Source organism: Magnolia sinica, chromosome 9 (assembly GCF_029962835.1).
Source record: "Magnolia sinica isolate HGM2019 chromosome 9, MsV1, whole genome shotgun sequence".
In the NCBI taxonomy this organism is placed as follows: domain Eukaryota; kingdom Viridiplantae; phylum Streptophyta; class Magnoliopsida; order Magnoliales; family Magnoliaceae; genus Magnolia; species Magnolia sinica.
Genome location: NC_080581.1, coordinates 10,722,304 through 10,837,858, shown reverse-complemented (window position 1 = coordinate 10,837,858; position 115,555 = coordinate 10,722,304). Strand labels below are relative to the sequence as shown.

At 40.7% G+C, this 115,555-nt stretch overlaps 3 protein-coding genes across 3 annotated transcripts; 1 reads left to right on the top strand and 2 right to left on the bottom strand.

The window, feature by feature from the left end:
- Positions 1 to 28,666: 28,666 nt before the first annotated feature.
- On the top strand, positions 28,667 to 32,328 carry LOC131256874 (tetraspanin-8-like). The gene is made up of 2 exons (XM_058257939.1): positions 28,667 to 29,297; positions 31,834 to 32,328. Exons 1-2 carry the CDS (start codon positions 28,797 to 28,799, stop codon positions 32,149 to 32,151), a joined length of 819 nt encoding a protein of 272 aa, XP_058113922.1. The 5' UTR covers positions 28,667 to 28,796; the 3' UTR covers positions 32,152 to 32,328.
- A 3,992-nt stretch (positions 32,329 to 36,320) lies between these two features.
- LOC131254863 (WAT1-related protein At4g30420-like) lies at positions 36,321 to 61,365 on the bottom strand. Its single transcript, XM_058255567.1, has 8 exons — positions 60,882 to 61,365; positions 59,713 to 59,715; positions 47,794 to 47,862; positions 46,885 to 47,000; positions 38,984 to 39,213; positions 38,550 to 38,708; positions 37,236 to 37,387; positions 36,321 to 36,537 (listed from the first exon to the last, which is right to left on the bottom strand). Exons 1-8 carry the CDS (start codon positions 61,130 to 61,132, stop codon positions 36,321 to 36,323), a joined length of 1,197 nt encoding a protein of 398 aa, XP_058111550.1. The 5' UTR covers positions 61,133 to 61,365.
- Positions 61,366 to 64,848: 3,483 nt separating this feature from the next.
- On the bottom strand, positions 64,849 to 76,807 carry LOC131254862 (WAT1-related protein At4g30420-like). Its single transcript, XM_058255566.1, has 7 exons — positions 76,635 to 76,807; positions 71,558 to 71,626; positions 70,874 to 70,990; positions 66,888 to 67,116; positions 66,456 to 66,614; positions 65,475 to 65,626; positions 64,849 to 65,065 (listed from the first exon to the last, which is right to left on the bottom strand). Exons 1-7 carry the CDS (start codon positions 76,805 to 76,807, stop codon positions 64,849 to 64,851), a joined length of 1,116 nt encoding a protein of 371 aa, XP_058111549.1.
- Between the last annotated feature and the right edge of the window lie 38,748 nt (positions 76,808 to 115,555).

Below are 115,555 nucleotides of genomic sequence, written 5' to 3'. Positions count from 1 at the left end.
CACGAAGTCCCATGCTGTGGCGGGTGGTACGTGTGAAGGCTTTGCTTCTATTGGTGTTGCATAGCCAGGGCTCCAGATTTTGATTGTGCTTTGGGCCTATGGGTTTGGATAAGGGTTTGTTTAGTGCTTGTTTTGACTAGGTGAGTTGACTGGGTAGGTTGATTGGGTGAGCCGACATGGTGGGTTAACTCAATGGGTCAACTTGGTGAGTTAACCGAGTTTTCAAGTTTTTGGATTTAAGGTTTTAGGGCTTAAGGTCCTAGGGTCAGGTTTAGGATTTAGGATTAGGTGCATTGATCGCGGTTAGTTGTGAGTTCAGATTAGGTTTTGTATTGCGTTTGGTTTGGTTGCGGGTATGACCAGGTGAGTTGATTGGATGGGTTGACTCGGTCCAACATAATCAACTTGTCCGCCAGGGTGGAGTGTCTACACTAGATGAACCCACCTCCATGTGCCTAGGGCTCACTATGATGTTTCTTAGACATCCACTCGGTCCTTCTATTTTACCAAACTATGTTAGGAGGTGAAACAAAAAGGAGGCGGGTCAAAAGCTTAAGTAGGCCACATTCAAGGAAACAATGGAGATTGAATGACCACCATTAAAATCTTAATGAGGCTTATTGTGATGATTATATGCCATCCAAACTGATCACAAGGTCATTCCTAGCCCCATAAGATCACATGCAGAAATATGTGGACAGGTGGATATTTCAAAAAAAAATAAAAATAAAAATTTGTGGGCTTCATGACTATTTAGACAGTGAAGGTTTAATACCACTGTTTCAAGTAGTGTGGCCCACTTGAACATTGGATCTGTCTTATATTTGGGCCCACAACTTAAGATAAGCCAATGAAAATGGTGGATTGGGTGGATTTCTCAAAAACATTATGGTGGGACACTTCAATTTTTTGAGCTCCTCCATTCTAAGGTAAGGTTTAATAATACATTTTCAAGATATGTGGCCCATCTGAGTTTTGAATCTTCATTATATTTGAGAACTTATTAAAATGAATCTAACCGGTGGACACAATGGATTTATGAGAACCATCATGATGGGCCACATGACAATGGGCATGGTTTCAACAATGGGTGTTTGATACCATTAGAGCTCCTCTATTCTAAGGTGAGGTTTAATAATACTTTTGCAAGATATGTGGCCCACCTGAGTTTTGGATCTACATTATATTTGAGAATTTATTAAAATGAATCTAACTGGTGGACACAGTTGATTTATGAGAAACATCATGATGGGCCACATGACAGTGGGCATGGTTTCAACAATGGATGTTCGATATCATTATTGCAAGTTGTGCGGCCCACTTGACTATTGGATCTACTTCATATTTAGACTCCACCCCCAAAAATGATATGAATAAAATGACTAAAGGAATAGATTTCTCAAAAACATTGCAGGATGTATTTCCCAACATGGCACATCCATCATCATGCTCCAGCCTAAGTGCATAGGTATACTCACAAGAGTTTCAACACTGAGACTAGGGATCGAGTGCCCATGTGGTGTGAGTGGGAGTGTGATGTGGGAGGTGGTGTGTGTTAAAAAAAATTTAAAATTTAAAATTTAAAAAGTACATTGCTCACAATAAGCCTAAATAAGTTACTTTTTGCTAGTTGAAAAGCAAAAATTAAAAAAGAAGAAATAAAAAACTTATGAAAATAAGTTCGAAAACATTATGTATTTAAGTTTTATAAGCAACTTAACTCAAGCTGAAAAAGTAACTTATTAGCTTAAGACATGTTTGGATTGGCGTGTTAGGGTGTCTTGTATGGTATTAAAGGGCTTAATGTGACATATACGGTGTTTGGTTTGGAGTTAAAGACTGTGGAATACCATGCGCGTGAATACTGCGCGGAACCAAAAAAATGAAGCCATCGTACACAACGTCAGACGTACATGCCTGCCATCTGTATAGCCTATTCAATGCACTGTATTTTCGCCGGTTTTCATGCCTATCTCTTCCACAAAGGAGTTCCTCTCTCTGAGAAAAAAGAAAACAGCTGAAACTTAAATGGTTTTTCTCCTTCAAATCTCTTCTTCCCATCTCTTCTTGGTGAATAGGATCGGATTGCGCTATTTTTCTTCTTCAAATTTAGCAAGAAGAAGAAGAAAGCCCATCTCTTTTGTTTTTCTTCTCCTTCTGCTATATAAGGTTTTGAAATCAGTTGCTATTTTTTTTTTCCGTCTTTTCTGATATGTGAGTTTTAGAAGGAAAAAAAAAATACAAGAAATAGGGAACGACTGACACTGAATGTTTTCTTTTAGGTTTTTTTATTTGTTGTACTGCTTGTTCTGATATTTGATCTTGAAAAGAACATCTGAAAATCAAATTCAAATAAGTTTTTCTCCTCCTTCATGTTCTTTCAGACCCTCTTTGATCTCTTTTGCACTCTTTCTTTTAATGGTTTTTGGTTTTTAGAGCTCGATTCTATCATCAACATTCCTTACATTCATAGCTTTGATTTTTTTAACAGATGACGGGCTAAAAACTTAGCCAGAAAAGGAGGTTGATCTGAAAGTTCAGCTGGAAAATGATGCCAGATTGATTGTACAATACGCACGCCTAATACGTCGTATCCAAACATCGATCTGTATAAGAAGTTGTATACTTGCCCGAACAATACCTCCCATCCAAACATTGATTAATGGCATGTTGATTTGGATGTATTCCGAAAACCATTCAACGTATACATGAACAGTACCCGAATAAATACAATACATTACAATACAATACGTGAATCCAAGCAGGCCCTTAAGTTAAAAAAGTTACTTGTTGGGTGGTATCCAAACAGGCCCTAAAAGATTTCAAAATAAAAGGACATTTGATGTGTCTGGCCCTTCAATGGGGATATTATCATCATTTGCTTTTTTACTTGACTTGTTTGTAAGGTAAATACTTCATAAGCCAGTCTAACAAAAATTATATGAGGCCCTCAATCATGTTTTTTGTAACATTCATACCATCCATAACTTGTATTAGTTCATGCTAGGATAGTGTAGACACCCCAAGTAAAGGCCAATAAATTGGTCAAAGAACCCAATCAATTTAGTCCGACTCAGTCAAACCTAGTCAACTCAGTTGACCCAATTAACCAAAAACAAAGCTCAACTTCAAGCCCAAGTCAAAGCCTAGTTCAAGCCCATATCCAGGGCCACTAGTACTTAGGACCACTATAATACAAAACTAAGAAGAACAGAGGTAATACACCACTTGTGAAAAATGGAGAGGATCCATGTGGTGGTTGGCACAGTGTGTGATGCCTGCCACGTTGTAATTCTCCAACTTCCACAAGGAGGTTAGGTGGGTGGCAACATCAGCTGGACTCCTTGGTAAACACTTTGAAAGTAGAAAGATAATGTTGCCTTCACTCTTAGCCAAAATTATGGCATTTGTCATCAATCCATCTACTTAGATTGAGCCATATAGCAGTAAGCAATCCAAGCCTTTAAAGTCTCATTTACCCCAGAACTTCTCAAAATTTATCGAAAAATCAGCCCATGAACTTCTAAATACCCCTTCATATTTCATTTTCAAACATTCTCTTAACCTTCCAACGCTTACAAGTAAGCTTAAGAAAGTAGAGAGTAAGAAAGGGAAGGTGGGAGCTAGCCCACTCATCCACTAAGAAAGAGTAAGTGTTAGCGAGGGAGCCTTTCTAGCCTTAGGTCAATCTCACCCATCTAAACCTTCAGCCACTTAAGTCCACTAAAAGACTAACCCAAATCACCTTAGTCAATCCTTCTGACAAGCCCGTCCACCCACTTACGCTACTCTGATCAGCTTCACTCACACTTGCATGAGCATCATGCGTTATTCTCTCCACTCTAATCCCCCTACTAGTTTAGTCGATATAAGTGTATGCTCTGCAACTCGTTGGTATATCGACTCTTACCCCTACAAAACTTGGATTAACTAGGCCTCGACCGCTTCTTCAAGTGGGTGTGTCAGTGCCAATTTATTTGATCCGGGCCATTGCTTGTTTCACACATCGCATCGCCACACTATACTGCACACACATTTGCATCACTTGTGCATAAGAACCAATCTAATCCTTGATAATTTGTTTAGTCCTATGAAGTAGAGATCGTACACTTGAATGGACAAAAAAAGTGCCTAACACCTTCTCTGTAACGCCCTGAAAATTGGGGGTCATGCATACACTCGACACCCAAGTTTTCGAGTATCACTTATGACCACTTTTACTGTTTTGCGTTTAATTAGGTTTAATTCATAGTTTGGAATTACTTGAAACATAAATCACAATCACCACTAGTCTACTGAAATGGAAGTAACTAAATGTATATAAGTCTAAAATAATATCAATGGGTTACATAAGGCGTTGCTCAGCAAAAATACAAAAGAATGATAAGTCCAAAAGAGCGCGCTGAGTCCGCCACTCAACGATCCAAAGTCCGTCTGTTAAACTTATGGTGAACCGCCCATTAGCTGGAAATAGGATAGCTCATCCTCCTCTTCAACGCTCGCTTCATACGACTCGTCAAACTCAGCACCACCTGTAGCTATGGAAGGTCTGGTTGGTGTTTTAAAACACCATCCCAGAGTGGGAGTAAGTGATCAACTCAGTGGGTACTATTAGTCTTAAGTTACAACAAGCATCAATTCTATTATGAATTAAATGAAATGCAGATATTCATAAAGTCCTAATTAATCTTGTTAATGTATATGCATGAAATATAATATGATGTATGACCTCTTAACAACACTCCCTCGAGCGACTTTGTCTAACGATCGCGTATGTCCAACACTTCCTCATTGCGACCTCAACTGCTGAGTTGCTAACCTAATTAATGCGATGCATTCGTGATAGTGTTAGTCGAGTTTTTAATTAATCCCGTCCATCCAGCAGATTAAGAAAATTAGTACACCCCCATGTATCATTACACTCAACTGGTTGCGAGGCCAGGACCTTGTGATCCTTAATCCCATCGGGTTCCCCATCCCCGATTCAAGCACATGAGGAGTGCTAAGAAGAGGGATCACTCGCAGACACTACGGGCAGGCTCGTCACTCCAGCGTAGGCCGACAGCTCGGACACAGTATCCTATTCTACCATGCCCGGCTCTCGAGACAGTGGATCAGTTTCAATTAGTTATCAATAGGCTTCAGTGGTTGAAGGGTATTTTAGGTTTCATACAGGCGTGAACAGACATATCTAATGAACATGGTTGGTCAGTAAGTGAATTAGACCGTGTGAGTTCAGGCGAGTACGTGACGGACGACATCGAGTACAAGCGACTCATGTAATCCAACTACCGTTGCTCATCCACACCCACCTAAATCCACTAGTTTAGCCTCGAGATAGTCCTACCAATGGGACCACCTTCTCGCATCTTAGTTTTCTGACCAGCCTAGGGTTTGATGACATTCAATAACACTTTAACAATTTAGGATTTATCATCTAACATAAGTGATGTCATGCACTCATACATCAAACATGCAAATTCAGATTTTTCTACAATTGTAACTACTATCAATAATATGAAATAAATGTGTATGTGTGTTGTGTGGGGTTAACTAAGGGAACAAGTGCTATACATCATTCATAAGACAAACATACAACACGAATTTATGAAATCGAGTATGCCATAAGAAAGGTTATACTAGGATTGCATATGAGGTGAACATACCATACCAAATCAAACCTAATCATGTTGAAGAACAATGAACAACACTCGATCAAATCATATCATGAAATATTATGAGGACCTATCAAGGATCGCATATGAGATGAACATATCATACCAAACCAAGCCTAATCATGTTAAAGAACAATTAAACAACACTCAATCATATCATGGAATTTGAAAGGATCTATTTTGTAGGGTCTTAGCTAGGTTATTTCTAGATTTCTCAAGCATATCATACAAACATTCATAATCATTAAATTCATACTAAAATTGGTGTTAAGCCACTTAAGAATAATAGTCCGCACCTATGGATCGTTGAGATCCTGAGAAATGACCTAGAAATGTCGAACTCGAGGGTGATTGGTCGAAATCCTTAGGCAATGCACTTATATGTTAGGATTTCAAGCAAACCCTAGCTCAACACAAGGGATTCTCAAAAAAAATTGAGTACCTTCCCGACCGGTTGGAAGTTTTGTTTGGAGTTATGAATGTGAGGAAAGAGGAGATATTTACTAAGGTTCCAAGTTTCCTTAGACTCCTCCACCAACAACACCCTCCTTCACTCTCTTCTTCTCTCTTCTTTCTCTTTTCTCTCTCCTCTCTCCCTTTGTTGCTGAATTTTTGGTGTGGGAGTGGGTGAGAGAGTGGGTTTGGAATTTTATTTCCTAAGTTTTGGCCAAATGGCCCTACGTTCTAAATATCTCCCTATAATGGCCCTTTAGGACCCCCTTTTGGCTTTGGGGTAGCTCTGTCACCCCTTTGGGCACCAAATTTGGTGTGTAAGTATCTCATGACCCGATGAGAGACTGTGTGAAATTTGAAGGCAAACGGATGCGGGGTTTTATCGTACAGTTCCAATCTTTAAATGGCCTTGTGAGGTCCATTTTGGCTGTTGGGGCGGTTCTGATGCCCCCCTTGCCACCAAATTTATAGGATAGGAGCCCCATAGTTCGATGAAGGGTCGTGCAAAGTTTGAAGGTAAATGGATGTGGGGTTTTGCCGCAAAGGTCCGATTTACGATCAACGATTACCGTTCCACGATCGGGTTCTAGATTTTGTGGATAGGCGTAAAAACATATTTTAGGCCTCCACCGTAAATGTAGAAGAGATCCGACGACTGCAAAGACTAATATCTCAGTTTCATTTAAAAGTACCAGATTTAAGTTCTAGCCTTTGGGTCAAGGCTGGGGCGAGTTGCGCGCGACAAGTGTCGTTAGGACGGCGCAGATAATTTAATTTCTAGGCATCTAATGAGTCCGTGGTCCGCGATGAACCCCAAGCCCAGTGAGATTTACGGCTTTCCCAATTTTTAGATTTTTCTGACCTTCCTTGGCCGTTGCATGGCCCGCACAGGCTGTTGCCAAGTACAAACAGGTTATCCGACTTGACGGCCCGCACCCTGTCCGATCATAACCAGACTGGCCCACCTTAATGGGCTAACCTGAGTTAATTTGTTGGTGGTACCCCTCATACGAGTGATTTAAGTGAACGGTCCTGCAGCAAATTATACGTGGACGCCCTAGGACACTGTTCTGATTGGACAGGACGTTACATTCTCTCTTTATCCCTTACCCAGAATTTTCAATCAAAAATCCATTAGTCATTTTAAGATAGAAAATTCTTCAATTGCTTCTCTTAAAGTTTCTACAGAGTCTAGCCAACTGTGTAAATCTGAATAACTGGCTGGTGGCAACTCCAATTAAATATAAATTAAAACCCTCGTGTTTCGTATACACAGTGAAAGCCCTTCAAAAGGCATCCATGAGCATAATTTGCTTGTGATCTATGTCCACATATGAAAGTTCAAAAAAACAAAAAAAACAAAAAACAAAACAAAACAAATCTAAAACTCAAGTGGTCCATAACATTAAAAAAAAAAGAGGAATAAAACATCAACCATTAAAGGGTCATTTTCTCCTTCTCTAGTTGGGTGTATAGCTTCCTTCAACTCTCACTCCTCTTTCTTCATGTGTGTTGCATTTGCCACACTCAGTATTTATTCACATAGAGAGATTTGTGTGTTGCACATTGATTCCTGGACACAGAAATTATAGACAAGGGAGACAAATAACTTCAACCGTCCAAACTGTGGCCCCCATGTGGAAAACAAAAATTCAGTAATTTTCCTTTCAAACTGGTCAGCTGGGGAGCATTTGATGGACGGTTGGAAGGGAAAAACAACCAATACCACAATTTCAACCTACTAATCTTTTTTATTCAGAATTTATTTGCTTGCCGTGGAATTCATTCCTCGGTTTTTTATATTTCCTGAGGAACGACAGGAAATCGGATTGTGTACTGAGTTACTCAGTACGCTCTTATCGTACTGAGTAAACTCAGTTGGGCCCACCGCGAATGCATGTGGTTTATCCACGCCGTCCATTCGTTTTTCCAGATCATTTTATGGGTTCAACCCAAAATTAATGCATATATAATGCTCAAGTGGGTCATACCACTGGAAAAAGTGGAACTATTGATTTCAACCGTTGAAAATTTTCTAAGGTCCCCAGTGATGTTTATTTGTCATCCAACCTGTTCATAAGATCAGAAGGACATGGATGAAGGGAAAACACAAATATCAGCTTGATCTAAAACCTCTGTTGTCCCCAAGAATTTTTCAACGGTAGATGTTCAATTCACACAGTTTCTGGTGGTGTGGTCCATTTGAGGTCTGTATATATTCCAATTTTAGCATAAAGCCTAAAATTATGTTTTAAAAGAGATGGACGGAGTGGATATAATTCATGAATGACACAGGGGCCCACGGAGTTTACTCAGTACGCTTACCGTACTGAGTTACTCAGTACGCAATCCGCTTCCGAACGACAGGGTAAGTGACAGGGTTTTTTTTTTTCTTTTTTAAAAAAAAAAATTCAAGAAAGATTTAAATTTCTGTTTTAATTTCTTAGGTTTTCTGTTATATAAAAACTAACTAAAATATATGAATTAAACGTAATTATATATATATAAATTAAAAATTATTAAACTAAAAAATTTCCTTGATTGTTGTTTTGTGGGCCATTGATTCCAACTTGTAAGATTTTTTCAATATTTAAGGTTTTTGAATTGGTCAGATCAGCAGTTTGGATGATTGAATACAACCCCAGATCCAACGGCTGTAGTCACTTCGTTGGACGTATTCATCGTGTATATCCCGATGAAATGGAGAAGTACCAATCATACACTTGTGCATATGAAAACGTGACCACCGAAACATTGAATGCTGCACGTATGCTGCAGAAGTCAAGATGATATTGTCAATATGCCACCTGTCTTGCTTGGTCTTGAACGGTTACCTGGCCAATCAGTGTAGGTGGACCACTTTCTCCTACACGCGTGTGTAAGATGGACTCTATAGGTGGAAATACTCTTTGAGGCCCACCATGATGTATGCGTTTTATCCACGCCGCTCATCCATTTTTCAACATCATTTTAGATAAGGAGCTCCAAAATGTGGCTAATCAAAAGCTAAAGTGGACCACACCATAGGAAATAGTGGGGATTGAACGCTTACCGTTGGAAACTTCTTGGGGGCGACGGAAGTTTTGGATCAAGCTGATATTGTGTTTTACATTCCTCAATGTCTGTGGTGTGGCCCACTCGAGCTTTGGATTTGCCTATTTTTTGACACATGCCCTCGAATGAATGGACGGCGTTGATAAAACACATGCATCATGGTGGGTCCACGGAGTTTTGCCACGTCTACACGATACCGACGTCGGTGCCGTGTCCTACGCTACGAAATCCATCGCGCCGTACCGTGTGGGGGGTTATCAATTTTGTAAGGATCTTTTGCTAGAAATACATCGCGCCGTTCGACAATAGCATCCATCGGGACTTCAACCGTTGCTTGGGGTCCTTTTTCAATGATTCAAGCAGTTACTCTGCTGGATCTCACAATGGATAGGAGATACTTCGAAACATGTACACATTTCATTATTTTCATCCTTTGATAAATCAAGGGTTATAGAGACCGTCCATATGAGAAGGAAAAGAGATAAATGATCAAATGATTGAGATATTCAAATAAAAGTGCTTTTTTCATTTTTTTTATGAACATACATGATGAGGTCCATCGTATAAACGGTTTGGATCATTAAAAGATGACCAAATATAAAGTCCAAACGTATCCTTCCTAATACCTCGCGATGCATTCTAGCAAACCTGTTTGAACGGGCAGTTTTACGTACACGCGCGTAAGATTTTGGCATGTGATGGGCATGACACGTCATGGAAGTAAGTTGCGATTAAGGTTGGCCACCGTTCATCTCCTTATGAGGCCCATAGTGGGGGGTGGTCGGATGATCAGGTTTGTCCATTTCTTTGGAGTATGGTGGACGGCTCACAGTTCAACTACAGCGAAAAGGTCATTTGGACCTTGATTTTTAGAGTTCAATGACAACCACCGAAAATTTTTCTTTTGAACGGTTCAAATTGAAGTGCGTGTGTGTGTATATATATCTCGATGTTCTAATCATCCGTTTTGATTGAGTATTAAAAGAATATAGCCTATAAACCGTAGGGCTTGAAAGATGGACGGTTCTGATCATCTGACCCTTTCTACATGTGCCGCCTCTCGGGGGCAGTGCATGTTAGGTACGGCAAAAGAGGAGGATTGCCCAGTCTATACGGTTTGACATGCTCGGTCCAGACTCGGTTAGCCATGCACCATTTAATAAATGTTGGTGACTCATCTCTTCAGAAATGGTACTGATTTACAGAAATCCAGACCATCCAATACGTGGGTTCCATTGTGGATGGAGCTTCACTACTAATGCACGTTGATCAAGCAATTCTAAGTATCCAAATAATGGCTATCAAATGAATGGTTAGTGAGTGGTCCAAATTTGAAGGGATGAGTCAGATGTTAATATCGTCTTCTCAGTAATAAATAAATAAATAATTAATTAGTTTTGCTCCATCCACAGTCGGATCATGGATTTGGATGGTCTGGATTACCTTACAATGAGGCCGATCCACGCATTAAACAGGAAAGAACGTCAACATCAAGGAAATAGCCGATGGCTATCATTACTTCGCACTTGCGCTCGGTCAACGAAACATGGTAGGGGATTTTTTTACTATAATAACCCTATATAATTAGGTAAGTGAGAAAATAAATAAATCCTCGTGTGGCTTAATTTTTTGAACACTAAGATGAGATTTTGCTTGTTTTCAGACGAAACTTTTGTCTGCCCACCTTCTCCTCCATCGCTTGCAATGGATGCTTGAGAGTTGCCGTCCAAATGGATTGTGAGACCCACTAAAAGTACGATTAGCCATCGTTTCGTTCTGTTCATATTATTCAGACAGTTGTGAACCCACCGAAGGGTTTTTTTAAGGCTTTGAGTGACCCACAAGTACATAAATATTGTTCACTAATTGTGGATTGTTTCCTCTAGTATGGTGCATTCATCATGATTTTTGCTATTAAAGTTGGGCTGATGATATTAAATTAAAATCATTTTGATGTGGATGGATTAGATTTGCTTCACGACAATCTAGTGAGGCCCACATAAAATATGGATGGGTTCAAAAAGTGAAATCCTTACCGCATAAGGCCTTCTTAAGCATTTTCTCTTTTCATCCTCATGCCTTTGAAGTTGAAGAAGCTGCACTCAATGTGGGGATTGTGGGTCCCACAAAATCATATATGGACCCATACCCTATGATATCTGATTCGTTCATTTATTTCTTGTCATTATGGCATATTAGAGGGCATTGATTTCATCTTCATTTGAGGCCTCTACAACCCCCAAATAGACCTAACGATGGACTTTCACTCCGAGTTGTTTTCTCTGGTATGGTTCTACCCCTGATGTCTTCTTCTCTCAATCTTGTACCATGCCTCGAAATTATTTTTCTGAGATAATGATCGGAGTGGATTTCAATGAAGATACATGGTGGGCCCCACAATAACAGTATGAAAGTGTTATGTAGGCCAACAATGCCCCATTTCAGTTATTATGTAAGTTGTTTTTTTTTAGTGAGGAGAACACTATCCTATTGGGTAGTTAGGACCATTGCTGCTACCTCCGTGGGACTCGCTTCGGAAGTGAATATGGATGTGAAGGTGGATATGGAAGTGAACATGAACCTAGTGGGAAGGGGTGGATAAATACACATTCACATCCACATTCATACAAATACACTCAACTTCCCCATCCACATCCACATTTTCATTCATACAACTCCACATCTACATCTACATTCACAGTTTTATACTATATAATTCAAAATTCACAACCAATGCACTTCTAATTCTACATTTTCATTCATACAACTCCACATCTACATCCACATTCACAGTTTTATACTATATAATTCAAAATCCACAACCAATGCACTTCTACATCCACATTTTTTCAAATCTACCTCCACAACCAGGATTACATCCACTTCCATATTTTTATTCATATAACTCAACATTCATATCCACATCCACATGCACTTGTACATTCTCATTCATTCAATTTAAAATACACATCCACTTCCACATCAACAACCACATTCACATTTGCATTCATACAATTCAACATTCACAACTTACAACCAAATCCACATGCACATTCATTCATTTAACATTCACAAAAGGGTGCTTAGGTAGGACCCACAATCACCAAGTGGTATGCATAGTGGGTCAAGTGGGATCAACACTGGCCAAGGGATCCACAGTTCCCATGTGCGATCCATAGTAGTAACCCTTTAAAAAAAACATTCGCACTACATATTCTGTTATGGGTAAAAATGAACCGACTAATAAAATGAGGTCAGGTCGGATACCCACGCACTCTACGAGGCCAGATAATAACCAACACGAGAAAGGGCTCAACCTCAACCTCAATCCGAGTAAGAAAGGAGATTGGTCTCAATCTCCTCGCAGTCTCCAAAGGCAAGTCGACTGACCATTAATCTACCCAACGCCAAAGGGAGCTCGGCAATGACTCGACAGAAGAACCCAGGTCGGTTAGGCCCCTCCTAAGGATAACTTCACCTTGGCCTCTTACTGAGTATTTCTACTAGTTTCTACCTTGAATCAATTGTCTAGGTTTACCAGACTTACCCATCCGAAGATCTAGGAAGGATCGGTCCAAGATATTTGCCGCAGATCTTGAGAAATCAACATGATACATCCAAGATTCGAATCCCATTACAATACGTCCCTACTAAACAGGGAGACCACCTTCTACTCCACCACCCTCTTCCACTTATAAATATGAGAATTCTTAATGATGAAAGGTAAACATAATTCTCCACTAAAAAACCCTGCATTCGACTAGACCTAGCTTACCTACTTGACTTTGGCATCGGAGGGTCCCCTAGAGCAGCCAGGGTCTCCATTTTTGTCCATTTTTGTAGGTCTCAGGTGGTCTAGGAAGGACGTCCGAATTTCCGCATCAACATATTCTTACGTATAGCGCTATATCAGTTGTACTCTCTTCAAGGAAAACTTAAAATAAAACTTGAAATCGATCAACGAAATGAAGATTGTCGCTGGATTGAAGGCATCGTCACCTCAAAATGTCGTTGGAATGTCATCTGAATGAAGGTACTATCACTGTAAACACACCGGAGGATTGTCGGAGTGGGTCCCATTTTGGAGAAAGCAATAGTCTTAACTACCTTCTTCAATGGTGGTCTCCTCTCTCTCAAATTGTTGGTGATCCCCCCTTCCTCTCTTGATTTGGTGGTAGTGGATCTGGCCCCACATATATGTTTATAGAATGATATTGTGAGGCCATCGTACATCTCCATTGAAATCTCCTCCGACCATTAGCTCGAGAAAATAATTTCAGTGCATGGGCTCAAGAATTGGGGAAGAAGACATCAGGAATGAACCACACCAGAGGAAACATCTACAAGAGAAGGCTATCATTCTTTCTATTGGGGGCTACAAAGGCCTTGGACAAAGATAAAACCAACGTCCATTGATATCCTAGCATGCCCTGAAGTGAATGAATAGATTGGATCTCCCAATTAGTGGACTCATTTGTGGCTTTATGGGACCCATAACCTCTTCTTCAAAAAGACATTTGCAAGCCCTGACTATAAGATGGATTAGGTGGGCAGAATGACAGTTTCATCCGGACAAAAACACATGCTAAAAAAGTTGAGCCCATGAGAAATTGGTCATTTTCTTGCTTACATCATTTCATCGGACTATTATAGCAAAAAGATCATCATAGGGCTATTATGATAAAAATATAATCAGGGAGCTGATTAGGAGCAGCCTCGGCACCACCCAACACGGTGCGGCCCCGCCGATCACGGCCTCGCTTGATATATGTATTGTATATCTAAACCGTCCATCCGTTTTTCCATATGGGCATGAATCCAAAAGTGGAGAAGATCCAAATCTCAGGAGGATCACGCTACAGGAAACAAGGGGTGATGGATCGCCCACCATTAAAAGCTTCCCAGGGCCCACTGTAATGTCCGCTTTCATTTTACTTACCATCCAACCGGTTGATAAGATCACGCAGTGGATGAAGTAAGAAAGCAAATAACAGCTTTGGGTTTTTATCATAAAAGGATATGGGAAAATGGACGAATGGAGTAGATATACAATAAATAATCAAAGCGGGCCCCAGTTTTTTGGGTTTTTTTATCATAAAACGAGCCGGGAAAATAAATGAATGGAGTAGATATAATCAAAGTGGGCCCCAGGGTTTTGGGTTTTTTTTTTAATCATAAAACGAGCTCGGAAAATGGACGAATGGATTAGATATACAATAAATAATTAAGGTGGGCCCCAGGGTTTTGTGTTTTTAAAAAAAAAAAAAAAATCATAAAACGAGCTGGGAAAATGGACGAATGGAGTAGATATACGATAAATAATTAAGGTGGGCCCCAGGGTTTTGGAATTTTTTATCATAAAGCTAGATGGGAAAATGGATGAACGGAGTAGATATACAATAAATAATTAAGGTGGGCCCCAGTGTCAGCGCCGAACTGTGTTGGAGGAGGCGAGGGGCGCACCGAATCTGGTCCACCAGAAACATAGTCCCATGTGTATAAATCGAAAACAGGGAATACGGTACAGCTGGCTCTCTACATTACACATGGCCAGTTTATCCATCAATCTCAACTGTCCAAATAGTGGGACTTATTATATATGGAGGATATTTTGAAATTCAAAATTAGCAGAATACCATAGCCATCAATCAATGTTGATCATCAGATTTCTTCTTTTACACCGTCGATTTTAAGTTCAATGTTCAGATATCTAGAATAATATGATCTATGCTTAATTTGACAAAAATTATATCCATAGTGGGTCTCACTAGATGGACAGTCTTGATTGAAATAAAATCCTTCTCGGTGTAATCTGACAACATGAGTTTATCATATTACGGTTCTCCTGGCTCTACTGTATTATCTCCCTCGAAAACACGGTCGCGTTGCAAACTCTCGGAAGAAGCTGTGTAAAATAATAAATTATAAGGTTTGCTAATTCCACGCGCGTGTAGAGCCGCTCATATACACACGCGGCCGTACGTGAAAAATCAAAACACGTGTATAAGATCTGATCTTTCTATAAGGTTGGAAAATCATACTTGGATTCTTCTGTATAAAAAATAAATATTTCAGTCTTCAGGTGGGCCACAACATACGAAGTAAATACACTGCGGCCCACCTGAATTGTGAAATGGCCTGATTTTTGTACTAAAAGATCTAAACACTGATAGAAAGTCCAAATCTCATACATTTGTCCACGCGTGGATTCTTACTTCTCTTTAACAAGACATCACTTCTACTCAAATATCAAACTATAGGATTTCGTTGCACGTTTTTTCTCTGGGCCACCCAACGTTGAATATGTTGCTCTGGCGTCGCCTTCATGCTCTAATTTTCTATACCAGCTTGTTGATTGGCATCATGAGAGAGATTTACAGGAAAAAATGAAACGGTGATTGGGCCACATGTTTTCAGATATTTCGTGCAAATCAGCAGTAGTATATGATGAGTATGATGAGTGGACCGTCTATTTGTAAGATGGATGTGGTATCGAAATTAATTAAGATTAGATGCTAATTTCATTTTAGGAAGGTATTTACGTGAAAAGTCGTTGAAATAACCAAAACGCCTTTCTTTTTTTTATAAGTATAGTAGTGGTGTGTACATGAAATCCAACCAGTACTGGTCAGAAACATGATGATCAGATGGCCCAAAAATCAGACCAATTCATCTGGCCACCATCGTCGGATGGACCGGCAAGGCAAGTTGATTTTCATACACACCATGTGGGCTCCACAATAATGAACTGCACTTATTACAAATGATTTAATAATAATAAGTAAAAGGACATTTGGATAATTTCACCGATTTTGAAAGCATTTTTGGCAAAAAGGAGTGTGCCCTGGGATTATTTGATTTGTGAAAATTATAGGTAAATTAGTAATCATTTAGTAAAAAATTTTCTACGAAAAAAAAAAAAAACCCTAGGGCCCTCATTCTAATGCATGCATTGTATTCACACTGTTATTCATTTTGACTATTATTTTAGAGTATGACTCCAAAAATAAGGAAAATCCAAAGCTCAGGTAGATTACACCATTGAACGTTTGGAATAATGACACTAGGGCCCATTTGGCCGGGCATATTAAGAGAGATTAGGAGACATGGGATGGTAAAATCCTAGGATATGTCAAACGAGGCAGACAGACCCGATGAACTTGTCCCAGGATATAACAAACCCATGGATCTCAAACCAATCCACTAACATCACTATCATTACCTTAAAATTGATCCCATCCCTCCTAATCCCGTTCAATAGTGCATGGGGCGTGTTTGGTTGGACGGATTGGAAAGGATTGGAAGGTAAAATCACACGATATGCCGGGTGTGCCAAACAGACTCGGTGAACTTGTCTCAGGATAAAGCAATCCCATGGATTTTAAACCAATCCACTAACACCACCATCATTACCTTAAAATCCATCCCATCCTCCTAATTCCATGAGATCCATAGGCCAAATAGGCCCTAGGTGGAACCCACTATTTTTTGTATTGTGGTCTACTTGTGCTTTAGATCTACCACATTTTTTGAGAGCATGCCCCGAGATGATATAGGAAAAAAAAGGATTGAACCCAACTCCCTAATGAAGTATGTGTTGTATTCACAGTGTTTATCCACTTGGAAAGATCATTTTAGGACATGAGTTAAAGAATGAGGTAGCTCCAAAGCTCAAGTAGACCCCACCACAAACAACAAGGAGTACAGTGATGCACACCATTGAAATTTTCATAGGGCCCATCATGATGTTTATTTGAGGTCTAACCTGTTTATAAGTTAACACAGACATGAAATAAGGGAAAACACAAATATCAACCTGATCGAAAACTTATGTGGCCTCAGGATGTTTTTAAGGGTAGGCATTCAATCCCAACTATTTTCTGTAGTGGGTTCACTTGATCTTTGGATCTATCTCATTATTTGTTTCGTACCTTAAAATGATATCACATGCATCATGCTAGGGACCACAGACCAAGCATGATGCACGTCATGTTCCGTAGCTAATGCAGGTCCCATCATGGTAGGGCTTTGGATTTTTCGCTTAGAGTTTCGCCTACTTTTCGAGATACAATTTAAGATACATAAATAATGATTTATCGGTATTTACACTAATCCAAACAGGCATTAAATATATTGGATGAAATCCCCTTTAATGATCCCCTCTCCTAATTTAATAAGGACCCTACTTCCAGGGAGACTAGATTACTTGATAGATGTATCACATCTGCATTTGGAATCTTTATCACATGCAGCGAAGGTGAAGTGCCATATTATGCATATATGGGTTGCTTGAAAACATAGTGGCATATCAGACACGTGTGGTACTTAACTTTTGGAAAATATGTTGGAAATACTAAAAAATCAAAAATTATATTATATTAAATAAATTTTATTTCACCATGTTCAATCATGTAAAAATTATATTATGCTTAAAGCATAATTTACCCCTTATCAATTGATAACCATTTATTTAGGATGTTTTTGATCGCCGGATTGAAAGATCTGTCTGTTAGATCATCAAAATCCGAAAACTGTATATGCACGGGTCGGATTATTAGTCTGACCGTTTACGATCCGCACATGCAAAGTATAGAGTACACCAACTAGTACCATTATACCCACACTGCCTTCACCCGTGCCCCGAGCTATCCAGTGCACACACAACTTGAACATTTCAATTTTCAAAATTTCAAATAAAAATATTACATATACCTTAATATATTAATCACAAATTTTCTTTTTTCATCTCTGATGTGGTACAAAAACAAACAGTACATTTTCATTTAAAAATTTCAATGTCATTTTTGGCGGTAAAACAAAATTTTTAAAATTTTAAAATTTTCGAAACCAAAATTCTAACATTAACATTATAAAGTCACATACCGTATATGCATCGCTTGTACCGTCGACACATATAACAAATGAGACATGAAAATGCTGCACGTGAAAGGAATTTCACATATTTATAATAAGAAAAATAAGTCATTGTGTACCGTAACAAGGATAAACAAGTTAGATAATAAAAAAACCTAGCATTTAAATAATAAAAATCACCAAACCCGAAGATCATGCTCAACCACACATCAAGTGGCCAATTTGTATGATGGATCTGATGGCCTCCATTGACTTCAATTGCAGGTCCACAACCAATGAGTAGATTTGCCTGAGTTTTGCACCGATGGGGCCACCTTTTGCATGGTTTGGATGTCCCACACGTACCACACGTGGGTGAGAAAAATGTTGCAGCATGATAGACTTAGGAGGGCTGGAGATTTAAGCGACTGCTACTCCTTATAGTTTCATCTTACCCGTCCATCTGAAGGCCATCAATCAGATGGATACAATCTAACAAAAAAAAAAAAATGCAATATTTTCACTTTGACCTCTTCAAAGTGGGGCCCACACAGGGTTAGCAACACTAAAATTCAGGCTCTTGTCTCATATTTCAAATTGACCACGAAAAAGACTTTTTAACTCCGGTAGAGTGCGATGGACGGAAGAAAAATACTTAAAAATTGCATGAGTGGCATTCAAGTAAATCAAGCTGTCCAAATTGTGGGTCCCAGTTTAGATACATCACGAACCTGTTGACTAAGTATTTTTGCTCATCTGGAGATTGGATCGGTGAACATTTATTGAACAGTTAAAAATGAAACACGTGGAACGTTTCTAGTTCCAATGAACAAGTGTCTACTAATCAAGGGTTAGGATTCTTCAACCAACGGGGACTTGGCAACAGTTGACTCTTCATATTTTTCTGATTAATTTGAGTTCATCTGTGCCACGTGTTAAATGTCTGAGTGCCTGTACGTCAAGCGTTACATTCTGTGAGAGTATCAAATAACCGGAAACGGATTGGCCACTGACCCTTCAATAGCCAATGGCTAGTGGTCGGTGCTCTGTGGGCCCCACCATGATATATGTGTTTCATCCATGCCGTCTACCCATTCTTACAGAAGATTTTATAGTATTAACCTAAAAATGAGGTGGACCCAAATCTCAAGTAGACCGCATCGTGTTGATTGAACGTTCACCGTTAAAAACTTCCTGAGCGCCACAAAAGTTTTGGATCATGCTGACATATATTTTTTCCCTTCATCCAAGTCTGTATGACCTAATTAACAGGTTAGATGTCAAATGACCGTTACAATGAGCCCTAGGAGGTTTTTAATGGTGGACATTCAATAACTAATGTTTTCTGATGGTGTGGTCCACCTGAGATTTAGATCTATCTCTTTTTAATTATGTAACCCTAGAATTATCTTTCAAAATGGATGGACGGTGTGGATAAAACACATACATCATAGTGGGATCCACATAGCACCAACCACTACCTACCTGGCTGATGGCAGCGTCACTAGCCAAGCCGCGTCCCAAATAAGTAATAACTCTCCATTGTGCATGCCTCTGTCAGGCGTGGCCCACTTAATAAACCGGCTGCCAGTTTTTGGTACGAGAAACATTTAATGTAGGGCCCACCCCACAACGTCTCTGATTCAATGGACGGTGTTTGCGTCCTAACCTGCCAGGAAAGACTCGGTCCCCTCGAGGGGACAACAAGCCTCGAGTGGACCACCAAGTGGAGATTAAAATACCCCTGGGAGCTGCAGAAGTTTGGTCAAGCTGATATTTGTATTTGCCTCTATTTAAATCCATCTCACCGCGTTAATTGATTGGATGGTAAATAAACATCAAGGCCTAAGGTACGTGGATTTCAAGTTGCTGGGCAAGCATGTTGGGTGGGGCCCACTGAAATGCATACGAGAAATTCATTTCGTCCATCCATTTTTGGAGTTTATTTTAGGATGTGCGACGGCAGACGGAAAAAGACGTGGATACGAAAGTCTAAGTAACAGTGTAACACCATAGGGAAATTTGGGAAAGAAATTCCTACCGTTGAAATTTTCCTCAGCTATACTTTGGTGTTTATATGTTATCCAAACCGTTTATAAGATTATTCCAGATGGGATGCAATGAAAGCACAAGAAATATTGGCTGATACAAAACTTTTATGGCTATAAGAATGCTTCAACGGTTTTAATTATATGCCTACTTTTTTCTCTCGTGTGGCCCACTTGAGTATTGAATATAGCTAAGTTTTTATCGAAGGTACTAAAATGATCTCTCAAAATGAATGAACGGAGTGGATTTCTCACAAACATCTTGGTGTACCCCACCCAGCGTACTTGCCGAGGAACTTCCTGCGAACTGCCTCCAAGTCCCGGGTTAAGAGGGTTTCATCAGTGCGTTATTATTGCCACGTCATTATTGCCGCCGTTTCCTGTGGTGTGACGCACTTGAGCCTTAGATATTTTATTTTTAATTTTTTGCTCGTGTCTTACAATAAATAAGCTGTGTGGATAAAATACATCACAGTGGCTGGCCCTGCTGATCACCTGCAGGGAGGCGGGTTGGGTACCACCCCATCAGGACCTAGCCAGAGACCGAGGATCATGAGAGAGGTCGTGTGGGGCCTACCTTGATATATGTGTTTTATTTGTCTTGTTCATCCATTTTGAAATTTTATTTTAATGAATAGGCTTAAAAAAAAAAAAAAGCAAGTCTGAGGATCAAATGGACCACACTATAACAAATAATTGGAATGGAACACTCAATTGAAAACCTCTTCGGGTTTAAAAGTTTTGAACTAAGTTGAAATTTATATTTACCTTTCTTCCAAGCTCATTGAGCTTATAAATAGGTTGGACAGCAAATAAGCATCTCAGTAAGGATTGGGTACCAAACCTCAAGTGTTGAAACGAAGTATCTCCACTCAGTCTACCGGTTGAGCTAGGAGTCAGGGTGTTGGGTACCACATCATGATGTTTTAGTTGAATTAGAATTATCAAATTTATGTTAAACGTTAAAAAGGGGAATTTTAATAAATTCCAAACTCCATGGTCCAATAATCTATATGAATGGGTACTAGTCTTATTTATATAGATTATATGATTAAGGAGTTTGGAATTTATTGAAATTCTTTTTAAGGCTTAATTGGCAATTCCAATTCAACTAAAACATCGTTTTTGCATGTATAATAGCTGAGTGAGGTCTACCAATCGTATCATCCAACTCTTAGAGTAACTTAGACCGTTGATAAAAAAGGTCCACCTTATAAAATTCTTGCCATAAATATTATAGTGGCCTTTCAAGGGTGAGTGTTGTTGCCACCACTGATTCATGTGGTGTAGTCCACTTAAGCCTTCGACCTGCCTTCTGCCTTCTTTTTTGTCTTGCGTATTAAAATAATATGTAAAAATAAATAAACAGTGGGTAAAACAAATACATCACGGTGGACTCGTACATAGACTCTGCCAGGACCGTCCGTCTCTAGGTCAGTCCTGATGATTTGTACTCAATCCGCACCCATGCCTGGACCGAGTTCGTCCTTCAGGGCCGCGTGCTGATCAAGCACGCATGTGCCACATTGACACGTGTTGCTGTTGACCCTTTTTGCACCTTAAGTTAGGTAAGTCGCACCAGTAGGCGCAACCGCGTCAGATCCCCCGTCAAACGGACGCGGATTGCATACTGACCCTCCACGCTACTGGTAGGTGTTATGTGGCCAACTAAAGATGCATGTGTTTTATCCACCCTGTCCATCCATACATCCACACCGTCCATCCATTTTTCCAGATAATTTTAGCATATGGTGTTTTTTAAAAAAAAGGTATATCCAAATCTCAGGTGGAGCGTACCATAGAAAATAGTGGTGATTAAATGGCCACCAATAAAAGCTTATTAGGGCCACAAAAGTTTTACATCAAGATCATATATTTATGATTTCCTTTCATCTAGGTCTTTGTGACCTAATCAACGGGTTGGATTGCAAATAAACATTACAGTAGGCCACAGGAAACTTTTAATGGTGGGAGTTCAATCACTACTGTTTCCTATGATGTGGTCCATCTGAGGATATTTCCCAACTTTGGGCTCGTAACATAAAATGAATTGAAAAAATGGATGGACGGCGTGGATAAAACACATAAGTCAGTATGGCCCACATAGAACCGACCATTGACTGCTCTGCTATCCGCGTCCCAAACCCACCGCTTGCTGTTTTCCATGCGTTTATAGCGGTAGAAAAACGCGTACCAAAGCAGCTCGCCACGTCTTCCAGGCGTACCACGCTATCGTGAGAAACGATCCTTCTTAGTAATTTCCATACACTGACAGAGCACGGTCATTCATTCGACGCATCCACACTAACATTTCACACTGTGATCCATGGAACAGAAATCGTCGACACTTTTAGGTCATGTAAAAATCTAGTCCGTCCATCAGGTGATAACCATTATTTTGACCGTACACACAGAATATAACCCAGTTAAAAACTAATGTGGGCTACACCAATGGAAAATATGTAAAATTCCTTTCAAAACTTCTAGTTAACGGGTTTGATGAAAGATACACGCTGTGGTGGTCCAGCAAACAAATGGCCCATTTGGGTTTTGGATCTAGCTCATTCCATATAACACAATCCAAACCATCCAAATGATGAGATCCAATTTAAGATACACGAAATCCCTAAATTAGATTTAGTGGATGATTCTAATCCTTTAATAATTTGTACTTCTTTTCTTTTGAATTTAGGCCGTTGAATTTTGCTCTATTGGAATTATTGTAGTAGTAATTGCGACAATCCCACGTTTGTTTTTGGAACACATCCATGGTGCATTTGGAAGATACACTAGCCAATCCAGACCATTCAAATCTTGGTTCCCAATGTTCATATAAGGAAGCACGGCCAGACAATCACAGATCCGTTCGATGTCTGATTTCATCCATTGAAATTTCGTCCGTTGACCGTTTCCCTTTAATTAATGGCCATCAATTGGATTGTCCAAACAATGTCATTTTCGTCCCATCCTCCATCTACTTTGGGACCCACGATTTTGACTGTCTGGATCATCCATGACACGTGTACAGTGGATAATTTTCCATGGTGACAAAAGCAATTGTGACTTTACACAGTAAAGTAAAAATAATAAAAAAATAAATTTGAAGTCACACAAGTCTTGAAATGTTTGTTCATCGACTCTTCAAGCTTAGAAACTTCAATAAAATGCAGTTTAGGATTCGGTGCACGGCCGGTACCATTATTTCAGTAGTGCACCTTTGTGAGCCTTTGATCAATGCAAATACCGGTGGATCCTAACCATCTAATCAGGTGGCCATGCCTTGGATGAGCCCTACGAGTAGAAATAGTGACCATGAGATCCTTTAAATTTTCAGATCAACAGCCTAGAAAAGATCGGTAGATTAGATGGTTATTATACTTGGTAAGTGTAATGCTAAAAAATGGTCCATTTCTAACCGTGCTTTTTAAACGATAAAATGACAAGATTGGGACGTGGATTAGGTACTGCCCATGTTAACCCAGTGCATCTCTCTTTGACATTGTTGGATTTGATTGGGTGATAGACTCATGTTAAAAATGAGTTAGGGGTCAAAGAACTTTTGTATTTGATTGGACAGTAAACTACCATTAAAGATGTTCACCACAATACAAAACATGTTTGAAAGCTCTTCACTAAAAGATGATTTATTTATTTGATAATGGCCTACTATCTAATAAAATTCTGCCAATTTTGAGTGCAATGACTTTAATTCGATCCACTATCTTCATGATGTTCTTACCTTTATCCACACCATATGGCTAAAAAAGCATTAAGTTTATCCAAATCTCACATGGGCGAACATTGTGGTGTAATATGTAACACCAGTACATTTTTTGTATGGTTAAACTAAAAGAAGGTGGACCGTAAATATATTATAACTTTTGATTTGGATATTATTATGTACGCGCAACCTATTAATATTTACTATAACGGGCCATATGAGATGAAGCGATCCACTATGGGTCCTATTTATCCGTTTCGCCAGGAAATGCATGCCTTTAACTCAAAAAACAAAGTTTTAAGAAAAAATTATTATTTTTAGTAATTTCAAAAATATTTTCTTACTTTTAACGTTTTAAATTATTATTTTTTGTTTAGAAAGTTGGGGCTTGTTTATTGACGTTGAATTTTGCACTTTATACGGAAATTGGAACATGTTCATGATATTTGTTAACGCACGCCCCACCAGTAGAAATGTTTCCGTGACAGGAATGTAGACAAGTTCTGTTGATTGAGAATAATTATCCATGTACGACCTCTACACGTCCTCCCCTGTGTCACGTCGGGAAACAGTGTAAGAACATGAATGAGACTTTATAAAGTCACCTGGTGTGGCACACATGGGTTTTAGAATTGCCTGATTATCTTCGTCGCCCTTCATCCTAGTGGGACACATATGATGAATGGATTAGATTGTATATAAAAACATTCTGGCCCCACTAACGGCCAGAAAGTCCTTGTTCCTTGGGCGTTTACAATGGAAAGACGCGTATCAGAGCGACTTGCAGATTCGTTTTCTTGCCTGTAATGAGAAAGGGCCTTCCCAGTTATTTCCATGCACTGACAGAGCACGTCCATTCATATGCATGCACATTTCCATTTTACAGTCATCCACGGAAAAGAACTTGTTTACATTGTTCGGTCATATGTAAAAATCCACACCGTCCATCAGGTGAGAACCGTCATTTTGACCCACATTTCACATATACAACATAGTGGGCCCACATCTTTAGGTGTTTTAAGCACTTGGTAAGATGGGTGTTGCAGAGGATTTCAGTTCGGATCCATATGAAACAATCCAAACCATCCAAATCGTGGGATCCAATTTAAGATTCACAAAATCCCTAAAATTAGATTTACCGCATGACTCTAACCCTTTAATAAATTATATTTATTTTCTTTTGAATTTAGGCCGTTGAATTTTGTTCCATTTGAATTTTTGTGTTTGCCGTCGTAACGCTGTCATGATTGTTTTGAAACTCATCCATGGGAGGCGATTAGGTGAGACCCGAATCCAATGAGATGGGTGGGACTCCTGATTGTGGGGGCCACTGATGTATGTGACTACCACATTGGCATTGAAAGCTCAATTTAAGGCATGATTTAAAAAATGAAGTGGTTCTAAGTCCCCAATGGGCTATAATAGACGAAATAATGGTGATTGACCGTTAAAAAATTCTTATGGGCCACAAAAACTTTGGATCAAGATGATATTTTTGTGGTCTTTTCGTTTAGGTGTTTGTGACTTTATCAACGGGTTGGATGGCAAATAAACATTTTGGTGGAATCTATGAAGTTTTTAATGGTGGGGATTCAATCACAACTATTTCCCATGGTGTGGTCCACCTAAAATTTGAGTCAGCTTCGTTTTTGGGTTCGTGCCTTAAAATGAACTTTCAAAATGGTTGGATGGTGTGGATTTAAGGCACATACATCACCTAAGCTCCACAGTCAGGGTCCCAGCCACCTTGGTGGATCGGGTCTCACCTAATCCGCTCCCGGCAGCCATGGGACATTTGGAAGATACTGGCTAATCCAGACTATTAAAATCGTTTGGAGTGGAGCACGGCCAGTAAATCATATATCCGTCCGACGTGTGATTTCACCCATTGAAATTTCGACCGTCGACCATCTCCCTCTGTTAATGGCCATCAATTGGATTGTCCAACCAATATCATTTTCGTCCCATACTCCATCTACACTGGGCCCCACGATTTTGACTGTCTTGATCATCCATGACACGTGGACAGTAGATAACTTGCTATTGTGACAAAAGCAGTTTGATCTTATATACCATTGGAAAAAAAAAAAAAAAAACCATGTGCTTGATAAAACAAATCCTAACTTACTCATTGACTCTTAAGCATTGAAACTGCAATAAATGCATTTCAGGGAATGGTGCACGTCGGGTGCCATTTATTTCAGTAGTACACCTTTGTGAGCCATTGATTAATGCACGTGACGGTGGATTCTAACCATTTGATCAAGGGACCACGTCTTGGGTGATCCTATGAGCGGAAGTTATTACTATGAGATCCTTCAAATTTTCAGACCAACGGCCCAAAAAATATCGGCCGGTTGGATGGTTATTATACTTAATCAGTTTAATGCTAAAAATTGGCCCATTTACGGTGGGCCGCTATCAAAGATGGGGGAGCGGATTAGGTGAGACCTCAGATCTACTGATCCGTTGACTATGCAGAACACCATGGTGTATCTGACTACATCCAGCCGTCCATCCATATTGAAAGCTTATTTTAGGGCATGATTCAAAAAAGTAATTCCAAAGGCCTAGATGGGCTAACGTACAGGAAATGATTGAGCATTAAAATATTTCACGTGAGCCACAAAAGCTTTGTATTAAGATGATATTTGTGTGGTCCCTCCATTTAGGTGTTTGTAACCTTGCCGACATGTTGGATGTCAAATAAACATTACCGTCAAATCCATGAAGTTTTTAATGGGGGAGATTCAATCAAAACTGTTTATCATGGTGTGGTCGACCTAAAATTTGAGTCTACTTTGTTTTTGATATAATAACCTAAATTAAGCTTTCAAAATAGTTAGATGGTTTGGATTTAAGACATATCGATGATTGTGAGCCCCACAGTCAAGGATCCCACCCACGTTTGCGGATCCCAGGTCTCACCTAAACCGCTTCCCATAAGTGGGTTCCATGCAAAATTTGAAAGGTTATTGGTAGTCAACAAACTTCATTTTTAACCTAAGCGTGTCATCCAATTAAATCTCACCACCGCAAGAGTTGGTGAAGAGATTTTAATGCAAGTACAGACAATCTGTCTGCTTTGTATGGCTTCCACCTCCAACAGTAATCTGTTATCCAATTAAATTCTGCCACGTTGGAAGGTAGCTTAGTCAAGGTATAATATCACAATTAGCAAATTTATTATAAAACATACGGAAATAAGCACTAAGTTCCCACACGGTAGATGTGTGAAATCTAATTCATCCAAAATGTTTATACCACCGCGATGATTAGATAACCCTAGAATTAGGAGGGTTGAGTCATAAGGTGGGACCCACTTTAGAAAACAAATATACTAAGCATTTGAATTCATATGTGGCCCACATGATTATTGGACGACCGTGATTTGGTTTGTTTGATAGTCACGGACAAGTTCACCTGTTGAGCTTACAATACTCAATTCCAAAAACCTGAAAAATCATTGTTATCTAAAACTTAGGTAGGCTACATGCATGGGGCTTTCTAAATCCACCTGGTGTGAGACGCATGGGTTTTGGAATTGCCTGGATTTCATTTAAACCCTTCATCCTTAGTGGGACATATCTGATGAATGGATTAGATGGTATATAAAATTATTTTGGCCCCATAAACAGTGAGAAAGATTTTGTGAGTTAGGCCTCCCCTCCCAACTCTTCCTTGTGGTGGGGCCTACTTGAGTTTATTTTCGTGATAAAAATTGGCCATACCTAACATCGAAGGGTGCATCCAGTGGACGGTGCGGATCGGATGCACGGTTGACGTGGGCCCCACAGGACCTCATACCGTCACGTGCTGGCACGGTAACATATGAGCGCACGGATCCCCACTGACTATCCAGTCACCTCGCCCCGTAAACGGAAACGGATTGGCTACTCCCCTGCCACCAGCCCCGTGGCTGATGGTCGGTGCTCTGTGGGCCCCACCATGATGTATTTATTTCATCCATGCCGTTCATTCATTTTTACGGATCATTTTATGACTCTCTTAAAAAATTAAAGGGATATAAATCTCAGGTGGACCACACCACAGGAAAACAATAGTGATTGGATATTCATCATTAAAATCTTACTAAGGCCCACTGTACTGTTTATTTGATATCCAATCTATTGGTTAGGTCATTGAAACCTAAATAAAGGGAAAAAGCAGATTTCATCTTGATCCAAAACTTTTATGGCCCCAAAAAGTTTTTAATGTTCTACATTCATTCGACACTGTTTCCTGTAATGTAGACCACTTGAGATTAGGACATACCTCATTTTTGGTCTCACATCCTAAAATGATTTAAAAAAATAGATGTACAGCATGGATGAAACACGTACATCATTGTGGGGCCCACAGAGCACCGACCACTAGCCATTGGCTGGCGGCAGGGGGAGTAGCCAATCCGTTTCCAATTAAAACCGTTCAAATAGTGGGTTAAACTATACTTAAAATCGACAATCAGAAGGAAAGAGAAGGTCGGGAAATGCCTTCCGTTGATAGCTTATGAACGGTTTAGATGGCATATAAACATCACGTTGGACCAGGTAGGTTTCAACGGTGGCCATTTCTTCGCCCACTTTTTCCTGTCGTGCGGCCCACTTGAATTTTCGATCAGCCATTTTTCGTCTGATGTCCTAACATGGTCTGTTGAAAAGGATGGACGGTTGAATTTCTACTAACGGTAACGGTGGGCCCCACCTGTGTTCTGATTGCAGGAACTTGCTGCGAAAGGTTTTGCAGGCAATCCGCGCCCGAAACTTCGTGGAATGTGAAACCGTAGGCAACTGCTCTCAGTAACAGCTATATAAATTCACCCCCCCAAAACTCCTATTTTCATTCTCTCTCTCTCTCTCTCTCTCTCTCTCTCTCCACTGCCATTATTCCTATCGCCATCTTCTGCTCTGTTTTTCTTCCTATCATCCTCCCTCTCTCTCTCCCCTGTTTTATTTCCTCTGTTAATCCTCTTCTCTTCTCAAACCATTAAAGATGTTTCGTATAAGCAATAACCTGATCGGAATCCTCAATTTCATCACCTTCGTCCTCTCCATCCCCATCTTGGGCGGTGGGATATGGCTCAGCACACGTGCCAGCAGCGACTGTGAGAAGTTCCTCGACAAACCCATCATCGCCATCGGCGTCTTCCTCATGCTCGTCTCACTGGCAGGCCTCATCGGCGCTTGCTGCCGTGTCACCTGGCTGCTCTGGGTCTACCTACTTGTCATGTTCCTCCTCATCGTCGTGCTATTCTGCTTCACCATCTTCGCGTTCGTCGTCACAAACAAGGGAGCGGGCGAAGTGGTATCAGACAGAGGGTATAAGGAGTATCGGCTCGGCGATTATTCGAACTGGCTGCAGAAGAGGGTGAGCAACACCAAGAACTGGAGGAAGATCAAGAGCTGCTTGCAAGATAGCAAGATTTGCGACAGTCTTGAGAAGAAGAACTTCCAGCAGAATGATTTCTTCCAAGAGCACTTGTCACCAATTCAGGTATATGTTCTTGGGTTTCCTTTTTAATTTTTATTATTTTAGTTTTGGTATCTGAAATTAAGAATCTTGATTTGGTGGGTTTTTGTGGTTTTTAATAGATTTTGGAACATTGGTTTTTTTTTTTTTTTTGCCCTTAATTTTTTTATTGAATTCTTTGATTTGTGATTTTTTTTTTGAAAATTCACCATCTGGGTTTTATGGATTTTGGGATTTTTAATCCAAGGCCTTTGATTTTTGATTTTTATTTTTTGGATTTCTGCAAGACTTCTTCAACTGTCTTGTTCTGTTTTATTTTTCTGGTATTTTTTTGTGAGTTTCTGGATATATATATATATATATATATATATATATATATATATATATATTTTTCCTGTTGATTTTCATATCTTGGTAGATTCTTGAATTTGAGGATTTTGAAAATTTTGGATTTTTTATGCATCTGGTTTTCTTCTTTATGCAGTTTTATATTTGAAAGTAGTATTTTTAATGGAGTTTCAAGATCTTATTCTCCTTGTTGTTTCTACGAATTTCTTCTCCAATACTTCTCATGGGTTCCTGCAATTTTATTAAGGTTTTCTTTAATATTAGGGTTTGATTTTATTGGATCTTTTAATTATTTTATAAATGGATTTATATCAACAATGGTACTCAACATAGATAGTTGAGGCTACAAGAGATATCTCTGATATCAAGAATTACACAATGATATGAGGGAAATGTTACTTCAATCTGAGAGATTTCTAGACCATCCAACATCCACTGCAAGTCACAACATTCAACGGTTTGGATTGTCAAATCATGGCCCCACGGGCAAATAATTTGACTTTCTTTAGGCAAGTTTGAGATTAGTGATTTTCTCCCATGGACTTGCCATTTTGGGATCAGATATCTTATCCCATTAATAAATCCATGATATTAGAAAATCCATTGATTGGCAACCATTAGAGATATGCAAATAATCACTCCTTCAAATCCATCTGGATTTGCTTAAGACTCTCCCAAAAGCAATAAAAGCTCTACACTTATACTAAAAGCTCCATAAATCCAAAATCAAGGCAAATTCATGAATTTGCTAAATCCGTATTCCCAAATCGTCGACAAGATCCATACTTCAATCAAATTCATGTATTTTGGGCCTTTTCTAGATTTCTAAGATTTCCCCATGTGGGTTTTCTTTAGTTCCAAGAAATTTCTTCAAAGTTAGGTGAGAGTTTTGATGAATTTTTGGATTTTTGGGTGGGCTTTCACTGTCAACTTATGTTTCTTAGTTATGAATTAGTATTTGTGAGGGATATAAGTTTATACAAGTGGGGCCATGATTCAGTGATATGAGCAACTTTCATGATGGGGCCATGTTGTGGTAGATGGTATATGCACCAAAAACCCTAGATTGGAAATTCAAACCCTTCATTAGGTGGCCCACAAACATATGATTAAGAAAGAAAATACATTAGTAGGTCGAATTCAACTTAACAAAGGCCAACTATATTTTATGTCCAGGATCTTCCTGCCTTGGAATACGATGACGGTCCACATTTGAGAATTTTCACCGAAGCATTGTATATAATATCTTAATAAAGCCCACCAACCGGGTCAAACTCTTTTGTTTTTTTAATTATTTTTTCATGTCTTCTTCTCCTGAGGTTCCTGACTAGATTGGACATTGATTTTCATTTGATAATATCAGGTAGAAAAGAGAGCCCCATCTCTAACATCCAATAGGTGCACATCTAATTGATCCTAGATATAGCCTGAAAATTGAAATGATCAGTTGATATATGGCATGGATTTAAGAAGTAGCCCATCAATTAGATTCTTCAGATAGACCCAAATCCACATCATTGATTGGATGGTAGAGATAGTTTGTAGTAAAGTTCTAAAACTCAGTGGGTCAACTCAAAACTCAGCTGAGTTAACTCGATGAGATTTCGAGCCAAGTCACTGGGGCAACTCAAGTTTTGGGTGTGACTCTACCATGACTCGGGATGACTCAACACATCTCATCGAGTCACTCAGTGACTTACAAGTGGACTGGATTGATCCCAATGGTTCCATTGAATGAACTGTCCAGACTGATTATTTGAAATCCCACATGTCAATTAAAAGCCTTGTAGACATTGCTAACATCCCCAGCAAAACTCTTTCTTCAATTTATAATTTTTAAACATCGAGTTGGGTTGAGCCACTGAGTCAATTCGACCCAACTGAATAACCAGTCGAGTCTAGTTTTCAGGTTTTAGAAATGTAACAAGAAGGAATCTAGGCCTTACAATCTGACTCATATTTTGGGACTGAAATTTTTGATAGAATTTATAGCTTATGTAAAAATTAACTTGTGTGGATCCACCTACCTGTTGCATGCCATTCATAGAATCACTAGGCCATTGTATTTCAAAATCTTACTTTCCCACCAAAATCTCTATTTCTCTAGGCTGGCATGCATGGAAAGTTAGGTAAAATGCAATGTATTGTATATATAACTAATACGGTTTTCTCTTTTGATTTTGGGTCATTAATCTTATTTCTTGCCAAACAGTCTGGCTGTTGCAAGCCGCCCACCTCATGCAACTTTGAGTACGTGACTGCAACGAACTGGACCAAGTCGGGGAATTTTACAGATGGCGATTGCGCGGCGTGGGGGAACGACAGTGGCACGCTTTGCTACAATTGCCAGTCGTGCAAGGCGGGCGTCCTGGCCAACCTCAAGAGAGATTGGAAGAAGGTCGCGATCGTGAACATCATCTTCCTCATCTTCCTCATCGTCGTCTACTCGATCGGCTGCTGTGCTTTCAGGAACAGCAAGGAAGACAATGCATATGCCAATGCCTACCCTAGATATAAGGGTTACCCTTAGATTAGTGGGCTATGATTTTCAGGCACTTATAGATTGCTCCTCTTTTGATGGGCCATGATTTTCAGTGACTTAACAGATTGTTCTTTTGCATTTTATCTTCTGTTGGGATTTCTAGATACATACATGTTTGATTCTTTGCTGTTTATATATATAGATGCATTTTTATTTGATGTTTTACCAGTGTTGTTCCTCATCAAATTGCAATCTGGACCGTTAGTTCATTGAGATAGTGGGTCCCAGTGTGGATGGGCCCATGTTGCATTAGTCTCACTGATCAGGAGATTTTTGTTGTGGGATGCATCGATAAGTTTGTATGGAGGAAATCTATGATCAATGGTGTTTTTTATTTCCAAGGTGGGCCCCTCTAGAGATGAACGGTCAATGCTAGCGAATATTATTGGTCCCTTTGGAGAGCTTGATTCATCGAAAATAAATAAATTCTGAAGTGGTTGGTGGGTGAATTTGGAGATTTTTTTTAGAGAAGCTTGATACCTTGAAAAATATCCGATGGTTCTATTTCAAAGAACAAGTGTCCAGGAATCAGATGTTAGGATTGTTCAAACAGTCTGATTTCAGCAATTTAGTCGGTTTAATTGGAGTGAATGTATGCTTAGTGTACAATGTTCGAGTGCCTACTCTGCCAGAGTATCAAATAACTTCCCCGGTCAATTTGAACTTTTTTTTAAAAATGATTTTGAGCCATTGGATTTTTTTTAGATGGTTGGTGAGGTTGGGAATTGGACCAACTGCCCAATTAATTAATACCTGGAATTCAAAGTCAGCTTTCTTTAAAAATGATTAAAGGGAGCGGATTAGGTGTTACCTGGTGATATGTCAGTGGGAGATTCACGTACCGTGGGGCCCACCTTGATGCATGTGATGTATATCCACGCAGTCCATCAATTTATCCAGCTCATTTTAGGGCATGGTCCCATGGACGGCTGGATCTAGCGTGGGGGAATTGACTCGCCTTTCGCAGGCGCCTCTCTCAAATGCTTTTGGGGTGTGATTAAGAGGGTATTTTTTGTCACTAACCAATTATTTTGAATCTACTGTCGGCTAAACCCTGTAAAAACGTTTAGGATCGAGAATCCAGAAATACTTTGTTCTAAGATGACTCTTGAGTGTGTGTTACAGAGATTCTAAGTTAGGAATCACGGTTATAGAGAGAGAATGTGTTAGGCACCCACTCTTTCTATACAGGTATATGGTCTCTACTTCACAAAATCTGACTAATTGTTTAGAAATAAAATTAATTCTCACATACAAAAGATAAGATATAATGAATGTAATGACGACAATGGTTGATCAATCCAAATTTTTGATGGACATGATCTGATTATATTGGCAAGCCGTCGAGCATAAGTTAAAATTGACTGAGTGTTGAGTACAGTGAAATTGTGATGTATGTGATGCTTAATGTTGTATTGATGCTTACAACAAGATGATGGCTAACCTGTTGAGTTTAAGACCACAGAAAGCACATGACAACTAAACACTTTGACAATAAAATGGAAATAAGTACTCTTAGGATCGTTGCTCTTGCTCGGGTGGTAGACTCTCGGGAGTTTCAACACCAGGTCAAGGGTTCAACTATTCATAGGTGGTGAAAGCCCACTATGGCGTGAGTTTGTGGGGGTGTGTGTGTGCGTGTGTTAAAAGAAAGTACTCTTAAGGTGATCGCATAATAAAGGTCATTACAGATCTAGACAGTAGGGGGATCCCCCTAAGGGCACGAAGTGCTAGAGCACTACTTTCTAAATTTACTCTTGATGCTATTATCGATCTGATGAGAAATGGTTGTGATTGGTTGCCCGTAATGCTGCGGAAAGTGAAGGGATAATTACAGTGTTTTCCTCAAACTCCTGTAATATGTGCAAGTTATCTCTTTTCTAAACATTCAGTTAATAATGATATTATGATAGGCGATAGGCCTTGACCACAATATTTTTTGACCAGATGAGTGAGGCATCCACTTGCTTTGGCATTTAGTTGTGCACGACCTCTGCCAAAAAGGGGCATATGTAGACACCCCACCCAAGCTAGTAACTTAAAGATGAATAGATAATCCTTAAAGAGCTATTACCTAAACCTCTACCTAAACTTGAGACAACACTCAAGCCTTAGCCATACCATAGCCTAACCCAATACCCAAGCTTTGCCATGCCTTAGCCTTAACTAAGCCATAAGCCATTACATTACCCTTAGCCTTACTTGGGTCATTACCTAAGCTTAGCCATTGCCTTAGCCTTAGGTAAGCCTGAGCCATTACCCAAGCCTTAGCCACCTTTCCAAGTCAAACTCTGCCTAAGCCAAAATGTCAGAATTTGGCTAAATTCAAATCATATGCAAAAAAAAAATAAAAATAAAAAAATAAAAAAAATTAATAATAATCTCAACAATCACTAGAAACCACTCCAGGCTCGAATCATTGTCTTTTTGAGGACCGGGGGACCAATCGGACTGGCTAACCAAATTTCAAGAAAAACTGTAGGGTGGCGGTACTCGAAGTACCACTCCAGTCTATGACAAGCTCAAAGCAGCCACCTGTTGCTCTCCTGGAAGAGGCAGCTGTATTACGACTACCAATTCCCCAAAACTACCCCTTATTTACCCATTTACCACCAATCTCAACCAATGAGAGAGTGCCATGTGGCACCTCCTCTCCTCTCCACCAATCACAAGCCTACACTTCACCATATACCCCTCAAAGTCCCTACAATCACTAGAATGCCATCTAAGGGGCTATAAATACCCCGTCTTCTCCTCACACCACCACAACAAGAGAGAGAGAGAGAGAGAGAGAGAGAGAGAGAGAGAGAGAGAGAGCTTTCAAGTCCTTATCCCTTCCAACTCCCTTTTCAACCTTCTTCTAGACTCCTAGCCTTCTAAAGCCAACCCTTTTAAACTTATGCCCACTTGGGTTACAAGTTTCAAGCCGTAATGTACACACTATATCGTAGCTGCTTCTATTTGCATGCCAAGGATCAAGTCATTATCATTTGCATTTATACTTCATTAATTGCATCATCACTTCCCTTCTCAATCCCTTGCTTCTCCAGGTTCCCATTGGGCATAAGCTCTGTGACTTGCCGGAATCCCGGATCCTATCACATTAGAAATTCGTGATAACCTTGTTCTCTCACATGTCATTATAGCATCAATACATCTCTTTTTATCCTCTCATTTTTCCTCTAGGCATTTTTTAAACGCATGCTCCGTGGCTTATTAGAATCTCGAATCCTGCCACATTAAAAATCTTAGTTTACCTAGTTCTAATTTTCTATATTTTCTCATCTACATAGAATTATCCTAATTCCTAAAATCAACTACCCACATGAAGTAGAGATTGCACACTTGTACAGACATAGAGACTGTCTAACACCTTCCCTCTCTATAACTAATGTTCTTTACTCGGAATCCTAGACTGTAGATCATGAGTTACTTTAAAGCAAGAGACTCTTCAGATTTTCTAGTTTTTATAAATTCTGCAAGGTCTAGCCCAACTATGTAATTTTGAGCTAATTGGTTAATAACGACTTTAAGTCAATTATATCACTGGTACAAGTTAACTCGCACGTCCAAAAAAAAAAAAAAAGAGACAAAATGTGTGGACGCTATTTCCGGAGTTCATAATTTGCACTTGTTTTTCTAAAAAATTGAAGAACCTAAAATTATCTAAATGGAGATCCTTTATCATTTTTCATCAGCTAATAGGACCATAAATCTAAAATTTAAAATTCCACGAGTTGTATTTTCCACATCCTTTTGACAATCTTAAAACAAACCCTAAACTTGGTATGGGCCGAGCCCTTTTTAGCCAGAGTGGGGCCACTAACAGAGCTTTCAGCACTGACAGATCCTAACCTAGCCTATTGCCACCCTTACTCATCTATAACTTGTATGTGTGTGGAAGCGGCCAGACCAACCATCCCTTACTGGTCTGGTTAGACCAGACCAGTCCTTTAGTAACCCGACCTCGTGATCAGGCCCGGGTCTGACCCACAAAGATCATTATCGGGCCTTCATGCGGGATCGAATTGGACAGCTTTCAATCATCTCATCATCCATGACATTGGTGCAGTGGGCCCCACTACAAACAAATTTTTAAACCATTAAAATCAAACAAAATTACAATTAAATAAAAACAAAATTACAATCGGGTCCACTCATTGGGTAGTCTCGTTTCGGTCAATAGCTTGCAATTTATCACCCAACAGGGGCTCCTTGATGTCAATTTTACAACCGTCCGTTGATTCATCTGAAGAGGCTTTTATCTGTACGGAACCATCTCTTGGGCTTACCTCCATCCTAGCATCTATATCATGGGCCTTTCCCCAAAGAACGGCATACAGCCCACCCACAACAGCAATAGCACCTACCAAGCTAGGGGACAAAACAGTCATTTTGTTAGTAACGTTTCTTGATCTATTGAAAACCAACGGCTGGATGAAGCCGGCACTTAGTAAAGAGTACTGTGTCAACATGCACACGCATCTTCTATTTTCATAGCCACACGTACCAACATAGAAAGTTTAGCCAGGATCTGAGCCACTCATCAGGCGGACCCTACCATGTCAAAGCCCTTGCCAAAAAATAGAGCCGCTTTGGCTCATCTAGTCCGGCACACCGTCCATTACTTTTGTTCTACAATATGGCCTACCTGATGACCAAATGAGCCTTGATTCTGGACCATGTACTCTCGATGAGTGGTTAAAATATCACACACGTATACCATATTCGCACGTGTAAGCCACTCACATGAACCCACATTAGGGCTTAAGCATCTATTAGTAAGGTTGCAGTGGGCCCAGAGCCCAATCAGATCATTGGTAAGAAAACAAACGGCCTGAGCCCAAGCACAGCCACCTACTTTTGTGCAAGATCTATGTTGTTTGATAGGTATGGCCCATCATGCATGATAGATGAGAAAATTGCGGTTGAAACCATCAATGGGATGGGCCAGGCCTGTCTTAGTTTGGGCTAACGGGTTCTCAGACATAGCCCCAAGCCCGGCCAGAAGTGGGCCATCCTGGCCCATTAGCAGCCCTACCAAAGGCTCAAATGACTACCTGAAAACATACCTTCCAACGTAAAGCTCTTCATGGAGGAAATCACAAGCTGAAATGGTCACTATCACCGTACATAAGGGGTTGAACATTGCAGAGAATAGGGGCCCTCTTTTTGAAATGCACCATGATTGCACGTAAAATAAGATCCCAGATCCCATAATTCCCTGCACACGAACTTATCAGATGATATTTGGACGGCTACAGTTACAAGATGAATGCTATGGAGGCCCACCTATGATCACGCCCCTTATGACCCTTATTGCCATGATCCAGACCGTTCATCTTGTTATACACGCTGCGTATGGTCCACAAGGAAGAAGTCTCACCAATTGGAGATCCTCACCATCCATAAAAACGTTAGTTTTCTGGACCATTTGTTGTAACTTACCCTTTCTGGATAGTGTAATTAATCTCTGATGAGTGAGGTTTTCACCATGTGGCCCATCTAATAGAACGGCTGGATATTTTTCATTTTAACCGTCCAATAAATGACCATCAATCCAATAGTCAGTTAAGCAAATAACTGTAATTTGGTTCGTGATGCATCTATACTGATACTTTGAATAGTTTATATTAAAGGGTTTGTTAGTGTCCCCACCTTTTGGGGTTGTGTTAGCAATGACATGTGTCTAATCATCAATCCGAACCGTCCATTCAATAGTACCATTAGGAGCAAGCTATGGTGCTAAAATTGCCCCGATTGGATGATGTGAACGCTTTCAATGGGGCCAATTTCTGACAACCGTCCTTTTTAAAAAAATTAGCCATAGATTACATGGCTAGAATCATCAAACATAAGTGATTCTTTGGAATCATAAGCAATATAATGTGAGATCTATCAAATGGATGTTTCAAGATGATGATTAGGCTTATTTTGTTTATCCGCTCTATATTGACTGTCCATTTTCCATGCTATTGATCATCCAGTTAGTCTGATTTTTGCATCATAGCTTATTCCTTAGTTGTATGAATGAATGAACGGTTCAGATTGACGATTGGTACTTACACGTGTCATCTTATAGTTTTTGGAATGTTGCTAACATCCCATGAAGGTGGGGCCCACAGTTAACTGATCCAGACTGTTCCGGACCCCACTGTGGATGGACCATGCCGTTGATTTTCATGGGGCCCAAAGATAGAGCGGCGAGAATCTTACAATCTGGAAGATCCTTAGGATAGGGTCCATCCATGATGGGGCCCAGCAGATCAATGGTCACGATTACAAAAGAATGGGCCACATCTGTACATAATCAAGACCAAGGACAAATCTCTATAGTTCCTCTATAAAGAAAAGATAGTGAAATTATAATTAGAAGAACTACTTACAGTATAGATAGAACACAAGATTTTAATGCTTGAATTCAACTCCCAAGCTTTTAGGTCCGGTCCTAAGAAGATCGCGACCGTTCCTGATTGAATCGTTGCAAAGAAACACATCCAAGCCGATAAAGATAGATGGTCAGGATACCTTTTAGACATGGGTACCTGTCATAGATAATTGAAGGGTAAACATCACTTGATCGAGTACTCTTTGCTCACACGTGCCAATGTGAAGCACGTGTTTGGGTAAAAATCATGCTGGCCCACTCATTTGGTGGACCGCACATGCATGTTAAATGTGCACCATTGGTCAAGTTATTTTGCACACATGCATGTGCCCCAGCTGATGAGCTGATGGATTCTGCCTAGCACACGTGTGGTATGTACGTGTGAGCTGAGGGCCAAACATGAGGAATTTGAAAAGGCGTAGTACTACGTACCTGTAAAATTAGCCATACTGACCAGCAACAACAGCTTCCAAAGAGAAGAGCACAACCCAAAACCCAATTCTCAGCCTTTGATTGGAAAATAAAGTTGGATGTTGGGAATTCCACGTTGAGAAGCTTTGAGCCCTTGATCGATGCCATGGACACTGCTCCCATAACGCAAACAACGGTTCCGATCACCTTAGCTACGCTCACCAAACTTCTTATATTGACTTTCTCCAATCTGAGTAGATTAATCAAAATAAAACCATGTTAATGTTTTCGTGGACATCATCTAAACCACTCATCAGGTGGGCCCTAACTGTGTAGACGACCTTGCCGAGAAATCAGGCCGGTCCAATTACTAGATGGACGCTTTCTTTATGTAAACAATGGACCGTTGGAAAAAAAAAAAGGGGCCAGGGTCTGCATTAGGTCGGCCACTAGGTTGCAACTGGGCGAAGCTGGCTCAGCCGCAAGATGAGCCTTGGGTTGAACCAGGGTCTGATGTTCTAGACCAGATAACTAATCGACCTGGGTCTGGGTTTATACATGCTGATGGTGGCCCAAGCAACTTGTTTAAACTTATAGAACTTAGCATTTGGCTAATGCCTATCCAACGATGGATCGTCATTAGGTCCCGAATATCAAATTGGCTAGCCTTTGAATATATCAAGGTGGACCCCACTCCGGGTCGCGGACAGTTTCATGGCCAAGATGGATCAGAAAAGGCCCGGTCGACGACAGAAGTGATCCGGATCATCAGACCTTAGATTGGGCGTGTCTTGCAATCCGGAATGTGTTATCTGACGTAAAATATATGATTTTGGGGTAGAACGAGATACTTTAGCCAACCAACCCTGCTATGCCGGGTTACGCAGCCCGAAATTGCGAAAAACCCCTTGATCGATGGTCATTTCCCTGTTTTAATTTTGTTTTTACTATAAATAATAAGTTTTAGTTTGATTATAACTCTTCATCCGTCGGGCTTTAGGAGTTGCGCCCAACGTGAAAAGAGCTTAGAATAATTAGGAGAACGGTTTGGTGAAGCCAAATAGGACACTTACTATTTTTGGCCGAAAACCTTGCGCACTAGTAGACATCACGATCGTCTATAAATAGTAAGTTTACTATTTATAGTAAGTCGCGGATTCTAGGAGTTTGAGTTGTAGTTTGATTCTAATCTCTTTCCCATTGCTTGGTACCCTTATTTAAAGGGTTGTGAACTCATTTTTAATAATTCATTAATCAATTTCAAATTTATTAGAATTTATTTCTATTTTCTGCTTTCTTTCCTCGTGGATTCGAGAAGTCTCTATGAGGAGTCCAGAGAAGTTCCGTGGATTCGGAATAGTTATCCTCTTGAGGAAGACGGTGCTCGACCTCACGTCCTCCCCTGCGTCGCAAAACAGATGGACACAGGGATTTATCACAAACATCTTGGTGGGCCCTATCTATGGCTAAGCTCCAGGGAATTTACCTTTAACGGCGGCAGCTTTCGAAGTAGCGCAATGAGAGAATCAGCAAGCCATGTAAAGGCTGCAGGCTTCCATCGACCGTATAGCAGATCTCTTGGCGAAAAACCTAAGGCAACTCCGTATTCCTGGTGGCAATCCTCCACCCCCAATTAATCACCCTGATCGTAGGATAATACCGGCAGTACATCCAAGGGTCATTCCTGAGGAAAGGGGGTCTAGTGAGGAGGAAATTGACGACATAATCTTCCAACATCCCAGACATGGCGGCGATCGAGTAGATCGAACAGATCGAGAATTTAAGATGAGGGTTGATATTCCTATCTTTAATGGCCTACTACACATTGAGGATTTTCTCGATTGGCTTTCTAAAGTTGAACGATTTTTCGACTATATGGATATCCCTGAAGCAAAGAAGGTCAAGCTTGTGGCCTACAAGTTGAAAGGAGAAACTTCAGCTTGGTGGGAACAACTGCAACTCGCGCAAACTAGGAAGACGAAAGCACCAATCCGCACCTGGCAGCGGATGAAGCAGCTACTACGTGCCCGATTCCTCCCTAGCGATTACGATAAGGTATTATTCCAACAATACCAAAATTGTCGACATGGTAGTCAGTCGATGAGAGAATACACAGAAGAATTTTACCGCCTGGTGGCGCGTAACGATTTGGTCGAGACTGAATCGCAGCAAATCGCCCGATTTAACGGTGGATTGCGTATGGCTATCCAGGATCGGGTCCAGATGCAGTCCGTCTGGACGATGAAGGATACGATCAAGTTGGCTACTCGGGCAGAAGCGCAACTGAACGTCCTAGTACAAGGACCTATCCTACTGCAAGGATCCTTGTGGCAAGTCTACCCCAGGGAACTGCATAGCCTAAGGGGAAGGAGTCCGTAGGAGCACGCACTCAACCTCTTATGTTTGAGAACCGAGATCAGGGAAGCGGGCAAGCTAGACCCCAAATAGGCGTATCGACTGCTGCTGGTCCAAGTAGAATCTCGAACCCCTATGCTCGGCCAAGGCCTGATAACTGATATCGTTGTGGCCAACCGGGCCACCTATCAATTACTTGTCCCCAGCGAAAAGTGGCAAACCTCGCCATCAATGATGGTAGTGCTGATAACGCTTATGAAGATCCAGATATTGAAGAACAGGAGCATGCCACCGAGGACGAGGTAGATGATTCAGGTTGGATTCAGCAAGATCACGGCGAGTCGCTCGTCGTAAGGCGACTATTATATGCGCCAAGAAAAGAAGTGCGTCCACAGTGACATAACATCTTCCACACTAGGTGTACGGTGAATCGAAAGGTTTGTGACGTGATCATTGACAGTGGGAGCAGCGAGAACATCGTCTCCAAGGTTATGGTGGAAGAATTGTAATTGAAAACGGAGCGTCATCCTTCTCCATATACAATCGGTTGGATCAAGAAGGTCAGCGAAACAAAGGTAACTGAACGATGCACCATATCCTTTTCAATTGGCAAACGTTATAAGGATGAAGTAGTATGCGATGTGGTTGACATGGAAGCATGTCACATACTACTCGGTCGGCCCTGGCAATCTGACTGTGACGCCACTCATAAAGGGCGAGATAATATATATATTTTCGTCAAGGACGGCCGAAAGACCATATTGGCCCCTATGGATCCAGAGGGACCACCTGAAACTTCTAAAGTGGAGGGCCATTTTCTCTTAACCATACGGGACTTCGTGGAAGAATCAAAGGAAACAGGACAGACTTATGCATTAATTGTAAAAGGGGAAGAACTCGAGCCTACCAACATCCCTGAAAGACTAAGGCCCTTGTTACATGATTTCAAGGAAATCTGGCTTGATGACCTTCCCGATGGGTTACCCCCCATGCGGGATATCCAACACCATATCGACTTTGTCCCTGAGTCCAGTTTACCTAATCGTCCCCATTATCGAATGAGTGCGAGATTCTGCAGGGACAAGTAGAGGAGTTGATTCGTAAGGGTCTTATTCGAGAGAGCATGAGTCCATGTGCTGTACCAGCTCTATTAACTCCAAAGAAAGATGGGAGTTGACGTATGTGTGTCGACAGTCGAGCCATCAACAAAATCACCATAAAATACAGGTTTCCTATACCACGGTTGGATGATATGTTGGACATGTTAGCGGGTGCAAAAATATTCTCTAAATTAGACCTAAGGAGCGGCTACCATCAGATTCGAATACGGTCGGGTGATGAGTGGAAAACGACCTTTAAGACCAAAGAAGGATTATACGAATGGATGGTCATGCCCTTCGGTCTTTCGAATGCGCCTAACACATTTATGAGATTGATGAACAAAGTTCTGAAACCTTTCATTGGGCGGTTCGTTGTAGTTTACTTCAATGATATTTTGATATACAGTCAAGACGAAACCACCCATATGGAACACCTCAAGAAGGTCCTTCAAGTACTCACTAAAAATAAGTTGTACCTCAATTTAAAAAAGTGCAGCTTCATGACTGATAGACTATTGTTCCTGGGTTTTGTCGTCACATCCACGAGCATTCGGGTGGATGAGGAAAAGGTGAAGGCAATCAGAGAATGGCCGGGTCCTACAAATAATCATGAAGTGCGAAGTTTTCATGGACTGGCGACATTTTATCGTCGGTTCGTGAAAAATTTCAGTACCATTGTGTCACTAATCACAGATTGCATGAAGAAAGGGCAGTTTCAGTGGACTGACGAAGCCGACAGGAGCTTTGCCGAAATCAAGTGCAGATTATCCACGACCCCGGTTCTTGTACTTCCCAACTTCGACAAATTTTTTGAAGTCGAATGTGATGCCTCATATGTCGGAATTGGAGGAGTTTTGTCTCAAGAAGGTAGGCCGGTAGCCTTCTACAGTGAGAAATTTAGCGATGCACGTAAGAAGTGGTCTACATATGAGATCGAGTTATACGCAGTGGTCCAGGTATTGCGGCACTGGCGACATTATTTGATTCAAAGGAAATTCATACTTTACACGGACCATCAATCTCTCAAATTCATTAATAGTCAAGCTAACATTAACTATGTGCATGCTAGATGGATCTTGTTTTTGCAGGAATTCACGTTCGTACTAAAACATAAGTCAGGGCAATAGAACAAAGTAGCTGATGCACTGAGTCGCCGTGTAACTTTGTTAGTCACTATGAGTAATGAGGTTGTCGGGTTCGAGCGCCTCAAAGACATATATGCCGATGACGATGACTTCAAGGACGCATGGGTCAGATGCCAAGAAGGTCACCCCGGCGACTTACATATGCAAGACGGGTTCCTTTTCAAGGAAAATCGATTGTGCATCCCAAACAGTTCGCTAAGGGAATAGATAATCCAAGAGCTACATGGATGTGACCTCAGTGGACACCTTGGGCGAGACAAGACGCGAGCTCTTGTGGAATAACGATATTACTGGCCGCAATTGGTACGTGATGTGGGAAAGGTAGTCCAACGTTGTTATATTTGTTAGTCCTCTAAGGGGCAATCTCATAATACGGGCCTTTACACTCCGTTACCTTTGCCTGATGGCCCTTGAGAGGATTTATCTATGGACTTCGTGCTTGGTCTCTCACGAACACAATGCGGCATGGATTCGGTATTTGTGGTAGTAGATCGTTTCTCCAAGATGACACACTTTATTCCATGCAAGAAGACTCTCGATGCAACACATGTGGCGAATCTATTCTTCTGAGAAATTGTGAGACTACATGGGGTTCCCAAGACTATTACTTCTGATAGTGACACGAAGTTTATAAGCCACTTTTGACGGACTTTGTGGACTCGATTTGATACACGACTTCAGTTCAGCAGCCCCTATCACCCACAGACTGACGGTCAAACTGAGGTTGTGAATCGCACATTGGGAAACCTCCTTCGATGTATTTCAGGAGAAAAACCGAAGCAGTGGGATTTGGCCTTGTCTCAAGCGGAGTTTGCATTTAACAACATGGTGAACCGCTCGATAGGAAAATCTCCGTTCCAGGTTATCTATGGACGAGTACCTCGCCATACACTAGACTTGGTCCCTCTGCCCAAGCTCCCAGGCATGAGCATTGCAGTGGAACATATGGCTGACAAGATCATGGGCATTCATGCGGAGGTACAAACCAAGCTACATGCTTCGAACGAAAAATATAAGGAGCAAGCGGACAAGCATCGGCGACAAAAAGTGTTCGAGGTGGGCGACCAAGTAATGGTCCATCTGCACAAAGAACGATTTTCGATCGGAACGTAAAACTAGTTGAAGAATAAAAAGATTGGACCGGTACCAATTATCCGAAAGATTAATGACAATGCTTATGTTGTTGATCTTCCAGATGACATGGCAATCTCACGGCGGACCTGTCCGATTATCATGAACCAGCGCAGGATGAGAACTCGATGACGAGTTCTTTTGAAGTGGAGGGGACTGATGTAGAGCGGGTCACGGACAGTTTCATGGCCAAGATGGATCAGAAAAGGCCCGGTCGACGACAGAAGTGATCCGGACCGTCGGACCTTAGATCGGGCGTATCTTGCAATCCGGAATGAGTTATCTGACGTAAAATATATGATTTTGGGGTAGAACGAGCTACTTTAGCCAACCAACCCTGCTACGCCAGGTTACGCAGCCCGGAATTGCGAAAAACCCCTTGATCGATGGTCGTTTCCCTGTTTTAATTTCGTTTTTACTATAAATAGTAAGTTTTAGTTTGATTATAACTCTTCATCCGTCGGGCTTTAGGAGTTGCGCCCAACGTGAAAAGAGCTTAGAATAATTAGGAGAACGGTTTGGTGAAGCCAAATAGGACACTTACTATTTTTGGCCGAAAACCTTGCACACTAGTAGACATCACGACCGTCTATAAATAGTAAGTTTACTATTTATAGTAAGTCGCGGATTCTAGGAGTTTGAGTTGTAGTTTGATTCTAATTTCTTTCCCATTGCTTGGTACCCTTATTTAAAGGGTTGTGAACTCGTTTTTAATAATTCATTAATCAATTTCGAATTTATTAGAATTTATTTCTATTTTCTGCTTTCTTTCCTCGTGGATTCGAGAAGTCTCTGTGAGGAGTCCAGAGAAGTTCCGTGGATTCAGAATAGTTATCCTCTTGAGGAAGACGGTGCTCGACCTCACGTCCTCCCCTGCGTCAGCTAATGGCTTGGATTTTTTATACACCCAAAAATGCATTCAACAAATACCAAGCTAGGGAACCTGATTTAAAACACACTTTCAAAATTTACTTAATTAATGGCTCATTTGGATACCACTTAAAAATGAGTCATTTGATTTTAGTTAATGATAATTATGTATTACAAATCATTTTTATATAAATAGTTCTTATAAGGATTTAAAAAAAAAAGAAAAAAATCCCTACAAAAAAAATGCTCTCTGATGTATAATAACTATTAAGAAAAATGATATGAACTCATTATTAATTGGCACCCAGAAAGGCCTTAATACAATTAAATAAAATATAAAAAGTAGTTAAAGAAAACATCTATTTGAGTATCCAATTGTAAGCCTATATGGAATAGGGAATTATAAATCAGACTAACTCTACTTAGGTGAGTGCATAAAAAAAAGGGAGAAAAGATGATAGTATTCTTGAACGTATAAGGAAAAAATTATACTAAAACGAGAAGAAAAGGATGATAAAGAATAAATTGTTCTTTCCAATGCCATAGATATGCTTTAAATAAGCTTACACTTTTAATTCAACTCAAAATAGTGAACTTTTCAAAATAATATATTACTAAAAATTGTAAAGACACTAAAACCTACCCACATTAGTAAATTACTGTAAGATAACTTAAAAAGTTCTCGAAATAACATACAATTCTTCAAACACATATGATTAAAAATAATAAATTTAAATTTATTAAAAATTATAAAATTTGACTTCAAATTGAAAATTAATCTCTAAAATAATTTTATTTTGTGAAACTAAATGAGATATAATGTCTTGAACTCAATTGACCAAGTCGTAGAATCCATTAATTGCTTTCCAACAATATATTATATGCATAATTACGATATTTGGTCATAAGATTATGATAGTTGGAAATTATAATGCGAGTTAAGTTGTTTTTTTCCCTATGTCGAATCTTCTAACCTGCTTTCATTCTACTCTAACAATTTATAAAGTTGTCCGCTACTTGTTCACCATTGATAGAATAATAAATTTGATTTGGATCCTTTTATTTTAAACTTAAGCAAGACTAGATTATTTGGGCATGAACCGAAAACGAGGCCCACTTATGCATATTAATGAATTTGGTCTAAGTTGGGCATCCAGACGATCACTAAAAGGATCAAGCTCGGATCTCCTCTTAGTCCGACTTAGACCCTTTGTTCCCTTTCCTACTAGTCACCATTGTATCTCTGATGTCTAATGCAGTAGTTCTCCATCGGAGGAAGTGATTTCTTGATTTATTAAACATTAGTTTTAAAGGATTTATCCTAAAGAAGCTGCCATCACGAAAGTAACTGCTGGAAGTAGGTTACCCATAGCGCTTGCAATCGATGATGATGTGAGAGACATGCCCATGAAATAGCAGTTTTGATTAGCTGTTACCCTGCAAATAATGCCAATCTTCCAACCACATAAAAAAAGAAAAAAAGAAAATAACAATAATTCATTTTGTCATATTACAAAAGGAGAAATAAAGAGAACTTGTTTAGAGCTAAAGGAATGGACCAACACTAGTTTGTTTTCTATCATTATGCAAATGTGTTATATTTGACTCCGGGACAATCTGATTTTCAATTTGCATGGATCAATAAGGAAATATGGAACTTATTTGTTCCAATAAGTCTTCACGGGCCAATAAAGAAATATGGCACTTACCGGTTAATCTTAACCATTTGATCAACAAATTGCAAAATGAATGGTCCAATCATGGCATTTATAAAAGGTCCAAAAATGGAACTAGACAATCCATCAAGTAGACCTAGGATAGATTGCTTATGTATTTTAAGAGTGATTTTGATACAACTAATCATAACCATCAAATATCATGTCTTGGAAATGAATGATTAACAAAAACAAAAGGACCATTATTTGAATGGTTTGGATCATTAGAAGATGGTTGTTCTTCATTCAAATCAACACATAGGGACTGCAATTGGGTACAAACCAATTGCATATAATCATTCAATAAGAGAGATTTTGACACAACTAATCATAACCATCAAATATCATGTCTTGGAAATGAATGATTAACAAAAACAAAAGGACCATTATTTGAATGGTTTGGATCATTAGAAGATGGTTGTTCTTCATTCAAATCAACACATAGGGACTGCAATTGGGTACAAACCAATTGCATATAATCATTCAATAAAAAAGAAAACTGTCTTGAAACATACCCAATTAGAGAGATAATAAACATCAAAGACAAGCTCTTTACTCCTAAAGCTGTTGCAGTCGGTTTTCTCCTGTGAAATATGCAATTAGAGTTATACAAAAACACAAACTTATATGACTATAAAAAAACTTGATGGATTACTTGTGTTAACTGCCTTATTGGGACTCAAATTATTCATGGGTGAAATATGTTGGAATGTGTGATCTTTTAATCTAATGAATTATATCTTTTTATCTTATAAAAGTTTATTGTTATTATGCATGTATGAAATGGATATGATTTAGACATTTTGTTTGGGAGACCTTTCAAGACCTCTATATCCTTAAGAAATGAAGACAAGTTTGATGTGTAAGGCTTAATATGTTTTTGGGTTTTTTCAAATTTAGAATTTTGCATAGCTAGCAGATAAATGGGGACAACCTATGGACCACCATGTATAGTGTGACAACTGACAATATGTTGAGTCACTACCATTGGTCATTGTCCCCACATATATGTGCAGGTGTGTGCTAGTTTATGCATTGATTGGATCTAGGACATCAAGTTGGATTTTTTTATTTGGTAGGAGTATATACTTTCTATGCTTATTTCACTTACTTTAAACTTAAGAAGACCTATGGTCTTAATGAGACTTAACATGTTACTTTTATTCACTAATATATGAACATTTAGGTAAATAATGTTGAGTTTTTTCCTATGGGGATTAGGATTGTCAAGTGGATCTTGGCGTGTTGGGTGATTAATTAAATTTCTTATGAGAACTAAGATTGTCAACAAAGAATCAATAACTCTAATGGTTTAGCCTTGTATGAAGAATCATAATGATTGATCGACGTAACCAACTACACTTGTTGCTGAAGATTGTTTTGATTAAACACTTGATATCAAAATCATATATATGGGATTAATCAATTATAGCTATGGGATATGGTGGGTTGTATGGTAGTATGTTTTAAGATGGTATGTAGACGGATATTTGTATAATAGCATGAGATATGGTGGCTATATATATTGTATATTGTAGAAAACAACCTACATGTGTTTGGATGGATTTGACTTGATAAAAAAATTACATGATTAGCAAGTATATCAGGAGCTTGTAAATGTAGGTTAATGGGAAATGGATTTGAAGGTAAATGAAATGGGAGTAAATAACTTATACGGTTGTGTTTGAATGGGAGTAAATGAAATGCATTTGAAATCAAAATATTCTGTTTGAATGGGGCAAATGGGAGGAATTGGAATGCATCTGAAAATTTTCAATATATTCATATGAATATATATGATATCCCACATCAACTTTAATACCTGACTTAGTGTACATATGTAGTATTTAATAGAATGATTATAATAAGTCCATTGAAATATATACTTTATTAAAAAATGAGAAAATTTCGAGCCTCGAGTGGGTCACAAACGTAATGATCATCTTTTAATCATCCATTTAAATGGCCATCCTTTGGATGATTTGGATCGTTCTTTTGGTGTAATTTTAGTGATGTGGCTGATATTTAGATTATTTCGAAGTATCATTAGGATGACACGTACATAGTGGCACATTTGTTTACATGTCCGTCCCTCCAAGGAAACTTAAAAATGCATTTCACCTGATTTACTTCCAAATCCTCTCTTGTAGAGAGGATTTTATTTACATGCGCATTTATTCATATTTCATTTTATTTACGCGCATTTATTTCTATATAAGCATACTTCAAATACCATTTACCTCCATTTACTCCAAATTTCATCAACTTACCTCCATTTACTCCCGTCGAAATGCCTCAAAAAGAACCTCTGGTGGTAAGGATAACTAGTTGGCAACATAATTTAAAAATTTGAAAACTGGACTCGACTTGATAACCAGCTGTGCCGGGTTGACTCAAGATTGATTCAACTTGACTTTTTAATAATTAAACTAAAAATTTAAGTACACTAATAATAAAACACTTAAAGATATAAACACAAAAATATACAACTTAAAAGCCAAAAACAGTATATATTTCAATGGACTTATAGTATTATATTAAATACTATAAGTACACTTGCAGTATTTTATGTGGGTCCCACATACTAACTAGAAAGTTTTCATGGTGTGTTCCCATCCACATTTTTATGTGGTGTGACCCACCTCAGTTGTGCATTGGGCTGAATTTTGACCCTAGTGTCTGATAAATGAAGTGGACATCACACACACACATCACGGTGGGCCCCTTAGAATTGAGGGTTCTATGCTAAATAATATACTAATGATAGACCACACTACTGCAGGAACAATGATTCTCACCATTAAAACATTTGTAGGGCCCACTATAACATTTATTTTCCATCCAATCTGTTCATAAGGTCACATAGACATGAATGAAGAGAAAAAACAAATATCATATTGATCCAAAACTTCTGTCACCCCTAAAATCACTTCAAAGGTAGACGTTCAATCCTCCACTGCTTTTCGCAGTGTGGTCCACTTGATCTCACCAAATGGACGGACGGTTTGGATATAAGACATACCGCATGATGGGACCCATAGAACTTGGTGACGTCAACACACCAGCCAGGTCGGTGGTGGGTGGTACACCAGCCAATCCGCTTCCGAAAATGCATTGGAGATGTGATCGGTCCCAAGTCCGGCCTGATTCTCTGTTGGAGACAACGACAAGACTCTCATGATAGCTCACTGTTGGGAACAAAAGATATAAGTCTGTAGATTCAGACTTAATGCCTCGGCCGCCTAAGAATGTGCCAAACCCGAGGCATGATTCGCAAAACCGAGACAGAAGTTGAGTCGGTTCCGATGACAAAGGTTGAGTCGGTTCGGACGACTCATCCACACTCCGGGCATGCGTCGGGCGGACCACCTTACCAGATCGGCCATCGCAAGATCAAGCCTCATCCCGGATATCTTGGGATAAGATCTCCAACCCCGAAGCTCACGGGATCGGATGAAGGCTCCAGATGGGCACGACCCAAATCCCCGGGATACTAGGAGAAGATCCCGCGCACAATATCAGGAAGAGAATCCTCGTGCGATTAAATGCCCCAGCAGCTATAAAAGAGGGACCCCGATCACCCTGAAAGGTACGAAAGAAATTCTCTCTAAAAAGCTCCTCAATACTCTTAGACCCCGAATCCAGGCCTGACTTTGGCATCGGAGGGTCCCCTGCTCAAGCCAGGGTCTCCTTTGTCCCCTTTTTGTGCAGGTACACGAAGATCCAAGAGGAGGAACAGGACATTTGCATCAACAGCTTGGCGCCGTCTGTGGGAACGTACAAAAAGCCATCTCGTATCTCAATACCGATTTCAATGGTGATGACTAGAAGGACGGTCCCAGAAGAAGATTTGAATGAGAATGCGATTACAGGGCCAGCGGGTCCGATCGCGGTTCCCGCAGCCCAGAACCCACCTAACAACCGCCGACGAGGGGCGACCGGAACAAGCAACAATCAGCGGGGTCGCGACGATGGGCGGTTGGACAAGGAGGTTCAAGAAATCCGCTCCGATATGAATATGATGAAGCAGATGCTGGAACGAATGTATCAGCAGCAAATGCAGCCACTCCCGCATCCTCAAGGGGAGACAGCGCACGTACCGACGGCGGCGGTTGATCCTCAACCTTCCGCGCCGCAGTCTTTCCGGCCGAGCCAACCCCAAGGCGGATCAGAACCATCTCCAGCGCAGTCAGCCAACGCTTCCCTCCCCCCGACTGATCTTCGGCACGAGATAGAGCGAAGAAGGCGCAATCGCCCATCCATGGAAGGCACGGCAGAGAGCAGTGAACCTTGGAAAGCCGATATTCAAAAATTTAAAAGAGAAGTGCGGGAAGAAATGGCGAAAGAGATGGCGGACATAAAGCACGGCCGGAATGTATATCCAACCGGGTCCGAAGCGAAGGCGTCCCCCTTTGTGGACTCGGTACTGAAGGCCCGGTTGCCCGAGAGGTTTCGATTACCTCAAATCACTCCTTTCACCAGCAAGACCGACCCAACGGAGCACATCGAATGCTTCAGAACCTATATGGAGCTCCACGATGCCTCGGATGCAGTAATGTGTCGGGCCTTTTCTCTTACATTGACCGATGTAGCTCGACTGTGGTTCAAACAGTTGAAACCAAAGTCCATCAGTTCATTTGCTGAGCTGAGCGACGCCTTCCTCACCAACTTCATCGGCGGAAAGAAGAAATTGAAGCCCCCTGCACATCTGAACAACGTAGTTCAAAAGCAGGGAGAGCTACTGAAAGATTATATCAAGCGTTTTAATTTCGAATCCCTTCAGGTTCGAAAACATTCAGAGGAAACGGTTCTCAATGCGCTCATGCAAGGAGTTAGAGATAAGTCATTCCTGGCCTCTCTAGACAAAACTCCGCCCGACACTCTGGCAGAATTTATGGCACGGTCGGATAAGTATGCGAATGCCGAGGAAGCGCGAATCCTGCGTGAAACTAAAACTTTGGCAAAAGAGTCGGCAAAAAAGGAAGCCGACTCGGCCGGAGGAAGGAAGCGCAAGGATGATCAGGCGCGTGATGAGCGAAGGTCAGGCAAATGGCCGGATCGAAAATTTTTCACATATACTCCCCTAAACAAGACTCGGGAAGAAGTATTGATGGAAATAAAAAATGAAGGCTTTGTTAACTGGCCCAGTAAGCTCAGGAGTAATCCTAATCGGCGGGACAAAGATAAATACTGCCATTATCACCGTGATCACGGACATAACACAAGTGATTGCCGTCACCTAAAAGAAGAGATCGAACGACTCATAAAAGACGGCCGACTCAGAGAACATATGGTTAAAGCTGGGGCAGCTGAGGCACGCCCGACCGAGAGCCAGCCTATGGAAGAAATCCGGACGATTATCGGCGGTCCACAAGGTGGGGGCGACTCAAACAATGCACGAAGGAATCATGCAAGAAAACTTACTCAGCCTCAGTCCGAGCTCATGATCATAGATCGGCCACCAAAGGAGAAGAAAAGAGAAAGATATTGCATCTCTTTCACAGAGGAAGATGCCCGAGGCATCTATCACCCTCACGATGACGCATTGATTGTCACCCTGGCTATCGCTAACCGAAAGGTGTTTCGGATACTCGTCGATACGGGGTCATCTGCAGACGTGTTATTTACCCAGGCGTTCGACAAAATGGGGATCGAACGGTCCACACTACGCCCAGTTCGGACCCCGTTGATCGGTTTTTCCGGAGGACAGGTACTGCCTGAAGGGATTGTCTCATTGCCGCTCACTGCTGGTAGTGCCCCATGTCAGACGACGATGATGGTTGACTTCTTGGTCGTCGATCAACCCTCAGTATACAACGCGATACTCGGCCGACCTTCATTGAGTCTCCTCCAGGGTATCCACATACCATCTTTCAATGAAAGTCCCGACCGAGTCGGGAGTCGGAATTGTCAAAGGAGACCAGCAGGATGCGAGGCGATGTTACATGATAGCCGTAAAAGGAGCCGCCGACAAAAGTCCGACCAACATATTAACGATCGAATCGCTGGACCCTCGGGGCGAGAATTATGAACGAGGACAGCCGGTCGAGGATCTTGTCTCCGTCCCCTTGGTCGAGACAGATGGATCCAAGACGGTTTGAATTGGCTCGTCTCTGCAGTCCCCTTTGAAAGAAAAACTGATGCCCTGCTCCGTAGGTACGCCGACGTCTTTGCCTGAGTCATGAAGATATGCCCTGAATCGACCCCTCGTGGTAACTCACCGACTAACATCGATCCGTCGATCGACCGATACGACGAGCGCACCGCCGGCCCGAACGATACGCTATCATTGAGGAAGAAGTCGACAAACTCCTCCATGCTAATTTCATAGAAGAAGTATATTATCCGAGTGGGTCGCGAATGTCGTGCTCGTAAAGAAATCCAACGGGAAGTGGCGGGTCTCTGTATTGACTATACCGACTTAAATAAAGCTCGCCCAAAGGATAGCTTTCCGCTTCCAAGGATAGACCAGCTAGTAGATAACACGCCGGACATGAGCTCCATAGCTTCATGGACGCTTATTCAGGATATAATCAAATTGCAATGCATAAGACAGATAAATCAAAAACTACCTTTGTCACTGACAAAGGCCTTTATTGTTACCGAGTGATGCCATTTGGTCTGAAGAATGCCAACGCAACCTATCAAAGATTAGTTAATAAAATCTTTGCTCGGCTTATAGGCCGAACCATGGAAGTATATATTGATGACATGCTCGTCAAAAGTATACACGCGGCAGATCATGTGAATGATTTGGAAGAAATGTTTCTCACCCTACGAAAGTTTCGGATGAAGCTGAATCCGAATAAATGCGCATTTGGGGTGCGCTCCGGAAAGTTCCTCGGTTTCTTGGTTAGTCAGCGAGGAATAGAGGCAAACCCTGAGAAGATAAAGGCTTTGATTGATATGGAATCCCCTAAAACCATAAAGGACATACAAAGGTTGACTGGACGAGTCGCAGCACTTAATCGGTTCCTGTCCAGAGCCACGGATAAATGTCTCCCTTTCTTCAGACAGTTGAAAGGAAGACAAACAATGGACTGGACGGAAGAGTGTGAAGCGGCATTCCAACAATTAAAATCATGTCTCGGTTCTGCACCTCTCTTATCAAAGCCCGAATCGGGGGAGTCTTTGCTCCTTTACCTAGCGGTGTCCGAGGTAGCGGTTAGCTCGGCCTTGATACGAGAGTTCGAAGGGAAGCAACTACCGGTTTACTACGTCAGCAAAGCATTATTGCCGGCAGAAACAAGATACCCAAGCCTGGAAAAAATGGCCTTGGCTTTAATCACTTCCTCTCGCCGACTCAGGCCGTACTTCCATGCCCATACCATCATCGTAATGACCGATCTTCCGCTTCGCCAGGTATTGCAGAAACCAGAAGCTTCCGGCCGACTCACGAAATGGGCCATCGAATTGAGTGAATTTGACATTCAATATAGACCGAAGGCAGCAATCAAAGGGCAAGCAGTAGCTGATTTTATCGCCGAAGGAACTCCACCATTCGAGCTCCCGGTCAACGATATGCCAAAGGATGTTGCAGTCCCAACAACAACCGCTCCCCCGACCCTTACCTGCCCTATTCCCTGGAAACTATTTGTCGACGGTTCTTCCAACTCGAAGGCAAGTGGAGCTGGGGTTGTGCTGGAAACCCCCGATCATACCTATATACAGTATGCCTTACGACTCGGATTCCAAGCGTCGAACAATACGGCGGAATATGAAGCGTTGTTACTCGGCCTCCGTCTCGCCGCTAGCTTGGAGGTCACGCACCTCAGTGTTTTCAGCGACTCTCAGTTGGTTGTTAATCAAGTTACCGGTGTATACCAGACACGGAAAGACCAGTTAAGGGCATACATGCAGAAAGCGAAAGAACTTATCAACGGATTTCAACTCTGTCGTGTCACTCGGATCCCTCGTACAGAAAATAGCAAAGCCGATTTGTTGGCAAAGCTCGCCAGCCGATGAAGATGAAATACCCAGGTCCGTCCCTGTCGAATACGTCGATAAGCCGAGTATAGATGAACCAATTAGCGAGGCCGTCAATACAATCAACTCGGAACCATCCTGGATCGATCCAATCCGCCAATACCTTGACGAAGGAAAGTTGCCTGAGGATCGCGCCGAGGCTCGACGAATTAAGATCCGAGCCTCCCGTTACACCATACTCAACGGAACCCTCTATAAGAAAGGTTATTACGCCCCGTTGCTGCGGTGCCTCGAACCCTGCGAGGCAAACTATGTATTACGGGAAATCCATGAAGGAATCTGCGGAAACCACTCTGGAGGGCGATCTCTCGCCCATAAGGTCCTACGACAGGGATATTACTGGCCCACTATCCAACACGACGCCCGCGAGCGTCCAAAAATGCGACAAATGTCAACGATTCGCGGCAATTCCGAGGCAAGCCCCGAGGCACTGACGCCGATGACTGGTCCCTGGCCCTTCGCACAGTGGGGTGTCGACATCATAGGCCCGCTCCCTATGGGAAAAGGTCAGACCAAGTTTGCTGTGGTAGCAGTGGACTATTTCACGAAGTGGGCCGAGGCGGAGCCATTAGCTAAAATAACCGAGCAGAAGATCACCGAGTTTGTGTGGAAAAATATTATCTGCCGATTCGGAGTACCCCGTACCATTGTCATAGACAATGGAAGGCAATTTGATAATAGGAGCTTTCGCGAGATGTGCGACAACCTCGGAATCAGAAACGTTTATTCTTCACCTCATCACCCTCAAACCAACGGACAAGTTGAGGCGGTTAACAAGATTATCAAGCAACATCTTCGGACCAAGCTTGGCCGGGCCAAAGGAGCATGGGCCGAAGAGCTCCCGAAAATTCTTTGGGCTTACCGAACGACAGCTCGAACGGCCACAGGAGAGACTCCGTTTTCACTAGCTTATGGCTCAGAAGCCGTCACCCTCATCGAAGTCGGATTACCTTCGGCTCGAATCACCTCATTCAATGCAGAAGAGAACGAAGAACTCCTTGCACTCGGACTCGACCTTTTGGACGAACAAAGGGAAATGGCGCGGCTGCGCACGAAGGCACGGCAACGACAAGTGGCTCGGTTCTACAATACCCGAGTTAAGATTAGAAGGTTTCGAATGAGAGATATGGTTCTCCGGAAAGTTTTTCCCAACTCCAAGGAATTTGGGTCGGGTACGCTAGGACCCAATTGGGAAGGACCCTATATCGTCTCGGGCACCATCCGACCAGGAACGTATCGGCTAGAAGACCTAAACGGACAACCATTGCCTCACCCTTGGAACGCTGAACACCTCAAGGTCTACTATCCTTAGCTCGGTACTCAATGTTTAAAGACTCTGAACTAAGAAAGATTAAAGCCAAGTCAAATGAATAAAGCTAAGCATTTTTTTTCTTCATTCATCAAAACACATACAAATACAATGTGTGAATATATCAAAGTGAATAGAAAGAAAAAATCAAAGGGCCCTGGTAACTGTCCTCATGCACCGGCCTCGTCCCCAGCAGCAGTGTCTTCAGCAGCGGCGTCCGGATTCTCGGATTCCGAGGCTGCTCCACCCTCGATTTCTGAAAGGTCAAGGTCAGGAAAAGATTTCTTTATATCCTTGACGCATTCCAGATATCCGCTTTGGAACAAGCGGTCCCTCTCGTCCTCGAACTCCGCCGACTCAAGGAAAGCTTGGACGGCTTGGTCCCTGGCCTTCTCAGCCTCCCGAGTCTTCTCGTCGGCCTGCCGAATATGCTCTGCCGCTTCAAGCTTAGCCCGAGCTAATTCATCTGCGCACGAAGCATGAACTGCGAGAACTCGCCGGTTCTCTTCTTCAGCTTCGGAGAGAAGGGCCAGTACCCGAGCAACCTCTGCTTGCGCATCCTCCAAGGCTCTTCTGGAGGAAGCCGCCTCTGCTTTCGCATCTTCGGCAGCCTTCCGGGCGAGGGACGCCTCGCCTGTCAGGACGCCGACTTGGATTTCGGCCTCCTCACGTCGCCCTTCGGCTTTCGACAGAAGAGTCTGCAGCCGATGCGTCGAGGATAGCTCCTTGCCGGCCTTAATCAAGCAGGGAGCGAGTTCAAGAAGCACCCTTGCTGCATGGCTGACGGTTTGCGATGACGGGGCGTTGTAGAGCCTCACGAACTCTCTTTCGCCCCCGTGGGCTAAGGCCCAGGGAACCATCCCCGATATCACTTGCTGCAGGACAGACGGCCCTTCCTGGTTCGTCTCCTCCCCTCTGGAGGATGCGGTCCTCGTCTCACCTTCCCCTCTGGAAGACGCGGCCCTGGTCTCTTCCTCCCGTCTCGGAACGTCCGTCTCAACGTTTGCCGACTCGGGTGCCGCCTGAGGTTCCGAGGCAGCAACCGCCGTCTCTTCAGCCCTTTCTTCTGGGTCGGGAATTACGACGACGGGAGGGGCAGAAGAACTCGCTGGCTCTTTCTCCTTCCGCACCGCCCTCTGCCTCTTAGGCGGCCGAGGCTCCGACAGAAGAACCGACCGCGGAGGAGCCTTCAACTTCGTGACTGCCCTAAGGGGAGGACGAGCTCCAGTCATTTCTGAGGGAGCCGACTCGGGAATAATCCTGAGGATAAGACGGGCTTCGGGCAGATCTAAAAAAAAAAAAAAAAACGAAGTAAGTCAGGGGAAATTCGGAACATTCAGAAGACACATTTTCAGTTACCTGTGACTTCCGAATCTAGACCTGCAAGATGAAGGCGCTCCGGCTGTAAAAGCTCCTTCCAAGATCTAGCTGCTGGGTCCAACGTCCTCAACTCTTTGATCCGAGCCGAGGCACTGGAGCCGAGCTTCGGCCGCTTCTTCGGGATATCTGCTAGACACAAGTCCTTCAGACTCAGAATATTACAAAAAATGAAAAGGGGCGAGAGAGAGAAAACCCAAGTCACCTGCCCTCTGGAATGTCCGAGGAACACGGGCCTCGCAGGGCCCGGACTCATCCATCTCCCAGCGACCACATGCCCAAAACCAACGCTCTCTCCAATGTTTGTTGGAAGTGGGAGGGTCAGTGATCAGGGAACCGCCTCCGCCTCGCCAGGCAGCGAAGACGTAGAAGCCAGGGTAGTTCGGATTCACCCGCACTTGATACAGGTGGAGAAATTCGTTGACTGAAAGCGGTGGTTGTTCCATCTCGGCCCACAACACCGCACACTCGAATAAGTTCCTCCACCCATTCGGGACTATCTGCCCCGGGGCAATCCGAATTCGAGACAGTACTCCCCGGACAATGGCCTGAAGGGGCAGACGCAAGCCGCATTGCATTGACACTTGGTAAATGGCGACCGCCCCAGCAGGAGGGTGATCCGGCAAGTCATTTGGACGGGGGAGATAGGTGATGACCGACTCGGGGATATGATACCCGATTCGGATTCTGTCTAAGTCCGCCTCGGTTAAAACTGAGGGAACCGGACCACTTAAATCTTCCCCCGATCCTTCTCCTTCAGACTCGGCAAGCGCCGGTTCATCGACAGGAACTGGATCGGAGGTTCCCTCGGCAATCAACATTTCATCTTCTTCCTCCTCATCTTCCTCCATGCCCCTCGGGAAGTTAGGCCTTCCCGGGCGGGTTAATAAAGACGACCCACCACGAGAAGGAACGACAGAAGCAGGGCGCTCCGCCGGAACTTCAGTGACTCTCTCAGATAGAAAAGCAGCGTTGGCATCCACTGCTATCTCCGTCAGTAAGGAAGGCGATTCCGCAACATTCCAAAAACGTTGCGCTTCGCCTTCGTCTCCGGAAGCTCCCCCCTGGGGACTTCGAGAACCCCTATCCGCCATTATTATCTAATAAAGAGGAAGGAGAAACTCACCGGAGGGAGAAAGGAAAACGGAAATGGCGGAAGGAAGCGCTGACGGTTAAGAGAGAGGAAAGGAAGAAGATGAAAGACTGAGAAGGCTCTAAAGGGAATGAAAAGTAGGAATGGCAATAGAAGTTCAAAATGCGGGACCCCCACCAATTTATAAGATTGTCATATGGCGGGAGTAATTAATGAGGAAATGATTCGACGCCTGCATCGATTCCCCCACTCGACACGTGGCGCTCGTCGACTGACGACAATAATGCCCTTGTTACGTGTCCAACCCTCATTGGCGGGATAAGCGATTTGATGGCTGACGGCGCATGCGATGTCAGGAACCGAACCGCCTCCCGTCAAAGGCGACATGGAACGCATTAAATGACCACCTACTGTCTCGGACTGGGTTGTGAACCGACTCAAAACTCGCTACTCCTAAGTGTCATATGAAACACACGGAGTAGGGGGGCTTATTGTTGGGAACAAAAGATAAAAGTCCGTAGATTCGGACTTAATGCCTCGGCCGCCTAAGAATGTGCCAAACCCGAGGCATGATTCGCAAAACCGAGACAGAAGTTGAGTCGGTTCCGACGACAAAGGTTGAGTCGGTTCCGACGACTCATCCGCACTCCGGGCATGCGTCGGGCGGACCACCTTACCAGATCGGCCATCGCAAGATCAAGCCTCATCCCGGATATCTTGGGATAAGATCTCCAACCCCGAAGCTCACGGGATCGGATGAAGGCTCCAGATGGGCACGACCCAAATCCCCGGGATACTAGGAGAAGATCCCGCGCACAATATCAGGAAGAGAATCCTCGTGCGATTAAATGCCCCAGCAGCTATAAAAGAGGGACCCCGATCACCCTGAAAGGTACGAAAGAAATTCTCTCTAAAAAGCTCCTCAATACTCTTAGACCCAAAATCCAGGCCTGACTTTAGCATCGGAGGGTCCCCTGCTCAAGCCAGGGTCTCCTTTGTCCCCTTTTTGTGCAGGTACACGAAGATCCAAGAGGAGGAACCGGACATTTGCATCAACACTCACCATCATTTCAAAAATAAAAAATAACGGTGTCTTGGACTATTCACGTGAGTCATGACATGATTGTACGGTAATCCAGACCATCCCCTGAACCAACCGTGTATGGAGCATAACCCCACAATTAGTGACATTAACCCATCCATTCATACCGTTGGAATTTGGGACACTCACTAGATTTTCTTTAATATAATTTCTTGATCGGTAGTATTTTAGAGATATATGCCACCCACCTGGTGCTCCACAATTTAGACGGTCTGAATAGACGTACATGAGTGCCATGTGAAGGAGATGAATCACCACAGATTTCAAAATGTTGGTGAACTATCACAGGTATCTACCGATGGCCCACACCATTGTTTTAAGACTCCTCTATGACTCGACTCAAAATTCTCCTGAGTCACCATGAAACTCGCTGGTGAGCTCGACTCAGTCACGACTTGGCTTTCTGACTCAGTCGATTCGATGCAACCCAGCACGGCTCGAACTGAGTCACTTGATGAAGGTTGCATCAACTGGCTCTATCGGGAAGCCATGCACACGTAATTCATGACCATTCATAACTTATTGAGTCGAGTCGAGTCGAGTTTTTCAAAATTTGAACTATGGTCCACCCAATGTATGTGTGGAAGATGGGACCCAATCTTGTCAACGGTCTGAATTATTCTACCATGGCCCATCTGTCAAAACTTGAGGAGAGAGAGAGAGAGAGAGAGAGAGAGAGAGAGAGAGAGAGAACCTCTCAACAAAATAAGCAGAGAGAGAGAGAGAGAGAGAGAACCTCTCAACAAAATAAGCAATGGGTGCCATGACAATAGTAGCTATGGCTTGCCTGTAGACAACAACGACCCTTGGACTCATCCCATGTGTAAGAGCTGCTCTTGAGGTGAGATTCACGGCTGCATACGATATTTGCAACGCTACCATGGCTATGGTAGGCTTGTGTCCCTCCATGAATCCGGTGCCTCGCAATGTACGGATCTTTTTTAGTTGCTTCACAGAAAAAATAGCGTGGCTACAGGCACCATGCATGTGAGTATATGTATTGACCAGGCTGTATCCAATATTACAAACCTGTGTAGGTTAATAGTAACATACAGCACAATGTGTGAGACCTAATTTGATTTTTTATTGTCATCCAATCCGTTTACCATGTAAAAACCCTTATATTATCCTTGATAGAACAAAATGAGAAATTTTTAGAACTTAAGTGGACCACACCACAGGGAAAGCTTAGGATAAGGACTCCCGACACTAAAAACCTTTCATATTCTTCGTGGGCCCCACCATATTTGTTATCTTCCATCCCAATAGGCAACCCATCAGGATGAATGGACTCTCAAAAAATAGGCCATTCCAGAACTTAGTGGCTCCCACTATGTTGTATTAGGGGCTTGAGGCACGAGATTTTTGGTGTGGCCAATCTAAGTATTAGATAGATCTGATTTTTTCTAAAAAGCAGGAAATGATAGATTGAAGATGATGAACGGATTGGATTTCGTGTACACATTAATGCAGGCCACATATATAGCTTTGTATCTTAAGCTTAACCTGGAAACTTTGCAGTGGATCCGGTCGGTCACATGTGGCGATTTGTTTGGTTTGCTCCGCTCACACTCGTGTGTGGAACGCTGTCGATTCACACGCAAACACACATGTTTATATAGCACGTGTACATGATCTGAGCTTTCTGTTAGGCGGAAGTTTATATATTATGTCCTAACCAGGCCGTTTCATTTCTTAGATGGGCCATATACTGTATCAATGAGATGGACGGTTAAAAAATATTTTTTCTAGTGATCATTTGTTTCTTGGACAGTAGTCCTGTTTTTCAAGACAGAAGATTTAGTCATTGTGGCCCATCTAATGGAAAGCTAGGATCTCCAGTACACATGCCGAGTAGACATTTTTTGAGTATGGTGGGGTGGGAATCGTTCCACGGGTGGAGCTTAGCAAACTCGACGACAGCGGCGATTGGGCTGTTGTGATACTCACGTCATCTGTTACGCAGTGGTATCTCATCCACTGTACATCTAACTTTAATGTACAGTAATCTGTACGATCCAGATCATGCCCCATCATGGTTGTATTATAAAACCAAAATTGCCAACTAATACAACAGTTTTAACCATCAGATTTCACTTCTATAAGTCGGACCTCCAATATAAAACTTTAACCGTTGATTTTATAGTCATTATATAACGCGTCGGACCGTCCGATGAATGTGATTTCTAAAAATGGCCCATCCAAATCCGAGGTGGGATCTGTGAATCGGACGGTCTGGATTGGATTCAACAGTACAAGACAACTTGAAATAAGAGTCAACAACTGTCAGTGGCAAATGCATCCTTTCTAACGTAACGCAGCGTGCTTGCCATGTGCTGTGTAGAGCGGTGGCCTTTGCTTAATAGAAGCGGTGTTGTTTGAGACGAGATGGATGGACGCGGATTGCGTCCTACCCGGATCTGTGGGGCCAAATTGATATAAGTATTTTATCCATGCCGTTAATCGCTTTTATTAGACCATTTTTAATTATTTCCCAAAGAACGAGGCAGGTCCACCGCTCCATGGACCACACCAAAGGAAGTTGCAGTGATAATGACACCTATCGTTGAATCCTTTATGAGGGCCATTGTGATGTTTTTTTACCATCCAACCTATTAATAAGGTCATGTAGACGTGGATTAAGTGAAAACACAAATATAAGCTTGATCAAAACTTCTCCAGCTCCCAAGAACGTTTTAATGGCGAACGTTTAATCCACACTTTGTGGTCCATTTAAGATTTATACCTGCCTAATATTTCTCATCATACCTTAAAATGATCTGAGAAAAACGATTAACGGCGTGGATAAAACACTTACATCACTGTGGGCCCCACAGAGCCCAGCCCGGACGGATTAATGTCCGGGCGGGGGTAGGACGCAATCCGCGTCCGAGATGGTGGGGATTCTATCTCCAACAGACACGTATTTCCTACGTGTAATCGTCTGAAAGGATATGATTCGCCGCGTGGCAAACTTACTCAATTGACCCTGCATGGACGGCTTATAACTCCGAATCGTATACTGATGGGACGATCCTAACCGTTCCTAGAATATGGAAAACTGCAAATGGTCTGTACACCCTGAGTCGATAGGCCAGACTCCTATGGTAGCTCATCACTGTTTAAAAAATGCTATGACTTTTTAACTGTACACGTGGCAGTCCAAATGGTTCAATTGTAGATCGATTGATCTAGACGGTCCGTTTGGTCCAAGAAATATTTCATAGGCAACCATGAATATATCATATCGATCTGGAAATCTTAACCATCTGATTAATAGCCTCTAATGTGGACGGTTAAGATTATCTAAGAAAGGTCCAATTAGCAATTTCATCACCGTTAAAAAATGATTCTAAAGAACAAATCCTGGTCAGATATCCATATCTGATTTCAGCTAATCAGATCGTTTGGCTACCTGTCTGGATTGAATGTGGATTCGGTGGATCCCGGGTTGGTGGCTCCGTGACTGTGGAGCCCACTGTGATGTATATGTTTTATATCCATACCGTCCTTCTGTTTTATCAGCTTATTTTAGGGCATTACCCAAAAAATAAACCTGATCTAAATCACAAGTGCACCACAAACAATGGCGATTGAAAATCTACTGTTAAAAACTTCCAGAGGCTACAAAAGTTTTGAATCAAGCTTATATTTGACTTTTCCCTTCATTCAAGTCAACATGACTTTGTCAATAACTTGGATGGAAAGCAAGCATTACAATGGGCCCCACATTGTAGTTCAAATTTAACTCATTCTTTTTGCTAATGATCTAAAATGATCGTAAAGAATGGCTTATCAACAGTATAGGTAACAATAGGCATCATGGACTCTTTCTCATGTTATTCCTAAACACCAAAGGTAGGGGTGTATGTGAACCGAGTTAACTCGGTTAACTCGCTTGACCTAACTCGAAAAAGTTCGATTTGACTCGGTTCGAAGTTCAGTTCGAGCTGATTTTTTCAAGTTCAAAAAAATTTCGAACCTGAGTTGAAGCTTGTTTGAGCTCGACTTGACCCAAATCAAACTCAGATTGAACTAGTTCAATTACTCAGTTACTTTGATATTAATATTGCTCACCAAGTATTTGATGAAATGACTTAACGAAGTGTCGGCTAGTGGCAAAGAAGGTATGTATGAGAAACAAATATCATTTTTTTTTTTTTTAAAATTTTGATGTTGCCTACAAGGTATTTGGTGAAATACTTGTAAACATCTATTGCTGGTTTGCATACTTTGAGAAATTCAAAGTGCACAGCTTGTGTTTGTGAAAATGTCGTAGAGGCTCAATTTTAACTTGAACTAGCTGAGCTGCTGACCGAACCGAGTCGAGCTGAGTTGGCCAGTCAAGCTCGAAGATCAAGCCGAGTCAAGTTTGAACTGGGATTAGCTAGTGGCTGAGCTAAGTCAAGCTAGGGCTAGCTCGACTCGATTAGACTCGATGTACACCCATAAGCAGATATACATTCTTGAAAACTAGTGCTATAATGAAAAAATGATCGTTTTAAGGTCTTGATGGATTTTTTTTAGTCTGCCTCAATTTGCCAAAGTCAACTTCTTAGTTTTCTAATCACTGTCTTTTTAATGGATAGGTGCATTAATTTAATTAACTTAAAAGAATGCGGGTTTCCAAATATCAATCAAAAGCAGCATATATCCCTAATTAATTATCCCTTAAATCAAAACAAAATCACAATCGGGTCCACTCAGTGGGTAGTCTCATCTCGATCAATGGCTTGCAATTTATCACCCAATAGGGGCTCCTTGATTTCGATTTTGCAACCGTCCGTTGATTCATCTGAAGAAACTTTTATCTGTACGGAACCATCACTTGGGCTTATCTCCCTCCTAGCATCTAGATCATGGGCCTTACCCCAAAGAACGACATACAGCCCACCTATAACAGCAATAGCACCTACCAAACTGAGGGACAAAACAAGCATTTTGTTAGTACCGTTCCTTGATGTATCAAAAACCAACGGCTGGATGAAACCCGTTAGTAGTAAGAGTATTGTGTCAACATGTCACACACATCTTATATTTTCATACCCACACGTGTAAACATGGAACATGTAGCTAGGATCCGAGCCGCTCATCAGGTGGACTCTACCATGCCAATGTACAGAGCAAAAAGTTGGTCCATTTCAGCTCATCCACTCAGGCATACCGTCCATTATTTTCATACTAGAATATGGCCCACCTGTTGACTATATTGGCCTTGATTGGGCTAGCCCATCTGAGGTTGGGCTAATGACCCAAGCCCAGAAAGAAGTGGTCAGCATGGTCCATTGCTAGCCGTACCAAAAGCTCAAATGGCCCCTGAAAAACGTACCTTCCTATGTAAAGCTCTTCATGGAGGAAAATAGAAGCTGAAATGGTCACAATCACTGTACACAATGGGCTGAACATTGCAGGGAATAAGGGCCCTCCTTTTGAAATGCACCATGATTGCACGTAAAATGACATCCCAGATCCTATAATTCCCTGTATACGAAATTATTAGATGATATTTGGACGGCTACAATTGCAATACAAATGCTATGGTGGGCCACCCATGATCTCACCCTTTATGATCCTCAATGTGAAGATCCAGACCATTCATCTTGATACACACCCTGTGTATGGTCCACAAGGAAGAAGTCTCACCAATTGGAGATCCTCACCGTCCATAAAAAGGTTAGTTTTCTGGACCATTCGTTCTAACTCACTCTTTCTGGACAGTGTAATCTCTGATGAATGAGATTTTCACCATGTGGCACATCTTCAGTACGTTGAATACTTTATATTAAAGGGTTTTGCTAATGTGCCCACCTTTAGTGGCGCGTTAGCAACTACGTGTTCTTTTAATAATCAATCTGGACCGTCCATTCATTTGTTATTTATAAGCCATAGATCACATGGTTAGAATCACGAACCAAAGTGATTCCTTGGAATCATAAGCAACATAAAGTGGGATCTATCAAAAGGATGTTTCAAGACGATGATTGGACCTAAATTTTTTATCCGCTCAGTATTGATCGTCCATTTTTCATGCTATTGATCAGATGTTTCAGATCATCCCATTTTTTTTTTGCATCACTGCTTCCTCCCTAGTTGAATGAATGGACGGTTCAGATTGGCAAATGGCAATTACAGGTGTTATTTAAAATTTTTGGGGATGTTGCTAACATCCCAGGAAGGTGGGGACGTTAGCTTTTAAATCACTTATATGTAGTTGGTGGGCCACATCTGTACATAATCAAGACCGAGGACAATCTCTATAATTACTCAATAAAGAAAAGACAATGGTATTATAGGTTGAAGAACTACTTACTGTATAGATACAACACAAGATTTTAATGCTTGAATTCAACTCCCAAGCTATTGGGTCCGGTTCTAAGAAGATCGCAACCGCCCCTGATTGGATCATTGCAAAGAAACACATCCAAGCCGATAAAGATAAATGGTCAGGATAGCTCTCAGACATGGGTACCTGTCATAGATAATTGAAGGGTAAACATCAACTGATGGAGTGCTGCTGTTTCCTCACACGTGCAAATGTGAAGTACGTGTTTGGGTAAAAATCATTCTGGCCCACTCATTAGGTGGACCACACATGCAAGTTAAATGTGAACCATTGATGAAGTTATTTTGCACACATGCACCCCAGCTGATGAGTAGATGGATTCCATCTGGCACACGTGTGAGCTGAGGACATGGATGGTTGAGAAACATGAGAAAATTAAAAAGGTATGGTACTATGTACCTGTAAAATCAGCCATACTGACCAGCAACAGCAGCTTCCAAAGAGAAGAGCACAACCCAAAATCCAGTTCTCACCCTCTGATTGGAAAATAGAGTTGGATGTTGGGAATTCCATGTTGAGAAGCTTTGGGCCCTTGATCAATGCCATGGACAATGCTCCCATGACGCAGACAATGGTTCCGATCACCTTAGCTACGCTCGCCAAACTTCTTATATTGACTTTCTCTAATCTGATCCGCTTAATTAAAATAAAACCATGTTAATGTTTTTGTGGACCTCATCTAAACCGTTCATTAGTTGCACCCCAGCCGTGACCTCGCCGAGAAATCGGGCTGGTCCTATTGTCAGACAGGGTAATAATGGACCGTTGGAAAAATGGCTGATAGTCCACATTCAATGGACGTGTGGGGCCTGCCTAGTTTTTATTAAGGTCACCTGCATTAGGTTGCAACTTGGAGAAGTTGGCTCAGCCCAAGATGAGCCCTTGGGTTGGACCATGGTTTGATTTTCAATACTTGGTGAATAACTCATCTGGGCGTAGGTTAATGAATGCTAAAGATGGCCCAAACGACTCCTTTAAACCTATACGACATAGCACTTGGCTAATGCCTGTCCGTGAACGCTGAGATTGTATGGATCACACTCATGGGGCCTTTTAAAGCTTTTTGCTTGATGTGGTTATATAGTTTGATTTGGGGTATTAAATATTTGGTTTGGAGTTGTCATTAGCTAGTTAACTCAGAGAATTTGAAAATTTTCTGGTTTTATAATGACTCCTGATCCATCACGTATGATTTCGAAATAGGGACTATAGTAATAGCTAGAGAAGGAAAGGGTTAGGCACATTCTCTATCTGTACTGACGTACTATATCTATTTCATGAAACTTAGTGAAATGTAAGGGATTTGGTTAGTATAGCATTAGATGATGCAATTAAAAGGTATACTATGAAAGGGTGCAAGGGTGCAATATTAAGAATGAGAGATTGACAACGACAATCTGGTAGGATTGTTTAAGGAGGGAGATGATGATGCAAATGCATGTGCGAAGATGAATGCAATTGATTTATAGTTGAAGTATTCTTGGAAAAGAAAAGCAGGTGCATGATTTTTTCGTAAGGATCAACTTGAATAGGGTGGATTGGCATTCCAACTGCTAATGCAACTAAGGCTTTAGCATGTTAGGCTGGCCTACTGGCTGGAAAAGACTTTCTTCTTTCACTCTCCTTTTCTCCTTGGTGGATGGATGGTGTGAGTATTCATAGGTGTGGAGGGTGGCATTTTAGATACATTTTTTTTCTTTTGTTAAGTTTGGGGGCTAAAAATGATAGGAGGGCTATAATTGGCTAAGGAGATGGGTGTGCCACATGACATTTTACCATTGGTTAACGGGAGTGGTAAAAAGTGTGGTTTTGTGAAAAACTAGGCACGGTGTTCATTACAACTCAAGCAATATAATCAAGGTGGAGGGTATAATTCTCTCTCCACTACCTCGTCGAATCTTCTTCTTCTTCTTCTTCTTCTTCTTCTTCTTTTTAGGCGATCATTCACATGTCAGGCAGCCCATCATGAGCTGCTGATGAGTTGCTCGTGGCACCCAGATTTCATTGGAAGCTGAGGTGAGAGTTGGGTACTTCCTTGGGCTTTTCACTCTTATATTATTAGGATCCTAAGGGTAATTGGGCCTGAATTTGGGCTTGAATTGAGTTCTAAATGGGGCTCTGGATTGAGATGGATTTAAAGGTTTAGTTGTGCATAGATCATTTGTATTATCTTGAGTGGAGTGTCTACTTTGTCCCATAATGGATAGTCAATTCCTAGCTTGTTCGAGTCGACTCAGCATGAACACCTTTGACTTGACTTATGACCAGATGAATTGGTCCAAATCGCCAAGCTCATGAACTGGGCTTAGACAAATGGTCTTGGCCCATTGGGTTGAACCTAGGCATGCTTCATTCGGGTCCAATTGCATGGATTTGAAATTGGACCCACCGCGTCAAGTGATGGTCCCCAGTGAGAATGGATTGTGTACTGAGTAACTCAGTGCACTAAACTCTGTGGAGCCCACATGTGATGCATGTATCTTATCCACCATGTCCATCTCTTTCACTAGGATATTTTAGCTCATGAGACCAAAATTAAAGCATATCCAAAGCTCAAGTGGACCACACGACAAGAAATAGTGGTAATAATGACATCCACCATTGAAACCTTCTTAGAGCCCACAGTTATGTTTATTTGTCATCCAACTTGTTCATAAGGTCACCGGGACATGGATGGAAGGAAAAATGCAAATATTAGCATGATATAAAACTTTTGTGGCCCCCAAGAAGTTTTTAACCGTTATTTTTTTCTATTTCCTCTGGTGACTTGAGCTTTGGATATGCTTCAATTTTAGGCTCATTCTGTAAAATGATATGGAAAAAAAATGAATGGGTGGCATGAATAAGATACATACATGATGACCCTCACAAAGTTTACTCATTGTGCAATCCACTCTCATCCCGAATATCAATCTTTTTCACACCCCCTCCTATTGGCACTCAAACCCATGACATGCGAGCGAGTCTACCATTGAGTCATGAGTTGGATCATGAAAAAATAAGTAGATTGAATATCAAATTGGTTAGCCTCTAAATATATCAAAGTATATCCTACCCCACAACTAACTTTTAGATGGCTCGGATTTTTTATACACCTAAAAATGCATTCAACCAACACTCTATGCTATGGATTCTGATTTGCAACACACTTTTAAAAATTAGTTAAGTTAATTAAAGGCCCATTTGGATTCCCCTTAAAAATGAACATTCTCATTTTAGTTAATGGTAATTATGTATTACAGATCATTTTCATATTAATAGTTTTGATTAGGTTTTTTTTTTTTTTTTTTTTTTTAAATCCCTACCAAAAGAATATGATCTCTAATGTATAATAACTATTAACTAAATTGAGTTGAACTCCCTACCAAAAATTCTAATATAATTGAATAAAAATTTAAAAGTATTTAAAGAAAATATGTATTGGAGTACTCAATTATAAGTCTATATTGAATAGGGAATTATAAACGTCCCTACTTAGATACGTCCCAAACTTGATGAATAGATTATATGCCTGAGTGCATAAAAAAAGGGGGAGATGATATCATCATCTTCTTAAATGCGCAAGGGAAAAATTATCTTAGAAGGAGAAGCAAGGGATGTTAACCCATGAATTATTTTTTACAATGCTATAAATATATTTAAATAAGCCTACACTCTTAATTCACTCATAATAGTAAACTTTTCTAAAATAATATATTACTAAAAATAGTAAAGACACCAAAGCCTACATAAACTAGCTCATTACCCTAAGATAAGAAAAAGTTCTTGAAATAACATTCAACTCTTCAAACACATAAATGATTAAAATAATAAATTAAAAACTTATTAAAAATTGTAAATCTTGACTTCAAGCTTAAATTTTACCCCTAAATCAACTTTATTTTATGGTTAAGTCATGAGACCCATTAATAGTTTTCTAATAACATATTATATGTATAAATTTGATAAATGGTCACAATATTATGGCTGTTGGAAACTATAATGTAAGTTAGGTTGTTTTTGCTTTATATTGAACCTTTCGACCTGTTTTTCAGTCTAATATGACAATCTATAAAGCCATCTACTACTTGTTCCACATTGATAGATGAATAAATTTGGTTTACATCCTTTTAATTTAAACTTAACCAAGAACGACTTATTTGGACATGGACCAAAATGAGTCCCCACCTATACATATTAATGAATTAGGTCTATGGTAAGAATCCAGACCTAATCATTAAAAGGATTGGGTTCGGATCTTCTCTTTGTTCAACTTAGGACCTTTGTATCCCTTCTTACTACATCATATCTCTGATGTCTAATATAGTAGTTTTCAATCAAATGACTATTTCAATAAATTCAAAGTGATTTCTTGATTTATTAAATAGTAGTTTTGAATTATTTACCCTAAAGAAGCTGCCATGACGAAAGTAACTGCTGGGAGTAGATTAGACATGGCACTTGCAGTCGTTGATGATGTGAGAGACATGCCCATAAAATAGCAGCTTTGGTTAACAGTTATCCTGTAAAAGAGGTCAACGTTACCTTCCAACCACATTAAAAGATAGAATAAACAAAATTTCATGTTATAATAGGAGAAGCAAAAGCAACATTTTTATAGAAAGGAATGTAACTACATCAGTTTGTTTCCTATCATTATGTAAATGCGTTACGTTTGACTCAGGGACAATCTGATTCACGATCTTCACCAACCACTTGGTCCTACTATTCAAGTGCCACCAAGGGAATATGACACTTATCGGTTAATCCCAACCATTTGATCAATAGCTTACAAAATGAATGGTCTGATTTATAGAAGTTCCAAAAATGGAATTAGACAATCCATTAAGCTGGCACATAATGGATTGCTTATGTATCTCAAGAATTATTTTGATACAACTAATCATAACCATCAAATATCATGCATTGGAAATAAATGATTAGAAAAAAATGACTACTATTTGGATGGTTTGGATTAGAAGATGGTTCTACTTCATTAGCAGTTTAGATTAACACATTGGCATCAGGATTGCATACAAACTAATTGCATTTGATAATTCAATAAGAAATAAAGCTAGCTTGAAACATACCCAATTAGAGAAGTAATAAACATCAAAGACAAGCTCTTTATACCTAAAGCTGCTGCAGTTGGCTTTCTCCTGTAAAACATACAATTAGAGTTGTAGAAAAATACAAATATATATAACGAATATAGAATAGCTCGATGGACCACTTGCACACCCTAAGGACCCAAATTATTTATATATGGATCATGTTGGAAAGTGTGCTCTTTTAATCAAATGAATTATATTTTTTTCATCCAATTTATTGTTGTTATGCATATAAAGAATGGATGTGATTGGGACATTTTTGTTTGGCGACTTTTCAAGACCTCTCCTTAGGAAATGGAAAAAAATTTCAATGTGAAATATATTGTGATGCCTAACTTATTTTTGAAAATTTCAAACTTAGAATTTGTTATAGTTAGCAAGTTAGTGAGGATAACCTATCTATGGATCACTATGCATGGTGTGACTATTGAAACTATATTGAGTCTATACCATATGAAAATATTGTCATCACATATATGTGTAGGTGTGTGCATGTTCACAAATTGAATGGATCTAGAAAGTGAAGTTGGATTTTACTTTTTGGTAGTAGTAGTTATAGTACTCTTTATGTTTGTTTCTTGAAAATACATATGGTCCTAATGGGACTTGACTGGTTACTTTTATTCAGCCTTTTAGGTAAAAATGTTGAATTTGATGATTAATTAGGTTTCCTATGGGGATTATGATTGTCAAATGGATCTTGATGAGTTGGATGATTAATTAGATATTTTTATAGAGAGTAGGATTGTCAATGAAGAATTTATGACTTTACTGGTTTGGCCTTGTATCTGGAATCAGAATGATAGATCGACATGACCAACTAAACTTGCTTTTGAAGATTGCTTTGATTAAACATTCAATATATTGAAATCATAATATATGCGATATTGTTTTATTATTTTTGGGATTAATCAATTATAACTATGGGATGTATTAAGTTATATATGATAGTATGCCTTAAGGTAGGAAGGATATTTTTATAAGAGCATGTGATAGTTTGATAGAGCGCTTATATATATTTATATGTTGTGTGTAGGAGGAAACACCTAAATGTGTTTGGATGAATTTGACTTTGTAAAAAACATTACAAGATTAACAAGAATATTGTGAGAACTACTTTAGAAAGAACCCTCTGTATCAAGGATGGTTAGTAGGCAACATGTTTTAAAAATCGGAAAACTCAACTCAACTTGATAACCAGCCATGTTGAGTTGGCTCGAAGACTCAATTCAACTTCATTTTTTTTAATAATTAAACTAGGAACTTTAGTACACTAGTAATAAAACACTTAAAGAAATAAATATAAAAATATGCAACTTAAAATGAAAAATTAGTATTTGGCCCAGTGTTAAATGCTAATTGCTAGCTTAATTGAGGTTATGAGTTTGAATCACACAATCAGTAGGATGCTGTAACATGATTTGACAAGTCGACTCCGAACAAAGTTTCTTTAGCACATAGAATAGAAATTTTGTTATTAAAAAGAAAGAAAAAAAAGAAGAAAGAAAACACACATGAGGAGAGCTAAAGTGTGTTGGACTGAATGGAACGTCCAGATCAATTAATTGGACTACTCCAAACACCCTAAAATTTCTCATTACACTACAACTTGGTCTTAAAGGAAAATGTCTTAGACTTTTAGGACCATGGTCCAACAGGCCGGCTCAAACTAAACATAGGCTAACCCATTAACAGTACTACCAGCTTCGTCTTAGTCCATTTGAGAACATTTTGTATTAATCCCACGTCAAGGGCCATTGGGTGTGTGCCATATAAGAGTCAAGTGGGTCTGTTAGCTAGGAAGGGGCTTCTCTATGTCCTGCTGGAGGGGGTAGGACATCCATCCCAGCCCCACCATGAGCTGAAAATAGGGTTCATGACGAGCCTATTGCAGGAAAAAAAAAAGGACTCAGTCCACCTAGCCCAAATCAAGCCCGAGACCAAGTTACCTTAACCGTCCAAATCCAGCCAACTCCAATATAGTAAATTTATCTGTCAACCATAATGATTTGAATCTAGGGTGGCCATATGGTAATGCATCCAAAACGTGGACGGTTGTGATCATCTGACCACCTCTGCATGTGGCGCCTGATAGGGTGATTATACACTACTGTGGGTCCCACATACCGACAAGAAATTTTCCATGGCGTGGCGCACCTCAGTTGTGGACATCACACACAACACGGTGGGCCCCGCCATAGAATTGGCATATACTAAATAATATAGTAATGATGCAATAGAAAGTCAATAGCCTAATAAAATGCATTGGAGAAGAGACTGGCCTAAGTCCGGCCTGTTTAGCTGGTGGCCTCAAGGTCTATACTCTTCTAATAGTTCACCATCATTTAAAAATGGCAGGCCTTCGACAATAAACGTGAATCATGACATGATTATATGGTAATCCAGACTGTCCCTAAACCTTGCAAAAATTACACTGAGAAGATGATAATAAATTATCCCTTCTTGCTGTTGGAATTTGGGACACTCACTCGTTTTCCTTTAACTGTCCATTTGATAGACATCAATTGGATGGTTATAATTTCTTGATCAGTATTATTTTAGAGATATATTCTATCCGCATGGTACCCCACAATTTAATTAGACGGTCTGGATAGACTTATATGAGTGCCACGTGTGATGGGGACGAATCACCACAATTTTCAAAATGTCGGTGAACTATAACAGGAGTCTGTCTACTCGTGTTCCAGGACTCCACTGTGAGTCGACATAAATTGGGCAACTCGACTCAACGTGATTTTTAGCCAACCGCTATATATATATATATATATATATATATATATATATATATATATATATATATATATATATATGAATGCTCACCTACACACACCTTCTTATGTCATAACCCGTGCGCACCTTTACACACACGGCATAGACACAGAATCTGAAGTGTACACGTGATGCGGCACCCCCATGAAACGTTACAAGTATAATTTTTAACCTTATGCAAAACTCCGGTAGGCCGTGGCAAAAAGAAACAATTTGCTCATTTGATTTGCATTTCTCTTTACTATGGCCCACTAGAGTTTTGATCAGGCTGAAAATTGGGCCTATAGAGTTTCAGGGGGGTGCCTCATCATGTGGACCATTCAAATTCTGTGCTAATGACACGTGTGCAAAGGTGCGCACAGATGTTCACGTAAGGCATGTAGGTGAGCATTCCTTTATATATAAACATATGTATGTATGTGTGTGTACACATATATTCCGTAGATAAAACACTTACATCACGTTGGGCCCCACAAAGCTATACCGGGATGGATTACCGTCCGAGGGAGGGTAGGACGCAATCAGCGTCCTCTTTCTTTGGCGTAGCGCGAAACGGGCAAGAACCGGATTGGCTACTCCCCTACCACTAGCCCGGTGGTAGTGTTTGGTGCTCTATGGGCCCCACCATGATGTATGTGTTTCATCCATATCGTTCATCCATTTTTACATATCATTTCATGGCTTTATCATAAAAATGAAAGGGATATAAATCTCAGGTGCATCACACCACAGGAAAACAATAGTGATTGGATATCCACCATTAAAATCCTCCCAAGGCCCACTGTACTGTTTATTTGACATCCAATCTATTGATTAGGTCATACAGACATGGATGAAGTGAAAAAACAAATAATATCTTGATCTAAAACTTTTTTGGCTCCCAAAAAGTTTTTAATGATCAACGTCCATTCAACATTGTTTCCTGTAATATGGTCCACTTGAGATTGGAATATACCTTATATATTTTTGGTCTCATACCTGAAAATGATCTAGAAAAATAGATGGACTTGCATGGATGAAACACATATATACATCATTGTGGGGCCCACAGAGCACCGACCTCCCGTCATTGGCTTTGTGGTTGGGGAGTAGCCAATCCGCTTCTGGAACTGCCTGTTTGCCCGGAAGCAGATTGCGTAGTGAGTAACTCACTGTGCTCTTAACGTACTGAGTAAACTCTGTGAGGTTCACCATGATTTATGTATCTGATCTGCTCTGTCCATCCATTTTACCATATAATTTTAGGGCCGGAATCCAAAAATTAATCATATAAAATGTTAAAATGGACCATGCCACATGAAACAGTTGAATTAAACGTCTATTGTTGAAAATTTCTTGGGGCCAAGGAGGTTTTGGATCAAGCTTATATTTGTTTTTTCTCTTCATCCATGTCCGTAAGATCTTATGAACAGATTGGATGACAAATAAACATCAGTGTGGGGCCTAGCAAGATTTCAATGGTTGAAATCATTATTCCCAATATTTCCTGTGATATGAACAACTTGAGACTTAGATTTGTTTCAATTTTAGGCTCAACCCCTTAAATTATATAGAAAAATGGATGGATGGGGTGGATTTATAAAAAAATCCCAAGGTAGGCTCCAACTAGGTTTCTATAGTAGTACCTTCATGCTGAAAGCTTTTGAGGAAATACACGGAGTCGTATTTTAATGACTGGTTTCATGGGTTTTGTTTCCTCACTCTTCCTATAAAATCTCACAGTTGTTTTAAATTTTTAACATCCGACCACCAGTGTGTTGCCATCACTCTAGCTACGTCATGGAAATGTACTATGCGGTCGAGCGCATATTACTTACCCACACCTCACATAGTAATCGAGCCAATGACCAGAGTGTTAAAACGTACGCTCCCTGTACCGTTGAGCCATGGGAAGGGATCCTATTAGTTAACTATCAAGTTGAGACGGAAATCTTCGAGTCAACCTGACCAGCCACACGCTGAGTCGAGTTGAGCCTAGTTTTTTTGATTTTTGAACTTTGGTACACCCAATGTGTATGCAAGATGACCAATATGTACGTAAGATGGGACCCAATGGGCCAAGGACCTGATTTAATCTACCATGAGAGAGAGAGAGAGAACCTGGGTCCTTGCTCTTACTCCGGTGGTAGACTCTCAGGAGTTTCAACACCTGGCTGAGGGTTCGAGTACCCATAGGTGGTGAAATCCCACTAGGGCGTGAGCGTGTGGTAGTGTGTGTGTGCATGTGTAAAAAAAAAAAAAAAAAGTGAAGAGAGAGAGAGAGAACCTCTCAGCAAAATAAGCAATGGGTGCCATGAAAATGGTAGCTATGGCCTGCCTGTAGACAACAAGGACCCATGGTCTCATCCCTTGTGTAAGTGCTGCTCTTGTGGTGAGATTCACAGCTGCGTTTGTGAACTGCATCATGACCATGGCTATGGTAGGCCTGTGTCCCTCCATGGATCCTGTGACTCGCAATGCACAGATCTTTTTTAGATGCTTCACAGAAAAAATTGCATGGCCCAAGGCAGTCATGCATGTGTATATATATACTGACGAGGCCGGATCCATTACAATGCTGTACGTTAATATTAACCTACATCACAATGTGTGGGGTCCACCGTGATGCTTTCATGAAATCCAATCGCTCTATCATGTAAGGCCTCTTATATTCTCCTCGTAAAGAAAACTAAGGAGATTTTATAACTTAGGTGGGCCACACCACATGAAACAATTAAGATGAGGACTCCAAACATTAAAAACCTTCCATATTCTGCTTTGGGCCCACCATCTTTCTTATATTCCATCCGAAGATTCAACCCATCAGGATGAATGGACGCTCCAAAAATAGCCCACTCCAGGTTTCATTGGATTTCATTACGTGTTATTAGAGGCTTTAGGCATGACTTATATGGTGTAGCCAACTTAAGGTTTCGATACACCTATTTTTTCTGCAAGTAAGAAATCATGGATTAAACATGATGGACGGATTGGATTTCATGAAATCTTTGTAGCTTAAGATTAACCTACGAAGATTTGCAGTGGATCCGGTGGGTCTCATGTGGCCATTGGCGGGAAATGCTCTGCCCACGCTCGTGTGGAGTTCTGCCCATGCACACGCAATCACACACGTGAATATAGCACGTGTGTATGATCTGAGCTTTCTGTCAGGCGGGTAGTTTAAATTTTATGGCCTAAAATCAGCCCGTTTCATTTCTGAGATGAGCCATATTGTATCAATAAGATGGACGGCTATTTATTTTATTTTATTTTTTTCTAGTCATCATTTGTTTCATGGACAGTGATCTTGGTTTTCAAGCTATAAGATCTAATCAGTGTGACCCATCTAATGGAAGGCTAGGATCTCCTGTACACGTGCCAAGTAGGCATTTTTTGAGTGTGGATGGGCAGGGAATCGTTCCACAGGCGTGTAGCTTAGCAAACATCAGGACATATTCTTACGCGGTGGTATCTCATCCACCGTACATCTAGCTTGTATGTATTGCACTCTGGACGATCCAGATCGTGGCCTATCGTGGTTGGATTATAAAACCATAGCCATCATGGTTGGATTATAAAACCATAAATGCCAACTAATCCAATAATTCTAACCATCAGATTGCATTTCTAGAAGTCAGACCTCCATTATAAAATTTTAACCATTTAGGAACCATATAACGCGTGGGACCATCCGATGAATCTGATATCTGATAATTTTCTCCATTCAAATCCAAAGTGAAATATATGAATTGAACGGTCTGGATTGGCTTAAAGAGTACACGACAGCTTGGAAATGAGAGTCAATTACTGTCCGTTGAGACGCATCATTTCTAATGTAACCCGGCCTGCTTTCCATGTGCTTTGTAGAGTGGTGGCCTTTTCTTAATGAAATACAAGCGGTGATGTCTGGGACGAGATTGTGACCCAGTTGACCACGCTTCGGACGCTGATTGGCTGGTGACCCTACACCACCCAACTAGCTGATGGAAAAGCTCTGTAGGCATCACCATGATGTATGTGTTTTATCCGCGCCGTCCATCCATTTTTAAAGCTCATTTTAGGGTTTGAGCCAAAAAATGAAGTAGATCCAAAGCCCAAGTGGACCATACCACAGGAAACTACGGGGATTGAACCCTTACCGTTGAACTTTTTGGGGCCACCGCAATTTTTATTTGCCATCCAACCTGTTCATAAATTCACTTGACCATGGATGAAGGGAAAAGACAAATATCAGGTTGATCCAAAACCTCTGTGGCCCCTGAGAATTTTTCAACGGTAGGCGTTCAATCCCCTCTATTTCCTGTCGTGTGGTCCACTTGAGCTTTGAATCTTACTTATATTAGTTTCACACTCTAAAATTAGGTAGAAAATGGATGGACCGCGTGGATAAAACACATACATCATGGTGCGGTCCACAGGGCTTTTCCACCAGCTCGCTGGGTGGTGAGGGGGTCGCCAGCCAACCCGCGTACCGTTGCTAACCACCAATCCCGGGACGACCCTAACCTTTCATAACAACATGGAAAACTGCAAATGGTCTGTACAACGGATTCGAGTACATCATATTCAGCGGGCCAAACTCATGTGTTAGCTCATCACCGTCTTAAAAAAATGCTATGACTCTTTAACCGTACACGTGGCATACTGTCTAAATTAACGAATTGTAGATGGAGATTAGACCAGCAATTACGCTTAGAAGCTGAAGTACCCCTTGCTTTTAAGCAACTATTTGATGGGCCCGAATTTGATGGTTAAGATTGCCTAATCTGTCATTCAGGTTGACCACGTGATTGGAAACAGTGTCCTCCTTGCAAGCTCACCATCCAAATTGTTTTCATTAGCTTGTCCACCTGAATTACGGATGGTTATGATTTTTGGGCTGCCTAAATCTCTGTGTGGAAGTTGGTTTCATGTAACTATCACCGTCGATCCTATAAAAATCAAGGGCTCATTAGAGTCCAAAGTTATTATTATTATTATTTTGGTACCTGGGTTTGATATGGACTAAATATCTAATGGTCAAAATGAATCTTAGATAAACATTATGGTGGGCCATCAAAACCAAGAGTCCACCTTCTCTGCAAAATTTTTTTTTTTTTCGAGTACACTCCAACCATTAGATGTGTAATCCTAGTTTAGGCCAATAGCTAAAATACATACTGATCTTGTAATTAAGGTGGGCCATATCAAGGAAGATAGTTGAGAAAGATAGGTATTTCCCTTGACTTTTATAGGCCTATTGTGATGATTATATGAAATCCACTCCAACGATTAGATTCCACACTAAGATATAGGATTAGGTTCTAAAAATCAAGTCCATCCGTGATTCAATTAGGCCATATACCCAGAGGAACAGTTTGGAGGAATATGATCATTGCTTGCACACTGTTTTTAATTACATGGTCCACCTGAATCATGGATGGGGGTTGTTTTTGGATCATTTGCCTAAGATGAGGTGATGCGCTTGATGGTTAAGGTGGATTTCACATAAACATCATGATAAGGCCCAACCAAGCAACCAATTCATTTACCCACCCAACTAGCCGTTAAACAAATGCAACGGGAGGTGGCGGAACATAATTATATGAACTAATGAGATAGTTTTTTTAAAATAATTTTGAAAAATGTATTGAAATGTAAATTTTATATCAGTTGGGTAGTTTTTTTTTTGTAAAATTTCCTTATATTTCTTAGAAATGATGGTAAATTACCGTAGCTACTCGGCTCATATTTAATAGGAGTTTTTACTATAAGAATTTTTAGGGACCATAATTTTACCAAAAGAACTGTAACACCCTGAAAATTAGGGGTCGTGCATACGTTCGACTCCCGAGTTCCCGGGGTCACTTATAATCGGTTTTCATTAATATGTGATTAATCCAGGTTAAAAGGTGCAGCATGGAATTACTTGAAACATGAAGCACGATCACAACTAGTCTGCTGAAATGAAAATAGATCATTGTATACATGTCCAAAAGGATATAAAAAGGGTCGCATCAGGCGTTGCCCAACAAAATCACAAAAGGAATATCATGTCTAAAAGAATAGAGCTGAGTTCACAACTCAGCGATCCAAATCCTGTCTACTAGGCCGACGGGGAACCATCCATCAGTTGAAAGTAAGAGAACTCGTCCTCCTCCTCGAGGCTCGCATCACCAGGCTCCACAAAATCTATATCACCTGCATCTATGAACGGGTCTGGTTGGTGTTTTAAAACATCGTCCCAGAGTGGGAGTGAGTGATCAACTTAGTGGGTATTATTAGTTTTAAGTTGTAACAAGCATCAATTATAATAAGAATTTAATGAAAAACAATCAATCATAAACATCTATCTAGTCTTGTTAATGCGCATGCATACAGGATGATATGATGTATGCCCTCGTCAAAACACTCCCTTGTGCGACACCATCTAACGATCGCCAATGCCAACACTCCCTCGGTGCGACCTTGACTGCCGAGTCGCCAACCTAGCTAATGCCATGCAATGATGATGTTAACCGAATTTTTAGTTAAGTCCATTCATCCAGCAGATTTGGAAATCTAATACACCCCACGTATCAAATGCCCTGAACTAGTTGCGAGGCCAAGACCTCCTAATGTGTGAGGCCGAGACCCCATGATCCTTGACCTCGTTGGGTTTCCCCCATCCCCGACTTCAAGCATATGGGGGTGCTGAATGTGGGGTCGCTCGCGGTCACTACGGGGAGGCGCGTCACCCCAGCGTAGGCCGACAGCTCGGACACAGTGTCCCATTCCACCATGCCCGGCTCACGAGACTGTGGATCAATATTCCATCTGGTATCGATGGGCTACAATGGTGGTAGAGTGTTTCAGTTTTCATACATATGTGAGCAAACAAGGTTAACAAACCAGGTGGGTCAGCCAGTGGACTAAACCGCACAAGCCCAGGCAAGTATGTGGTGGAACGACATCGGGTACAAGCGACCCATATAGTTTAACTACTGCCGCACACACGTACTCGCCCAAACCCATGGGTTTAGCCTCAAGGTGGTCCTACCAACGAAACTACCTTCGCTCTCCTCCTGTTCCTGACCAACCCAAGGGTAGGAATAGTGACTCATAGCATGCCAACTACCAATATAACATCAAATATATTCAACACCATGTTCTCATGTTACTCAACATACAATCCAAATATCTCTAGCAAGTAAACTATTAATATCATGAATAAAGTGTATGTGTGTGGTGTGGGTTGGTGAGGAAGTTAAGCACTTCCTACACCTCAAGGGATCAATTACATAAGAACAATAAATCAACACACTAAGAAGCAACACATATGAGAGAAAAGGAAATCAAACAAATGTGAGCATGTAATAATCTATACACTAGATCATGAGAGACAAGATTTAACATCAAGGAGAACTAAACATGCCATTCCATACAATCCAACAACATACCATTCCTAGGTTCCTTTAAATTCTTCCATACAACATATCAAGCAAACAAAATTATTAAACTCAAACTATAATTGGTGCTAGGTCACCTAAGGATAATAGTCCGCACCTTAAGAGGAGATTTCCATTCTTTGAGGTCTTAGGGTTTGGGGATTTGGGTAAAACCACCATTTCCTAAATCAAAATCAAGAAAGACAACATTAATGCCTAGAAATCTATACTAAGTTGCTCTATTGAAGGGAAATATACCATTCTTACCTTCGCTTCTTGGCATGAGTGGGTTTGGTGGAGGTTTCCTTGGAGAATGGGTAGAGAGTTGCAAAGTTGAGCTTCCTTGGGCCCCACCTCCTACCACATACTCCTTTCCTTTCTTCTTGCTCTCTCTTTCTCCTCCTTTCTCCTCTTTCTCTTCTACCTTTTCTCTCTTCTCTCCTTCCTTCTCTAGGGCAAATTCGTATGGGGAGAGAGGTGCCCCAAAGGAGGCCCTTTTATAATGCTAGATTTGGTGCAAATAGTCTCAAGTGTTGGGTTTTTACTATACTAGACCTATGTGAGGGTCTTTCTAAGCTCTAGGGCCCACTATGGGGTGTACAAGTCAATATACACCGTAAGATAGCTAGCCCTAATGATGATCTACGTATGGATATGATCGGCCCGCCATTTGGATGCGTCGATCGACAGATATGATAAGAAGTCTGTTCAACGGTCACCGATAGTCGATCAGGGCCGCGGCTATACGGATATGAGCAGAGAAATATCCTTACTCCATGGGTAAAGTTTGGTCGCAAACCGACGGTCCGAAATCCTCAACTTTGCATAAGAGTGGACGACTCAATTCACTTAAGTTTCAACTCCTTCCTTTAGGGTATTTGCACTTCTTATGCACTCGTCCTTCGACTCAAGTTGACCGGTTCTGGACCGTACCTAGGTCCGATTCCCGCGATGGACGTCAAGCCCAGTAAGATGGATATTATTCTATAGTTTTGGAACTAGTGGCCCACCAACGAGCGGTGTAGAGCTTGTTTGGAGAATTGAGGCAGTTCTGGTGGCCCTCTAGCCATGAAACTAGTAGGATAGGTGCTCCATGGCCCGATGAAGGGCCATGCAAAATTTGGGGACGATCGGATAAGGGGTTTGGTCGCACGGGTCCGATTCGCGATCAACAGTCACCGTGCCACGATCGGGACCCAGATTTTATGGACAGGCGTAGAAAAATACATTAGACCCTTATCGTAAATTATGAAGAAATCTGACGGCTGAAATGTCTCATATCTCAATTTTTATTTACACGTGCCAGATTCCAATTTTGGCATTGGTGGGGCGCATCTGGCAAGTGCTAGATTCCACTTCTGGGTGTCTACTGGGTCCGTGGTCCGCGATGGTCCCCAAGCCCAGTGAGATCTATGCTCCCTTGAATTTTTATAATTTTCTGACCTTCTCGTGTTGCGGTATAGCCCGCACGGGCTGTCGCTAGGTGTTAACGGTCATCTGGCTTGGAGGCCCTCACCAGGTTCTATCAGGACCCATCTGATCTATTCAATTGGGCTAATCTTGATCTAATTTATTTGTGATACATCACTACGAGTGGCTTAAACGAACGGTCCTGTGGCAAATCCTACGTGGACGCCTCAGGACACTGTTCTGGTTGGGCGGGACATTACACTACACCTGATGTTCAAGTGATCGGGCGGATTCATTGGCTTCCTATGGCTGATTAATCGGACTGGTGCGGCTCTTTACTGGTACCACCCCTGTATACACCGACATTGAGTGCTAATGGTTATTAAGTAATATTTAGGTTAATTAAATAAAATTAAAAAAATAAAAATTGATGGATTTTTTGAAATCCAAAATAGTGAAAATTCAGGATGTTACAAGAACCTTAATAATTTGGTAAGGATAAGAACATAGTTTTTAGTGATGAAATGATCAAATCACTCTCTTATTTATTGTTTTTAATCCATTGGAATAGTGCATTATGGGCCCATTTTCCTTGTATATATTTGTGTTTCAAAATAATATATTTTTTAAATATTTTTTCCCTTCTGTAGATTTAGTTTCACATTGGATTTACCTAAGAAATTTTTCATATATATAATAATAACTTTTTTGCATGGGGCTTACGTTTTGTTTTTTTGTTTATTTATTTATTTTTTTTCCAGGATAGATATGAATTTGGTCTTGTAGGGGCTATGTCATCAGCTCTAATCCTGTTGACCATACACATGCGCGCCGAGGAAAGCCATGATGTGCCAAACCGACTCTAATTCCGAGTTTGCATGTGTGTGCACGGTGATGGACTAGGTGGGGCCATCGACACAATTGCGGGGTGTGGGTGCATGTGTACTCGTGCGGGTGCAGGTGTACTCGTGCGGGCGTGTATACTAGCAGGAATTTTATTTTGTGCAAGTGTACTTGCACTTGCCCTCTTTCATTTTTTAAATAGAGAGATGTGTAGTACGTTGGTTACATCTGTTGAGTTTAAACCCATCGGACCAAACTCTTTCAAAGGGTGCTTAAAGCACTATTACGGAGTCTTTATAAAGATTTTCTCCATCTGTTTCACATATAACAAAAATATTTTTGCTATTTTTAAAAAATGCTACCTATTGTTGTTGTATTTAAGGAAGTTTTACTACCGAGTTTGTCGTTAAGTTAACTCGGCACTTTCAAGTTAAACTGCAAATAGTTTGAGCTTGCATACACTAAGTGTACCATTATGACTATGTTATAGCCGTTGTATCATAGAGGTCGATTGCTCTGGAAATCTATTACATTTGGGAAGTTGTCCAAGGGGAACAAATTTGATTTCAAGCTAAGTAACTCATGTTATGCCTCAACTCAATTCTATAAGTTTTCTGCCTTATTTTCTTTAATTTCCTTTTTAGTTTTCTATTTACACATTCTATTTGATTTCAACCAAATAATCTAACAATTGTGAAATTAAATTTGTTGAATTAAATAAATTATGGCTACCATAATAGTAAATGCTTCAACTGGGTTATCTAAAATCGAATCGTTCTTTGGATAGTACTTCAAACGGTGGAAATAGAAGCTAACATTTGCGCTAAACACCCTTAAAGTTTCATACATATTATCTGAATTTTTTATTATAGATTCAACAAATCAAAATGAAATTCCCGATGCAAATAACTGTAAAAATTATATTTTAGATTTTTTTATCCAATAAGTTGTATGACATGTGTGTTTTTATGAATTTACTAAAGATATCTCAATTGCTTTAGAGTTCATGACTATCAAATTTTAATTCATGAATTGTCATTAGAGTAAATAAAATTAGATGAAATGTTTTTGCTAACTAGGATCATAGATAGAAAAGCTATTGTTCTCCTAAAAAGAACATAAAAATAATATAAAATATAAAAAAGAACGGCATCTCATTAGAAACTATAATCACACACTTATAAATTGAAGAGATTAATAGAAACAGATACTAAAAAATAAATGTGAACTAGGTAGATTGAAAGGCAAATCTTGTGACAGCCAGGAATACGAAGGAAGAAAAAAGGGCATGCAGATGTAACAAATATGAAAACCTGTGCAGGAGTCGGTCGGGTAATTTGGCAATCTCAACCGTTGACTGAGGACGCTTCCCCAGTAGACCAGACCCCAAAACTATCCATGATGGGAAGGCTGTAACGAACGCTTTATAAGACCTAATAATAAAAGTTCAATGATGGCTCACAACTCTGGAATGGATGGCTAGGATCTTCAGATCCAGAGTATTGTGGGGATATGGTCAATCACAACGAGATCCATCAACCTAACGGTTGATCACTGAACAATAGGTACCTGTCGGGCAGACAAGAGACCCAAGAACGTTGTTCATATCATTGGAACCGTTCATCTGATGGGCGGATGTGGATGGGTGATAGCCCAAAACTTGCTGTTGTTGAATACAGACCGTTGCTCATTTTTTACTTGAATTCTCTTGTCTATTTCATTGGTCATGGCCAACCACATGGTGCCAACAAGATAAACGGTCCTGATCGCACTGCACATTCTATAATCATGCAGGATACGAGTGATAGTCAGGATGGCTCGTGGCCCATCCATGCTGTGGTCATTCTAACGTGGATCGTTGATTAATCCATCAAGTAGGCCACAATACACCAATATTTATTTCCAAAGAACTGGCTCTCATCATGTGGGGCCCACTTAAAAATATTGTAGTTTCCCCCAGGGCCCCACCTGCAAGGCACGTGCTTTAATAAAAACCTATTTTATTGAAAATATATAGAGTTTTAATAAAATTACAAGTGGGTCCCATCTCTTGGTAGTTTCCTTCAATGCCAAGATCTTACCTTTCATCACCCTTTTGGGCCACCTTGATCTCGACTTTGCAACCGTCCGATGATTCACCTGATGGGGCTTCCGTCTGTACGGAACCATCCCTTGGGCTTACCTCCCTCCTAGCATCTACTTCATGGGCCTTTCCATAAAGGACGGCATACACCCCGCCTACAACAGCAATCGCACCTACCAAGCTGAGGGGCAAAATAGTCATTTTGTTAGGACCATTCCTTACGTAGCGAAAACTGACGGTTGGATGCTAGCATTCGAGCCAAAAGTGCCAAAGTAGAGCACGTGCCAGCATTCGAGCCGTTCATCAGTTTGTTCACTAACTTGGCCTTTTCTTATATTGGTGACCACACGGATTGCGTAGTAAGTAAACTCTGTGGGGGCCCACACGTGATGTATACGTATTATCCACGCCGTCCATCCATTTTGCCAGATCATTTTAGTGTTTTGAATCTAAAATCGAAGCATATCCAAAACTCAAGTGGACCACACCAGAGGAAATAGTGGGGATAATATCGTCCACTGTTGAAACCTTCCTAAGGCCACAGTGATGTTTATTTGTCATCCAACCTGTTCATAAGGTAAAAAAGACATGGATGAATGGAATACACAAATATCATTTTGATCCAAAAACTTCCGTGACTCCCAAGAAGTTTTCAACGGTAGGCATTCAATTCCCACTCTTTATTGTGATGTGGTCCATGTGATCTTTGGATATGCTTCGATTTTGTAATAAAGCCGTAAAATGAGCTGGAAAAACGAATGGACGACGTGGATAAGACACATACATCAAGTGTGGGCCCCACAGAGTTTCCTACTCAGTATACAATCCATGTGTACTGAGCATGAGCAGTCCTGCCCAACCGGAGGTGGGCCAGAATGGGCTATTGAAAGCCCATCCAAAGGCCCATGTAGCACCTAAAAGACGTACCTTCCTACGTAAAGATCTTCATGGAGGAATACACAAGCTGAGATGGTCACGATCACCGTACAAACTAAATGTGGGCCCCCTTTTGAGATGCACCATGACAGCAAGTAAAATGAGATGCCAGACCCTACAATTCCCTGTATATGAATTTATCAGATGATATTGGACGGCTATAGTTGCATGACAAATACTATGGTGGTCCACCTACAATCTCCTCCCTTATGACCCTTAATGTGATGATCCAGACCGTTCATCTTGATACACGTCGTGTTTGGTCCACAGGTAGAGGTCTCACCAATCGGAGATCCTTACCGTTTGCAAAATGGTTAGTTTTCTGGAACGTCGTTTCAAACTCAACTCTGTATGGACAGTGGAATCTATGATGAGTGAGGTTTTTGTCACATGGCCCATCTACAGCGGGACCTTCTAGATGAGCTGTCTGGATCATACGCTAAAGGGGTCGATGGTTCTTAAGAATTAGTCAGTACAAAATCATTTGTTGGGCCCACCGAGATGTGATTCACAAATCCAGTCCATCCATTATGTGTGTCCCACTTGGATGAGGGGTTAGACCAAGTTTTAGACACATCCAAATTTCAGGTGGGCCCCACCAAGTGCTTTTATATGTTTTAGGAATGTCTTCACATGATTTTATATGGAATGGCCAATTTGAGTTCCGTATACGGTTGATTTTTAATATTTCATAATTTAAAGGGGACCCATAAATGCATGGTGTTGATGTTCTACACACATCATGGTGGGACCCACGTAGCTCGACCTCGTGGGAAGTTCCCATGAGCTTGATTGCATAGAATCAACTCCCCCCCCCCTCCCCCCTATATATGCAAGAATTCTCAGAACTTTATTCCCGTGATTTGAGCCCAAAATCTGAACAGTCCACATGATTCATCACTCCATGAAACCTCTATGGCCCACTTATCCAAAACTTTAGTGGGCCACGGCCAAAGAGAGAGACAAATCAAGGGAGAAAACTGTTGCCTTTTGCCATGGCCCAATAAAGTTTTCGATCAGGGTAAAAGTTGAGCCTTAGAGGTTTCATGGGGTGCTGCACCACATGGACGGTTTAGATTTTGCACACATATAATGTGAGATAGTTTTAAAGAAGTTCTCATGAGAATTTGCAAGAACCAGTGCGCTAGTGAGCATTCTCTCTCTCTCTCTCTCTCTCTCTACACACACACACATTGTGTGTGTACGTATGGCTCACGTACTGTGTATAACATCCAACCTATCCAATGCATCCTATTATGGTGATTACATGAACCAAAAATCTGGCTAAACAAATCATCACATGCACTACACTTTTGATAGTGATCTTTAAGGTGATACATAGAAAGATATGTATATAAGTAATATCATGAGATAGGGTGGTTGCATACATCCATGTACAATGTATCGGAGTAAACACCCAAACATGTTATGAGAAAAACTTTGGATTCATCCCTTGTGTAAGAGCCGCTCTTGTGATGGGAAACATAGTTGCATATGTGAACTGCAACACCACCATTGCTATGGTAGGCCAATGACCCTCCATAAATCTCGTGCCTCGCATTGTACAGAACTTCTTTAAGACAGATGCTTCACAGAAAAGATAACATGGCCACAGCCCCCATGCATGCATATATACTAATGAGGCCGAATCCACTACAAGGCTGTGCAGGTTTATCTTAAACTATCAGAGAATGTGTGGGGGCCACCATGATGTTTCCATGACATCCAATCCATCTATCATGTAAGACCCTTTTTATTATCCATGGGAGCAAAAATCAGGAAGTTTCATAAGTCAGATGGGCCACACCACTGGGAATAATTGTGATGATAACTCCTGCTACTAAAAGCCTTCAATAATATTGGATGGTATATTCGATCAGTCTATATTGGATGCGAACCACCAGGATGAATGGACGCTTAAATACTAGGCTACTTCAAAACTCAATGGACTCCAGTACATGGTATATGAGGCTTCGGGCATGACTTTATATGGTGTGGCCAACCTGTGTTTTGGATACACCTGATTTTTTTTGCTGCAATGTAGGAAACGATGGAGACGGATTGGCTACTCCCCCTGACACCAGCCCCGTGGCTGGTGGTCGGTGCTCTGTGGGCTCCACCATGATGTATGTGTTTCATCCATTCTGTTCATCCATTTTTACAGAACATTTTAGGCTTGTTACAAAAAATGATAGGGATATAAATCTTAGGAGGACCACACCACAGGAAAAAAAATATGATTGGATATTCACCATTAAAATCCTCCTAAGGCCCACTATACTGTTTATTTGACATCCAATCTGTTGTTTAGGTCGTAAAGACCCAGATGAAGGGAAACAATAAATATCGGCTTGATCCAAAGCTTTTATGGCCCCCAAAACGTTTTTAATGGTCAACGTTCATTCAACACTGTTTCCTGTAACATGGTCCACTTGAGATTGTGATATACCTCATTTTTTCTTTCATACCAGAAATGATCTATAAAAATAAATAGACGGAATGGATGAGACACATAAATCATGGTGGGGCCCACAAAGCACCGACCACCAGCCAATGGCTGGAGGCAGGGGGAGTAGCCAATCCATTTCCGAAAACGATGGAGTGAACATAGTGGACGGATTGGATATCATGAATACATTATCGTAGGTCACACATGTGAATATAACATGTGTGCATGATTGTTCCATATATATATATATATATATATATATATATATATATATATATATATATATATATATATATATATATATATATATATATATATTACACATACACACACCCCCACACACTCACATTAGTGGAATTTCACCACCTATGGATGCTCGGACCCTTGACCGGGTGTTGAAACTCCTGAGAGTCTACCACCCTAGCAAGAGTAAGGATCCATTTTATATATATATAGGGAAAAGGTACTATGCACTCGACCTCACGAGTCCGTCCCATGAGGTTAAGCTGTGTGGGCCCCACCGTGATGCGTTCTGAACATCTACCCCATCAGTCAGATGCACCATTCCATCGTGGGCCTAGGTCTCAAAAATCAAGTCAATCCGTGACTTGTGTGGGCCATACCACATACATAAGTGGAGAGGGGTCGTGCACCATTAAAACATTCATAACCATTTTTTGGGCCCACCGAGATGTGGTTTGCAAATCCAGCCCATCCATTATGTGTGTCCCACTTGAATGAGGGTTCAGACCAAGTTTCAGTCGCATGTAAATTTTAGGTGGGCCCCACTAAGTGCTTTTATATGTTTTAACGGTGTCGTCACATGATTTTAGATGGTATGGCCCACCTGAGTTTCGTATACGGCTAATTTTTGGGATATCCTATAATTTAAAGGGGACCCATCAAATGCATGGTGTTGATGGTCGACACGCATCACGATGGGGCCCACACAGCTCGACCTCACAGGAGCTTATCGTGAGGTCAAGCACATAGTACCTTTTCCCATATATATATATATATATATATATATATATATATATATATATATATATATACATACACATAATACAAGTGGAGCTTTTCACTAATTGATGTGGAAATTCAAATGATAAACATTTCAATGGATATCTGATGTTTAATTTGTTTCGTCAATGAAAATTAATGTTTTTATGTTGAATTTATGATTAGATATGATTGGATGTGATTGAATTCTTAAATTAAAAAATGAATCAATAAATAAAGTTGTTTAATCTATTGTTACCTCTTGGTATATTAGATGTTTTCAACTTTTTACAATATGATTACATAGATATTCGTGAGAGATCAAGCCTGTCATAATTCTAACCATGTTAGTTATTTTTTTAAAATTGATTTTACTGTGTTATCTTCAATTAGAACGGATTGAAATCCAGTTTTATTTGAATTATTAACTCGAGAAGAAATCCTTAGTTATTTTTATAATTGTTTATACAATTCTTTTTATTCCGTTGGATTAAAAGGTCAGACCAATTATTTTTTATAAAATTAGTTCTTAATATATTTTCACTAAATTTCCTATGAATCAACCTCGTTCTTACTGAGTTATTATTACATCACAGCTTTATACTTGGGGTTGTCAACCCTTAGATTCGATCAAGTAACACTATCTTTTACATAGAGCCAGAGGCAATCCATATACGACTCCATGGTGTAAAGATGAAAGAGAGAAAGAAATATTTGATTGAATTGTTGTATATTTCGTATTGAGCTTTACAAATAAATAAATGTACAATGAGCTATGTATGGAAAAATATATTTGATTGAGTTCTAAAAATAATCTAATTACAGATTTTGTGCAAGTCTTGATTTTGTACATGTATGGTAAGAAATATATCAATACTCCCCCTCAAGTTGGCGGATGGAGGTCCGTAATGCCCAACTTGCGCGAAAAATGATGAAAAAGTTCATGTCCCAAAGCTTTGGTGAAGATATCGACAACTTGCCCACTGGAAGAAGTGTGGACAGCGTTGAGGAGGCCCGAGCGAATTTTGTTGCGAATAATATGACAATCAATCTCAATGTGTTTGGTACGCTCATGAAACACAGGATTGTGTGCAATATATATTGCAGATGATTGTCATAATGTAGAGTGAATGACTCGGGATGAGAGACACCAAGATCAGTGAGAAGTTGTTTCAACCAAGTGAGTTCACAGGTTGTGACGGCCATGGCTCGATATTCAGCTTCAGCGGAAGAGCGAGCAACTGTATTCTGCTTCTTGGTGCGCCATGAGATTGGACTATTGCCTAACTGAATAAAGTAGCCGGTGGTGGAGCGGCGGGTGGTGGGACAGTTGGCCCAATCAGAATCTGTATAAGCTGTAACATGTGTACTGTTGGATGAAGGAAAGAAGATGCCTTGGCCGAGGTAGCCTTTGATGTAACGGAGAACTCTGGTAGCTGCAGTCATGTGGGGGACCCAAGGAGCATGCATGAATTGATTGAGTGTGTTGACTGCATAAACAATGTCTGGTCTGGTGATGGTCAGATAGATGAGACAGCTAACAAGGCGACGGTAAAGGCCAATATCAAGGAGAAGGTCATCATCTTGAGTATTAAGCTTCAAATGTTGCTCCATGGGAAAAAGAGTAGTGCATGCACCAAGTTGTTCACTGTCAGAGAGAATGTCGAGAGTATATTTGGGCTGATTAAGAAAGATGCCTTTGGGAGAGCGAGCAACTTTAAGTCCAAGAAAGTACTTCAAGGAACTAAGGTCCTTTGTCTTGAAGTGAGTGGACAGAATTTTTTCAAAAAGCTCGATTTGAGAGATGTCGTTACCAGCAACTAGGATGTCATCAACGTAAACAAGGACAAGAGTGATGCTGGTGGAAGTAATGAGAGTGAACAAAGAATGATCCGCCTGAGACTGATGAAAACCAGCATCAAGAAGCACAGAGGTTAGTTTAAAAAACCAGTTTCGGGAGGCGTGTTTGAGGCCATAGAGGGATTTTTTGAGGCGACAGACATGGGTCTCCCCTGGAGGACAATATCTAGGTGGTGGTGTCATGTAAACTTCTTCATCAAGATCGCCATGCAAGAAGGCATTGTTAACGTTAAGCTGATGAATAATCTAATTTTTGGTAGCTGCAACTGCCAGTAAGCAGCGGACCGTGGTCATTTTGGCAACCAGAGCAAAAGTCTCATGGTAATCAAGTCCTTCAACCTGAGTGTATCCTTGATAACGAGCCGAGCTTTGTACCTCTCGATGGATCCGTCGGCTTTGAGTTTGGTTTTGAAAACCCATTTGCACCCAATGGGTTTCTTACCAAGAGGAAGAGGCTTAAGAGTCCAGGTGGAATTATCTTCTAAAGCACGAAGCTCAGCAGACATAGCCTCGCGCCAGTGAAAGTGCTGGATAACATCAGAATAGCATGGGGGGAGGGGGGGGGGGGTCAGTACATGAGGTGAGAGCAGTCAAATAAGTAATATGTGAGGGAGAAAAATGGGAATATGAAAGAAAAGCAGACAAAGGGTGAGCAGTACAGCAGGTGTAGATGCCGTGGGCTACGCATGTAAGGTGGGACAGATATAGTTGTGAAGGTAGGCAGGTCGAATAATGGTGCGGCGAGGGCAAGGAGCTGGTGAAGATGTGTTTGATAAGGTTGTGGGGGTCGAGGAATCAGGAGAGTTAGGAGAGTCAAGAGACTTAGGAGAGGTCGGGGAACCAGGAGAAAGAGACATAATAGATTCAGTGACGGAAAGAGGAATGATAGGAGCGGGAAGAGAATAAGTGTCAGGAAGATCTTGGAAAGGGAATGTTTGTTCGTGGAAGGTGACATCTCGAAAGTAGAAGACGGATTGAATATTGAGGTTGTAGAGATTGTAAGTTTTATGTGTGCTTGGGTAGCCAAGAAAGACACATTTAGTAGCACGGGGAGAAAATTTGTAGCGGTGAGAGCTGAGGGTTTGTGCATAACAAAGACATCCGAATACCCGAAGATGATCATAGTTTGGAGGTTTATTGACTAGAATTTCAAAATGTGATTTATTTTAGAGAGTGCGACTAGGGGTGCGATTGATGAGGTAGGCTGCGGTGAGGACACAATCACCCCAAAAAGATAGAGGTAAGTATGCTTGAAAATGAAGGCTACAGGTAACATTTAGAAGGTGTCGGTATTTACGCTCCGCAACGCCATTTTGTTGAGGAGTTTCGACACAGGTACATTCATGAATGATGCCGTGATTATGTAGGTATGTTTGAAATTGATGGGAAAAAAATTCTTGTCCTTTATCAGTTCTAATAATTTTGACTGTAGTGTTAAACTGATTATGGACAAGAGCGAAGAAGTGTATTAAATGGATGTAAGCTTCAGATTTAAAACGTATAAGATATACCCATATGGTGCGAGAAAAATCATCAACAATTGTGAAAAAATAATGAGCACCACATAAAGATGCGGTGTGATAACCACCCCAAATATCACAAAAGATACGATTAAAACGAGAATCACTTTTATTGACATAATTGAAAAAAGGTAATCTTGTATGCTTAGAACGATCACAAACATCACATTAAGAAAAAGTATAAGGAGAATTAAAAATACTGGGAATAGTAAAACGGGAGGGATGTCCTATACGTTGATGCCATAGGGTCTTATTAGCAGTAGATTGAGCAGCAAAAATGACAGGAGGGTCGGGGCGGTACACGTAAAGCCCGTTGTATAGATCACCCGTTCCAATCGGCTTTATCGATTGAGGGTCCTGAAATAAACAAGTGTTAGAGAAAAAAGAGATAACACAGGAATTATGAAGGGCAATTTGAGAAACTTAGAGTAAATTGAAGGACAGAAATAGAACATAGAAAACGTGTTTTAATTTGAGAGAAGGGGAGAGAATGCAAGAACCCAGCCCTTCGATTGGGATATCTTGTCCTGTTGGAGGCCGAATGTGGTGAGGGGAGGCAAGAGGCTTAAATCGGTAAAAGCATCACGTTGGTGGCAGATGTGATGTCTCGCACCACTGTCCACCACCCAATGGAGGCGCCGATAGAAAGAGAAATCAGATGGGGAGAAGAGGTTACCAGCGAAATTTGTAGGGGATGGATCATTTGGAGGTTGCAATGGTGCGAGGAGGCTGAGCAACTTTTGATACAGCTCCGGTGATAATCTAGGGACCGGACTTGAAGTGGATGGAGTGAGAGAGACCAGATTTGCAGTCGACGGAGGTTGCCCTAAGATGGACGGCCGCGATTTGTTGGTGCGAGGCACTCGGCCTGGAGGGTACCCGATGATGGTCCAGCAACGTTCACGAGTGTAGCCATCTTTGTCACATGCTGTGCACTTCAAAGGGGGTCGTGGGCGAGCAGTGGTGCGAGTAGCCATTGCCATCATTTCAGAGGATGATGGTTGAAGGTTGATGAGCCTCTGTTGTTCTTCTTAAAACAGGATTGAGAAGGCTTTGCTTATGGAGAGAAGTGGATCCATGGCCAGGATTTAGGTGCGAAGAAGAGCAAAGGAATCATTGAGCCTAAGAAGAAATTGGAAAACACGTTCATCATCAACTTGTTTTTGCAGGTCTTTGATGTTAGTTGTGGTTTGGAGATGGCCAAGTTCATCCTAAATTTGTTTGATTTGGTTGTAATAATCATGGACAGAATTTGTAATTTGTTGCAGGGAGGAGAGGGCTCGTTTTAGGTGATAGATGCGGGCATTGTTTCCATGACAGAAACGGGAAGAGAGGTCGAGCCAGACATCGCGGGGATCTATATGATATTCAAGGAAATTGGCGAGAGAAGGACTGATGGAGTTGAGGATCCAGGTAAGGATCATATTCTTCGTTTGGTTCCACTGAATGTATTCTGGTTTGGTCGGTTCAGGGGGTGTGAGGGTGCTATCGACAAAACCAAGTTTGTTCTTGGCATTAAGGGCTCTTGTCATGGCTTTTTGCCATTTGGGGTAGTTGTCGCCTGTGAGAAGACTATTGACGAGAATTAATCTAGGAGAATCTAAGGGGTGAAGAAGATAAGAGGAGGGGATGGATGGGATGTTGTTGTCGGCCATAGCAGAATGAGTTGATCTTTTTAGGCTTTGATACCATGTAAAGATAAAAGAAAGAAAGAAATATTTAATTGAATTGTTGTATATTTCGTATTGAACTTATGAGCTATGTATGGAAAAATATATTTGATTGAGTTCTAAAAATAATCTAATTGTAGATTTTGTACAAATCTTAATTTTGTGCATGTATGGTAAGAGATCTGTCAATACATGAGACCCACTGTGATGTATGTGTTTTATACATATTGTCCATCTAATTTTTCCATATCATTTTAAGATATGATAAAAAATTGAACTAGATCGAAGTCTAAAGTGAACCACACAATGGGAATTAAATGCCCACCATTAAAAACTTCTTCAAAGTGGGTTGAAGTGAGTTTACGTGTGTTTTCCCTTTTCATCCCGTTCAATGTCATCTTATGAACAAGTTTGGTGGCAAGGAATCCAGATACTTTGCTTGCCCCAAACTAAAATTATTTTGTTTGTTGCACTCTGCCTAGGCTACATCATCACACTCTTCATTTAACACAACGGAGTTGACAACCCTAATGACAATGAATCATGATGTAGGAAAACAGAGTTTCGTGTTTGTGGTAGAGGATCCGGATTCCATGATGGGCATCGGGAAAGTTTCATGATGGGACTTGTTATCACCACTGCTTCCTTGTTGTTATGTTGCCCACTTGAGCTTTGGATTTGCCTAATTTTTTGGGTCATACACTAAAATGATATATCAAAACAGTTGAACGGTGTTGATAAAATACTTACATCAAAGTGGCCCACAGAGCCCCTGCCAGGGGAGGCCCTCTAGGGAGGCAGTGGATTAGGGTTACCCACCTCAGTGGGTGTTACGTAGGGCCCACCTTGATGATTTTTGTTATATCGATGTTGTCCATCTATTTTTCCAGTCAATTTTAGAATGGAACCCAAAAATTAAGCAGATACAAATCTCAAGTGGACCACACCAAAGGAAACAAAGGTAATTGAACACCTACCATTAAAATATTTCCAGTGCCCATCTTAAAGTTTATCTTCCATCCAACACGTTAATAAGATCAAAAGGACCTGGATGGAGGGAAAATATAAAGATGGGCTTATTCAAAACTTTTGTCGCCCCGAAATATTTTTAATGGTCATCCAACTTTGTTTTCAGTGGTGTAGTCCATCTGAGATTTGGATATTCTTAAGTTTTGGGGTAATAACCTAAAACATACTGGAAAAGCAGATAGACGAAGTGGATATAAAAAATAAAAATAAAATCAAGGTAGGTCCCACACGGCAAGGATAACACCCACCCGCTAGGACCGCTGCCGTCCGGAAGAGGGCAGGACGACTCGGACGCGGTTTTCCTGCACTGGAAATTTAGGTGGGGACCCATCGTAATGGTAATGAGAAATCTATACCGTTCATCCGTTTTTTGAGCTCATTTTAGACTTGAAACAAAAAATTAGAGAGATCCAAGACTCAAGTGGGCCTCACTAAAGGAAAAGGTGGGTAGGGAAATTCCTACTGTTGAAAACTCCCTGGGGTAGACAGTGATGTTTACATGCCATCCATACCGTTCATAACGTCATTCCTGCTGGGATGAACTGAAAACATAAATATTAGGCTGATTCAAAACTTCCATGGCTCCATGAATATTTCAAATGTGAAAGTTTAATCCTCACGTTTTCGGCCCATGGATCCGGATAGTTTTTGGTCTTATGGCCTAAAATAATGTCACAAAACTGATGGACGGGGTGGATTTCTGACAAACATCACAGAGGTCCCCACCTAGGTTTCCAGCGCAGGAACCTCTTGCCAAAGGCTTTCGCAGGAAATCCGCGTCCGGACGCCTCTGCTTTCCTTTCACGCGGTGATGTCTCGTCCAATGAATGTGACTGCATTAATGCGGGTGGAATCGCCGGATTCGGATTCGGATACGGCACTAACCCTTCCAATACCGAGTCGGTACTAGAAAAGCTCCGTGGGCCCTGCCATGATTTATGTGTTTTATCCATGCCGTCCATCCATTTTGGATTATTATTTTAAGGCAAAAAACAAAAAATGAGAGAGATACAAACTTAAGGTAGATCAAACCACAGGAAAATAATGATGATCGAACACCCACCATTAAAAATTACAAGGACCCACTATAATGTTTATTTACCATCCAACCTGTTGATTAGGTTATATAGAGCTGGATTAAGGGAAAATACAAAAATCAGCTTGATCCAAAACTTTTGTGGCATACAAAAGGTTTTTAATAGATATTCACCTCTTTTTTCAGTTGTGTGGTTCACCAGAAATTTAGATTCCCTTAAGTTTTCAGATAACTTATTCAAATGAGTTGAAAACACGGATGGACGGCATAGATATATAATACATTCATAAATGTAAGCCTCACATGGTAAGAGTAACACCCATTAAGGTGTGTCCGGGTAACACCTAATCCGTTCCCCCGGGACGAGCATGGCCATTGATTAAGCGCACCGCAGTGCGGACGCGGTTTGGTCAGTGATGCTGCCACTCGCCAGGTGGTTGGTTCTCCGTGGGTCTTACCATGATGTATGTATTTTATCCACTCTGTCAATCCAATTTTCCAGGTCATTTTAGGCTTGATCCAAAAATAAGAGAGATCTGAATCTCAGGTGGCCTACAACACAGGAAAACAATAATGATTAAATGTCCATCATTAAAAAATTCTGAAGGCCCATTATAATGTTTATGTGACATCCAACCTGTTGATTAGGCCATAAAGACCTGGATGAAATGAAAATATATATATATATATATATATATATATATATATATATATATATATATATATATATATATATATATATATATATAGTTGATTTCTTTGTGGCCCAAAGAAGTTTTTAATGGTGGCTGTTCAATCAACATTGTTTTCTTTTATGTTGTATAATTAAGAATTGTATCCATCTAATTTTTAGAATCTTACTATAAAATTATCTGAAAAAATGGATGGACAGTGTAGATGAAATACAGTATATCATGATGGAGCCCACCGAGCACCCACCACTAGCCATTGGCCAGTGGCAGGGTCACTAGCAAATTCGCGTTACGTGGAAAGTGCAAAAGCGTGATTTCACTTCACCGGGAGAAACTTTTGCTTTTTACCGTACGCTCGTCTTTAACACACCACACGAGTTTCCGGTAGCCCCTGATTTCGTCGCGGATCAGGTGAGGGCGGGGACACAGCTGAGGTGGTGAGGCGCTTACAGTGGGGCCCACCTTGAAGTATGTTTTATGTATCCACGCCAACCATCTGTTTTTCCAGTGTATTTAGTACATGAACCCCGAAAAGCAAAAGCAGATCCAAATCCCAGGTGGACCACAGCACAGTAAACAGCAGTGATTGAACGTCCACCATTAAAAATTTCTTAGGATCCACCGTAGTATTTATTTCCAACCAACCTGTTGATAAGGTCACACAGACCTGAATGAAGAGAAAAAAACACAGATATCAGCATGATCCAAAACCTTTGTGTCCCACGAGAGGTTTTAAATGGTCAATCAACATTGTTTCTTGCTGTTGCTTGTTAGTCCAGCTGAGATTTGGATCTGCTTCCTAAGGTAAGATGAGAAAATTGGTGGACGGCATGGATATACAACATATGCATTGAGGTGGGCTTTATGATCAGGGCCTCGCCCACTAATCTGTTGCCTGATCCAGGCTCTTACAAGACTGTCATTTCTAAGTGGTGTCTCCTCCACGCACGAGGGACGCCGGCGAGGTGGCTAATGACAGCATTCTGTGAGCCCCACATGATATATATATATACACACACATGTACGTACACACCTCATGCTAACTTCCCATGAAGTTGAGCTGTGTGGGACCCATTGTGATGTGTGTCAGACATCAACATGGTCCATTTGATGGGTTCCCTTTAGCTTACGGGATATGCCAAAAATAAGCCGTATACATGACTCAGGTGGGCCAAACCATCTAAAACCATGTTAAGACATGCCTAAATCATATAAAATCACTTGGTGGGTCTCATATGAGTTTTGGATGCGGATGAAACATGTTCTTACTGCTCATACAAGTGGGACACACACAATGTATGGGCTGGATTTTTAAAACAGATCTTGGTAGGCCCAATAAATGATCATGAAGGTTTTAATTGGTGGATAACTCCTTTCAACTATTATATGTGGTGTGGCCCCCCTAACTCATGAATTGACCTTACTTTTAAGCCCATCGCCCACCATGGAATGGTGCATCTAACTGATGGAGTAGATGTTCATCACACATCACGGTGGGGCCCATACAGCTCAATCTCATGAGAAGTTACCATGAGGTCAACCTTATAGTACCAGTTCTCACACACACACACACACACACACACACACACACACACATATATATATATATATATATATATATATATATATATATATATTTGTGTGTTTTACCAAAGCTATTCATCTATTTTTCTAGATCATCACATGATGCCAAAAAAATGAAAGACATCCAAATCTTGAGTTGATCACACCACAAATAAACACAAGTGAATGCCTATTATTAAAAACTTTGGTTCACTGTAATGTTTATTTGTCATCCAACCTGTTAATTAGGTCAATGGGTTGAAGAGAAAATACAAATATCAAGTTAATCCAAAACTTATGGGCCTTAAGAAGTTTTTAACGGTGAGTGTTTAATCACCACTCTTTCCAGCGGTGTAGTCCACATATTAGATTTGGATTTGTTGAAATTTTGGGCTAAGGTGAAAGAAGTATCCAATCGTGCTGATGTTTGTGTTTTCCTTTCACGTGACTTTATAAATTAGTTTTTATATTTATTTATTTTTTTTCTCACACACCCCCACATGCACCGATGCAGTCACACAACAATGAGTGCTCAAATCCATGACCTCACGTGGAAACTCTTGTGAGTCTATCATGGGCTAGAGGGTCACAAGCAGACTTTATAAATAAGTTAGATGACAGGTAAACATTATAATATCCCTTGAAAGGTTTTCAACGATAAGCATTCAATCTCCACTGTTTTGTATGGTGTGGTCCACGCATTGGCTCTGTATCATTTTCGGGAGCCGGCAAGATTAATGAACCGACCAATAAAATATATACATCATGGCAGGACCACATAACTTTTCCACTACCAACTTTGTCAGGGAAAGGGTCACTGCACAATCAAGTCCCAACACACCTAACTTTTCATTATTGTTATTATTTTTTTATTACACACGCACGCACACCACCACTACGCTTGGGCCGTAGTGGAATTTCACCAAATATGGGTACCGTATCATAACTTTTCCACTACCAACTTTGTCAGGGAAGGGGTCACTGCACAATCAAGTCCCAACACACCTACCTTTTTATTATTATTATTATTTTTTTATTACACACGCACGCACACCACCACACGCTTGGGCCGTAGTGGAATTTCACCTAATATGGGTACTGGAGCCCTCGACCAGGTGTCGAAACTCCTGAGATTCTACCATGGGAGTAAGAGTAAGGACCCAACACCACCTACCTACTTGGTGTTGGGACTTCAGGGGGCTTACCTTGATATATGTGTTCCATCCACATCCATGTATGTGTTCCAACGCCACTATGCGCTCGAGGTTGAGCTGTATGGGCCCCACCGTGATCCGTTTCGAACATCTACCCCATCAGTCAGATGCATCATTCCATCATGGGCCTAGGTCTCAAAAATCAAGTAATCCGTGACTTTTGTGTGCCATACCACATACATAAGTTGAGAGGGGCCGTGCACCATTAAAACATTCATAATCATTTTTTGGGCCCACCGAGATGTGGTTTGCAAATCCAGCCCATCCATTATGTGTGTCCTACTTGGATAAGGGTTTAGACCAAGTTTCAGATGCATGCAAATTTCAAGTTGGCCCCACCAAGTGCTTTTATATGTTTTTGGCATGTCTTCACATTTTTTTTAGATGGTATGGCCCACCTGAGTTCCGTATACGGCTGATTTTTGGGATATCCCATAATTTAAAAGGGACCCATGAAATGCACGGTGTTGATGGTCGACACGCATCACGGTGGGGCCCACACACCTCGACCTCATGGGAACTCATGGTGAGCTCAAGCGCATAGTACCTTTTCCCATATATATATATATATACACACACACACACACACACCTCATGCTAACTTCCCATGAAGTTGAGCTGTGTGGGACCCACCGTGATGTGCATCAGACATCAACATGGTGCATTTGATGGGTTCCCTTTAGCTTCCGGGATATGCCAAAAATAAGCCGTATATATAACTTAGGTGGGCCATACCATCTAAAATCATGTTAAGACATGCCTAAATCATATAAAATCACTTGGTGGGACTCACGTGAGTTTTGGATGCGGATGAAACATGTTCTAACTGCTCATACAAGTGGGACACACACAATGGATGGGCTGGATTTTTAAAACAGATCTTGGTGGGCCAAATAAATGATCACGAAGGTTTTAATTGGTGGATAACTCCTTTCAACTACTGTATGTGGTGTGGCGCCCCTAACTCATGAATTGACCTTACTTTTAAGCCCATTGCCCACCATGGAATGGTGCATCTAACTGATGGAGTAGATGTTCGTCACACATCACAGTGGGGCCCAGACAGCTCAATCTCATGGGAAGTTACCATGAGATCAACCTCGTAGTACCAGTTCACACACACACACACACACACACACACACACACACACATATATATATATATATATTTGTGTGTTTTATCAAAGCTGTTCATCTATTTTTCTAGATCATCACATAACTCCAAAAAAATGAAAGAGATCCAGATCTTGAGTTGATCACACCACAAGTAAACACCGGTGAATGCTGATTATTAAAAACTTTGGCTTACTGTAATGTTTATTTGTCATCCAACTTGTTAATTAGGTCAATGGGTTGAAGAGAAAATACAAATACAACTTAATCCAAAACTTATGGGCCTTAAGAAGTGTTTAACGGTGAGTGTTTAATCGCCACTCTTTCCAGTGGTGTAGTCCGCAAATGAGATTTGGATTTGCTCCAATTTTGGGCTAAGGTGAAAGAAGTTTCCAATCGTGCTGATGTTTGTGTTTTCCTTTCATATGACTTTATAAATAAGTTTTTATATTTATTTATCTTTTCCTCACACACCCCACATGTACCCATGCACTCACACCACAATGAGTGCTCAAATCTATGACGTCACGTGGCAACTCTTGTGAGTCTATCATGCGCTGGAGGGTTATAAGCGGACAATAAATAAGTTAGATGACAAATAAGCATTATAATATCCTTTGAAAGGTTTTCAATGATAAGCATTCAATCCCCGTTGTTTTGTATTGTGTGGTCCACGCATTGACTTTGTATCATTTTCGGGAGCCGGCAAAATTAATGAGCAGACCAATAAAATATATACATCATGGCAGGACCACATAACTTTTCCACTACCAACTTTGTTAGGTAAGGGGTCACTACACAATCAAGTCCCAACACCCCTACTTTTTTTCTTTTTTTTTTTTTTGTTTTTTTAAAATTTTAAATTTTTATTACACACACACACGCACACCACCACACACTCACGCCGTAGTGGAATTTCACCACCTATGGTACTCGAACCCTCAAGCAGGTGTTGAAACTCCTGAGAGTATACCATGTTTGTAAGAATAAGGACCCCAAAACCACTTACCTACTTGGTGTCGGGACTTCATGGGGCTTACCTTGATGTATGTGTTCCATCCACATCATTCGTTCATCTTGCCCACTCATTTTACATATGAAACTCAAATTTAAAGCATATCTAAAACTCAAGTAGACCACACTATAAGAAATGGTAGCATTAAAACTTTATTAAGCCACAGAAGTTTTGGATCAAGTTGTCCTTGTGGCCTTGTGAGCAGGTTGAATGAAAAATAAACATAATAATAGGCCTTAGGAAGGTTTCAACAGTGGACGTCATTATCCCCACTGTTTTGTGTAGTGTGGTCCACTTGAGCTTTAGACATGCTTTAATTTTAGGCTCATGCTCTAAAATGATCTGTCAAAATGGATGGATGACATGAATAACACACCTGTCAAGGTGTGGACTCCACATACACCCTAGCTCAAGCGGTAGACTGAGTGAAGATACCTCGTTTCAACACTTAGGTCTTGGTATCGAGTGGCTAACAGTGAAGTAAGTGTGAACTGACAATGGGGTGTACGAACAAGCTAACAAAAAAAAAAAAAAAAAAAGTAGACTCCACATAGTCCTGATAAGTGGTGTCCACAGAATCCACGTCCCAAACGTACATTATGTAGTTGTGTCTCATCCAACGTACATCTAGCAATAACGTTGTGCACTGTGGACCATCTAAATCATGTCCCATCAATGTTGAAGCATGAACCCATATGGCCATCTAATCCAACAAATTTAAACAAGGGATTCCTTTTTCAAGTGGGATTTCCAATGGTCCATTTTAACCGTCCATTTCATGCTCACCAATATAATGCCTGGTCCATTTCATGCTCACCAATATGATTTCATGGACACCCATCCAATATAGTAATTTTTGGTTCATAATGCACAAACTGGGACCATTAACCATTATTTTGAATGGTTAATGTTGAATTACTTGTAGCTGGTGGGGCTATCAGAAACCGATCCGGACTGTTCTGGACCCCACCATGGATGGGTCATCCCTTCATTTTTATGGGGCAAAGATAGAGCAGATAGAATCTTACAACCTGGTAACTCCATTCGCCATGGTCCATTTGTGATGGAGCTCAGCAGATCAATGGTCTAGATCACAAAAGAATTGGCCAGATCTCTACATAATCAAGACCGAGGATACTCACTAGTGTTCCTCAACAAAGAAAAGACTGAAATTATAGGTAGAAGAACTGCTTACTGAATAGATACAACTCAAGATTTTAACGGTCGAGTTGAACTTCCAGGCTTGTGGATTCGGTTCTAAGAAGATCGCAACCGTCCCTGATTGGATCGTCCCAAAGAAACACATCCAAGCCGCTAAAGATAGATAGTCAGGATAGCTCTTAGACATTGGCACCTGTCACAGATAATTGAAGGTTCACTTGACTGAATGCTCGTGTTTCACACATGCCAATGAAGAACACACGTTCCAGTCAAAATCATGCTCGTGTGACTGAATGCTCGTGTTTCACACATGCCAATGAAGAACACACGTCCTGATAAATTATATTCACTAAAATAACATGTGTTCTAAGGGATCCATTCGCTTCTATGTGCTTGTGGTGGGGTCTACTTATAGTATATGATACTTGTGGCCCAGAAATAAATCCATCAAGCCACATTATTGCACACTAAGGGCTCCAATAAACTAATGATCAGTTCACCTAGTTATTTGCACATGTATGCCGGGACCCACCTATAAGGTACGATTGACATGTGTGCAGCCATGATCACATTTCACACATTTTGACGACCAGCCTCCCATATATATAAAGAATAACACATTTATCATGTGATTTACGTGTAAGATGGAATTTAGTTTATAGGCCATGAACGTAGGGTGGGGACGGCTCAAAATGAGGTTTTTTAATACATGTGGTGCCACCATTGTGGTATTATTTTGATGAATGTGTTTGTAGGGCTTATGGGTGTTTGGAGCATGGGATTATATGGGATTAAGTGGAATAGAATTACCAAAATGTAATGATTACACTGTGTAGGGATTGTCGTCTAATCCTATGGCTTGGGGGGCATCCCACTTCATGTTTGGGAAACCGATTGACTACTCATCTTGACACTATCAGTCAGTGCTCTATGGGCCCAACCATGATGTATGTGTTTCATCCATGCCGTCCACCGATTCTTCCATGTCATTTTATGGTATGAGCCCAAAAATGAGTTTGATCCAATTCTCAAGTGGACTGCACGGTTGGCCCTAAGAGGTTTTTAATGGTGTAATTCAATTACTATTGTTTTCCCATGATGTGGTCCACTTGAGATTTATATCTACCTCATTTTTGGGATTAAGCCCTAAGATTATATTTCTAAATGGATGGACGGCATGGATAAAACACATACATCATGGTAGGGTCCACATAGCACCAACCACCAGCTACATGAAACCTAAAGTAAGAGTGCAGGAACCCTTGCCCTACGCTGATTCCAAGAAGGGGCTTCACAACCCATATCTTATGTGAGTCCCAAACAAACGTTACAATGATCCATGGGATCTTAAAACCTACTCCCACCAAATTCCATTTAAACCCATGCCCCATATGCTCATAAGGAGGTGTTTGGAGCATGGGATTAGATGGGTGTAAGTGGGATGGAATTACCAAAATGTAATGATTACACTATGTTAGGGATTGTTGTCTAATCCCATGGCTTAGAGGCTATCCCACTTTATGTTTGGGAAATGGATTGGCCACTCATCTTGCCACTACCGGTCGGTGCTTTGTGGGCCCCACCATGATGTATGTGTTTCATCCATGCCATCCACCCATTCTTCCATGTCATTTTATAGTATGAGCCCAAAAATGAGTTTGATCCAAATCTCAAGTGGATCGTACAGTTAGCTCTAGGAGGTTTTTAATGGTGTAATTCAATCACTACCGTTTTCCCATGGTGTGGTTCACCTGAGATTTATATCTACCTCATTTTTGGGATCAAGCCCTAAAATTATATTTCAAAATGAATGAACGGCATGGATAAAACATATACATCATGGTGGGGTTCACATAGCACTAATAACTAACCACAAGGAATCCAAAGTAGGATTGCAAAAACCCTTGCCTCAGCGCTGATTCAAAGAAGGGGCTTTACAACTCATACCTAATGTGAGTCCCAATCAGGACATTGGGATGATCCATGAAATCTTAAAACCCACTCCCACCTAATCCCATTTAAACCCATGCGCCAAACACACCCTAAATAAATATTATAAATATTGTAACAAAACTAAAATCAAATAAATGAATATACACATGAATTAGTACTGTTCCCTCATCATAGCAAATACACATATAACAAGGCAGGTCCACCTTTAAATTTCACGGCAGGTGGAGCCCACCTGACAAAGCCACATGGGTGACGAGTGGGGCCCACCCAACTGCCCACAGTGGACAACATATGGAGCACACACGATTGTCCACCTGGCAATGTGATGGGGCCCACACACTAGCCACCATGGACAATGTGGTGGGGCCCGCATTTTGGCCCAATTGAAGGGCCCCGGCCTTTGTTTATGTCCACAAAGGTAGGATCTATCATGATGTACATGCAGTCTGCCTAGTGTGGTCCACTTAATAGTTGGATTTGCTTTATTTTTAGGACCATAGTATAAAATGATACGAGAAAAGGTAGGGACAGCACGGTTAAATAGATACATCATGGTGGACCCCCCATACATCTGCCCGTTCGTGGCTAGAGCCTGGCGGGGGTAGACTGCTTCCGGAAGCGGATTTCCTGCACTGGAAACCAAGGTGGGGCCACTGTGATGTTTGTGAGAAATCCACCACGTCTATCTATTTTTTGAGTTTATTTTAGGACATGAGACTAAAAATGAACCGGATCCAATGCTCAAGTATGCAGAAAATGTGAGAATTGAACTTCCACAGTTGAAATATTTGTGGGGCCACAGTAGTTTCAATCCTGCTAATATTTGTTTTTTCAGTTCATCCCATTAGGAATGACGTTATGAACGGCATGGATGGCATGTAACCATCACTGTCGACCCAAAGAAGTTTCAACTGTTGGAATTTCCCTGAACACCTTTTCTTTTAGTAGGGCCCACGTAAGTGTTGGATCCTTTACAATTTTGGTTTCATATCTTAGAATGAGATCAAAAAACATATGAACTGGATGAATTCCTTACAAACATCACGGTGGGCCTCAATTATGTTTCCAGGGCGCAGGAACTCGCCGCTGGGGCTTTCCGGGGAAATCCGGGATGGCTTGTGTACCACACATCAGCTATATAGTTGGTGTATCGATGTAAGCGAGTTTCAGGTGAGTCCCATCATGAGGTCCGTATTATATCCAAATCCAAATCTAATGCGAAGCAGATTGGTTGGTATACCATCAATACACCATCAATATAGCTGCTGTACTGATGTTAGTAAGTTTTGTGGTCACATCATGAAGTACGTGTTATATTCAAACCATCCATATATTTTGTGAGCTCGTAGCAAAGCTTGAAACTAAAAATAAGGCATTTAACGATAAAGTGGACAGCACTGTAAAAAGTAGTGGGAGATTGAATGTCTACCATTGTAACCCATTTGGGGTCATGGAAGTTTTGGATTAATATGAAATTTATTTTTCCTCGTCATCCATGTCTCCGTAACCTTATAGACATACTGGATAAAAAATAAATGATACGGTCGGCCATATGAATTTTTTAACCGCTGCTATTTGTGGTGTGATCCAATTAATCTTTGGATATGATTCAAAATTTTTTTTTATAGATATTACTCTAAAATGATCTCAAAAAATGAATGAACAGTGTGGATATAATAATACATCATTGTGTGGCCCATGTTACTTTGATCTCTTTTGAAGGCCGCCCTTGTTTTGGCATGACCTGTACTTACGCCAGTTGTATAGCCTGGTACCTGCATGAGAATTGGCTGGTGTATCACACACCAGCTACCTAGCTGCTTTAGGCAAGTGTCGTGCGAATACGAGGCTCCTCGAGCTCTGAGTTGTACGAACAGTTCAAAGGAAATCAAGGTTACATGGGCCACATAGTGATGTATTTATTACATCTACACAATTCATCTATTTTTAAAGATCATTTTAGAGCATTATCAAAAAAATGAATCAAATCCAAAGATCATTTGGACCACACCAAAAATGGCTGTGGAGATGATGATTTTCACCGTTAAAAAATTATAGGGCCCACTATAATATTTATTTTCCATGCAATTTGTTCATAAGGTCACAAAGACCTGATTGAAGAGGAAAACTAAATTTCATATTGATGTAAAACTTCTGTAATCTCAAAAAGAGTTTCAATGGTAGCGACTCATTCTTGCGGTGTCGTCACGACAGCTCCCTCACATGGATGGACAGTTCGGATATAACACGTACCTCGTTATCAAACCCACATGACTTGCTGACATCAATACATACACCAGCCAATCCGCTTCCCTCCTTCCCATCTAATGTACATCGGACATTAATGCGATGGGAATCTCATATTCAGACTTGACGGTGACTCTTATTACTGAGATACAAGTACTTATCCGTGCTGACATGGGTAAACAAGGCTGGAAATGCCCTGTTAGATACACCGTAATGTATGCGTTTTATCTAAGCTGTACATTTATTTTGGAAAAATATTTTAGGGCCTGTTTGGCCGGGCAGATTGGATGGGATTGAATGGTATTAAAGTGGATTGCATGGATTTCAAGCTAATAATAGCTGCGTCAGTGAATTGGTGCAAGATGATGTCAGTGGATTGTCTTAAGATCCATGGGATTGCTATATCCTGGATCAGGATCCCTTGTCGGTTTGGTACGTCTGGCTAGTCCCGGGATCAATCTTCCAATCCCTTCCAATCCCTTCAATCTGCCTGGCCAAACAGGTCCCTAGACTGTTAATCTAAAAAGGAGACACATCCAAATCTTAAGTGGACTACACTACAGGATACCAGCGGTGATCAAGCACCCACAATTAAAAGTCACTAGGGCCCACGGTTTGATTTAAGTCTATTGTTTTCAGACATGGTTAGGCCACCTACAAATGTAAGCTTGGCCGCGCGTGAGCCCGTGCTCATCTACAACTTTCATGGGCAGTTGTGAGCACAGTTGGTCAGGCCGAGGGGGCCCACGGCAGGAATTTATTAACCAGGCCTGAGAATGGGGCTGTCTGATCCGTTATGAATGGGCCTTGATGTAGCTTGGGTTTGATCGCCTCTCTATTGATGTCTGACTTGAACCTGGACCTGAGCTTTAGGCCCATGGTCCTCAACAATACTTCATATTCGCCCAGGCTCAGGCAACTGACAACCTTGATATAGATTCTTGTAGTGGTAATTGTACAGATCAGAAACTTAAGTCAAGCTTCTCATCATCTATGGCACTGGATTGATGGACCCTTAGACAACCAATCAAGTCCCTTACAGCTCCAGTACAGGTTTCACGAGCCAGTTATTTGTAGGGTCCACCAAGGATTTCCTATGTTTCCAAAGAATCACTTTACAGGACAATCCTAGCGACCTCATTGATGGCCTGATTCAATGGATCGATGTTACTGATTTCATTAATGGCTTGATTCAATGGAGGGGACTTGCCTCTGACCTAGGGTTTTAGGGATCTCCTGTAACCCTAAATCCCAATTTCTGTGGAACACATCATGGTATTTTTATTAATATCAAATGTGTCCATACATTTCACTAGCTTATTATTTAGCATGAGCCGAAACACAAGATGTAAAACTTGAGTGGGCCATTTAACTGGAAACAATGCGGATAGAAACACTAGCAAGATTCAAAACTCAAGTGGGCCATACAACGGGAAACAACGAAGATAGAAGCTTGCAACTTGGAAACCTTTTGAAGGCACACGTTTGATTTTTATTTGCGATACAACACAAATGTCAGCCTGATTAAAAAAAGAAAAAATTTATCTGTCCATACGTTGAGCGTTCAATCCTAACAGTTTCTTATGGTGTGGTTGGCATGAGTTCATAGAAAGAGGCTTTGAACATGGAAATTTGAATAGGCTTGGTCATGACCTAATCCAACCTGAAAATTGATAAAATCCATATTTCCCACTTGAATGTTCTTAACTTCTCCGTTGATAAAATGGGCCACACATGTAAAAAGAAATAGACACCCAAGGAACAAAATCATAATATAAATACATGGTTAGCTAATTAAGGATTAAAATGGCATATTTATAGGATATAAGACTTGTATGTATGAAGTTAGGCTCTGGGGTAAAATAACTTGAGCACAAGCTTGACCCAAAAAATTGGTCGGGCCATGATGTCAGGTCCAGGGTCGGCCTACGAGTTAAGCTAATAGCTCTAAGTCTGATGAAATGCTGGGTCAAACTTGGCTGTAATGGGTCGCCTGAGTCTTTGCCACCCTTAATCAGTGTTTCTTCATTGAAATTGAAATATAGAACAAGCCATTTATTTCTCAATATTAGATATGGCTAATTGTCAATAGGTTTTTCCATGTAGCCTTTTATTGTTGTGGCTATTTCTGTGGATGAATTGCATGGGTAATTCACAATGACCCATTTTATAACACAAACAATGTGTAACCACCACAGTTTTTCCCTTAGGGCCTGTTTGGTTTTCCAAATTACATCATATTTGAATGTAAAGAAGTAATAATTACTTATTACATGTAATTGTAATAATTGGTACTACTTCTGTTGACTGTTATCACATGTTTGTTTAATACAAAAAATACGGTGTATTAGAAATAAAATCACCAGCCGCGTGTTTGGTTCAATGGTGTAATACACATGTCAAATCAAAAAGGATGTTATGGTGTCCTTCACTTTACCTCTAATACTGCTGCAAATGGTGTTTGATTTCCATTACAATTCCAAAAAAAGTAAGATTGTTGACCGTTGCTCAGAGTGACCAGTGGTCACCGGTCAATGTGTTCTCACCCCAAATTTCTGTACATCTGTAATCCACGCCGTTCATCAATATTTAATGATGTGCTCCTTGTTCTGTACATCTTTCATCCACACCGTTCATCCATATTTAATCATCCGTGCTAATACTCGACACTAAAAGATGCTAAGGATCAGACTCTCTTGTAATCAATTGGTGGTTTAAATGTGGGTGTTATTTTAATATCCTAAATTTTAAGCTTGACTTACCTGTTGGATACAAGTTGTTCTGATTTTAACCAACTAAATTAGTATAACTTTGATTTCTTTCTCTAGTTAATCCTGATTTTTTTTTTTTTTTTTTTATAACCTCTCATCCAATTTGATAGTAAGATTTAAAGAGAAGAATAACATTGAATTAGCATGCACAGATTTGTAACCTTCAGAATAGGTTCATCGCAAAGCAAGTCTATTGAAAAGTGTAAAAAGACCAGAGAAGGACAAGGGGAAAACCCTATTTCAAATCTTTTTTCCCTATCTTTTTTTTTTTCCCCTGTATTGTGTAAAAAATTGCACCATCTATTACAGATAGTGGTCAGAAGAGCAACCTAGTTCAATCAGGACACCGTTTCAAAGTATGACCAAGGAGGGCAAGGAGATCTGTTCAAAGCTCCGGAGCCCATTGTAGAAGAACCCGAAGTGGGGCTTGAGTCGCTTGACCCCATGACTGTTGCCATTTCCATGATCTTCATTGGTGAAGATGTTATCTGCTTAGAGACAATGAAGGTTCTAGGCATTGAATCAATCCAAAGCAAAGAATTGTTAATTGAGGTCTTCTATGAGTGTAAGAATGACCTTTTATAGAAATCTATCCTCGTTTAGCAACAAATGAATTTCCAAAACATGTAAATAAAATATGTTTTCATCATCCATGACACTACCAAACCTATGTAAATCATTGTCCATAACATATCCCATAAAGTCAAAAAAAAAAAAAAAAAAAAACGAAACAAAAACTAGCTAGTAGCGCCACGAGAAGAGATGAATGGCGAGGATAAAAATAAAGCAACAGACTATTATCCATATCAAGGCCTCCAGTGCAGTCAGCATTTCTTCAATGCCATCTCCTTGCGTCTCGTGGCCAGCACTGTAATGACAGTAATATGATGCTGATCTAGAGCTCCCTATAGGATCATTGCTGTAACAGGCAATGCAATGCGGTCCATGCGTCGATCCCATGTTCTCATAATCCTTTTCCAATTCGGCCACTGCTACATTCTGATGAGCTGAAGCCTCACAGAAAGCAGTCCATTGAGTAAATGTCTCCGACGCTGATTTGTAGCTTCTGAAGCGGGCACAGGAAAATCCCTCGATCTATTGATTACACTCTGCCCATGTATAATAGATCCTGGGTCTTCGACCAATGAAAACAACGTACATCTTTCTTCCCATTTGTACATTACGATATATTATCAACAACGTCAAACCATTTGTATCGATACTGGAATATATTAGGATAAAGACATGCATGCTTTCTGTGTTGCTTGTGATTGATGTCAAAGGTTGGGAAGATTGTCCCAGTGCAACATGATGCATTTATCCCCAATTTTATCATTAGAAATATTTGATTATTGGGGTATTGATTTTACGGGCCCATTTCCATCTTCTTTTGGATTTCTTTATTATAAGTTGGTGTGGACTATGTTTCAAAGTGGATTGAGGCAGTTCCAAGTAGGACTAATGACAACAAAGTGGTCATACGATTCCTAAAGAAAAATATTTTTTCTAGATTTGGAACTCTAAAGGCCATCATTAGTGATGGCGGGTCTCACTTTTGCAATAGGACATTTGAGGTTTCGATGAAAAAATATGGCATCAAGCATAAAGTGAGCACCCCATACCACCCATAAACGAGTGGGTAATCTGAGATTTATAATCAGAAAATCAAATACATTGTAGAGAAAACTATAAGGCCAGATAGGAAGGATTGGTCCCTTAGACTATCCGACGCTTTATGGGCTTATAGGACTGCTTATAAGACCCTGATTGGAATGTCTCCATATAGATTGGTGTATGGAAAGGCTTGCCACTTGCCTGTGGAATTGGAACATAGAGCCTACTGGGCAATAAAGAAATTAAACTTTGATATGGACCAAGCAAGTGGACAAAAGAAATTAGAGTTGAATGAATTAAAAGAGTTAAGGAGAGACTCCTATGAAAATTCTAAAATATACAAAGAAATAACCAAAGCTTTTCAAGATAAAAATATTTTAAGGAAAAATTTTGAACTTCAGCAAAAGGTCATTTTGTACAATTCTCGTCTCCAGTTCTTTCCGGGAAAGTTAAGATCAAGATGGACAGGCCCCTTCATTGTGAAGAATGTTTATACTCGTGGGGTTGTTGAAATTGAGAATCCACGTAATGGCAATGTGTACAAGGTTAATGGTCAGATATTGAAGCCTTATGTGAAAAACTTTCATTTGGGAGAGGAGTCCGTCCCTTTTCATAAGCCAGAATATTCAGATTGATGTTCCTAGTTTGACGGATCATTTGTGTAGGATTTATATCATATTCAATTTTAATTTTTTAGTGTTACCTAGTAGGTGAGTTCTTCATGGTAGTGCTATCCACCATTTCTTTTATTTTTATTGTTCTCTACATTACATTATCATTACATTGGGGACAATGTAGATTTTAGGTTGGGGGGGTGTGGATAGTCATCTATGTGATTTTTTTATTTTTTTATAATAATTTTAGGTTTCAGTTTATTTTATTATTATTATTATTTTATTTTTTTTAAATTTCAGTTAGGTTTAAGTTTATTTTTTTAAGTTTATGAAAAGTTTTTTTCAACATTTTCAAAATAATATGTTTATATACAAGAATGTGAACATGGTATTATGTGAATATATTCCAAAGGTAAAGTTAATACTTAGTCTAGGTCCATAGTAGTCAGAATTCTGATAACTGAAAATTATAAACTTGAGTTCCATTATCTAATCACTAGTTTAAAATGAGTTGTAAGTTGATGTACTGAATTCACAATATACCCTAGCTAACTAAGTGAGGAATATGATATGTGAATTAGAATAACAAATTTTGATTCAAACAAAGTTGAATGAACTTGATATATGCTTAAAAGAGAGAATATTGAAGGAAAAAAATGATGAATTTTTATTTATTTATTTATTTATTATCGAGCATGAATGCAATGACCATAACAATCGTGTCAGTATTCCAGAGTAAGGATACTTAAGTATCCATTACTGTTACCATTACAAGTACAATACCTTAGGTTATGAAGCAAACCTGGTGGGAACCTTCATCTAAGGGTGGTCTATAATAATAAGAATATGATAAAAGAAGAAATGTCATGAAGGAAATAAAATAACTAGAGATTTCATATTCTTGGGATGATTGAAAGGAGTTAGGATAGAGAATATGCATATTTCTCAAAGTTAGATTAATGTCACGAGCACCTAAGTATAATGGATCATAACTATTTTAAATTTTGATTAGGTCTTTGAACTCAAGGATGTAATAGATTAGAAAATTGAGATTCTATCTAACCTCAGACTTTAGGGTAAGTATTGTTTTGTTTTGGAATTCATATGATGAATGGAGGCATAATTGTATAAATTTTCGAGTGTTGAACTATTTTTTATGTTTTCAATGTTTGTGGGTAACATTTCTGAAAACCCTTATGAGACTATAACTCATCCACTAGGGGAAACCTAGGGGTTTAAAGGCTTGTTACACATGCTAAATGCAATTGAGATTACCTGCGAAAGTGGTGTAGTTATAATTTTTTTTCATTTTAATTTTATTTTTAAAATTAATTTTTATTTTTATTTTTATTTTTCTTCGCTTATTTTGCTCGGGACTAGCAAAATGCTTGTTAGGGGGTGTATTGAGAATCAAATATTGCATAATTTCTCCAATTTATATCTTGATTTTATGAACATAAATCAACTTAATATTCTATTTTACTCGTGTATGTGTGCAAGGTGAATTTAAGTGCTTGGATTGAAAAAGGGTGTTAAAAGTATGATTTGATGCTCAAGAATCACCAAAGTAAGGGATGGATCTTAGGAGACCAAGATTGAAGAATTCACATGTCAATGATCCAAGAAAACCAAGTGAGGAATTAAGAGAATCGAATATTTGAAGTGAAGAATCCTAAAATCGTCCTGAAAAAGTGTATCTGAAGCTCTGAAGTCTATTTTAGAAAACTACGCAGTAGGAAATCTATTTTAATTAAACTGTGTAGCGAGAAGTCTATTTTGAGAAACAACGTATATTTGAGACAGTTTTTAGGGTTTTTCAACTTTGTATGAAAATTGGAGTTCCCTACTTATAAATAGGGCTTCCTAGGGCATTCCTAAGCATCATTAGAAGCATTCAAGAGCAATATTTATGGTTTTTAAAGGGTTTTTAATTTTGTAAGTTGTTTTTTTTTTCTTTTATATCTTTTCTATTTGTATTTATTTCTTTCTTATTGATTTCGTTTTCTA

Bases quoted from the DNA above. Each gene is read 5' to 3' on its own strand.
- LOC131254862 (XM_058255566.1), bottom strand. From the start codon at position 76,807: ATGGAGGGACACAGGCCTACCATAGCCATGGTCATGATGCAGTTCACA. The intron at 66,615-66,887 runs GTACATAGTACC...TATCTATGACAG, and splicing joins CAGTATGGCTGATTTTACAG to GTACCCATGTCTGAGAGCTA. The intron at 65,066-65,474 runs GTACGTTTTTCA...TTTGTCCCTCAG, and splicing joins GAAGAGCTTTACATAGGAAG to TTTGGTAGGTGCTATTGCTG.
- LOC131256874 (XM_058257939.1), top strand. From the start codon at position 28,797: ATGTTTCGTATAAGCAATAACCTGATCGGAATCCTCAATTTCATCACC. The intron at 29,298-31,833 runs GTATATGTTCTT...CTTGCCAAACAG, and splicing joins AGCACTTGTCACCAATTCAG to TCTGGCTGTTGCAAGCCGCC.
- LOC131254863 (XM_058255567.1), bottom strand. From the start codon at position 61,132: ATGCATGGTGCCTGTAGCCACGCTATTTTTTCTGTGAAGCAACTAAAA. The intron at 39,214-46,884 runs GATAAATCCTTT...TTAATCTACTCA, and splicing joins CGTGATGGCAGCTTCTTTAG to GATTGGAGAAAGTCAATATA. The intron at 36,538-37,235 runs GTATGTTTTCAG...TTTGTCCCCTAG, and splicing joins GAAGAGCTTTACGTTGGAAG to CTTGGTAGGTGCTATTGCTG.